Genomic DNA, 124,309 nt, shown 5'->3' with positions numbered 1-124,309 from the left:
TCTCCCTTGCTTGGCTGTGGCCTACTTGAGGGAAGTAACTGCCTTATTCACTCTCACGTCCTCAGCACAGCACAGTGCCTGACACAGCAGGTGCTTAATAAATGTGTGGATATAGTGGGGTTGGAGAGACCACAAACAAGGCTGCCAGAAGTTGTCAGACAGGTTAAAAGACTGGTTAATTACCCTATGCCAAATGACATTTATACAAGGTCAGGGATAAGAGAATAATAAAGGGGAAATTTGGTTACCATGGTGACCCTGTTCTGCCCGAACAAAAGCACTCACAGGATTTCATAAAGACTCCAGGAAAACAAATCGCCGCCATGATTTTCTCCTGATTCTAACAACAGTGGTGGTGGAAGAGAAAAAGGAAAAACAGGTGAAGAAAGGGAGGAGGGGGTGAGATAATCGTGTAAAATAAAGTCCTTGAAAATCAACTAAATACATTTTAAAAAGTGCCTCAGATGGAAATTATGTTCCACAGGTAAATTAACACCTTCTCTCTGGTATTAAGTCAAACAGGTGTTTCCAGCATCTGCTCTCATTTTTCTTCAACACAGTAATGTCTTGTGACATTTATTTTACAGGAAGGATGACTTCCACATTCCAGGTTTTTTTTTTTAATTTAATAAAAATTTTAGCAGTGAATTTTCACTATTCTATTTCTTTTTACACTAATACATAATAATTTTAAAAAGTATTTATTGTCTACCTCTGAAACTAATAATATACTATGTTCATTAACAAGTAAAATTTGAAAAATAAATATTTGAGAGAGAAAGAGTGGGGGGAGGGGCAGAATCTCAAGCAGACTCCCCACTGAGCATGGAGTCCAACAATGTGGGACTCAATCTTATGACCACGAGATCAGGACCTGAGCCAAAATCAAGAGTCGGACGCTTATCCAACTGAGCTACCCAGATGCCCCTATGTTAATTTTCTAAGCTTAGTAAATACTTTAAAATTCTAAAAATATGTTGAGTAAAAAGATGGGCCTGGCTCCCTATTCAGATAGATTTATAGGTGGGTTGAAACACATCTTGACGATGGCACTTGACAGTCCTAATTAAGGCACTGATCCTGCTGGACGTAGCTCTGAGTACGTATGACACATGGAGTCATAGCACAGTAATGTAGAATGCGATGGAGTGTTCTGCCCTAACAGATGGCAAATTGTGTTGCCCTGACAGGATGGTTCATTCACTGAGTGGCCTGCAGGAGCCTGGTATACAAAACCAAATGGCATCGACCACTGCCCTCAAAGAGCTAATAGTCTGTGAGAGAAGAAGAAAACATATAAACAAATTAAAAGCCTAAGACATCCTTTTAATGGTGTAGTACTGAAGGGACAAGAGCACAAGGGAGGGAGTGGCCAATTTTACTGGGGTTGGCCAGAGACGGCTTCCAGAAGAGCTTGAGTTTTTCTTCTCTCTCTCTCTCTCTTTTTTTTAAAGCAGGCTCCAAATCTAGCGTGGAGTCCAAGCCCCGAGACCAAGATCAAGCCAAAATCATGAGTGGGACACCCAACCGAGCCACTCACCCAAGAGATTGTCTTAAGAGATAGGTTGGAGACCCTCTGGTGGATGAGGGTAGAAAAAGCAGAGGCAAGCGGAAGCCAGATCATTAAAGCCCTGGTCTGAAAAGCAGAAATATTTGGACCTTTCTTTGTGGGCAATGGAGAGCCACTGAAAGATTTAAAGCAAGGTAGTATTTCAAAAGACACAATTTTGTATGTCAATATGGAAGACAGATTCAAGGTACCTTTTTTTTTTTAAGATTTTACTTATTTGACATAAGAGAGGGAACACAAGCAGGGGGAGTGGACAGCGCGAAGCAGGCTTCCCGTTGAGCAGGGAGCCCAGTGTAGGGTTCAATCTCAGGACCCTGGGGTCATGACCTGAGCTAAAGGCAGATGCTTAAGGAGTGAGCCATCCAGGCGCCCCTCGAAGACAGATTCAAAACAGAAGGCATACCTTTGTATTAAGACAAGACTGGGAGGATCCAACAGTTGTGGAAGAAACAAAAGACCCTACAGATTGTAGAGGGACTTCAGAGGTGGAGCTAATTAATGCTGATTGTACGGAGGAGATAAAGGGAGAGTGACTCTCAGATTTGGCCTTGAGTTACTAAGTAGATGGTAAAACAAGAGGAAGACTACATTTTGAATTGAATATGATAAATTCAGCCTAGGACATGCTGAGTTTTAAGTTTCTGTGAACAAGCAGGTTGACATGGCCCGTAAGTTGTGGGTCAGGAGCTAAGAATTCTAAGCTGGACATTTGGCTTGAGAGCCTTTTGCCTGTATTTGGGGACACCATGAGGTTAAAGTTCTGCAAGTATAAGAGATCATCTGCTGTATGTGGCTATTTACATTTACCTAACATTTGACAAAATTAAAAATCTAGTTCCTGGCTCACACCAGCCACATCGCAAGTGCTCAACAGCCACATATGGCTACAGGCTACCACACTGGACCGCACAGTCCCAGAGCATTTCCAGCACAGGACAGTGTTAGCCAGTGGTCCCAGAAATTGAGTTACTGATCAGAGGAGAATGGAGAAAGAATGGGAAGCAGAGAAAGAAGGGTCTTCCGTGGAAACTGGGAAAAAAGCAGGTGAAAAAGCTAAGCCCAAAAGCCAAGGTAAAGAGTAAAAGCAGTAGAAGCCCACATGGCATTTAATTTTCTTAGTCATAATACTGAGAGAAGCTATAAGTTACTGGATACCTTCCATAAGCAAAGTATTGGAATAGGTGCTTGCTTCCCCACGCTGTCTACCTAAAATCACACAAGCCTCTGAGCAAACGGAGCCGGATTGCCACTTGCTGCATTTTTCCTCACGACTATTACTAAAAGTTAGTTTTGCATCTTTGCCAGTTTTACTAATTGTTTACATGCATTATCATGTATAGATAGGGTAATCACTAACTTCATTTCCAAAAAGAATCAAAGAATGCAGTATAATTTTAAAAATATCATCTAAGATAATTTGCATGAAAGAAAAGCTTATCACCCTCAAGTCGAAAGCTGACTTAATTATAAGCCAAGTTTTTGCTCAGCGTGTCAGGTGCTGCTGCGTTCATTTCTCTGTTAGGATCAGCTTATTTAAGTTCTTCAGCAATCCTTGGGTAGTTCCTATCATCCTCAAACATAAGATCAGGAAACTAAAAACCACAGGGGTTTAAAATTTTGCTAAAATGTCACAGTAAACAATGGGGAGGGCCTCTAAATTCAAACTCAGGTCAGTCTGATTCTGGAGTCGTTGCTTATAACCACTGCCTTCCACACAGTCCTATTAAAAGTTCACTATAAATCCTCAAGATTTATTGTAGACAAACAATGACCTCCACCCTTCTGATGCATAGGGTTTAAAGAAACATTCTGTGAGAAACAGAAGTTTCTCCCACAAAGATACTCAAGTGGCCTAATACTGTTTTAGTAAAATATAAAACCAACGTTTGCAGAGGACACAATTGAGCACTTCATTTCATAGTGTATAGGTTTTTACATTGTTTCCATGTCTGTTTTATCCACAAAAGACAGTAAATTCCACGAGTGTAGGTAATGTCTGAGATCAAAGACCTCACTGATGGAGTTAGGAGAATGAAATTAGCAACAAAATTCAGATCCACCAAAATGTGTTACAGAAATGTGTTGAGAAAGATACAAGTTTTATTTTTACAACCTATATATTTTTCTTTTAGTTATAGTATAATTTTCAGTGATATAGCACTATGTTCTCTGAAGTCATTTAAATTAAGAGCAATATAGTAATATGCTCCTCAAGAAGAACGTTCTCTAAATAAAACAATCTGGATCCAGAATATCTCCACAACCTTAAATCCATGTGTTTAATATAGGACAAAAAATACAGATATAAGATCATTCAACTGAGTTGGCATGTTTCATCAGAGGACACATTAGTACCATAGGTAGGAACCTGGTCCAGACTAAGCCAACTCAATTTTATGGCTCTGTATGATTTAAATGACTAAATGATTATGATTTTACCATTGGCTTTGTGACGTACAGTGTCAATATCTCTATAGCTCATACTATGTATAAAAATTAATAGTAATTCATTACATAAATAATTTAAGTTGACAAAAGTCATGATTTCACATTGCAGGCTCAGATACAAATCTAGTCCCTAGGTATTATCTGCCTTAAAGATCTTCAACACTACTTGATACCTAGAAAACAAGAAGGGCACTGAGGACAACAGACCAGCTTAGTTTACTCAAGTTGTGTAGGAGAAGAAATGTTAAAAATGACTCCTTAAATATTCTTCTTGGTAAAGTAGTATACTAATTGTACTGATGAAAATATTTAAATTTTGAGATCATTAAATGTATTTAAACTGCTGCAAAGGCAAACACAATGGCCGCTTTATGCTTCTACTGCCATCTTGTGCAACCAAGGTATTCATGAGCAGTTCTCCTCAAAATTAGGAAAACAAACACAATAAAAAAACCAGGTAAGCCCCCAAAAGTTCCTGAGCGAAAATAATTAACAGTGTCACATGGAGTCTTTAGAACATTATATTTCATAAAAGACAATGATAAAAAAGTACAAACATTTCCATGAGAAGCAAAAAAAAATAAAAATAAAAATGAGAGTACAAGAAATTACTAGCATTTATTTCAGTGCATTTATGTAGAAGCCTTTCAGATCTAATAAATAAAATTATCTTAAGTATACTTCCTCCTTCTGATAAACAATACTATGGCCATTTTAGATCTCTCAGTTGGCATACTTGCAAATACAAGGCAACAAATCTAGAGTACTAATATTCATCTGAAAAGTACAAAGAGAAATATAGCAGATACAAGCAGAGGCCAAACAAAATGACACAAAAGTTGCATTCACTTGTAGGAAGCCTCCAAAGGAAGGACGGTACTGTTGTATTGGTCATTTTCCCATTTTGTTTTAAAATCAGTATCAATAGTTTGGCTGGAAAAGAAGTCTAGGCAAGTTTTTAACACGTAATTATGTATTTGGATAATACTGTAAATAAGTTTTCTGGTTGAATACCTTTTCACAAAATACAAACAAATTTAAATGTAGATTTAAAAAAATACTCATGTCTACACTTTTCCCTCTCTTTTCTATAAATAGGCCATTAATCATTACTTCTCTCTCGAGCTGACAGGTACTACATAACTTTCCCAGTTAGTGCCAAAGGACCTCATGATAGCCCCATGTCCACATATATGTTTCTTGACTTTGAACCTAAGAAATACAACAGGTAAGTTATCAGAGGATGTCTTCATAATTTTAGAAAGGTTTCAACTTGCTTGATTTGATTTGTTCAGAAATACAATACTTTTTCTGTTGGCGTACCTCACATTGCACTTCATATAGAGTCGGCAATCAATACACATTCCCAAAGAAATCCACCAAACATGACAATAAAAGAAATTTCCATTTGCAATGCATTTGTTAAATTTTATGCAATAGATTTATTTTCATAAAATGAAGATAACTGAGCAAAACTCTCTATCACCCTTCCAGAAACATATAAAAGTCATTCTTTATAGGCAAAAATCAATTTTAGGTGTGCATGTGAAACCAAAACAAAACAAAGAGGGTAAAAGCGAAAAACAAACTAATGAGATGATTTTCACAGGATGACATACCGTATTCAAAACTGAAGAGAGCAAAATAACATGGCTCACTCATAAAACAAAAATGGCTGTTAGACTTAATCCAAGAAAATAAGGCAGATACTAGTAGAACTGAGTTCTCCTAAAACTGTAAAATGTGTATCAAAATGAGAATTCCAAAATGTGGGCCACTCCACATTAAAAAGCAAAAAATATGTTTTACGAGTAAGACTCAGAAACAGCCCTAATTTTCCCCACAGTTAAAATATGTAAGTATTAAAAAAATATTTAAGTATTATTGGGTTAACTACGCCCCTACTATCCTGTTAGTGATCACAAACGTTAACATTCCCAACCGACTTTCATTTCACAATTAAAAAAACTGCATTGGCTATGAGACCAAAATGAACAGATATGCAAATTCAGAACAAATTTTTTTTTACTTTTCAGAGTTTGATTTTTTGTGATTTTGAGGACCACTAAAAAAGTGGGAGATATATATTTTGGACATACTGCTAGAGAAATAAATACAGAAAATTCTGTTTGTATCATAAGGGAGAGTGAACAGTTTTTTCAAAGTATAAGAATTTCAATTATGTTATGATTTGGTTTGTGGTCATTTGTATTATTACTACTGCCATAAAAGATGGTATTTCAAAATTAAACTCAAACCTGAGATAAATAACCATATTTCTGTTTTAGGTGAACCATCTACGAGGCAAATATTATCCCAACATCCCTCATAGATAGATTTCTACTGTTCTTCATTGTTTTTGAAGATTCACTTTATGGATACCTAATTTTTTTGTTTTAAATTTGTGAAAATATCAAGATATTTTCTAGAATCTTTGGTTACCTATAGTTGATAATTTTCAAAATAAGGATGTTGTTTGGTTTTGTCATGAAAACTTCATCCAAATTTAAGATCAAGTAATATACTGGATGTCAGGTAGTGTTCTCAGAGAAGTACCCTAGAACATCAATTCATTTAAATAACTGATTATATATTTTAATATAATTCTATTAAATCATTTCAGTGAGGCAATTTTAAGAATACCAGGAATGTAATTTCTTAAAAGTGAAAAAAATATATAGTTCTAATAAAACTGGTTGACATTAAAGGTTCCCTTCAAAAACTTGAAATTCTATGAGTCTGAGAACTAAACTTAAAATTTGTTTTTATCTACTAAGCATTTATCTTCATAAAAATAGAACATTTAATTTCTTATCTAATATTATAATTCATTTGTATAAGTACTACTGGGTTTTCCATAGCTCATTCTTTTAAAAAAATTGTTTTGATTTTTTTTTTAAATGAAAATTGTTTTTTGGCTCTTCTGAACTAGAAATAATAAAAGTGCTGTTCACTATGAATTAAAAAAAAAAAATACAGTGTACAAACACACGCTACCTCAGGAAGATTTTTTGAGGCACAAAATCCCTGACAATTACACCAAAGATACATGAAAGACAGTTAACATAAAGAGGTCCTTTATATCATGTTAACATCACAACGTTTAAGATTTTCTTGGTAATACTCATGCAATATGCATAAACAATATGGTTGTGATTTAGCAAAATCTGATGGGATTGCAAGCAAGGAAAAAAACAGGTAATTCCGGTAGGAAGAAAAGTGATCTAAGTACTTTCTTCTTACCCTTTAAAACCCTAGGGAAGTTGTGACTTCTTCCACACAAAAGGCTGAAGGTCTAAAGCTCAAAACTAGTATAACAGTTTACTGTAGTAGTTGGCTGTCAATTATTGACAGTTCCTTCATTTCACACAAGGGTTAACCTTTGCTTAGTGACATAAATTTGCATTGTTTTCTTCCATGCAAATAAAAAATGTCTATAAAAGTCCGATAAAGGCATAACCAATTACATGCAAAACTGCAACACATCTTTTTTTTCAACAATTTGAACACGTAAATTTACATCACATATATACAAAACATGTTTAAACAGAAATAAAGCATTCTCTTGAATTAAATTATATATTTTAGTATAAAAATTTTCTCTTTGTAGGGAGCTCTCTTAACTTCCAGATTTCAGCAAGGGCTTTGGGTATCTGCAGTGCTCGCTGTGGGGGTGTGTCTCAGAGAAGAGGGTGGGTGATGGTCTCTAATCTCACGCTGTAAACACTGGGGGCTGCTGGCTCTCCTTCTCATCACAGCAGGGCACCAGGACACACCCACTCACTGACCTCCAGTAAGAGCAGGCTCCTAGTTGGTGATCCAGCATTGCAGTCTGTGTTGCCTTGAGAGCTGTTTCCTTTAGTAGTCCTCAATGGGAGCTAACTCTGGCATGAGGTTTACAGATATATTTGTATACAACCTGTCAACCAGTATTTTTGGCGTATATATTAAATTGTTCAACCCATCGATGTACTGACGCTCTTTTGAATATCTTAGCAATTTATACCTATGGTGTTAGAGAAAAAAATGAAAAATAACAGGAACACGTTCAAAAAGAAAAACTGATGACAAATATGGTCAGGGTCATTCTACAATTAAAGCATTTAAGCTTTTTCAATTTTTACTTTTCATATATAATTAAAGATCTTTTAAACCATTATCTAAGTTAGCATTTTTACTAGTTTTAAAAAGCCTCCTGAAAAAATTATTTTGCACACTTACAACTCAGACATCCTTAAGAAATAAAATGTTTTATGAAATAATACATCTTATGTTAAGGGAACACTTTTTATATAAATAGTTAACCGGGCTCTTTAATATAAATATATACATATCTCTCCTCAAAGTAAGCACAAAAATATTTTACTTCTATAAGAGAAAATAAGATCAACAGAAAATTCCCTGCCAAAGATTTTTTTGAGGCTGCAATGTTTTTTAACAAATTTTTCATACATCAAAATATTCTGAAACCTTTTTATCTGAAGGTGATATTAAACTTACCGTCCTAAAAATTGGACTTCACCTCGATGGTGATGAGGAATAGACTTGTATTTTCCCAAGTCTCCCTCTGGCCTTGTTACATTGTATCCAGCATAGTGAACTCTACAAAACATGGAAATAAAAATATAAAGGAATAAACTGTGACATAAAAATTGACTACCTGAATTTAACTTGAAATGCAGAAGAAGGCTCTCATTAGAGTGGTCAATAATTTCAGAAGGCACTCTTAATATGAAAGGCAGAAACACAAAGCAGGATTTAAAAACCTCAAAAATTTTCCATCCCCAAAAATCTTTTCTTGGAATAGCAAAGTGCAAATGTAACTAACAGAAAGGAAATTTATACAAATTCTATTATTAAGCAGTTTGTATCTCAACATACCTATTCCAAAGGTCATCATCTTCTCCTCCCCATCCCCAGAAGGCATTAGGAAAACCATTAATCTTTCTAAATTGTTCCACTGTCAGTCCACTTACACCACCAAAAAACTCTTTATATGGAAGACTAAAAAGAAAGCAGAATACAGCATTCTAAAAATGAAATCAAAACAGTTTGCCAACTGAAATCTAGTTTTCAGTCTTATATGTGCCTTACAAAATATATTCTTATTTTCCATATAAACAATTGTGCAGATTAAATCACATTCTGGGAAATATAAAATACACCAAGAAAGAAAACATTTTCACAAAATATCTATGTTAGGTAAAACACTTGTGATAAATGAAATTTAATACTCAATATTGTTATTTTGTAAGACTCACAACGCAGTGTTCAAAAATTGGTAAGACTTCCACACCAAAGCAAACTTGATTAAATACATCAATAGTTGTCAATGCAATGTTAGATGCTGTTAAGCTAATAAAGTATTCTAAATCAATTGAACTTAATTATAAATGCATCACTTATTATGTAGATAAACCAGGATAAAAATAAATTAGTAATTACAACTCTAGCATTTAATTTTGAAATGACTAGCTGCCTGTTCCAATAATAATCATACCTGTTTGGTATAATACCGTAATATGCACAGATATTTACAAATATATTATCTTTAATGTACTAATATTTAGATAAATCACTTTTTGATTGAGATATAATAGACATATAACACTGTATTCATTTTAGGTTTACAACATAATGATTTCACATACATATATACTATAAAATGATTACCACAATAAATCTAGCTAATATCCATCACCATACACAGTTACAGAATTCCTTGTTTTCTTGTGATGAGAGCTTTTAAGAACTATTCTCTTAGCAACTTTCAAATATATAGTAGAGTATCATTAACTCTAATCCCCATGCTGGACATTACACCTCCAGGACAAATATAACTTACAACTGAACTTTGTACCTTTTAACCCCCTTCAGTCACCACCCCCTCCACCGGCCCACCACTTCTGGCAACCACCAATCTGTCCTCTGTATCTATGAGTTTGTCATTTGTTTTAGATTCTACATATAGGTGAGATCATGCAGTATTTGTCTCTTGGAGAAATGACTACTACATTTTCAAGTTTGGATTTAGTTTCCTTACCTTTCCCTAACTCATACACCAAGGAATTTGGCAAATCAAGTTATTTGTTTAGATATAGATTGGTTTTCTGATCTCAAGGGAGCACCCCTAGACTTAGTTCTGAGTAAATTCTTGTGGCCCCAACTGTACTAATGGGAAGTGGTACAGCAGGGCCCCTGCAGAAGTCAGGTCAATGTGGGGGGGCCAGCAGGGAAAATCTGACCATGCGCAGCATCTAGAAACCGAGCTGAGGGAAATCCGGCTGGGACTATAGCAAAGCTGCCTCAGAGAAGGAGAGCAGATCTCATTGTTTTTGTGGGAGGACTGTCATCTCCTCTCATTCCCTGTGGGAAGAAGTGCTGGGTGCCCACGGAGATCCGGTGTGGGAGAAGCAGCTCCTGCATGGACTCAACGGGTGAGGAAGAAAGCAGTCTTGGCCCCAATGGCTAGAGGCGCCCAAGGACAACCACAGTGTCCCAGGAGATGGCACGAGGTTTACATCTGGGAGGTAACGGTCCTGCTTATATCACGAGCTGGGGGTCAGCAGGGCTGACAAGTATTCGTGGCACTTGTCATGGCATGGGCTTCCCACGCCAGCTAGATTATTCTTCCTCAGGCTACTGGTTTGGGAGAAACCCCAGATCAATAGATAGGTAGATATGGATAAGGGCGTGTGTGTTTTCATTAACATGTATAAACTGGTAAGCACATTAATTCCATTTATTGTTCTGTTTAGGTGCAAACAATCGATTGTACTATATCCAAAATGAAGAAAAATTGGGTAAAAGGAAGACATAATAAATAAAGAAGAAAGAGAGTGGGAAAGAAAAGTATTCTTTTCCTGTTCTAGTGCTGATTCACCTGGTCATGTCCTTAGCACTTTTTGCCTCCCCCTACCCTGTAGGTCAGGCAGCAGGCACAGCTGTGAAGTAGGGAACATCGCCTTTGCTCCAGGCTTACAACTGAACCTTCTGTTCTGCTCTGTCTTCTCTCCACTTCCATCAACCAATGAAAACTGTGATGACCTGCATGCTTCAATGTCAACTTAAGTTACTGTCACAGCTCCAATGACTGTTTACATTTCAAGGAATGTGCAGTCAGAGAGCAAGAAAGGTCTGCCTCTTATTAATAAAGGCAAGACAAGAACTTATAACTTAGAAAGAAGACACACTACAGAGAAAGGGCCTTCTCCGCACCATAATAAGTCACTGGAGAAGGGGAAGCAGAAAGGAGCCACCACGGGGGTTGCACGGGTGGCTCAGTCGGTTAAGCGTCTGCCTTTGGCTCAGGTCGTGATCCCAGGGTCCTGGGATCAAGGTGCTCACTGCGCTCCTTGCTCGTCCGGGAGCCTGCTCCTCCATCTCTTCCCCACTCGTGTTCCCTGTGTGTGCTCTCTGTCACTATCTCTGTCTCTCCCAAAGGAATAAATAAAATCTGAAAAAAAAAAAAAGAAAAAGAAAAAAGAAAAAAGAAGGGAGCCACCGTGGGCTCCATGCACCTATTCAGGGCAGGCCCAGGGTGTGTGGTCTCCTACAGTCCTAAGGTCAGACTCTACGACTCCAACCATCAAGAAAACCAACATGCCAGGATAGAAGGAACGAACCAAGTCCTATCACTGACACGTGAGGAACCCTAAGTTAAACCTACTTTTGCCTCACATAGAGCCCAGGTTCTCTTTCCCATCTACCCAAATGCACATCTCTGTGAGGAAGCGCCTAGATGGCGGGTGAGTGACTATCCCCAGCTCCCTGTGAAGACCAAGTGGAGTGCAAGATCTCTCAGGCTTTTGAGCCCTCAGATCCAGGCACACTGAGAGAGCTACCCTTTCAATGACATGATTTTTAAGTATACGGTCTGCTCTCAAGAGGAAGGCTTATTACTCACATATACATGTATTTATCCAGCTTCGCTGCAAAATGACGTGGCATTTCTCCACAGCCGTAATAGTTTCGGTCATTCTCGGGTAGATGATCCACATCATGGAAGATGACGCAGTCCCAGACACTGTCTTTCATGGCCTCTTTGAAGCCCACATTGAAGAGCATCGCACGGTTAAAAGGCTGTGTGCCAGTCTTCACAAAGGAAAACAGAAACGTAGTCAGGCTTTGTCATCTGACTTTGCTCTATGGTTTTCTAACTTGTTGAATCATGGTCAAATAATAAGAGTAAATACATCCAAATAAACTAGATAAAACAAGAAAACATGTCAGGCTCTCCAAATATGCTGTTTAGATTTAGTTACTACATCCTTTTGTACTTTGGTCACATATAAGAAAATGCTGTCATCTAGTGCATTTACGGGATGTTTCCATTTTACTTCAAATACATCAGAATACAGATCACTTATGACAGGGAGAAAAAATTAAAACCATTAAAAATAATATAGGTTGTGGGGCGCCTGGGTGCCTCAGTCGTTAAGCATCTGCCTTCAGCTCAGGTCATGATCCCGGGGTCCTGGGATCGAGCCCCACATCAGGCTCCCTGCTCATCAGGGAGCCTGCTTCTCCCTCTCCCACTCCCCCTGCTTCTGTTCCCTTTCTTGCTGAGTGTCTCTCTGCCAAATAAATAAATAAAATCTTTAAAGAATAATAATAATATATGTTGTATTTTTCAGTGAAGCTTTCCATATGTGTCAAGGCTAAGAGAAGCATGAAGTTAACTGGGACAGGACAAACAGTAGGCCTCTGCTTACAGAACAAGGCCAGTGAGAGCTAATTCTGTACTGTTAATTCTTATAATAAAGACACCAACATTTTGAGAGACATAAAGAAGTGAAACTTACTAAACAAAACCCAACTTCCTTTATTACAACCATTTACCTTTATTATTAAGAAAAGTCTATTAATGTGCATGGGCAACAAACACTTCCTCTTTTTCTTATTCTTGCTTATGATACAGACCAAGAACACTTTAAGGGACAAGAAGATGGGAACTTATTACACAGAACCCAACTTCCTACAGAATATTCACTTCCCTTTATTCATGAGGGAAATTATATAAAGGTGCACCGGCAATTAAATTGCTTCATTCTGTATCTGAAGGAAATTAAACAGCAATTATCCATGCCTTCGCAATATTTCTCAAAATCATTTCCAAACTCAAAAATAAAATAAGATGATGACAGAAGCAAGTGAGATACACAGCACAGTCATCACCAGAGGGCTGCTGCCGAAGGGAGAAACTAATTTCCTGTCCCGAGTCCTGCATGAACTTCACTTTACTTTTACTTTTCACTTTCCTTTTTACAGCTTCTTTCTTCACCATTGAAAAGGAGAATAAAAAGGAAAGGGAGGTAAGTTAAATTACAGTGTCACTACTGGCACATCAACGTCAGTGTGAACAAATTCCTTTCAGGTTTTAAAAAATTGGTTTTATTAAGTGTGGACATAATGCTTTATGGCTTATAATCAAAATAAGAAGTCTAACCCATCTAACCCATCTTCACCTTCCAAAAGTAGAGCATTTCACCTCCTGTAGTAGTTTATCCGGCACTTCTCTCCATATTGCAAGGTGATGAGAGTTCTGACTCTCATTAATGTTGAGCTAATAATGGCTTCATTAATGTTAGACATTGTCTACTGACTTCCTACCCTGGCCACTGAGGATTCACACCATACTCACTGCCCCTCCATCCATTTTCCCAATACAGTTATATCATAATTTACATCATTAGGACTGCATAAATATTTCTTGAGTACAGGAGCACCTGAGTGGCTTGAATGGTTGGGCATCTGCCTTTGACTCAGGTCATGATCTCAGGGTCCTGAGACTGAACCCCACATTGGGCTCTCCACTCAACGGGGAGTCTTCTTCTCCTTCTCCTTCTGCCTTTGTGTTCTCGCTCTATCTCAAATAAATTTTATACACACACACACACAGATTCTTGAGTGCCAAGTGAATTATGATGCTGGCTTTTAAACTGGGATTAATAACCAGCTTCTGTTTTCTTACTTTTCTATTATTATTTTGTACAAAAGCCCCAACAGATAAACATTTTACTTATTAATAATTGATGTAATTCGAGCACATCAAGTCATCTATCAACTCCTTTTCTACCTCCTCAAGCCCAAAGGCATTTCCCACTGCCCTGGATTCTTGCTCCAGTCTGGAGAGGTCTAACCATGGGCACCTCTCATCCCAGGACTTCTTCATTCCCTGGCATCACCCCTGTCCCTGACTTGGCTTTCTCTATTTGTAAAGGCACATCCCTCAACAGCTTCCTAAGTAAGAGTCCATGAAAAAAAAAAAAAATCAATATAGCTAGCTAGCTATCATCAGTCTACCTTACAACTGATTGACATTTGGCTGGGTAAAAATTTCTAGGTTAAAAATCACAATCTCTAGAATTAGTTTTTTTAAATTTTATTTATTTATTTGTCAGAGAGAGAGAGAGAGAGAGAGAGAGAGAGAGAGAGTGTGTGTGTGTGTGTGTACAAAGCAGGGGAACAGCAGGCAGAGGCAGAGAGAGAAGCAGGCTCCCTGCTGAGCAAGGAACCAGAGCCGGGACTCGACCCCAGGACCCCGGGATCATAACCTGAGCTGAAGGCAGGCACTTAACCCAAACTGAGCCACCCAGGTGCTCCTCCACTAGAATTATAAAGGCCTGGATCCACAATCTTCTAGCTGTCAGCATTACTGAGAAGTTTCCTATGATCCTGATATATAATCACTGGAAATTCTACAGAATTTCTTCTTGATACCTTCTCTTTTTAATTCGTATTCTAAAATTTCAAAATAACACGCTTCACAGTGGATCTAGATTTTATTCATGTGTACCTGTGAGTTCCTTCAATCTGAAGACATGCCTTTCCTCCTGGGAAACTTTCTTACATTATTTCTTTGGACTTTTCCCCCCTACTCCCCCCAGTTTCTGTGTGCTCTGCTTTTCCAGAACTTGGATTAGTGAATCTACGGCTAATTGTGAGCAGGGAACTGGGACAACAACCACACAGATGCCGTCTCTCTGCTCCATGACATCTCGGCCTGGCCTGGAAGATCCGCTTCTGGGGTGGGGGGCGAGGGGGTGGGAGCTCGCTCACACAGCCAGCAAGATGATGCTGCCAAGTTGGTTTCCCCTCCCCAGGGCTGCCCGAGTGTCCTCGTGACCTGGCAGCTGGCTTCCCTGACAGTGAGGGATCCAAGAGACCAAGGCAGAAGCAGCCTTGTCTTTCTGACCTGCCCTCAGAAGTCACACACTGCCATTCCTGCAGTCTGGCTGCCCAGGCAAGTCAGCTCATATTCGCTGTGGGAAGAGACGACACGAGGCCTGGCTGCACAGAGGCAAAAATCCTTGCGGGCCGTCTGGGAGGTGGTTACCCCGTGACATACTGGTACTGACTGATCGTCTTAATTTCTTACGTCTTGTTCTACTTTAGGAGTTATTTTCTTAAGTTTATCTTCCAGCCATTGTACTCAGTTTTGTTTAGTTCGGACATTTTCGTTTACAGTAACATCCTTATTCCGACTACTCTTCCTTTATGATGCCCTATTTTTGCAGATTCATGATCTTTTCGCTCTGTGGATATTGATTATGAGCTTTTGTTGTTCTTTTAAGATTCTCTCTGTTTCCTTCATTGTCCCTATTCTCTACACTCCTTCTCTTGGATTGGTTTTATCCCCTCTTGTGCAAGCTTTCTTCAAGATCGGAGTAGCCTTGGCATTCGTGCTTGAGAGTGAGGCTCTAAAAAGCTGGGGAGAGTCTCCGCGAAGCTATGAGAGCTCTGTGGCATCCCGCTTTTGACTCAAACACATACACCACACATGCACATACACCACACCGGTGCATAAGCAAATCCTTACACCAAACTAAAATATAAAACCAAAAGCTCCATTCCCCCCCCATGCCCTACATGTTGACAGCCCAGAACATGGCAACACCCTTGTTCAAGACACACATGCCAGCACTGCGGATGGTTCTCTGTCACTCACAACACACATCTGATTTGTCAGCAGGAATGTTACTTTCAAGCTGACGGAGTCAGCCAAACCCCACCACAGCTCACCTCCCCGTCAGCGACCGCGGCAGCACAAGCCCATGTCTCCTCCTGCCGGACTTCTGCAAAGCGCCACAGCTGCCCTTGTCTCTGTGCCTGCCTCACTCTGCCTGCTCTCACCACAGTCATCTTTTCAAAGCCTCAGTTAGATTATGTCACTGATTTACTGAAAACCCTCCAGTGTCTTCCAGCCTCACTGGTGATAATCCATGTCCCCACCCTGGCTTGTCCGCCCTCCATTTTTGCTTCTCACGCCCTCTTGGACTTCTTCCCTAACACCATCCCCAACCCGGCACTCCAGTACTGGACAGACACACAGGCCTGGAATCCACATCCCATCACATGACTCCAGGCTATCCCAATGTTGCCTCCCCCAGGAGGCCTTCCCAGAGCAGTCTGTATAAAAGGGCACATCTCCCTACCTTTACTGCTCTCTCTGCCCTTTTACCCCCGAGCCCCTCCTGACATATCACAAGTTATGTACTGTCCATCTCTCCTCATCAGAAAAATGGCCTTGCCTTGCTGAGCTCACTGCTGTAACCCCATTGTTGCATGAAGGAAAGGGCTTCATGGAGCTGATAAGGCAATGAGCTGGATCTTCCTTTGGAAATTTCTAAATATTAGATGAGGCATCTTTTCCCTGGGGCTAATCTGTTTCTCTAACAAAGATACTAGTCATGCCGTGCCTCAGTTGGAGGGGTTGGGGGGGATTCATACCTAACTGCTGGCTTCAAAAAACTAGACAGAGAAAAGGCCCGAGGGATCCCTAGAGCTGGCATGCAAACTTACTTAGCCCCTCTGTTCCAAAGCCTCCCAAGCTGAGCTGGGCTAGCAGACTCAGGACTTTCTGTGGTGTGGGTTCTCCAGAGGACAAACTTAAACTTTGATTTTTTACAAGACACAATGGAGTAATCCCTTGGCAGCATAAGCAAAGATGGGGAAGTGGGAATTTGACTGTTTTGCAATCAAACTTTTAAACAACCCTGTTACTTTAGCCCTGTAATTCAGTCTACCTGTGACATCTTTCAACTGCCGGGATCCGCAGGACTTTGTCCAGCAAACTGACTCAACACTTGTCACCATCACCCTCCACGAGCATGTGGGTTTGAACATCCTCTGCTCTATTACAGGAGCTATGAGTGCCCCATCTGCTTCCTGACGTCCAGAAATGTGTTGCAATCTCTCAACAACCGACTCTTTTGTCCTTCTGGTTTAAAACTTTTTTTTTTTTTTAAGTTTTTTTCTTTCACTCTCGTTTTAGGAGTTTGAAAAAGAGAAGTGGTAAATGTATGTTCACTGTTCCCTATTTCACTGGGACTTCTAAGCTGTTCTTCAATTGCTTGGCTCTTCTGGGCACCAGTCCAGCAGAAGAATCACTCTTCTTTTTCATATGTGGTAAAAATGTTACTACCTCAAAACCACCCACCATCAGATACATGGGCTGAATTAATACTGATCAAGGCTGAGATTTAGACTTAAGTGGTTGATAAAATATGGATCTTAGCTGGTTTGTAAAGGTTGCTTCATCACCTACACAAAATAATTCAGCGGTGCTGGACTCTCAGAAGAATATACCTTTAAAAGCACAAACACAGTGCCCTCTTCCATAGCTCAGCTGGTAGAGAGGAGGACTGTAAAAACACAGACACACACATCTCACCTCCCTACACATTAGGAGACTGAAGTTTCAAAAAAGGAAACTAGCAGTTGGTAAAACTGACCTAGAGGTTTTTTAACTATGGCTATCATGAAAGAAGTTAAAAGTTTTGATTTGTTATCAGATTAAAAAAAAATCCATTTTCATAGTATAGGTTGTCACATTAAAAAGTACACATACACTATATGCATCACTGCATGGGAACAAATCACCTTAAAAAGGTGATTTACATACAGAGAAGTATAAGTTAGAATAAACACCAAGTATTTCTAGGGGGGGAAATATAGGCAAAAAGCTAAGAGGAGATCTAGAATAAGCCACAAAGGAGCTGGGAAAACATACTATATATAATAATCTTAGAAACATAATTTGAATATGTTTCACGAAAAAAAAAACACAACAAAGGAGCATTTAATAATATAAGCTAGGTCACTTTCTGTCTACTGATAAGTAAGGAAATCCATTTTTAGTCAGGTTTAGCGTGAGGAAAAAGAAGGAATATCGGGATAAAATGAGGTTATCAAGGTCAAAACCAAAAGTACCCAAATTGCAATATATTTGAAACACAAATGGAGTGCACCTTCTAGAAATGCTACCTAGAAATCACTGATAAAATTCAGCAAATGCCTCGTGCTTGGGAGGTGGGGATGGGGAAAGATGAGGGAAGAAATCAAAGACAATACTTTAAGTACAAAACTAGGTAATGACAGAGGTGGAAAAAACTAAAAGTATGGCAAATATCCTCAAAGGGTGCAAATAAGACTCAAAGAAATTGTAACGTATGGAATACTGAGATATGAAGAATATTTATAGAAAAAAAAATTAGCTGATGATATGAAGACTAATTTAAAAAATGTTTCTGGTGAGTGTTATGAAGTGTGTAAACCTGGCGATTCACAGACCTGTACCCCTGGGACTAAAAATACATTATATGTTTATAAAAAATTTTTAAAAATTTTTAAAAAGTCTCATTTTAATAGGTAAGACATGATTAAAAACAACAGGAGCACATCAACTGATAAATGGATTAACAAATGTGGCATATGTAACATACTCAATCCCAAATAAGAATTTACCCAAATATGAAACTAAAGATTCACTCTAAGCTAAACATTTTTAAATCTCACCATATCTAAGAATTTATTAAGGTCCAGTACACTTAGGTACCATTTTGAAAAATATTCTCACCTGGGACACTGTGTGGCTCAGTCGATTAAGTGTCCAGTTCTTGATTTCAGCTCAGGTCATGATCTCAGGGTTGTGAGATCAAGCCCCACATCGGGCTCTGCACTGAGCATGGAGCCCACTTCAGAGTCTTTCTCTCCCTCTCTCTCGCCCCCTCCCCTACCATTTACACACACGCTCTAAAAAAAAATAAAATTTTAAAAATTGTTTTAAAAATTGAAAGAAAAAGAGTAACATTCTCACCTGTTCAATGACATAAAAGGCAAATTCCAGCCTCTGCTTCTGGAGCATTGGAATCAGATGCAAGAAAAAAATCGGAAGATGTTCATGGCGATTACGGAAAGGAATGAGAACTGCCACCTTTAAAAACAAAATAGTCACATATATAAATAAATAGAACAGCAAGCCCTGGAGGTAAAGATAAAAACTGATCCTTAAAAAATTTCTGAAGGTTTTAAAGTCGTACCTTTATGGATCTTCTCACCAGAGATCCAACAGTGAGAAAACACAGACATGGCCCTTGCCTTTGTGCCACTTAGGGTCTTGTGAACCTGGGGAGGTATAAGTGGGCTCTGAAGGCCACTTCTTAGATTGCGTCTTTATTCTAACAACACCATGGGAAATCTTGGAAAGATTCATTAAAAGTGATAAAATCCCATTTGGGGATGGCAAACGCTCCCATGGAGAGTAGACTGGAAAAAGCCCAAAATAGATTCAGGTTGCTGGTTAGGACATTAATGCAATTAGTCAATACAAGAGACAATGGTAGCTATAACTGAGGGGAGAGTGGAGGAGAGGAGAGGTACATGAATTTTGAACCATTTAAGAAGTAAATTAACAGGACTGGTTTATGGATGGGATAGAAGGAGTTGGGGAAGGAATTGTCAAGAGTAACTTCTAGATTTTAAAGTAGATCATAAATAATAAATTCATGGTTTTTAAACTGAAATTAAGAGATCCCAATTGAATATCTACTATCCTACACGTGACCTACCTGGCCTACAGTTATTTTGAGAAATATAAAGGATATATCATAGAAGTATCATAATTATATTAATATCTTTCATTTAATCAAAATGCACAACTGAATTTTTGATACATGTTATATTTATTTCAGTGATAGGATAATACTGGGTTTAAAGTGAAGCTTAACAAAAAAAGTAATATAAACAGCAGAAAAGAGAGAAATTTATCTTTTTTAAGCAGCCAAAAAAATGTGTTTCTTACATAATCTAAAGGACAAAAGAAAAAAATGTATATATGGAAATTAAATGGTTTCTCAGTAAATCAATGTATCTTCTAATAGAAAAAAAATGTATTGGGACTCTGAAAATCAAGACTAAAAAACAACATCTACATAAAATGTGTTCATATAAAATAAGAATAAATGAATATTATCAATCATCACTTATTCAAATCCCCTATTTCCTGGATCCAAACTTTGTCATATAAGCTAAGTTGCCCTACAATTTAGATTTTGCTCTTGAAAAACTCAAATGTTTTCTAAACATTAGTTTTCTTTTAAAAAGCCCAAAAAGACAGTTTAGCAAAACTAAGAACATCTAAACTAGAAACACCACCACTAATTTTCCCTTAATGCAGGAAGGCACGATGGCCGCTACAATGCTGGTGTCTTCATGTTCACACTGTCTTACATTCGGTATGTGGCAGGAGCTCAAGAGGCTCTCGTGCCTCTGCCAGGCCCACTTTGGATCCCATTCCCATTTGGCTTTCTCATAAGGCACCTCTTGAACTGAGGACCACAAGGCTGCTGGAGCAAACCTACCCCACATCCAAGAGTCCCTTCGATCCACACCCCCGCCCCGTGACTGGGAACCTGCTGGTGGGAGTCACTGTCCATTGCTGGTGCAGCCACACTATTCCCAAATCAGTACAACTCCCAAACCTAGTAGGGACCCCTAGGTTCACTCTTAGGAGACTGAACTGCTACAAAAAGTCAAAGGAGAGGAAGGAGTCAGATGGCAAGAAAGACTCCTACCACTAGCCTTATCTGAAGTGAACAGCGTGGTAACTTCTGCAGAAATAAGCATCAAGCTTGCCCTTCCTCATCCTGAATTTGGCCACAAGTTAGCTGCCTAGGACATAATATAAATGGGCTATAAAAGCAGTTAAGAGAATTATGGATATTTAAGGAAAGAAGCTATTAAATGGCTGCTGAGTCCATGTTAATTAAATGCAATTACACTGAGTGATGAGTTTAACATCTAAGAATAAACAAAGTCATAGGCCATAATACAGTCCTTTGTTCAATGAAGGATTTAAAATATCAAGAGCTGTTTTTCTTTCTTAATCTTATAAAGAAACTGAGAATATGGGAAATGAAATTACCAGTGTCTTGGCAAATTCAAAATAAGCTAAACTGTTCTCTTAATAGCAAATAAATGTCCATTTTTTAATGAGACAGCTATCAAATATTTTGAATATTTTGCCTAAAGTAAAGTTTTTATTAAAACAAAGCTAAATCGTATCTTAGAAATTCATTTGGCATGTCCCTTCTTCTGGCTGTGGAATGACATTCTTAAAAAGTTTACAATTTATCACCTAAAAATGAAGATCTCAGTGTTCTGCAATAATCTATTTCAAGATTTAATAACCTCTGTTTCAGGGCATTTTTGGCGGGTACCCTAAGTTGCTGTTTGAGCTACTCTCCTGTTGATGTATTTCCAGTGGAAACACACAACATCTGGTTATTACCTTCTGCAAAATTACACTTCATCTTCATGAATCTATCCGCACCACCTCTTATTCAAGCAAAATTATCCCATTCAGTTTGCACTCACTTTAGACTCCTAATCTTACTGAATTTATGCACCTATTTTTCTCGTTTATTTTCTCTTATTCTGACCATGAGAAGATCAGCAAGAAAAGTGTTTACCACATGCTATTTCCCACCAAGTATCTGTCCTACTTTCAAACTTTGAGCACACCAGCAGCTACGGTGTCCCTGGGTAACCCGGCTCCACGCCTGCCCCCAGCGAGGGCTCACTAGTTTCCCACTGCCTAGGATGGAACACAGCGGAAGCCGCTGAGCTCTCATTCTCCACAGTGTTCCAGCTCCCTCTTTCTCAGCCTTCCCACTTCCAGTGTCCACAGGAGCTTCTCAACAGGAGGCACTTGATAAAAAAAGGTTCTTGTCCCTTCCCACCAAGGGCATCAGAATGTCTGAGCACTATGTTCAAGAATCATTTTTACCTGGGTGGTTCTTCTGCACAGGTGTCTAAGACTCATCTCTGAGCCATCGGAGACGAGAAACAGAACCCCGTGCCTCTGAACAGACACATGCAACGAGCACTGCCTGGTCCTTTAGGTTTTAGACAGAAGTGGCTCAGACCTCCCACTGACCCCCAAATGGAAAGGCAAAGCCACAGGTGAAAACTTTACTTTGAATGTTCAGAAAAGCATTGCCATCTTTGCCTTCTACCCACCCCCTTCAAAATAAGCTTGCCTTCCTCCATAAGGCCTCCAACATGTGCTGAATTTTCCACTTGAACCTCCAGTGTTCAGCAACACCTGAGAAATTGCTGAGATCATTAGATTTGGAAGGTCTCAGTTCCAATTAATAGGCCATCAATGAACTTAGTTGTTTTTTGTTTTTTTTTAAAGAAAAAAAAAACTCAAATATTAAGAATCATGTTGGTAGCCCATGTGTAACATAAATCTAATAATTCTTTTTCTCCCTCTCAGCTCTGTTCTAAGATTGGAATGGGATGTTAGGAAAGTGTAAACAAGTCGGGGGCAGAGAGCGGACAAGGATAGTCCTTACTTAATTAGTTAAATATGGCAAATTCAAGTCACCTCTGAATGACGTCCAAATTTGGTCTCCTACCTTTAGCTGCATAGCTCAGAACTAGAAACCCTTCTGAGAAGGGTTTGTGTCAAGTTGAAATAAGAGCAGCCATTACCATACAGTTTCTTAATAAAATAAGCTTATTTTTAGATCCTTGAGTTAGCTTACTCCTAGGAACTCCACTTCCAATATTGTTACCTGGTCACTCACATGGAGTTTACCATCTACTAAAATCTTTAAAACAGGAACTACTTCTGTGCATGATATACCTACCTTTCTCCCAGAAAATGAGAAGAAAACAAACCATAAAATTTTAAATCCAGTGTCTGATACAGACCAATGAAGAAAGAACAAGAATACTTAATTTTTCAATCCCAAATTATTTTACCATGCACACCGGTGCAGCATGCTGTACCCCACACTGATACGTCTGAGGACCAACTACACACTACCCCACAGCCGCTGTGATTAATTGTGCTTTTTTCTCTCATTTGCATTCAATATACACACTCATCATCCAAGTAAGAAAAATAATTTATTTGCCTGGGACATTTTTTAAAAGTAGAATTGTGTAAATTAGACCCTATTTTACCTACAAGTGTGAAAAAAGTCAGTCATGAAATACGAAGATTCATTTATTAATGGAATCTGACCAGACAACTGTAAAATAAATGATCTGCCAAAATTTGAGCTGGAATCCATGTAAGCAGCTTTACAACTTGTTTGAGGCAAAAAAAAAAAAAAAAAAAACCCAAAAAAAAAACAAAAAAAAAAAAACCAACAACCAAACCTGTATTTAATAATTTGTCTCAAGACATTTATTTATCTCATAACCTCAATTCAACAAAACCAGGTTTAGGGCTTACCTTAGACAAGACAACATACTCTGCGTTAAGGATGCAGGTATAAATAACACACTTCCCCAAACACAAAGAGTTCAAGGCCAATGAAGTCAGAGGGCTTTTATCTAAATTCCCCTTCTCAGCAGTGATTTTGTGTACAAAAAGACATCTATTTTAGTAAAATACTAGTGCTGAAAAGAGGAATTGAAAACTCTTTCCAAATTAAGGCTATATCACAATCCTTGAGGATAGGATGTATGACTTAATCATATGTAGTTTTAACTTGAATTATGTGAATGCTACTTCCTACTCAAACATAACCGCCTTACCGGAATATGCACCCAACTAGCCAATTTCACAGTACTGTGAGCAACTCTGATTTAAATCACGGTTTTCAATTTATTTTAAGCAGCAGAGGCAGACCTACTCCCTTATAGTTTTTCAAACAAAACATTAATTAGAACTCTGACATGTCAAAAAGATAAAAAGCTTGTGCTCTGCCTTCTGAAATACCAAAGTTTTCCTTATTGCATCCCACAAGGACCTCTGAGCCGCCCCGTCAAGGTTTCGGGACTCTGAGGAACCCCAACATGAGACCCACCTGGAAATCTCGGTTCAGGACTTGGTGGGGCTATGCCTGCAGGTGACAGGAATCATTAGGGATAGCAGCAGGAGGCAGAGAAGGAAACAGGAAAACGGGGGAAAAAAGCGGTTTTCCAAGCCAATCTCAAGTGAGGCATTTATTAGCAGGATCTCCACGAGATGTACACGAGCACGTATTTTGTTAACACGCAGGTCTGGTCAGAGTCTTCACCAGGAATACTACTAGATCATACCTGAACTGTGAACACCTATACATTAAATGCAAAACTTCTGAGGTCTTAAATTTTCAAGAGACAAATGTATTTCACTGTATATCCTGAATCAAACGCACTTTTCCTCACTCAGACGCATAGGAACAATGACATTACTTAGGAAAAAATTTACCTCACCTTCCATCTGGGTTTACAGTCTTTAGGCCTCCAGTGACCTCCTGGCTCAATATCTAAATCCTTGGAGAAGAGTTGATGAATTTCATCAAAACTGATTTCACTTACATTGACATTGAGGAATCCCCCTAGAAGGTCAAACACGTGAAGAACTGTTTTAAAATGGAGCAAGACAGACAACAGTCAGTAGGGTGACGGCGTGACTTGGCTGCCAGGACAGTCCAGCGCACTCCTGTTATCACCACGTAACTGTTAGTCCCACCCCCTTTCGGTTCTCATCCGGATGATACCTGATATGACCACTCCACCGTCTTTGGTAAATAAGCTGAAGATAAATCAAACTGTTAAATTTTTTTGCTCTGAGTACTACCGTGAATATTTTACTATTCTTTCGGAAATGTTTGCATGTCATTACAAATTAGCTTATTATTGTAATGTTACAATGTGTTCAAGTCTCTTTTTTTTTTTTTTAAAGATTTTATTTATTTGTCATAGAAAGAGAAGCGAGAGCAAGCACAGGCAGACAGAGTGGAAGGCAGAGTCAGAGGGAGAAGCAGGCTCCCTGCAGAGCAAGGAGCCCGATGTGGGACTCGATCCCAGGACGCTGGGATCATGACCTGAGCCGAAGGCAGCTGCTTAACCAACTGAGCCACCCAGGCGTCCCTGTGTTCAAGTCTCTTAAAAGGACTTTTAGTTTCAACATAACCAACATAAGCAGCATGAGAGCACAGTGCATAACGGGGTTAATGAAGAAGTTAGATTGGCAGGGAGCTGCCGAATCCTACCTTCTGTGCACTAGGGACACTAAGGAACTTCTCTGTGCCTCAGCTGCCTTCTCTGTAAAAGTAGATGGTGACACCTGCCTCTCCATGTGGCAGCATCCACTAGACAAAATAATGCATGTGAAGGATCAAGCGGCATGTCGGCCACAAAGCACGCACTCGACATACACCAGCTGCTGTCACTCTCCTCTACTTCACTCACACTTCTTGAGAGAATTTGCAAACACAACTCAATGAATTTATATTCTTAGTACCTTACGCAGTATCCCCTTGATAGGCAAAAGTGGAAAACTACAGGCTTTTACGATGTTCCTGGCCTACTAGGCATTCGCTCTCTGAATTAACAAACATATTCCCAGAGGTGTTTTTACTAGCAGCTTCTCCACCGTACACCACTGATATAGGAATGACTCTTGGATGGAAAGCCATTCCATCCATCCACCTGTTAACCCAATCAAAAAAACGAAGAACAACAGAACTAGACTAAGACTAAGACCTTACAGAACTAAGTTCTGACTCACTCTTCATCTCATGAAATACATACGAACAAATGAGCTTTCCCACTTCAAGTCCTCTGAGCCTGCGTGGCCGATTCCACGTATACAACCCCCAGCTCCTCCTGGAGCGAGCCCTGCCCTTCCCATCTCTCCCTCCTCCTAAGTAGGAAGGAAGACCAGCAGCTTCCACGGAGCACCGAGGCAGGCCAAAGGGAAAAGTATTCTAAAATATAATGTCTACAGTTCAGAGGGTAAGCTGGGAAAAAATGTGCCATCTTCTCACGTCTGCCAGCTCTCCTGACAACGTCTGTGGTCTTTTACAACCAATCACCCAGCCTTTCGTGTGACAAGAGTCACCTGAAGGAAAGAGCAACCTATGAACTTGCAGAGAAAGAGCAGGTCACGACGTGGGACTGATGAGCCCACGTACAGACTCCGCGGACAAACACGGGATCTACCACCATAACCGAATAAAACTCACACAGATAAATCAGATGCACTTCGTGGTGTGCGTGACGGCTAAATGATAGTCATTAAGCTAAATTACAGAGAGTCACAGAAGTCCCCGAAGCTTGGGGGATTCTTGATGGGGTGACACTGATTTCTTTGTCGGTGCTCCAGCTTGACAGGGCCTGACCCAGCGGCCACCATCAGCACGGTCAGCAGCTCTCTCCAGTCTCATTCCGTGTAGTTCTCATCTCAAACACGCGTGTGCTGGCAAATTAGGAAGCGAGCTGTCTATCTCTCTTCTCCGTGGGCAGGGCCTGCGGGGGCCGCTGTTCTCCTCTCCGATGCTCCAGGCACCCCGAGTTCACCTCCCCTCCGACTGCCCCACCCTGCACATTCCTCAGAGTCCCTCGGCAGCCTTCCCGTGTGCTTACTGCTCTCGGCTCTGAAATCCTGATCTCTTACCGGCTGATGGCCAAAGACGACCCAGTGGCACGACGCTGATGCCAGCGGTCACAGTGTTACTATTTGTGGGGGAGGGGGGTGGCGGGTAGAGGACAGGCCTCCAAGACAGGACTGCCACCACGGGGAACACTGAAAATGGGACCAGAGAGAGAGGGGGAAGAAGAAACGCACACTTAACGCGACGGGGTGACACATGATGAGACCAACAAACTCTGTTTTGCGGAGTTGCTGCTAAGGCATTTCAAGGTATGATAACCCTTCTCACACCCACCCAGAGGCCCAGCATTTAGATAAGGACGTGACTTTAGGATTCCTGCCATCAACTCCTCCTTTGCTTTTCCCACCGCACCTTTTTAAATAATCATGTAGAATGAAGCCCACAAAAAAAAGTTAAGCGACCTCTGCCCCAAGCACCCTGAAAGTGACAGGTGCTGGCTCCCTGCCCCGTCTCCTGCTCACTCCACCTGACAGAGGCCTGTCCTTCTCCCAGCTCACTGCCCTCCCTGGCGTTTGGAAGCTGTAAGTGATTAAATCTTGTGAGTCTACTTTCTTTATGGGGCTATATGAAACTGTAAGTTCAGTCAAAAGGACCGCATGGGTTTGAGCTTCACTTCCCCCAAGTGGGAGCGTGGATGCTGAGGGAGCTACCTGCCAGTCCCAGGTGGCAGCAAGTCACCCTGGGTGTCCTTAATTCAGCACACCAGTCCTGTTTCTCAGCACAACTGGCAATGAGGAGACGACAGTGCGTGCGGCTTGCAGCCCCGCACAACGCCCCAGAGCTGCCAACAGCTTCCTAAGTCCCTCTGACAGGCTCAGTCTCCCAGGGAGGGAGCCCGGCCTGCTGGCAGTCTGTGGCATGGCCGGGCACCGCTGTCCACTGCGGCAGTCAGACATGGCCACAGATCCCCACCCCAAACTGTGGCTGCTGTCAAAGTCAGACTGCCTGCAAAGATGACTGCCAGCAGGCCCCAGCTGAGGTACGAGTGCCGGCGAGGCAGCAGGTCTGGAGGAAGCTGGCAATACTCGCCTGCCGAAGTCCCAGCACCCGGCCAAGGTGAGCTGATAACCACGAACACCAGGGCTCGGCTTCCTTTCCCCGGGCAGGGAGAGGGGACGCGGGTGAGGTCCCAGGAGCAAGGAGAGTGCCCTTAGAGGAGGGACCCAGGGGGAGGCTGGCTGCTGTGCCTACCATGTTGCTGGTTGGGACTGGGGTGCCGAGCTTGGCAAGCCGGCCAGGACCCATGGCAGAGGTGGTTCTAGGGGGGCAGCATGGCGCTCCGGGTGGCCAAGACTGCCACATTCCTTGCTGTTGTCACAAATGATCCCCCAGCTACACGGGATATGAGGAGCCCCGGCCCTGGCCTGGTACAGCAAAACGAATTCTCACTGAAAGCAGGGGCCCTGAAAACATGGTAGCAGCAAATCCCATGTGCCCAGAGGAGGCTGAAAAACCAAGAGACGCTTGCAGGACCCCTGCTCACATGGCCCAAGCCAGAAGTGTGGCGTTATCGACATGCCTCCGTAAAGCTGCGACTACGCTCTTGAGGCCTGGGACACATCAGCTCTTGTTGTGCTGGTGGGGGTAAGCCCCGACCACCTAGGGGGTTGGCTGGGATAACCTAGAATGGGAGGTTGCAGCACATGGGTCAGGGAAGAGGCCGCCTCCATCCCAGGTGTTCCCTGTTACTGTCTGTCCGACCAGAACATCCAACCACCAGTGTGAAATGAAAGAGACAAGTAACTAAACAAGATAGAAATGCTAAGGTTTTCTAGAAAAATCTGCCCATGGGGAGGGGGAGAAGGGTGCCAGTTGGCTCTCACAGGTCTTTTGAACCAGCTCCGAGCTGTTGCTTATAGCACTGAAGATGCCTGCCCTAGCCATTTGGCCAAAGACCCCAAAATTCACAATTTATACAAAAAACAGCAAACAAAAAAACCACCCAAGGTAGTGAAGCCCTTTTTTACTAGAGACATCCTAGGGGACACTCCGGACTTGTCAGCACAGCGACAGCACTCCCAAAGGAACTGAACTACCGACACGGGAGATGAAGACAAACAAGGGAAGAGACTCCCGGAAGAGACCACTGCCACTGGCCTCCGGGGTCCAACAGGGATAAGGGGAAAGCAGCTCCGCCTCTCCTCACTTGGGTTTCCTCGGCTTGGCTCCAGGCCCATCCACCCATCACAGCTACTACAGCTCAGGTTCACTGGGAGCGGACAAGCCCAGATGAAGCTCCCCTCCTCCTGGGGAAAACTGGGATGGATCACTGGGCATGAGGTGCTGACCATCCTGCTTCATAGACAATCCCCAGCCCCCCACCACCCCTCACCACTTCCAACCCAGAAGGTGCCCTCGGGGACAGAATCTAAGGAGTTCCTTTTTTTTTTTTTTTCTTTAAAGATCTATTTATTTCTTTTTGAGAGTCAGAGAGAATAGAAGTAGACGGAGGGGCAGAGGGAGAGAAAGAAGGGAAGCCGAAGCCCCACTGAGCAGGGAGCCCAACTCACTGGGTCCCAAGACCCTGAGATCATGATCTGAGCCAAAACCAAGAGTTGGAGGCTTAACCGACTGAGCCACCCAGGCGCCCCTAAGGAGTTCTTCTTAAAGCTCCCCCTACCCCCCCGGTTATAAGGCCATATTGTTACAACTCACAACAGTGTCAGATACAGCATAACAGGCATTAAACCAGATCAGTGCTATAGCTAAACATGAACAAGATAATTTTCCTAAAGGCCAAATCTTGTTTGCCAGTGTGAGGAGAGCAAACAGCCCCTCTGCCCCTTCACCTAGGAACCCAACAGAGGTTCCTAGGAGACATAAGGGCTTCCAGGCCCCTTATCAGTCTCCCTTGACTCAGTTCCCTCCCACATACGATGACCAACAGGCCCCTCTGTGTGGGCAGCTCCGGAGATCAGGGCTCTCTACTCCGAGACAGCTAAAATACAAGTCAGAAGCCTTTGCTCAGACCCTGCAGCCTCTTTGAAAGACTGTCAGCCCACTGTGAGAGCCAACGCCATCACCACTTAGAATGCCCCAGCCCTGGCAGCAGGATCTGGGGTCCCGTACTTTAACCTCCAGGAGTGGAAGCTGCTAAGGCCACTGCCCTAGGGACCTAGCAGTTCCCCAGAGTCTCTCTCTCCCCCGGGGGACAATCACCCATAGAGTTCTCTAATTATCCACTAGGACACACATAACAGACAGTCCTCCCATTCAAGCCCTCCAATAGTCATCCTATTTTTATACAATAGGCAGAAATCAGAGCTCATATGGGGGCCACTGTAATTGGTAGGCATGTTACCAGGCTCAGGAATGGCTGCTTCCCGAGTTAAGGGGCCTACCAAGCTGATTTACTGACCCCGTCCCCACTGGACCGGCAGAAGGGCCCCCACGCCTCCCTGTGGCTTGCCGGGCTTCTCTCTACACTGCTAAAATGCTCTCAGGTGGGACATTTTGCAGCACACGACATGATACTTGGCAGGAGTGCCCCAGTGCCCTGTATAATCTTCCACACCGGCCCAAGCACCAACAGCACATTGATGAGAATGATCTCTGCCTCATCCCCAGGAGAACAACCCGAGTGCCCAGCCATCCAGCAGGAACCTCCAACTTATCTTGGCTTCCATGATGAAGCAGCTTGTGTCCACCGCAGGGGCAGTGCATCAGGGCCATCACATACACGTGGCTCTCCGTACGTGCACTTCTTCACTCGACCTCCAATGCATCTGCCTCCGTGCCAGCCCCCAAGAGTCCTTCTAGTCATGGCAGTGTACTTTCGTCTCCCTGGAGCTCCCCTTACAAATCACTGAACACAACACCCCGCATCCATCTCTCTGCCCCCTCACGTCAAAACCAGGCAGAATCTAGCCACATTATATGGAGCCGAGGTATGCTGCTCTCCCTGGCTGGAACTGGGCTAGGGACCACCGCATGGGGCACACAACGATTTATGAAAACAAATAGCAACCTGTCAACCGCCCTGCCGAACACACGAGGCTGTGACACCAAAGATCAGCCCTCACAGATCAACAGGATTCTCTAGCACAGACAGTTCTGGAAAACCATTCCATTTTAGATGACCTACTGGCCAGGGAAGTGGCTGTGTGTGCTGGCAAGACCCCCATCTGCTGCGTGTATATTAAATAATTCTGGAAAGCGTCAGACAAATTTACAAATGATGGCCCATAGGTACAAAGTATTCCATAATCTCACCCAAGTGTTTCATCAAATACTTATTTTAACCTTATCCAGGGGTGTTGGTTTATTTTCTTGGCTAGATCCCAACGAATGGGGAGGGTGGTTATGGACAGCATTTCAAATTATTTGTCTACTAGGACTGTTGACTGGCGTTTTTGCTTTGCTCAAGTGTTTTATGAACTAAGTGACCAAAACCCTGACAGTGGTTAATCTCTACTGTCCAGATACTGCCTATGATTTTCCCTAAAGATTAATGCCTGGGCATTACCGGGTCAACTGTGATGAAAAAAACAACTACTGTTCTTCTGAAAAGCAGCTCTGTTTTTCTGAATTGTTGCCTAGGCATTTCAAAGAATGATAACCCTAGTCATACCCAGAAATTGGACACTTAGATAAGGACTTGAGTTTAGGATTTCCACCAAAAATTTCTGCTTTGCTTTTGTCAGGGCACCTTTTAAAATTACTACTTAGAATGATGCCCACAAAAAATTTAAGTGACCTCTGCCCCAAGCATCCTGAAAGTGATAGGTGCTGGCTCCCTGCTCTGTCTCCTTCTCACTCTACCTGAAACAGAGGACTGCCCTTCCCCCAGCTCACTGCACCCCCTTGCTTCTGGGATCTGTAAGTAATTAAATCTTGTGACTCTGCTTCCTTTGTGGGGTTATACTGAAACTATAAGTTCAGTCAAAAGGACCCCATGGGATTGGGTTTCACTCCCAAAGTGGAAGTGTGGATGCTGAGGGAGCTTCCTGCCAATCCCAGGTAGGTGGTTTGTGCCCCTCACTCAGCAGGTCATAATCTGTATATTCTTACACCAGCTCCAGCATCTCAACACATGATATTGAGGAAAAGACCCCAAAGCACAGAAAGTGAAGGGAAAGGGGCATATTATAGAGAATGGCCAGGAAGAGGCACTGTGCAGACGAACTACTCGTGATGTGGTTTCCAAGCAAATCTCAGGAGAAAAAAGACTCTCAAAATGAGCCTGACTTGTGGTCCTCCCTGACCACTACACCCACTGAAGCTACTTTCATCTCCTTTACATATTGGATGTCCCCTTCAGGTGCCACTCAAAGAAGCACTTCAGTGCACTGATACCAGGAGAGGACACATCTCTCTTTACTTGTGGAGAAGTAAGCAATCAGCCAGGCTAGCCCCCTTTATTTCATTTGTTGAGATTTCAAGGGCAACTGGAGTGGAAGGACCCACTGAGCTCCACAGAGAACCCCCAATCTTCATGCCGCACCTGTGCTAATCTGAGCTCTTCCAATGAGAATGCGTGCTCATTCCCCACTTAGAAATTAAAAGGTCGAAAAATAAATATATTTGCTGAAATCAATGTATCTAGTAGTTTCATCAGCACATAAATAACATAATTTATCAAATCTTGATTTTCACCATTCTAAAGGTAGAACTGGGGTTAGAAAGGAAAGATCTGGGCCTCAGCTGGGATCAAGTGGAAGAATGAAATGGAGTGTAAGCTACCCATTTGTCCTGCCAACTAAGCCTGCACACCAAACTATTTATTTTATGTGTGAGAAAAACATGGTTGCATCATTGGTTATATATGTCATTTACTGTAACTTCTTAATGCTGAATTAGCAAGACATGCAATAATGCCACACAGTTTGGAAACCTAAATGGGTCTGGGGCCCATTAGGTATGTGCAGGCCCAAACCATAGGCTCACGGTAGTGTGCACCATATGGTATCGCATGACATGACTTAGGATACTACTTTTTCTATTAAAATGTAATTCTTGGATGCCTGGGTGGCTCAGTAGATTAAGTGACTGCCTTCGGCTCAGGTCATGACCCTGGAGTCCCAGGATCAAGTCCTGCGTCGGGCTCCTTGCTCTGAGGGGAGTCTGCTTCTCCCTCTGAACCTCCCTAATCTCATGCTCTCTCCCCTTTCAAAAAAAAAAAAAAAATTAAAATATAATTCTTAAAAGAATAATCAATACATATGAACTACCTACATTTATATTTTTTTTACATTTCAAGTAAAATTTAAGGCATATATTATCTCTAGCCAGGGAGTTGTTTTCCCTATAAATCAACATCTTTCAATGACTCCTTCACTCGGCTTAGGGCCTATTATCTATTTCTTGGTATCTAAAGCCTAATTCTGGGTACTCTGGCTTTTTATTACCACTTCACCCTCAGGGCGTCAAATGCACATAGCCCAATGATCTGATGACAAGTGTTGAGAAAGACCTGAATTTCCTGAAGAAATATCCCATCGGGTGAATTCCACCCCAAAGTCAAAATATGATTTTTATGGTAAGAGAGCCCATTGTCTCCTCTACCCTCTGGACGGCTGCCTGAACACAGCTCAAGGCCATTTGGTTACATCAGTCATCTTGTCCCCAGTCACCCACTGTCCCCTTTGGAACCAACACCAGAAACTGCCAATTCCCAATGGGGAATTACTTAGGCTTCTCAGCTTCTGGAATTTTAAAAAAATTTAAAAAAGATTTTATTTATTTACTTGAGAGAGAGAGAGAGAACAAGCAATGGAGAGGGGTGGGGGGGGGCGGAGAGAGAAGCAGACTACCCACCAAGCAGGAAGGCCGATGTGGGGCTTGAACCCGGGACCCATAGATCATGACCTGAACTGAAAGCAGATGCTTAACTGACTGGGCCACCCAGGCACCCAAAACTCTGGAATTTTATGTCTGTTTACACAAGTAATTTCTTACTCAACTACTCCTAAAGTAACCAAATTTAAGAATTCTTCTTTTTTTAAAAAAAAGATTTTATTTATTTATTCATTTGGAAAGCATGCAAGCAGGGAGAGGTGCAGAGAGGGAGGGAGGGAGAGAGAGAATCTCAAGGAGACCCCTCACTGAACATGGAGTCCGATGCAGGGCTTGATCTCATGACCCTGAGATCATGACCTGAAACCAAGTGTCGGACACTTAACACCACTCATGAACCCCCCAAATCTAAGTATTCTAAACACAGAGTCGTTTTTAGCCCCACATGACCAATGCCTGGACACTAGATGAATGAGCAAACGAACGAATGAATGGGTAAGAAGGGTAAAGCTGGCCGTGTCCAAATCCTGTCTCACCTCTCTTTCTTCGGCTTCCTTTCAACCTATGCTTCCACCCACTGGCTCCATCAAGTGCTAAAATATGCCTATAAGACATTCGTGCAAAAGGTGCCCCCCAAGTAGATGACCCCAAATAACAGCTCCCAGCCAGCCCAAGTTCTCACCCCCTGATCCTGCCCACAACACACAGTTCTTAACATCTGACTTCTTCCCTTGCTATAGTTTTCTCCTGCTTTACTCTGGATGACTAACTGAAACCTGATTTTTGTCCCCACCCAGGCCTTCTAACCACCCAATAGGCCCTTGTTTCAGCCCAGACGTTCTCACAGCCTTTATCACATTCTTCCAAATGATTTTCCTAGTCCTTGACTGTTAAGATGATGTCAACCTCCTCTATTGTCACAGTGTATAACTATTACTTATTTCCTCAACTCTGACACACGCACTCATTTATGTTTTAGCATCCTGATATAAGGATATACCCCATAATGTGTGCATTTAATGCATTGCTTCTTCCTTGTTCCCAAAAAGCCATTATAAAATTAATGGTGTGCCTTGTCAGGAAAATATGAGATATCAAAAAAAAAGAAAGAAAGAAAGAAAGAAAGAGAAGAAAAGGAAAGAAAAGAAAATATAGTATGTCGTATATTCCTCTTGTGATTTCAAATGTATTTTCTAGAACCATTTCACTGCCAAGAAATTTCCATGTGTAGCACCTCAGTGTTTTTTCTAGAATATCTCCCCACTCCTCATCTTAAATGAACAATTACTCTTCCTTTCAAACTGTGCTAAGTGCTCACTTTCCTAGGTCTACCATCCTGGAGTCAGGGTTAAAAGAACGTATTCCACAGACTTAGAGCTACAATTAAAAAAAAAATGTTTACTTTGTTCTTTCATGTATTCACCTCCTTTCACGTTTATGACTGTTAATCATACCACCTTCTAATGTCCAGCCTTGTTTACAGAGAGGGACTTACTCTCCCCTCCCTGTCCATCAACCCAGATCTGTAACCCTAAGCATCACGGTCACCTAGAATGATGGGCACCATCAGAGCTGAAAGCCAGTCAGCTCTGGCTTCAAATTCTCTCTGCTATATCCTCATTTTCCCCATCTAGCTGGCTTCTAATAAGCTCACTAAATTTGGTGGTATGGCTAAGAATCACCAGGCATGACTGTTTAAAATGAGGGTCACTGGCCCCGTTCTCAAAGCTCCTATGTCAGTAGACACCCCTGTGAACACATTTCAAGTGTCTGAACAGCCCACCACCGAGTCCTGCCTTCCAGAGGAAGAAGCTAGAACCTACTTGCCCTTCCTCTCTAGCAGACAGGAGCAGTCATGTGACCAACCACACCAGCAGGAGCATTTAAGCAGAAGACAACGCCATGAGGACAGGGGCACTTTACAAAACTACCTTCTGGTAAAAGCAGTGACAGAAGCTTCCAGTTTGGGGTGGGGGGTACTCTGATCTCCAGACCTGAGCACCCTGGGGGAAACTGCGACCTCTGCCAAGTGAAAGCGAGAGATGCTTCAGCAAGAGTCTAGGTCTCATCACAGCTATTCAGCCTCTAACCCTAACTCTATGCCACCCAGGTTTTCTGAGGACTGCCTGGGATCTCTCCACAGATTCCCTTTCTCCTCAAACCAAGCTAGACTGTATTCTGGGGTGTGCAGCCAAAAAACCTGACCTTCCCTGTGGATCAGGGGTTTGACTTAGAGGCTTACATTTCTAACCAGTATCCCAAGCTGATTCTAGTGCAGATGATCCCTGGACCACACTCAGAGAAACACAGCTCTATGAGCTCTACCCCATCACAGCCCTTTATAAGGAGCTGAATGTTTGTGCCTCTAAAATTCGTATGTCAAAATCCTAACCCTCAACATGATGGTATTAGGAAGGCGATTAGGTCATGAAGACAGAGCCTTCATAAACAGGGTCAGGAGTCTTATAAAAGAGATCCCAAAGACATCCCTCGCCCTTTCCACCACGTGGGGACACAGTAAGAAGATGGCCATCTGTGAACCAAGAATCAGGTCCTCACCAGACACTGAACCTGCTATAGCATTTTAATTTTAACACTTCTGGGCTCCAAGGCTGTGAAATAAACACTTACTGTTTAAGCCCTCCAGTCTACGGTATTTTTTAGCAGCCCAAATAGACTAAGCCACACCTATTCACTCACAAATACTCTTACTTGCCCCCCCTTCCTGACCTGACACACCTGATCAATAATTGTCCATGCTTGAATCCTCTACCCAATAAATACCACTAAAGAAAATCACATCAGCACACTAATCTCATCCTTAGTGATAGTACCTAATACACTGCCTTGAACATAGGAAGCTTTCAACAAAAATAAGTGTCACAATATTTGTGCATTTTGACCCCTCAGGGAAGGTGAGGGGCTCTTTTGGCTAACCCGTTAGTCACCTTTAACTTGTGGTTAGCTGGCTCCACTTTTCATTCCCTACAACAACTTTTTAAATATTTACTTCTCCCTTTCACACTGCTCAGTCCTAGATCAACCTCTTAGATATATGTGGCCTCCCACTTTATTAGCAACACAGAAGCAACTGGCACGAACCCCCTTAACTTTCTCCACCTCATCTCCAAATGACCTGTCCTCTTGCCTCAGGGGAGAAGTGGTCCTATTTTCCAAGGCTAATTCCTGGGCCTGAGCATATTTCTGTTTCCTATACATATCTCCAGAATCTGGCTCTGTGGATACCTCCCTTCTGCTCCCTTCTACTTCCCATCTCCTGTCTTTCTGTAATGCCTAAAACTCGTTCACGTCCACATCTTCCCCAAGAGTTCTTCCCTTGCCCCCACCCCCTCCTGATACCTTACCTTCTCTTTCCCTTTCCCACCAAACTTTTTTTTTTTTTTAAACTGACTGGCTTGTACACACCTCTGCATCACTTCTCCAGACAGTATATGTTGCCTCTTACCCGACCCCTCTACTGACGCTGCGCTGGCGGTGGTCCCCACTTTCTTCTTGCTCAATTCTATGGCTCCTCACAGGTTTCCTCCCACCTACTCTGAGGTGCGTCACAAGACAGAACACTCTCTCCTTGAAACTCTCTTCTCGTCAGCCTCTGGGACACTGCTCTGTGACCAACTGTTTCCCTTCATCTGTAGATGCCCCCTTACCCCCACAAGTGCTGGTGTTCTCCAGAGACCCACTCTTAGCATCGGTCTCACTTCCTCTATTTCCAACCTGGATCTCTCTGATGAAATTCAGACCCCAGATCAACTCTTCCGAACTTTAAACAGAACGGGCCCAACACTAACTTCCTCATTAACTTCCTCAGAAACGTCAAATGTGTTGTTTATCCTGTATTACTTGTTTCCATGAACAGTCGCCAGGTCAGAAACTGCTCATGAACCCCGATCCCCTAGTTGGTCACTCCATCTGGCCAGTGGTGCCCTGGAGTTCTCTCTGGTGCCCCATGCTCTCTCCGATGCCACAATTTCAGCACATGCTCTTGTCATTCCTCTTGGCCCCCTCAGAAAGCTTTCAGATTCTAGTGTTTCCCTGTTCTCATCCATTTTTCAACTTCTCATCAGAATAATCTTTCTGAATACCATCTTAGTCATATTATTCATCTGCTTAAAGCAATGGTTTTTGTTTGTGTTTTATCCTCTTTTGCCCCAATCCTTTGAAAACTGTACACACTCACCCTCCAGATATGCACAGAGGGCATTAACTCAAACCTTGGCATACAGGCTCAGGGGCTCTGCTCCATCTGAGGCCTATCTCATGGATGCCCAGGGATTCATGGAACCCACAGGGCCCTCAGGCCTCTCACCTCCCTGTCCAGCCTCACTTCCCACACACCCCACCACACACCTACCCTGATCACAGCAGACCACCCTCTGTTTTTAAAACACAGAACCCTTGGTGCTCTGACCCTGTTACCTCAGCTGCCTACTGAACAATCTTGCAAGACCCAATTACAACATCACCTCTCACTGACATCTCCCTCCTTCTAGAATGAACCCTGAATCCTTCCATCACACAATAAACCATTCATAGCAATGAGCACACTGCCTTTCTCTGAGCACACTACCTGCTCTAGCTGGTTGGACACGGGATCATATTCAGCTTTGTTTCTCCTCTGCCTGTCCCTGTGAACAACCCAGGAACACTACATGTGTTTTACTCTAAAACGGCTCCCATCTCCCTTTTTACAAAAACACATGCACGATGGTTTGTCACCCTAAGCAATCTTTTAGGTGTATTTGTTTACCTTGTCCTTCTTTGCTGATTTTCAACTGAATTATTTAAATTCATCTCAAAAATTATTGCATCTCAAAACTATTGCAATTATCAGGTTTAAACCCTAAAGGGAACTATTCCACAAACAGTAAGGACAAAATACATGGAAGTTGCTACAAATGTATTCTATTTGAATTAAGGATTAAAAGACAGGAAAACTCCAGATAAGTCTACCTTAATACTGCAAAGTATACAAATGACATTTTCTAGCTCTCCTTTACTCAGAAAAATCAAAACATTCACATTAAGCACTTACTATGTTTAACCTCTAGATAAAGTGAAATTTCTACTTTACTTCGTTAGCATGGAAGTCTCACATAAATTTTAAAAAGCTAAGTGGATTAAGCCCTCTGGAGAATCTATAAATACTAACACTGACAAAGAAGTCATTCATATTGTATAAATAACACACATTAAAATAGATTTTAGAGTGTAACTGATTGAAGGTAAAATATTGCTGAAATCTGTGAAATCGATTTTATCTAAATTCCAATTGGAAAAGTTCCAACTTTATCTTTATGGCAATCCAGTGCTCTAGTCCCATTGTTACACTAGAGAAAAATTAAAAAAAAAAAAATTCTAGCCAGATAATCAAATACCAATTTTAAGCCCTCACTTCGCTTTTGGTGAATGTAAGAGAATTAAGTATCTTGCATACATGGACAGGTCTCATCAAAGGAGATCTTCCTACACAGACTTCCTTTAACTATTATTTAGGGAGGTATTGTATTCAATTATTTTGTACCACATTTTAATAAGATTTTACACTTAGTTATTTTAGTATGCTGTTCTCTATTATGGATGGGAAATAATCCTGTTAATTAAAAGTAAATTAGGGATGCAGCTAAGTATAGAAGCCCTTAACTCTACCCATTTCTCCTAGGCTTCTCATTCCCTTGGTCATAACAAATTCTGGCTCCCTCAAAGCTGTGAGAAAGAAAGGGAATATCAAACTAATGTCAATCAAGCTTCAAGCACTGCACCTCTTTGTATCCTTGCAACACTGTGAAATTGATACTATAGTCCCATATTTTCCAGACAGGTAAAGCGAGGCTCCACTCTGCAGAGGTCACATGACTAAGTGAAGGGGTTCCACTGCATGGCCCATGCAAGGCCCTCGTGGAAAAAAATCTCATTACATTGGCTGTACCCACAGCCCCTTTCTAAGTAGTTTCTGGTATGTGGCCTATTTTCTACTTGGACATGGGGTTGGTGCCGGACCCAAAGCCAGAAGCCCACGAGGAGGCCTTCTGTGAAAAGGTGGCTAGCTAAAAGCGCGTGATCCTCTTCTGTGACGAACACAAGACTGACGGAAGCAGTGAACAGTAGCACCAGCACATTTGGAGAACAGGCAGTGCCTAGCAGCCTTGACACAATCTCTCAAGCACCAGGACAGGAGCAATTACGAGTTATGGGCCTGGAGGAGGACAGGGCTAGTAGGAAGGCCTGGCAGGCAGATGCTTTTAAACAGAGTTTAATTAGTACCCATAAAGCAGTAATTAAGAAAATGGCAAGTACACCAAGAACAGAAAGATTTCCTAAAACTATAAATCCTTGAATATGCAAATTATGAAAATGAAATTATTGTAATCAATATTTCAGCAGAACATTACTTAGTGGTTTCAGCACTGCACAGACAAAAACATTCATTTTTAGAAAACCAAGGCTACAATAACAAATGACAAATACACAGCCACAAAAATCACAGCTTCCTCTTCTACTATAAGACAGCAAAGAGAGAGCAAGATTAGAAACCACTGAGAATTTTTTTTTTTTTTTTTTAAATACCCATGCTCCCTGTCAGGTTAATAAAATCACTTATGGGGTGGGACCAATAATGATAAAAGTTCCCTAGGCTCAGTAGAGCCAGGATCTAGTCTAGATTAGTGGGTCTAAAGTATGGCCCAAGGATGACTAGCATCTAGGAACTTGTTAGAAATGAAAATTCTTAGACCCTCCTTGAGATCTACAAAGTCTGAAATTCTGACAGTGGAACACAACAATCTATATTTTAAAAGACTATCCAGCTGATTCTGATGTACTCCAAAATTTGAGAACCATGGCCTTAGATATTGAAAGGTGACTCTTTTTTATTACAGATATATAACATCAACAATTTACCAACAATAAACTGAAAAAAATCCTACAACTATGACAGGCAAAGGTTAATTTCCTCAATAAAGAATACTCATGAGGGGGTGCCTGGGTGGTTCAGTGGGTTAAAGCCTCTGCCTTTGGCTCAGGTCATGGTCCTGGGGTCCTGGGATCAAACCCTGCATTGGGCTCTCTGCACCACAGGGAGCCTGCTTCCCCCACCCCCAACTCTCTCTCTGCCTGCCTCTCTGCCTACTTGTGATCTCTGTCAAGTAAATAAATAAAATCTTAAAAGAAAAAAAAAAAAAAGAATACTCATATAAAGACATAAAAAACACATTCAGATACCACTTTAGAACCCAAGGGTAAACAAGCAATTCACAAAGATGTTTATTTAAATTTTAGTTATATAAAAATCAACATACAGGCTTATATATAAAGAGTATACTTAAAATTGGGGGCACCTCGGTGGCTCAGTCAGTTAAGCAGCTGCCTTCTGTCCAGATCATGATCCCAGGGTCCTAGGATTGAGTCATGCATCGGACTCCCTGCTCAGCATGGAGTCTGCTTTTCCCTTTCCCTGTGCCCCCCACTTGTGCTTACTCTCTCTCTCTCTCTAGCTCTTTCTCTCTCAAATAAATAAAAAAATATTTAAAAGAAAGAAAGCTAAATGCAAAATGGTAAAACTGTTAGAAGGAAATAAGAGTATTTGTATGGCCTTCAAGTAATAAGGAAAGCTTTCTTAAGACCAAAAAGCAATAACTTTAAAAAAAATCACTGATATACTTAGAAACATTATAAATTTAAACTTCTATAAAAGTTCCCATAAACAAAATGGAAAGACAAGCCAGGGACTTTGGAAAAGCTGTTACACCACACTGTTGGAATATACGTAAAGAACTTACATCAATTAATATGAAAACCTAATTAGTCAATATGGAATTGATAAAGCACACGACTGAGTCACAGGAGAGAAAATGTAAAACCACTCATAAACACAACTAAAATTACTGAGGGGTGCCTGGGTGGCTCACTCTGTTAAGTGTCTGACTCTTGATTTCAGCTCAGGTTATGATCTCAGGGTCATGACTCTGAACCCCTGTGCACCTCGGCTCCGTGCTCAGTGGGGAATCTGCTGGAGATTCTTTCCCTCTGCCTTTGCCCCTCCCCCTGCTTGTGCTCTACTTACTCACTCTCCCTCTCTCTCAAATAAACAAATCTTTTAAAAAATGTTACTTGAACCTACTATTAATAAGAAACACTGTTTGAACATTCAAACAGTGAGATATCAGTTCTTGTCTACCATATGAGAAAAAATATTTTCCTCAGATTAGCAAAAATTTTAAAGTCCATCCATATCAACATGGTACACTCATGCTCTGCTGCTGGGGATATAAACTGGTCCAGCTGCTTTGGTACAAATTCAAGCCAGCCTATAGAGCAACTGCAGTTCTAGGTCTGAACCCCCAAACACATGCACACCACGTGCAGAGAACTCTGTACTACGCTGCACCCTATGCTACTACTTTGTGATAGCAAAAGAGCGGAAATAACCTAAATTTCCATCAGCAGAGAAAAAGGTAACTGAAATGTGGTACATTTATTCAAAGATGTACTATACGGTAGCTACGGAAAATAAATAGATCTATATGTATCAACATGGACAGTTCTTTAAAAAAGCAAGCAAATTACAGACTTTACGTAACTTTAAGACCATTTATACAAATTTTTAAAACCTTTGCAACATTACAACTTTCTATCTAACCATCTATTTATGTAAAAAAAATTTTTTAAATAACCTGTAAGAATACAAATCAAACTCATGATAGAGGTTACTTGTGGGTAAAGGATGAGCTTTTTCCACAGTTTTTCAATCCCCCTCCCCTTCCAAAAAAAAACTTCATCAAAAAAAGAAAAATCGCGTAATACGCTATGTAACATAAACATTAGCACCCACAGTGATGATCTGAGCATGGAGTGCTCAAACTACGTGGTTTTTATTATTTTATTATAACACAAGCAAACAGTTAAGTCAAAATTAGATGACACTTACGCATATAAGGCAGTTTTTCTGGGCAGGGTAGATATGGTGAATATGTGAAGTTTTCCGGAAGATATGTTGTTGTTTGAACAAGATAATCACTTGAATTATTGCCTTCAGGATAATCTTGGAGAGAGAGGAAAAAAGTTACAACCGAAAAACTGCCTTTTTCTTTGCTCCTAGCATGAAATCCGTCACTATCACTGCAAGAAGACTTGCAACATGCAACCTACGGAAGTACTTAAAAGCAGTTATCTATAAAGAACAAAGGAAAAGCAAACACGGCTGCCGTGGCTACTCTCCCATTCACCCTTCACTGCTACTAGAAAGGACCTCTCAGCATGATTTCCCAGCGGAGCTCGGGGACAAGGTTAGAGAGCAGCCTGGCCTCATCTGTACACACATACCGAGCAGGCTCATCTGTGGCCATATGAACACACCTGTTCCCATCCCTCCCGAGCTGAGCAAGACCAAAAGAGACTGGCAAAGTACACCAGGGGATCTCCACCAGCATCGATGGCCAAGGGTATCCTGGAGACCACAGAGCCACAGCACAATGCTTCTAGTAAGCACCAGGCTGAGGGGTGGGAGTCATGTTTTCTCACCACCCCACACTTAAGAAACTGAGACTGAGACTGACCCACTCAACTTACTTCTGTAACGCAGTTCATTTTAAATCTTTAAGTTCCCAACTCGTAGGCTGCCGTGCCTGGGGAGCCCTGGGCTTTGCATTACATTAGGTCCATTATCGCTCGCTACTACAAGTTCGACAGCATGGAGGGCACTGGTTAGAACGCCACAGTCAAATGTGGAGTTCAAATCCTTGCTCCGACATGCACGAGCTTTGTGGTACAGGGCCAGACAATGCAGTTTCTCTTCTCTACCTACCGCATGTAGCCGTTTCCAGATTTCAATAAGAGAAATGCACAAACTGCTTACAACAATCCCTATCCAATGGCTGGAGCTCTAAGTGACTGGCTCAGAGCCGTGCATAGGACTTAACCCAGGACATTCAGAATCTTAGAAATTTTGAACTTGGAGCCAAAGAGATCGTGTTTTGGCCCTTTCTGGAACAAGGTTCTGAGATGCAAGTTTGAGAACCATGAACTGACAGGTTCCTCTATGTCAGAGGAAGCCAGTCTAAGAGGACAAGACCAACAGGTGGTAAGAGACAAGACATGGAAACAGCTGATTCAACGAGTGTCTGTCTCCTTGATCATAAACCATGTACCCACAAGAAATGAAGCTCTAGCAGACACTTGAGGAAAATACAAAGAGGTCCTTTCAATCTCCAGGAATCTGCTCTGATGACAGAGTTATTCCTATCTGAACTGGTCTGCAGGCAGAGAGGTAAGAAAGAGGAGAACGGGCATACGACTTGAAAGAGAGGCCTGTCTGCCAGTGACCAGCAAGCAAAAGGCGAAAGGTAAAAATCACACACCTTACTAACCTATAAAAGCTAAACCCTCTCCCTAGGGAAAAATGGTAGAATCCTGGCAAATGAATATGAAGTATATGAGAAGAGTCAAAGAACACTAAACACCACCCTGCACACCTTTTGCCTACCACAGTTATCCACCCATCAACAAAATGGACTTGACAGGGGTGCAGCCTGGGCTCCAGGATGACACTTCCAAGCACAGGCACGCCTGCTGAAAGGAACCCCGTAGAGCCTCCTCAGTGGAGGGTAAGGGCTTCCAGTAAGAATGAGGGGACAGAAATTGAAGAAGAAGGTCCAATTCCAAAGCACCACATGGAAATCCCAGTTGTGATTTGGCAGGCCATGGGGGAGGTTTTAAGAGAAGTGTACTTATTGACAGGAAACACCAAGAAGATAAGTAGGGCTGAATGATGTACAACCGCTAAGGCCGATGCCAGGAAGCGGGAAAGTGGGAAAGCCCCAGTGACAGAATCCCCCCAGGAGCGCTCTCCAGAGCAGCCCTGGAAAGCACTTCACAGGAAAATGCTCCAAGCCAAAGGGGAGGGGCGTTCAGTGCACAGCAATTGTTTTGTAAGCCCAGGGACACACCAAGAGCAGAGACCCCTCTAGTAATCCATACTCCATGTGTCCCCCATATACATCTGAAACGTTTAAAGATACTGAACATAAAATAAGTTTAAGTCCATTGAAGTTCTGTTTCTTTAAGATGTTTTTAAAAAATATATCTAGATACAGATCAAACTTCAAGTTATATTCAAAAAATTTTTCTGCATTTATGGGGACTCCTACTACACTAGGCAGCCACTACAGTCTATGCATTTGTGGGAACCAAAACCAGAAGATAATTAAGGTTGTCCCTAGCCTTTATGTGTTCCAAAGATTGATTTTCTTATAATCCTGAGGATAAATATTAACATTCTCAAAATTCTTAAGTATTTCTTAATGTTACGTAGTTAACTTTAGATGAGAGTATTTTCTTTTTTTGCACAACTTATTCTTTCTCGTGATTAATGTTTGGGCCCCTTCTCTTAGCTACATGTTATGATTCTATAAATCTGCATCCAACTCACAGAAATTGTAAGCTCTTTAGATGTTTCTGCAAAACAAACTGTTAACGGAAGCTCCCCCTGGGGAGTCTGGTGGCAGCAGAAGGCCTAAAGGACTGTTTCACTTTTTATTTTAGTGCTAGAATGACTGAGTCTTTCACAAAAAAAAAAAAAAAAAAAAAAAAAAAAAAAAAAAAAAATCGTATCACTTTGATCAGTTTTTAAAGGACTAGATTAAAAATAAAAAACTCAAAGATACAGAGAATAGCAGTATATTCATTTCCTTTAAATACAAAGTTTTGGAGCTAAATGTGTTATTCTTGGCTATATCATTACAAATGATCATAAGGATCAACTCACTGCCAGACTTACAGAAAAGTCTCTGCACTCCTTGGATACTGTGTCCAGTGGTGCTTATGTCATCCCAATGTATTATGTATAAGTCTACCCACACACCCCCTGCCACTAGTCTGAATACTTTTTTTTTTTTAAATCAAACTGCCTTTGATTTCCAGTATCAAACAAAGTATCTACAACATGGTAAAAACTTACTGTAAGTGAACGCTTCACAACTGATCATTCAGCCAACAATAATTTAAGCTTTTGGAGACTATACTGTAATAAACCCACAAAATCATTATTCCCACAAAGTGCTTGGGTCCATCAAGTATAACCACTGCTTTCAAAATCAGGAGCATTACACATGATAGATGCATTTGGGGCGGATCTACCACAACTGCTTTAAAATGTAGACATTATTTCATCTAATGAATGGATGAGTGAAAACACAATGAGTTCTGGGCCCGGGCCTTTTTTCTCTTTTCTAGAGCCACACCTAAAGAGAAGAGAGACACAGAATGAAAACTGCTGGACAGGTCCCTTCCTCAGCTCTCACTGGAACTTACCACTTATAGGAAAAGGAGAAGAGCACCAAACTGGATTCGCAAGGGCTTTGTTCTTCCTGCAAAGGGCAGCTTCAAGTGGGAACAGAAACTCAGTGAGAATTCTAGTCTATTTACCCCTGGCTTGCTCTGTTAGCCCGGCAGTGTCTGAGGGTTCAGACCACACAGCCATCAAGCAGGAGGTGCACTCGGCTATTTCTAACAAATCTACCAGCTCTCACATTGCATGACCCTTATCATCTGCTTCAGTAATTATTCACTGATTACATCTTGTTTCCTTAATTTGACTAACTCCATAGCTACAAGGCAAAGCATCATTTGATGATGGGAGTATGTGATGTCTTTGCAAAAATATTATATGTAGTACTTCTTTACATTTGGTGTTTCAGAAAGTCAAGTACAAGGTTAAAAACCCCTTTTTGAAATCAAATGTTCTTAGAAATATCGCAACCTATTTGCCATCAAATGTTAAATTTTAAATGCGCTAGCATATATTAATCAATTCTCCCCCAGACTTCAATTAGCTCTCAATACACCTTACTGGCCATTATCTCCTTACTAGCAGATTATATCTATATAGGTTTGTGCAGAAATAAACAACTTCATTATAAGTAACTATGTATGCTTCCATCTCTCTCAAAAGAGATCCTCATACAAAGGGAGGATGTTCTTCTTAGTGCTGTGTCTCCAAGTATCGATGTAAGAATACTGACAACATGAACTGTTCAATATACATGAACACAGCAGAGTCTCATGGTTGCCTCCTCAAACTCCATTTTCACTTACTCATTATGTAGCAGAACCCCAATTTCATTCAAAGCACCAGTGTGCCCAGCTTGTAATTTACAGTCCCTACAACCAAGTTCTGGCCAATGCGACGGAAGCAGAAATACCATGTGAAACTTCTGGAAAGTCTCCTTAAAAGGGTCCCTCTGTTCTTCTTCCTTCTTCCTTTCCTTCTTCCTACTAACCCAAGTACAAATAGAAAGACTGGAGCACCACAACAACCTTCGAAGACTATAAAACTCCATGACAGAGCAGAAGATGGAAGGTGTGTGGAGAATTTCTCCACCACAGCCCCAGACATCCAACTTCTGGGTCTCTTTTTACATAAGAATGTGGAGTCTCATGGGCTTAAGCCTCTGCAGCCAGGTCCCTCTTACAGCCAAACCCACTTCCTAGCTGATACAATGACAGAACAGTTTACCACCAGTAACTGAACCATGAGAAAAATTTTCAAAGGTTCATCAAAGTAAGCCAAATCTAATCCAAGTAGGCAGTGGTTGTTTGGTCAGTATTGAAACTGAGTTGGTAAGGGGAAAAGAGGATTTCCCTTCTTCTTGTCTCCACTATGTGGGGTGGGGGGTTGAGGGGAAGAGTTTGTCTTAACCCAGTAATCAATTCTCCTAATTAAGCTCAACTGAGTTCCCACATGAAACTTCTTCATGCCCCAGGAAAGGAACTCAATTATGCACCGATGTCCAGCACTCCCTTATACAAACACAGTAGTCTGAGGATGCTGAGTACTTCTGTCCAGTTGAGTCAAGTTTTAATGAACACTTGACAATCAGCTTATTCAACCAGGACAAGTCCTAAAGAATCTTTTATAATGTTTAAAATGCTCCTAACATTGACCTACTATTCAGAAGACCAATTAAAGCAGAAGACCAGTTAATGAGATTTTTACAATACTATTAAAATATCAGGTACAATGACGGTCTTTCTAAAAGAAACGTCCTTCGACTTAAAAGGGAGAAACAAGAGTGTTTTGACTTGCGGCATCATAAAACAAATCAGACAAATGACTAGACTGAATTTTGCAAAAGCACGTGTGAAATTAAGAATAAATCTGATACAGTCTTGAATTTTTAGAAGGGTAAAACTATTACCCACCGTAACATACATTTTAAGAAAGAACATCTATGGTTAGCAGATAGTGTGTGCGTGTGTGTGTGTATCTGTCATTTACGGTGGCACATGGAGAACTGCTGACAGGAATGAAATCTTAAATTTTAACTGTTTAAAATGAGAAATAAAGGATGCAACAAGTGATAACCAGTTACTGAAACTTTTAAGTAGCTTCTAATAACACTCAGAAGTCACCGCAGAAACACTGCCCCGTGGGAGGCTAAGCATTCTTCCATGATAGTTCAATGTATTTGCATCAATTCTGCCTTCATTCAATCACTAATATTGGCCCATTACTTGGTTTTAACCTCAGGTGATTCTGACGGACATTCTGCTTCCAGATAATATTGTTAAAGGAAAATAGCACCTATGGATTTCCACTTTTATATAATTTCTCCTTAAGCCCCCTAAAAAGGCCATAAAATTATTAAGAATCTTCTATAATTAAAAACACAAGTATTTACTAAACAGAGTTAGAAAAACATTTTAGGAGTTAGAATAGACATAAAGAGAGATGGCGGAATGACTAATACGGATAAATTATTCTTTCTGCGGTTGATTTTAACTACGATAGGTGAACTGAAAAAGCACATGCTGCTTTTTGTACTTTATGTTTGCAAGAATTAAGTTTAATAAAAAAGAATTAAAGTCCCATATCTTTGTACAAAACCCCCAACCCCTCTGTGAGAACACCTTTATAGATCCTAAAACATGGACAGTCTGGCCCAAGCAGCGAATGAGTCTCCCAGTACACATGGTAGGAGATACCTTCATCTTTAACAGGAGTCTCAGAGCTTGAGGGATCTGGTTTACTTCTTTCGACTACAAAGGTAAGAAGCAGAAACAAAGCATGATGAAGAAGCAAGCAATCTTACCTGTACCATTGAGGGTAGTGTTTTTATTTGTGTACAGCCTGATCATATGTCCTATTGTTTTCACATTTTCTCTCAACATTATTCCTCGAGCTTGTACCATAAAGAGATATGTGTTGGCTATAAAAAGGAAAGAGAGGAAACACCATGACTCAGTAAGCTTTTTTTTTCCCTAATTTAATAAAATAATATTCGGACTGGGGAACAGCCCAATAAACCCAAACTGACTCAGTTAACATGTCCAAAGGGAACAAAGAAATACAAAATGACTATTTCCTATTATCAGAAACTTATAAAAACAGGGGTGCCTGGTGAGCCCAATCAGAAGAGCATGCGATTCTTGATCTTGGGGTTGTAAGTTTGAACCCCACATGGGGTATTAGAGATTTCCTTAAAAAAAGAAAAAAAGAAAGAAAGAAAGAAAAGAAAAGAAACAAACTTTAAAAAAGTTTTTAAAACAATAAAAATGAAAAATTCAAGTAGTGATATCCCATCCAATAGAAGGAGACTAAATGAATATCATAATGAATTCCTTTATCCATAAATGATTTTCTACCATAAAACATACTTACACATTTCAAAAAGGCATTTTATTACCAACATACAATCATAGTATACTTTCTCTAATTCTACATTAACTTCCTCAAACCCCAAACTCCACAAGAGCAAGTATTCCTTACCTAATAGTAAATATATCATAAATCACCAAAACAGCTAGTATGAATATGACTCCTGCAATGGATCTCCTAAATTCTCCTAAATTCTCACTGTGTTTGGGGAAGGAGAGTTAGGGGGCAGAATGACCTAGAATCAATACCTATTTTGGTAATTTCTCTCTACTGAGTTAATTACTTAAGAACTTTTATACTCCCTTTCAATCACAAATTTATCTACCAGGATGGTAAAAGCAGACACAATTAAAATCAATGTGCATTTTCAAGTTGGTACATTTAATTCTTTGTGTTAAGTGCTTCAAAACTAGGCCCCTAATTTCTTGCTTTGGGAGAAACTGGTCAACTGACAAAGATGACAAAAATCTCTGCGTTCTGAGATGCCAGCACTCCTCAGAGAAGCACAGGGGTAATCAAAAGATCCTTTCTTTCTCAGTCCTGATTCTGTAAGCACAATGCACAACTCTAGACAACTCATTGAATCTCAGTTTCCTCACCTAATACAGTCGGTGTATTGCCTTAGATGTTCTCTAAAGCCCTTTCTACTTTCCATTCTCCAAGCATACAGCCAAAAAAATCATACACTCCATTCAATCAAGAGGAAGAGGATCATTTTCATGGCAAAAACAAAAAACTGCAAGTCTCAGTTAATGACTCTTCCAATTTTAAAATAAGTCAGCCCTGAACACTGACGATGCTCTCAAAAAATGAATGCCAAAATAAAAAATGTTAAATTCAACTCATTTTCTGGGCCCTGCTCTACTTCCCTGAGTTGCTACAGAGAGATGAGCAAAATGTGATGTTTACTACCACCTTTAAAGATTTTATTTCCTTATTTGAGAGAGAGTATATGAGAGAGAAAGAACACGTGCGTGAGTTGGGAGAGGGAGGAGGAGACTCCTCGCTGGGCAGGAAGCCTGATGAGGGGCTCCATCCCTAGGACCCCAAGATCATAACCTGAGCTGAAGGCAGAAGCTTAACTGCTTAACCCCTTAACTGACTGAGCCTCTCAGGCACCCCCTCCTTTCCCATTTTTTTTTAAGATTTTATTTATTTATTTGACAGAGAGAGACACCAGGAGAGAAGGAACATAAGCAGGGGGAGAGAGACAGAAGTAGGCTTCCTGCTGAGGAAAGAGCCTGATGTGGGGTTTGATCCCAGGAGCCTGGGATCATGACCTGAGCTAAAGGCAGATGGTTAATAAAGACTGAGCCATCCAGATGTCCCTCCTTTTCCATTATTTATGTAAATTTTAACATGCTCAAAGTACAAAAGACAATAAATAAACTAGAGAAGCAGAGTACAATAATACTTCTCCTTTTACCTTCAATCCATAACAGAGAAAACAACAGAAATCCAACTTCACATAAGTTTACCTCAATCATTTTTAAGAGCGTGTCTACATCCTCTCTAGAAAGCAATCCTATAATTAGATATAACTTGTTTAGGCTTGAATTTATTACACCCCTCAGGTTACAAATACAAGTTTTTATTGAAGTTTTACTCTTGAGTAGACTCTAAAAGGAAAAAGAGATAAAGTGAAAAATGAAAACAAAAAAAATAGCCAACCAAAAATGCAGAAAAACATTCAATAAAAGCCAACTAACACTAGCAAAAGCCAAGATCTAAAATTCAACCGAAATGATGCAGAGGAAAACCATCAAATAGAAAACTAATTCTAACTTACAACACCTTGGATCACTGAATCCTAAAGTTACACACGAAATTTGTTATCAGTGATCTAATATCTTGTAACACCTGTTCTGCACCAAACCACAGAGAGGACCTATCATATGGCAGCAGAACTGAGTGGCTCAAAACAATACTGGCCCAAGCCAGGATGCGATAGGTGAGACCATCCATGTGCCCTGGAAACTGAATCTTTAACACACCTATTCACATAAAGAATATTGTCTGACATCGGGAAGCCAAGTCAGACTTGAGCAGCAAAGAAAAGATCTGGTAGAGAAAAGAAGAATCCTCAAGGTAAATTATCCTAAAAACTTCCAAAACATCAGGTAACAAACTTATACAGGGGGAAAAAAAAAAAAAACTGATGACAACTGTGACAAAAGAATACATTTACTATTCATTAGATGGATAGAGAAAAAATTAAGGAAGGCAAGATACCAAGCTCTCCAAATGGAGAATCTATTAGTTTATTTTAAATCATTTACAGCTAATTGAGTTATAGTCCTTAGGTTAATAGTCCTCATGGGTTTAATCCCTAAAGATCAAAACCCATTAGGGAATGAAGGTGTTTTGTTTAAATAGTCACTGCTAACAGGAAGAATGCGGTGTGTCAAAGTATTGCAAGGCACACTAACCGAGCATGAGAGTCGTTCCAACTGTCGGATTTCCAGACACCTTAAGCTGTTAATCCACACTCAAATAACTATATGACCACTAATTACTATTAGGTACATCTTCTTGGTAAACCAGCAAGTTAGAGGAAATCTTTGTCAAAAATTTCTATTCCAAGTAAGAGAAATTGCATTTCAGAAAACAGGGATATCTTTATCAGCTTTGCCCTTTGGTATTTAGAAAACTCAGAAATACACTAAAAAAAAACTACCACTGCTTAATTAAAATCATGCCCTGTTCTCTACTCTAGTTAATTTGCTATTTGCCTCTGCTTTGTGAGACATACATTTAACCTATTTACCTAGGTCTGCTTTGTGGGAGGTGGTGGGGGTAGCGGAATACTTACAACTTTAAAAAAAAAAAAAAACACTCAAAAATCAAGTTTACAACAGCTAGACATCCTACCCTCGGTTTGTGAAGCAAGAGATGGAATTCTCGGCTTAAGGAAACTAAGGAATGCACTTGCTAGTAATGTGTCTCCCCAAGCCTTTCCACATCCAGCTCTGTTCACTGAAAACAGTATTCCGGACAAGGAGAATGTGCCAGTCTGCACTGATCTGGAAAGCTTTCCTGAGCTTCAGAGGCTTCAGACACAGCGTCCCAATGGTCCCATACTATGATACACTGCCACAGGTCTGTTACCAAAAAGTAATCCAGCCAGGAGCTGATTTTAAGAGGGAGATTATGTTGGTTAGGTACACTGTAAGTGCAGGACTGGAGCTAAGAAAGGGCAAAAAAAAAAAAAAAAAAAAAATGGGGGGTGACATTCCTATAAGGGTAGGAACTATGGTGGTCAATCACCATAAGGAAAAACTATCCAGAAAAGGGATAAGAAAGTACAGTTCAGACACATGGAAAGAGACCACAAAGAGGGTCACAAAGATAAAAGGCCCCAGATGAATTAGTCTGAGCTTGAACACAGTGAAGAGGAAATGGTCAACCATATCAAATACCACAGAGGCTAAAAAAAAAAAAAGACTAAAAAATAATAGTTTAAAAAAAATAAAACACTAATGGTTGGTACATACCCTTTTCAAGCATCCTTCGAAGAGCTTTACATATACTAACCTAATTAATCCTTACAAGCAATCCTATAATGGTAGGTACTAATATTATTCCCATTTTGCAGATCAAGAAATTGAACAATGGAGTTATCTAACTTGCTCAAGGTCGCACAGTTATTAGCTGGGGGTGGAGCCAGAATTCAAACCCCAGCAGGCTGACTCCAGTGGTCTAGCTCCTTTCCGCCATACAATGCAGCCTCTTAAAAATGCTGGTAGGGGGGACGCCTGGGTGGCTCAGTTGGTTAAGCTGCTGCCTTCAGCTCGGGTCATGATCCCAGGGTCCTGGGATCGAGTCCCGCATCGGGCTCCTTGCTCAGTGGGGAGCCTGCTTCTCTCTCTGCCTCTGCCTGCCGCTCTGCCTGCTTGTGTTCTCCCTCTCTCTGGCAAATAAATAAATAAAATCTTAAAAAAAAAATGCTGGTAGGGGATCACTGTCAATCTTTAAAAGAAGTTTCTGGAAAGCAATGGAAACAAAAGGCAAGTAGCAAAGAATAAAGAGGATAGTGACAAAGTAAAAGCAATTTTAAGAAAAGAGAAGTGAGAGCAAGGTCAAGGAAGTTTTTTTTTTAGACAGGAGAAAACTGAGCATGACTGTGGCCTAAGCAGAGGGAAGAAAGAGTAAATTTAACTTTAAGGTACTGAAGGGAATAGGAGGAAGGATGGAAAGGAACAGTTCCACTGAGGGGACCACAGAAGCAGAGGTTCTGGCGTGCACGGGCACACAGCACATCCAGCAGTCCACAATCCAACTTGAGTAGAGTTTGGCAGCAATGAAAAATAATTTGTCAAGGTCTAAGTGGATGGACGGTGAGAAAAAAAATAGGAGGAAAGAGGGGCGGGACTCGAGGTCATTGTGAAGATAAGATGGGGCGCCTGGGTGGCTCAGTGGGCTAAAGCCTCTGCCTTCGGCCTGGGTCGTGATCTCAGGGTCCTGGGATCAAGCCCTGCATCAGGCTCTCTGCTCAGCAGGAAGCCTGCTTCCTTTCCTCTCTCTCTGCCTGCTTGTGATCTGTCTGTCAAATAAATAAATAAAATCTTAAAAAAAAAAAAAAAAAAGGAAGTCATGTTAACAATAAGTGAGAAAGTCCCAGAAGTGTAAGGGTTAGGAAGACTATGGTCTGGGGAGGTTCAAGAGAGAGCAGGTCACAACTACAAAAACCTGATGTGGCCAGACAAGAGGAAGGAAGACAAGCCCCAGACTGCCTGATGGCTACCAACAGGGGCATCAGTGGGGGATGAAGCAGAGAGGGAATGTTCTGAGCTGAGCACAGGCATACCTCAGAGACATGGCAGTTCTGCCGCAGACCACCACAATAAAACAAATATTGCAATTAATTGAGTCAAATAAATGTTTTCATTTCACAGTGCATATAAAAGTTTATACTATAGTATAGCATTATGTCTTAAAAATCAATGTACATACCTTAATTTAAAAACACTTTATTGCAAAAAAAAACCTTAATCATCACCTGAGCTTTCAGCAAGTAATACCCTTTTCCCTGATGGAGAGTTGCTTCAGTGTTGATGGCTGCTGATCAATCAGGGTGGTGATTGCTGAAGGTTGGCACGGCTGTGGCAACTTCTTCAAATAAGATAATAATGAAGTTTGCCACATCAAATGATTCTTCCTTTCATCAGTGATTTCTCAGTAGCACACTAACGCTGTTTGATAGCATTTTACCCACACTAGAACTTCTTTCAAAACTGGAGTCAATCCTCTCCAACCCTGCCACTGCTTTCTCAACTAAATTTATATCATATTCTAATCTCTTATTGTCATTTCAACAATCTTCACAGCATCTTTACCAGGAGTAGAAGCATCTCAAGCAACTCTTCATCCTCATGAGACTGCAGGAGTTCAGTCCCATCTTCAGGCTCCACTTCTCATTCTAGTGCTTTTGCTCTTTCCACCACATCTCCAGTGACTGCCTCCAAGAAGTCTTGAATCCCTCAAAGTTCTCCATCAGGGAGGAAAACAACTTTTTCCAAACTCTTGGTAATGCTGATATTTGAACCCCTTCCCATCATAAATGTTCTTATTGGGATCTAAAAAGGGGAATCCTTTCCAGAAAGTTTTCAATTTACCTTGCCCAGATCCATCAGAAGAATCATTGTGTATGACAGGTAAAGCTTTATGAAATTTATTTCTTAAATAAGACTTGAGAGTCAAAATGATTCATTGACCCATGAGCTCCAGAATTGATGTTATGTTAGCAGGCAAGAAAATACTTACCTCATTGCATACTTCCATCAGAGCTCTTGAGTGACAAGGTACATTGTCAACGAGCAGCAATATTTTATAAGAAACATTTTTTTTCTAAGCAGGAGGACTCAACAGTAGGCTTAAAATATTCAGTAAACCACGTTGTAAGAAAATGTGCTCTCATCAAGACTTTGTTTTTCCATTTCTAGAGCACAGGCAGAGTAGATTTAGCATAATTCTTCAGGATCCTAGGACTTAGAGAATGGAAAATGAGCAATGGCTTCAACTTGAAAAGTCACCGGCTCCATTAGCCCCCACCTAACAAGAAAGTCCACTTGTTCTTTGAAGCTTTGAAACCAGGCACTAACTCCCCTTCTCTACCTATAAAAGTCGTAGGAGGCATCTTCTTCCAATAGAAAACTGTTTTGTCTACACTGGAAATCTGTTGTTTGGTGTAGCCACCTTCATTAATTAACTAGACCTTCCGGATCACTTGTTACAGTTTCTACATCCACACTTGCTGCTTCCACCTTACTCTGTCGGCTTCCTTCTTTAAACCTCGTGAACCACTCACTCTCTGCCAGCTTCAGACTTTTCTCTCGCAGCTTCCTCACCTCTCTCCGCCTTCATGGAACTGAAGAGAGGCAGGGCCTGGCTCTGAATTAGGCTCTGATTTCAGGGACTGTTGTCGCTGGTTGGATCTTCTAACCAAACCACTAAAACTTTTCCCACTTCAGCAACAAGATTGTTTCACATTTTTTCATCACTCATGTGTTCACTGGAGTAGCACTTTTCATTTACTTCCAGAACCATTCCTCTAGGAGTGCCTGGGTGGCTCAGTTGGTTAAGCATCTGCCTTCGTCTCGGGTCATGATCTCAAGGTCCTGGGAATAAGACCTGTGTGGAGCCCTGTGTCGGGGGGGGGGGGGGTCCCCAGCTCAGTGGGGAGTCTGCTTGTCCCTCTCCCTTAGCATGCTCATGCCCTCTGTCTCTCTCAAATAAGTAAAATCTTAAAGAAAGAAAGAAAGAGAAGGAAGGAAGGAAGGAAGGAAGGAAGGAAGGAAGGAAGGGGAAAGGAAAAGAAAAGAAAAGAAAAGAAAAGAAAGGAAAGGAAAGGAAAGAAAAGAACAGAACACTTGGGTGGCTCAGTTGGTTAAGCCTCTGCCTTCAGCTCAGGTCATGATCCCAGGATCCTGTAATCGAGTCCCACATCCGGTTCCTTGCTCAGCAAGGAGCCTGCTTCTCTCTCTGCCTCTGCCTACCACTCTGCCTGCTTGTGCTCTCTCTCTCTCTCTCTCTGATAAATAAAGAAATAAATAAAACCTTTAAAAAAGAGAGAAAGGGAAAGAAAAGAAAAAGAATCATTTCTCTGCATTCACTGGGCTATTTGGTGCAAGGGGTCCATCCTTCTGCCTATTGGCTTTCGACATTCCTTTCTCATTAAGCATATCATTTCTAGCTTTTTTTTTTTTTTTTTTAAAGATCTTACTTATTTATTTGACAGAGAGGGTGATCACGAATAGGCAGAGAAGCAGGCAGAGCGGTGGGGGGAGCAGGCCCCCTGCACAGCAGAGAGCCTGATGTAGGGCTTGATCCCAGGACCCTGAGATCATGACCTAATCCGAAGGCAGAATCTTAACCTACTGAACCACCCAGGCACCCCTCATTTCTAGCTTTTAATTTCAAGTGAGAGATGTGGGACTCTTCCTTTGAGGTGAACACTTAGAGGCCACTGTAGGATTATTAATTAGCCTAATTTCAATACTGTTATGTTTCAGGGAATACAGGGAGGATCAAGGAGAGGGAGACTGATGGGGAATGGCCCATCAGTGAAGCAGTCAGAACACATGCTTTTATCAATTAAGTGTACTTGCTGTCTTATATGGGCAAAGATCATGATACCCAAAACAATTACAGTAGTATTAGCAAAGAACACAGATGACCATAACAAATATCATAATAATGAAAAGGTTTGAAATATTACAGTTATCAAATGTGACACAGAGACACGAAGTAAGCAGAGATTGTTGGGAAAATGGCAGTAACAGGCTTGCTTAATATAAGATTGCGACAAACCGTCAATTTATAAAAACCCATTATCTACAAAGCACAATAAAGTGAAGCATAATAAAATGAGATATGTCGGTACTAACTGCCAAAATCATGCCGGCATGGAGAATGCTGGTGGGCAGAGGCTTCTAAAGAGAAGGGAAGGGCGCCTGGATGGCTCAGGCAGTTAAGCATCTGACTCTTGGTTTCAGCTCAGGTCATGATCTCAGTCATGAGATGGAGCCCCTGTATCAGGCAGGTGCCTGCTGGCATTTCTTGCCTTCCTGGGCTCATGGTCACATCACTCCAGTCTCTGCCTCTATCTGTACATTTCTCTGTGCACAGCACACACGGTCCCCGTGAGATTCTTTCCCTTTCCTTCCCCGTCTGCCCCTCCCTGAGAGTGTGCACACATGTGTGCATGTATGTAGCAGGTTGTATGGGGTCCCCCCAAAAGTATGTGCATCCTAATTCCCAGAAGCCGTGAAAATGTTATTTGGAAAAGGAGTCTTTGCAGATATAATTAAGGATCTTGAGATGAGGAGATCATCCTGGATTATCTGGGTGGGCTCTAAATCCAATGACAAATGCTCAGATAAGAAAAGGGAAAGGGATATTTTACATACACATACACACACACACACACACACAGAAGTGAGCAAGGTAAAGATGGAGGCAGAGACTGGAGTGAAGAGACCACAAGCCCAGGAAGGCAAGAAATGCCAACAGGCACCTGAAGCTGGAAATAGCAAGGAAGGATCCCCCTCAAGAGACTCCAGAGGGAGCGCAGTCCTGACAACAACTGATTTCAGACTCCTGGCCTCCAGAACTGGGAGAGAATAAATTCCTGTTGTTTTAAGCCACTCAGTGTGTGGTAATTCATATGGCAGTCCTAGGAAACTAATACATCACCACATGGTGCAGGTGTAACTTTTCCCCATTTAAAATATCAAAAAACAAACTCAAAGGCAAGTTGCATAGATAGAATTTAAGAACTGGGATTCAAGGACAGGTCTGAATGGCAGCAATTTGGAAGAAGCCATGGCTGAAAGTCATAGAGGAGAGGGAGGGGCCAAAAAAAAAAAAAAAAAAAAAAAAAGCACGCGCACACAAGAGAGAGAGAAATCCTTAATGTAAAAAGTAATGAGCGAGTAAGAAAGGAGGGATAAGCCAAATCTCAACCAGTGAAAAGAGAAGGAGGAAATCCGAGGGGCACTAAAGGCTACAGGAGAGTAAACCGTTTCCCATATTAGCTACAGAACATATGCCGAAATAAATGATGTGGAAAGAAAGCAAAATACCACTTATATATGCCCCTGGATATTACTACACACATCTGAATCTGGTATCTCTGAATCTATCAGATCTCACAATAATCTTCTAAGTATCGGCTGCAGATGCCTTAAAGGTTTTCTCCTACCCACATCTAGCCCTTGTTCAACTAATTCTCAGAAATGACTCACCCAAGATGGTAAAGCTAAACATATTATCTCTGGTAATAATGTTGTAAACCCCAGGATCAGGCCAGACTATATATGAAATATTGCTCATGTTTTGCCTAGGACCAAAGTACTGCTTGGGTTGAAAACAACATACTTTCACTTTATGTCAAAGTACTATTTAAGCAGAGTATCTTATCACACTGACAGTAATTCAAAGCCAGGTATGGGCTCAAGGAAATCTGTAGTGCAAATAATTACCAGCCTAGAATAACAACCTCCCCATCTTTCAAGTGAGTCATGGGCTGACTAATGAATTAAGAGAATGAAAGAACTCTGCATTCAGAATCCCATTTTATCAAGGAATAATGAATTCCGTGACTATGTACAGTATAGCTCTATTTTAGATCTTAGCCAACAGCTACAGCTTTGCTGACGTAGACACTAAAAATTAACAAGAAATTCTTTACAATTGGTGCTTTCACCATTTCCACTCTGCAGTTAAGCAGTTTTGTTATTTTGAGAGATTATTTGTGCTTGAATACTGATCACAATTAAATATTTTTAAATAAAATTGGACTTCCAACAGTCTTATTAAAGATGTTTAGGGTGGAGACATGTGTTTGTTGGACAGTTATTTACTGAATGCCTACAGTCTGCCAAACAGCAGAAACTAAGGTCTCCAGGGGGTTCCTCAGTAAAAATCAAAATCCTGAAAAAGCATAAACTGCCTAAAACCACAGAAGTACCTTCAAAACAATCAGATCATCAGTTCAGGCTAGTTTACGCTTAGCTAATAATTCTAAAAATAGACTCCGAACCTGAAAATATGAAAACACTATCTAACACAAGATATTGATCTGCACTGTCATGTATTAGTTCACTATTATTCACTTAAAACAAACACATGCTTCTTTAAAGCAGGACAGAGGCTTCAAGAGTTAAGCATTACACCCCACCTTGTAGAAAAGCAAAATTTGGAGAAAATGAGGGAATTGAGGAAGAAGAATGTAGGCAATTAAACAGACTTTTTAAAAAGCCAATCAGTAAGGAAATTTACTTAATGAAATTACATACTAAAGATCAAACCATAAGTAATCACACCCAGAAAACATTACAGAATTGTTGAAATTTAATGATTTCAGAGTACATACAGTGAATGTGAAATGAATCTCTATCCTCTTAAGAATTCTATCATGAAAAAAAAAAGTGGAAGTGGTATTTGAACTACATGTTTTACGATCATCCCTGATTTCCTTGTGTTTTCACAATTAAAATATCTTTTGGAATTTCAAATTTATTTTATGAAAGGAAAATGACTCTAAAAGAAGCAGGAGAGATGAATGCACTGTGGGAAATGAGTGTCAAAGATTTCTAAAGCTAGGGGAGCCTGGGTAGCCCAGTCAGTTGAGCCTCGGACTCTTGATTTTGGGTCCAGTCATGATCTCAGGGTCATGAGATCCATGGGCTGGTGCAGAGTGTCCTTGAGACTTTCTTTCCCTTTCCCTCCCTCTGCCCCTCCCCCACTGTGCACACGTGCACGTGCACGCACACGCACATGCGTGCGCGCGCGCTCTCTCTCAAACAAATAAAATTTTTAAAAAAGATTTCCAAAGCCAGACCACATTTTTAAATCAATATACAAGGCACCTTATAATTCCCTGCCTTAAGTCCCTCGATTCAAATAAAAATAAAGTCCAATTTCTCTTCCTCTAAGTCAAACTGGAAATTGCATAAGTCATAATTTCTGAGCTATTAACTTAATTATTAGGAAGATAATATATGTAAAATGGTTTCAGTAAAGGCACATTAACACTAGCAAGCCTCAAAATCTAAAAAGGAAACAAGACATAATATTTCAATCTAGATGACAGGTTACAGTAACAAATCTCATATACCTACTCACCTGTAACAATATTACAAAGGGACTTTCCTAGCCAGATGCTATATGAATTTTTTAAGCTTATTTTTTTTTTTAAGATTTCATTTATTTATTTTTCAGAGAATAAGCACAAGCAGGGGAAGCTACAGGCAGAGGGAGAAGCAGACTCCCCACTTAGCAGGGAGCCCAGTGTGGGACTCTATCCCAGGACCCTGAGAGCCTGACCTGAGCCAAAGGCAGATGCTTAACCAACTGAGCCACCCAGGTCCCCATGAAATGTTTTTAAATCTCTGGCTAACATGCAGGGCTATATGCTTTAATCACTTTTTAATCTTATCAAGTAAATTACAATGTAACTTTCTAATAATTAGAAACAGTAACAAATTTCTGATCAACTTATAACTCAATCATATAGTCACTGCAGACCCACAAAGAAACACAGGATCTTGGTTATCTTAAAGGATGTGTTTGTCCATTCTGTCCATTTCTGTTCTGGAGGAAAAAAATTTTTCACCATGATTGCCATCTCTAGCTCCAGTAAAACATGATGACGTTAATCTGGTTTTTAAAAAAATTTTCACCATGATTGCCATCTCTAGCTCCAGTAAAACATGATGACGTTAATCTGGTTTTTTAAAAAGTAAGTTTACTTCTGTGAAAGAGCAAATGATATAAGATGATTAATTTCAAAAAATAAACCTATCTACCACTTGATTTTTTTTAATCTGTCAGTTGGGGTATTTGTCAGAAATAAAGTTCCCAGGGTCCAGAATTACTTAGGATGTGTATTAAAAATGAACCAGAATCAGAATTAGCACATCTGGTAATAAAAACCTAAGAAATAAACTTATGTATGCAAACCACCTTAAGTAAGGCTTAAGCACATTCATGTTCGAAAAACACTGCTTGTAGTAATTCTTTAAACACAACAAGCAAAAAAGTAGAATCTTCTTTTTATATTAGTTTAACTTATATTAAATAAATCCTCTATACAGCTTTCTAATTTATGCACAGTTTATTCAGACACAGCAGAATCTATGTTTACCTCCTATTATAATGGTATCACACAATGATTTGGTGGAGCCAAAGACTTTTACTAACTCGAGTAATTAATCCTGAAAACAAAGATGAAAGCAAAAAGCCATATTTATTATGCCTCTGGAGAAAAAAAAAGTTAATTATAAATTTCAGATTTAAAATTACTAAGCATGTTTTCCTAAACATTTTGCTGTGCCACGTAGCCAAAAATATAACTGCTGATGAACATCCTTTAAGCTAGCTTTCCTATTTTAACTGAGGAGGGTTCTTGCTGTCGCTTTAAACCAAACTTTGCCAAGTTGTGGTATGACCAAAAACAAGTACACCCACGAACCATAACAAATCAGGTTGGCCCAATGCATGATTCACGTACTAGAGAAAAATAAAATTGAGGTGTTCCCTGAAATTCTCCAGTGAATCCAAGACACGAAGTAAAAATATCTAGTACTAACTGGAGTAAACTCTTAATTTTGCAAAGGAATGTTAATGGCATTGTAGGTGCCTACTTTCAACCTTGAATTGGCCTGATCTTCAACTCAAACCACATTACCTGTGTAATAGTATTCTCTTTGCTGTTCTGACAAAAGGCAGAAATGGGAAGAAACGGTCCTTAAAATACTGAATTACCAGGTCCTCCAGAAATTAAAAAGAAGAAAAACAGATTCAGAGGGAAAAGGAGGGAAAAGGGATGACAGAGATGCCAGGGGCAGGCAGCTCTGATTAAACGGGAACACTGTGGTCTGAGGCAGTGGTAACAACAGCCAGTTTGGGCTCAGGCAGCCAGGAAAGTTGATCAGAAGGGGACCACTGCAAACGCAGACATCAGTGCTCTTCGGAACTCCCAAACACAAATCCCCGCCATGCACCTCTTTCCACTGTCACTGCAGCCTCCCCGCACCACCTTCACACTTACTGAGGTTAGGACAAACATGAAACGCAGGCTTGAAAGGGAAAGGGAGTCACAAAAGGCAGTGTGGGTGGGGGTGTGGGAGACAGGTGGAGGAGCAGGTCTGCCCTGAGGCTGGGTGAGCAAGGGTGCTACAGAGTTTAACACAGCAGCACTGCGTTTAAGAGGCTATTAGAAGTCTATCCAGTCTCCCAAGTAGAGCACCTTCACCAGCTTTAACAGGTGGTCATCTACCCCTGGCTTGATGAGGCACCTAGGAAGCCTTATTTTATTATTTGTATCTCAGTCGGGATGATTTGATTTCTTAAAATCTGACTCTTTGTAACTACCCTCACTGTTACCTGATGCTATTCAAAAAAAAAAAAAAAAAAAAAAAAGTTCACCTCTCTTCGATATGGTGTTCCTTTAACCTAAAGAACACAGAGCTCATATTTCCCCCAAATCATTTCCCAGGGCAACAATCAATGACCAAACCCTTCACCTCCTGCACAGTGGAAGAGTCAGCTATCCCAAGGTGTACATTTCAGCTCTTCCAAAAAACTATATACCTCAGGTCTTCCAACAATGACATGTGAGACTCTGGGCACATGACAATCTTTGAGAGGCTGTCTTGCCTTCTCTTTCTTTAAAACAAGGCTTTTATTCCATAAGCATGGGGTTTGGGGTGTCGCAGGGACAGCTCTATGAAGCTCCATCTCGAATCTTTCTCCTGGTTCTTCTTTTGCACAAAGCTTTGGCTCCAGACACCATGGCCTCTGTGTCCAAGGTTCCCATGGCACGGGGCCCTTGAACACAGGCTCAAACCTAGAGCACTGGTGGGGAGACCAGCAGCCACTGCTCTGACTACCAGAGCCTAAGGCCTACAAAGTCAAGTGCCCTGAAAAGCTCTGCAGTACACTCTTTAATAAAAGCCCGACAGCACGGTGGGTTAGGAAATTATCCACCTTGAAGAACATTGTCTCAAGAGAAAAACCCATTCCATTCCCAACTAAATTGCAACTGGTATTTGGAATACCTACCACACGTACCATATGGAGACTACAAACCTAGATTAGGAGTTTCTCCTTTAGAAGTATCCACAGACCTGGCTATTCTTACTTCTCACAGACATTAAAAGGAAGTCCGATAAGCACTGCTGCAGAATACATGTGTCATTTATCTCATTCCACCATGTTGTTCAATAGACCTCAAATTTATTCACGAAAGAAAAACACGAAGAATAGTATTTAGCATTGTCAGATTTCAGTGAATCAATCTTCCCTCCAAAAATACTGCATTTCCCACAAGTCCAAAGGATTTAGATTCATTTATACTGAAACAATATAGCTTAAGTTACAAATGCTGCTCAAGAATAGCAATCCGACTGGGGTGGGAAGTCTCTAAGAACACTTCCCATTCCCTGAACGTAGACTGAGTGACTCTCTTCTAAAAAAAATATGGCAGGGGCACCTGGGTGACGCAGTAAGTAAAGTGTCTGCCTTCAGCTCAGGTCATGATCTCACGCTCCTGGGACCGAGTCCCACATGGGGCTCCCTGCTCAGCACAGTCTGCGGCTCCCTCTGCCTCTGCCCCTCACCCCTGCTCATGCTCTCTCTCGCTCGCTCGCTCTACTACTTTCCCTCTAAAATAAAGAAATATAATCTTTAAAAAAAAAAAAAGAAAAGAAAAGAAAATATGGTGAAAGTGATGGGGTCATGAGCTGCCCTATGGAGAGGCCCATGTGGCAAGAAGTGAGGAAGGCCTCCAACAAACAGCCTGCAAAGAACTGAGGTCGTTGGTCCAACAGCCCTCAGGAACTGAGTTCTGCCCAAATCCACATGGGTAGACCACAAGGCTGATCAACACTCAACACTCGGCAGCCTCATGAGAGACCTTGAACCACAGGCATGCAGCCAAACCAGGTCCAGATTCTCAGCCCACTGCATCTATGAGATAATCATACATTTGTTCTTTTAAAGCCCTACATTTGGGGGTAATTCACAAAGTTATAGATAATTAACATACAGACCAATCCAATTTTCTCTACGGATTCCTAATTCCAGCCCGTCCCTCCATATCTTCCCAAGGTATCTAATATGTAACAACCCAATGGTATTGATGAGTAAGCCAGTAAGAGGACAAAGGAGCTGCCATACCAAGAGAAGTGATTTAATCAGAAACATTCAGCCACTCAACAACTCTTCACTAAGCCTCTAGTGTGGTCTGAGGCAGAAACCAAATCTCTTTAACTTGGGTTAGAAAACAGTTCACTCTATACTAAGATTTGGTCAAATAAACTGAGTGCCTCACTCTCAACAAATAACTCAGATACCTACCCAACCAAGAATGAACCTTCTTCTCCATATTCATCTCATTTTTGCTAAAACAAACATCTTTATGTCCTCTTCTTCCATCTCCAAAATTAATGTAACTATACACTTGATCCTACTCTCTTTACCTGCTCTCCCTGATTGCAATCTTGTTCCCTTTAATCCATTCATACCAGTAATGCCTAAATATTTCTGAAATGAAAATCTGATCGTGTCACTGTCCTAGTCAAAATTTAAGTTCAATGGTTTGAAACTGTCCTCGGGCTAACATCAAGTTCTCACACCCAGTTTACAAGGATCACGATTAGACCCATATTTATCTCTCTAGCTTCAGCCCACACTCTCCTCTGCACTCTATGCTTTAGTCCCTATGTTTCTTTGTTGTTGTTGTTGTTGTTGTTGTTTTAACTTTCCACTTCTTCACCTCTTAGCCTTCGAATCTTCCATTCCTGCATGAAATATTTTTCTCCTAAGCCCATCTTTTAACTACCTAACTTAAGCTTCTGGCCTCAGCTGCACCTTCATCTTCTCCATAATGCCTAAACCAGCTCAGGGCCATCCCATAACCCGCGCCTCCCTAACAAACGGTATTTCACTTTACTCTAGAATAGTTATTCTTCAGTTGTGAGGATTTCTCACTGGCTATAGGATCTATGAAGACAGGGACCATGTAGATCCTGTTCAATGCTGAACCATAGCACTTTCTGTAAACATTCGCTGTATGAAAAACTAAAGGAATGAGTCTTCCTAGATCACATGTCATAATCTGTTCCCTTTCTCAAATCTTCAAACCCTGTCCTCAGTCCTTAAACCTTTCTATAAAGTTCTTAGAATCTCAGGTCTTCCCATCTTGTAAGACTCCTTAGATCTTGCTTCCCCCTACTTTACCCTAACTAAGGCACTTTCCTGGGACCTCTGATTTACTACCCAACTCAAGGCTATCTGACCAATCAAAATAAAAATTGTTCCTGAAGCAGCGGTCATGGACCTCCTACTTATCAAATTGGTAATTCTTCTTACAAGCATTAAGCACCATTTCTTTTCTTATTTTTGTTTTAAGATTTTATCTCTTTATTTGTTTGACAGAGAGAGAGACAGACAGACAGCAAGAGAGGGAACAGAAGCTGGGAAGAAAGAGGGAGAAGGAGAAGCAAGGTTTCCCACTGAGCAGGGAGCCTGATGCGGGGCTCAATCCCAGGACCCTGGGATCATGACCTGAGCTGAAGGCAGTCTTTCAACCAACTGAGCCACCCAGTCACCCTGCATTAACCCATTTCAACACTTGTCTTGCTAATGATCATTTTTCATTCATTCATTTATTCATTCATTCATTAACAAAACCTCACTTTGCTCATATGATCTCTCTTTCCCTTCATTTTCCTGTTCCTATTTCTCCACTTACCCTAAGCTGTTAGACTGCATCCACAGCTGCCTTCTTTTCAGCTTCCGTAAGTTCTCCTTGAGTGGCCACCCAAAACTTCCCATGTATCAACCACAATGACTGCCCATTTGGGACTGGGGAATGAAAAGGGGAACAGAGTCTCACGGGAAACTTTTCAAAGTACACTTGGGCCTCCTCTATATTTTGATTTAACCTCTATCATCCCACGTTTAAGAGTAACTGACTCAGTGAGTCACTTCTGCTTGTAGGAGTGGAAAATAAATAAAAAATAAAACTCAGATATGTTGGGAGAGAAGTAAGTACCATTCATCTACCTGCTGAAGACAGCCAAATCTCTCTCCTGTCAAACATTTCTCCTGGGCTCCAAGTCCTTATGTCCATCTTCTTACTACTGAGAAGTTCCTCCTGGGCATCCGACTGGTGTCCTAATTCAGTTTCTCTAAAACCAAAACAGCTCCCTCCAAGGACATGCCTTTCTCTATTCCCTATGACCAGCTACCAGGTTGTCGAAGCTAGAATACAAACAATGTCTTAAAGCTTCTCCCTTTCATTCAATGTCACTACTCCCATCCTCTCAACTCTGCCCAGACCCAACTATGACCTTGATCATGTTCTAATCTTCTGAGCTACCAAAAAGAAATTCCTACCTGGTCTCCCTGCCACTAGTTGTGCCCTCTATCACTGGGCTCCCTGCTAAGAGAAATGCTGTAGAACAAAGGATTGCATCATTCCCCTTTTCAAAACTTCTGATCTTTCCTGCTAATCCCAGGGCAAAAATTTGAGCATTGGATAAGTGGACCAGCAAAGGAAGGCCCAGAGGAAAGAAACCGCTGACACCAGAGCCCAAATCAAAAGAACCCTTGAAAGGAGCCATGTAGGTCAGAGAACTTGGGTGAGGAAAAAACCAAGGGACCTTTGATACACAAAGCAAACTGTAACAGCTCACAACACAACCAGGTTTACCCAGCCAGGGCCAGGAGGCCAAAGGGCTAAGAAAGCTGCAGGGCAACTTGCCACCTTCTGAGCTAGCCAAGAGAGAGCCAGGGAAAATGTGAGGGGTCTCTCAGCAAGGACCTAACAAAGTTACCCTCTCCCCTAACACCTACTCGTACACACACACCCACAGGTCCTGACTGCCCATGAACTACACTAGTACCAGCAGAGTGCAATCCGCCTAGAGGCCCAAATTGCCAGGTAATTCCTTAAAGGGCCCACAGGAATCCAGACCAAAGTGCCCCAACCAGATTCCACCTCTATTCAAAGAATAAAACCGCCTGTCAGCACATCTAGGAAAGGTCAAAACCTCTGGTGAGTCACATAGACAGTGAAACCCCACTCCCAATGGAGTCGTGCAACCTTCTCCACAATACTACCCCATTGATTATAGGCACATCAACTTTTTTCTTAATCACAGACAGCTTTGATAAACCTATATGAGTCAAAACCAGCTTCTCTCTGCCCGAATTTTAGGGACCTCAACATCAAAACACTAGGCGGGGCAGGGGAGTCCCAAGAATTATTCTCAATGTGGCTGATCTGCCAGCCCATACCCTAAGTGGTAGCCAGATGGAAATACTCCTATTTTCTGTAAGTATCTTTGGCCATCCTGCCCCATTGCTTAGTCCAGTTAAATCTTATCCATCCTCAATAGCTTGTTCCAACCACCAGCTCCCTCTGGAAATCCTTAACCTTAAAGTCCACAATGCAGGCTTTCCAATGACTGGCAGCTCTTTCCTGGTGCTCATCCCATTGTAGCATGAAGGAAGTAACTGTGTCTTAGTCATCTATCTTCTGTGCCTCAGACAATGTCTAGCCTATCTGAGATACTCCACTTGTGTTGGATGAATGAACTCCAAAGTCATAAGTTCATCTTCTCCTACGATGCAACAGCAGGAAAATACAAGTATGCTGTGTTGGAAGCTGCACTGGAAACTAAACACTAAGTGGGATTCTATTCTCAATCCAGCCAGGTCAAGAACTTGGGGGGGAAATGCACTCATCTCTTTGCAATCGCGTACAGAGGCGAAAGAGAACGAGAAATAACTAATGGCTCCTGACTCTACCAGATGGGCTAGGGAAAAGATCTGTCTTCCTGTGGGAGATGGTGTCTACAGACCAGTTTCCCTTGTTACTAAAGTTCATAACATACAGGTTATCCGTGCGTTTCCTGCATGAATCAGAAATTTCAAGAAAAATGTTTCCAATTATTCTTAAAATAATGAGCTTGGAGTCTGATGGGACTCTTAGAGTAACACCTAAATAGCCAATGAATTGTTCAACATGAGAAAACACTGGAGACTAAACAGACTATGCTGTCTACAACTGTGTGGTACTATCTGCTCAGAGGGAAGAGAGAGAGGGAGGGAGGAACACAGGTGAAGAAGGCTGAGAAAAAGGAACTAAAAATAAGAAAAGGACTGCCTGGGGAAGGTGCAAGACAAAAACAGGTCTCTGGACAGAAAATGTAGGAAAATAAAATTAATGTCTACACAACAGGTTGATGTGGACAGGAATAATACGGACTTTTTAACAGAAGACATTTGAAACATTTACTTAGAATCAATAAAAAGTGCTCTCTTACACCACATATGTTTTCAACACAAGAAAGTTTCGCCCTAAGATGTAATTCAGACTAAAATATGAATTATTTCAAGAAGCTTCTCTGTACATCTAATGTAAATTAGTTATAAGAACCTAGTTTGGGGGTACATCTCATTAAGAAGAAGTCTGGAATGAAACAGGAAGTGTACATGAAGCATTTCTGTAGCACACCAACGTACTATGGTTATCCTGAAAATCAGCTTGTGCACTGATTTTGCATTGTGAGCTGAACTAGCCACATTTTTCATGAACTATCACTTTTACTTTAAAGAACTGACAAGCTTGGTTATTTAAACTCCTGTATTTGACCTACATTTTCCCAAAAATGAACAAAGTGAGCCTGGCACTTCAAAAAAAAAAACCCTGACAGTATTGTTGCCAACGATAAAATTTGAGCTTTCAGGCAAACATGATTTTTGGAAAACTGCTTCCCAATAAAAGAGAAATAAGGAGACTTTTTTTTTTTTCTGCTAAGTAATACTGGTTTTGGGAAATAGATATAGCTTAACAAATTGATAGCACTTTATAAGTTTTGGGTTTCATTCTCCTTACTGGCTTCAGTCAATTTTTTTAAGTTCTAAATTTAAGACCCACAAAAACAGAAGCTTAAACTGTGTCAACCTAATTGTCTATAAGAAAACTGCCAAATTTTATGATATATAAGTGATTACTCCATGGCAAATGTTAAACTCACACATAACTGAGAAAAAAGTATTAGTATTACATATTAATTGAATTTTAAGATTCTACAGATAATATATCAATGAACCAAGAAAAAAAAGGATGACTATCAAGTAACAGAATTCTGATCTCCTTTGGTTAACATTTTGAGTATCATAACTTCAACAAGTTATTCAAAATACCAAGAAAGTAAAAACATTGTTGCCTAAGTGCAAAAAAACTTTTTCTGCAAAACCTCTCAAAGTTAATGTCTAAGTAACCAACATCATTCAAAGATTTCCAGCCTTTAAAGAGCTACATGACAAAGTAAAAATGGCTGTAAAAGGAAGAGTTAATTTCTAAGACTGTCAAAATGGCAGAGGACTTTAAGAAAAGCCAGCCAAATAATTTGGCTATCTACTCTCAAGTCCACTGAACACCACTGTCATTTCTACTACAGGCTTCCAGGGGTTTTTATTTAGCCTAAAGAAAAAACTGCTTTAAAAGAAAATAATATCTTAAAATATTCACACTTGTTAAAACTTTAACCTCAAATTTCTATTTTGGAATACATCAAGGTTTCAACAATTTATGTCTTCTCAAGCATCATTATCTTAATTTACACATCTTACTTGAATTCAAAAATTTAATCAAGAAAAAGTCACATAGTAATTCTGTTCTAGGAAATGCAACAGTCTTCATGAGGTCTGCATCTTCCTTCTCCCCTGCAATTCATTACAATACTCTATAATAATCACACAAGTCAATGCTCTGATACTAATGCCTTCTCAAAATTCTGCAGGTGTTTTCACTGTTTAAGAGGCCATACATTTTTGACTTACCCAGGGAGAAAAGGCCCTGGGTCAAAAGACTACTAGTGTCTAAAAAGAAATAACAGGAGATACGCACTATTACTGAGTGAACAATAAACTTATATTTTACACTAAATACATTAACATTAAATACATACTATAAATATTTAACATTAAACACATAATGGCCAGGAAAAACTCAGAAAGTTTTGGAGATACAATGTGTTTTAATATCCATACGAAGTTCTTATTTTTTACTCATTAGAATGCCACACTGGCACCTTTCAACCAAAGGGGACTGAGTACTTAGAATATTAAATGACCCAAACCAAATAGATTCTTCAAAAAGGTATTTGACCCAAAATATGATAAACAGGTTAAAATGTTAAACTACAAACGATCCTGTATAACTGTCACTTTAATCACTGTATTATCTCAGAAATCATCCTAACAGGTAGCAGAATCTACCTACTCTTGAAAAGCAGACTAAAGAATGGAGCATTGTTTTCACAAGAAAACTCATCGCCTAAAAATTCCTGAAGTGTGGCACAAATGTTCACTGACCCCATTCTAAAAGAGTGACCTAGAACACTAGAATACATACATTCTTGAACTCAGTCACATCCCCTGGTGTTGGTTTCTCCTTCGTATTTTTAAACCAGTTATTACATCCAAGGGTGTTTGAATAAAACTAGGATTAAGCACCGAGTTTAAGCTTCAGAAGCTGGTATCACATGAATAAAGCTGTCACGAATACTCGAGAAAGCGACCAAGGCATCCGGCAAAATTACACCTAATTTTGCTACGTCCATTTAATGCAGTCTTTTAAGTTAGTTAAACCGGCACAAACGAAACTCACATACTAAAGCCATGCCCCGAGCAGTTTATCTGACACGTCTGAAATAACATTTCAAACAAAATGCTTTCTGCCAGTCCCCTGTTTATACACCTTCCAAACGCGGTAAGTAACATCCTGCATTTCCTTCGGTGTGACTGTGGGAAGGGAGGGTGTGTCTCGGTGCTTACCGATGCCCGGAGCCACATAGACGAAGTAGAGGCAGGAGGAGGAGAGGGAGAAGAAGAAGATGAAGGCGAGGAGGGAGCGATTGGAGACCCGCATCATCCTCTTGAGCACAGACATCTTCCTCTTCCCGGCCAGCAGCTCAGGCTGCGCTCTCACGCCGGACTTGGGGGCACCATCCAGGCCCTAAACTTCCATGAATGTACCGAGAACCCCAAGACTGCAACGGGGTCCGCGCGGGGAGGACCAAGGGGAGAAGGGCCGGAGCGGGAAGGAGGGAAGGGGAGGGAGCGGACGGAATGAATGGGAGGCCGGAGAGTCGGGGGAGGGGAGGCGCGGGAGGAGAGGAGGAAGGGGTGGAGGAGGGAAAAGGGAGGCAAGGCGTGGGGCGGGGGGGCCAGGGACGGCTGGACCTGCGGAGGCCCAGGAAGGGCAAGGACGCGCCTTTTATCCGCCCCGCGGCGGCGGGAGGAGGGGCTGCAGGTGGGGAGAGGCGCGGGCTGCGCGCCGCGGCGCCCCTGCGGAGAGGGGCAGCGAACTGCAGCACGCCCGGGCTCCCCGCGTCCGCTGGGGTCCGGGGCGCTCAGCCCCCGAGCACGGGAAGCGGCCCGCGCGGGCTCGGCAGGCCTGCGCCGCCGCCTCGTCCGGGCCGCGGCGTCTCGTGCCTGCGCGGGGCTAGCGTGGGCGCCGGGGCCGCAGTCGGCGCGCGCGACGCGCGGGGGCCCGCGGGGGCCCTGGGGGCCGAAGAGCTGAGCGCTCGCGGGCGCGCAGCCTCCTCCTCATGCCGCGCCGGGCCCCGGCGCCCCGCGGCGGCCGCGGGAGCGGAGCGCAGACGAGGGCGGCGTCCGGGCTAGCGGCGAGCGCGCTCCGACTCTGGCTCCTGCCACCGCCGGCTGCCCGCCCGGCCGCAAGGGCGGCAACCGCAGCAACATTACCGCCGCCGGCCTGGGGTGAGGCGACCCCGCCGGCGCCGCCCCCACTCCGCCCCCGGACACCAGACGTAGAGCGGCCAGGCGACTCGCGCTGCGGGCAGACCCGGGGAGCCCGAAGAGGAGGCCGGGCGCCGTCGGAGCCGCGTCTGGGTCGCTGAAGGGGGACGGGCCTGCAAGGGCGGGGGAGCCGCGGAAAACCGAGGACCGGCGCGTGCGCCCGGAGACCCCGCGGGGCTCCGCGCCTGTGCTCGAAACTGCAGGCGGCGCCGCCCGGGCACCCGAGAAAACCTGGAGGCCCCCACCCACCCGCTCCCCTCCCTTCGCCCCAAACACCGCGCCTCCTGATTGGCCGGCGCCGCACCGCGCCGAGCAACCTGCCCCCTCCCCTCGCGCGGCGACCTGGGCCGCTGCCGCCTCCTGCGTCACCGCCGCCCCCGCCAGCCCCGGGACCCCAGCGCCAGCAGCGCTGCTCGGAGCTGAGGGATAGGTCTTGAGCCTCAGTACGCACCCCCAAGTCCCCCCCCCCCCAACCAGGGATCGTTAAAGAAGGATGATGTACCTTGAGGGAAATGGGTATCTCGAGGAGGGGACTTCAATGGTGTAATTTCCTCCCAAAATACACGCTCCGGGAACAAGATTTTTTTTTTTTTTCCGGTCCCGGATTAATGAAACCTTCCATCCCGCACTTCTTACAGAAACATACTGCTAGGATGTGTTCTGGATCTATGTATATCCCTTATAATGGGACTTGCCTTCTCATCTGGAGGTGAGCGCCGGTAGACTCTACGGTAGCTCTATCCATTCAGGCGGGGCGGAAAAGACTTCTGTGCCGCCAATTGGCCGTTCACTACTGCAGCACCAACCAGCTTCAATTGGCAAATTGTTTTAATTCCCTTCCTAGGCCATGGTGTCCCCTTTGTTCAGAAAGGAGAGACCTTTGGTAAGTAAATAAATTAGCCTGGAGCCTTAGTTCAGCTATCTCAGTTTGCCAACCTGTGTGTGAAGGGGTTTCCACTCATCATGTAAGAAGTGGCTGGTTGCGCCGCCCCCCTCCCCGCCATTATTTGTTCAGCATTTCCAGAGGCAGTGTGTTGACCCATCACTTGATTGCCAGCGAATCTGGTACATTCTTAGCAAGCCTTGGATCGTCTCTTAAATAATACTGTGTTACTTGGAGCCTGAAACACCCGGATTTATACTTCACTAAGGCCTTTTATTAACTGTGAAATTCATGGCAAGCTAGGCAAGCTACTACCGACTGCAAGCCTCTCTCCGTGGCCCTCAAATGATGAGTGTGAGACCACCTTGCAAGGCTCTGGGGTTGAACGGGGTAACTGTAAAATGCCAAGTGCTATGGCTGGGACCTAAAGAGATTCCCTCATAGACCATTTGACAGTTGATTGATTGGAATCGCCAAGTTCAAATTCATTTTTTAATATTTTGGGTTTTTTGGATTTCTCTGGCTGATGGGATATTTAATGTGGAAGGAAATGACACTCTTCTGTAACATTTTTAGATGCTAAAGGGGAATGTGAAATACAAACAGAGCAATATTAAATGAAACTCACTTAAAAAAATACCTATGCAAAAGAAAGAGATCTATGAATGGTACAGAAGCAAAGACGTTCCCCTCTCAGACCCTACGGACTTTTCATCTCACTGTTCCCACAATTCAACCACCATGCTGGCTTAGCAATGGCCAGGTCTCAGGCAAGGTTGACTTTTTATAAGGAAAGTTTATTATGTAACCAAGAGGGAAGTATTAACCTTGCAGAAATTGATTATTAATCTTACTGTAAGAAATCCAACTACTAGGTATAGATGTGCCTCGCTGGCATAGACGACTGCCATGGCTGTTCTCTCAAGTTCACCACAGTACTTGTTAAAACCAATTGGTTGCTAAGAGAGTAAATCATAAAAGGTCACATCGCAAGAAAAAAAATTGTAACTATGCACGGTGACAGATGGTAACCAGACTTATTGTGGTCATCATTTTGGAGAGTATATAAATATTGAATCATGCTGTATACCTGAAACTAATGTAAGATTATATGTCAACTCTACCTCAATAAAAAAACAAATTAATTATAGAAAAAAATTTTTCAAAAAAAAAAAAGCCTGGTTTGTTCTAAAAAGGAAAAGACTGATTGGCTCTTCCCTGGAGTAAAGCAGAGTACCAGAAAACCAGCTCGGTTGGTACTTTTATCACCAGTCACAAAGAGAGGCAGCCAAGCTTCTGGAGCCAGGGAACCTGTGGTGGAATCTCAATCACTCTCTGATCAAGTGACCTCAAAGATACTCACACTACCTATTAATGTCATTGTAAGGATTAAATTAAATGAGCTAATGCCTCCGAAGAACTTGGGGGAGCCTGTTACCTGGTAAGCACAACTCAAATATTGTTAATTTTTTTAAATCTCTCTTTTAGATCACACTCTGCCAACAGTAAAGGTGATGCTGGTCTCTTTCTGTTAAAAACCAAATTTTCTACTGAGTCACCTATGAAGTCTCTATCTGTCTGAAGGATGCCACAGGGTCTCAGCTCATTTGTAAAGCCAAAGTCCACGAAAAACTCAGAGCTCAAGGAACACTAACCAAACCTTTCCAAGCCTAGATTATCAACTGATACTTCCTCAGGAGCCAGGTAAAGTCCACAGCAGAAAGTTTCATTTTATAACATCAAAATTTAGTTTTATAATATCCATAAGACTTTAAGCTTATAATAATAAGATGAAACATACACTATTAAGATACAAGTGAATTTCATTGAACTGCTTTGTTCTATATTTATTACCACCAAGTATTCTTTTTATTATTTTCTATGGGAGCCCCCATGCTCTTAAATATTTGGGTATCAAACTGAATAAGTTAAGTTTTAACTAATGGTTTTCTATTTATATTAATCAGAAATATATTACTGAGATTGTGCTTACAATAAAAAAAATACTTATTGGATGAGGTGGATGACATTTTCCTTGGTCCATGCTGAGTGAGGATAAACAATGATTATGAAGTGTTTTGGATTTGCTCACAACCTTGGTAGTATAAAAATCAGTAAGTTATTTTTCCCCTATAAATTGGGGAAAAAGGGATGAAACAAAGCATACCGATTAAATATTACAATCACTGATTAAATATAATAATTTTATATATTTAAACACAGGGCCTGAGCGCCTGAGATTCAGGTAAGGAAAATTGTTTGGTTGATGAATTATGCTTAGACAGTTGAATTTTTTTTTGCATATGTAATTGGAATGTAGATTGTATGAGAGTTAGACACTGACATGGTCTATAAAATGGAATATGTATTCAAAAATATTGTTGTAGCACAGAAATTTTTTTTTGACTTTGAGCCCAACATGGGGCTTAAACTCACCCCCTTGATTTAAGACCTGAGCTAATATCAAGAGTCAGATGCCTGAGTGACTGAGCGGCCCAGGTGCCCCCAGAAATTTCTCTTAAAGAAAGCCCATTTCCTACTGATTTCTATGATAAATATAGTCAGAATTTTGACTCTAAGTCCTTATAACCTATTTAGGTTATAATAAACTTTAAAATAAATGTCTTACATTTGAGAGTAAACATAATCACTTTAAGGCCAGACTTAATAATAATCATATATATATGAAATAATATAAACTTTATGATAATACGGTATTGTGGTTAAAATTTAAAAAGAAAACCACTGGAGTGATGAGAATCCCTACTGCAGCAGTTGACCCAAATTTCATACTCTTCCCAGATTGCTTAACGCTGGCATCTGAAATCCAAAATCATTCTTTCCCATCATAAGAATGCCTTCTAGCATTTCCAAATATTCAAACCACTACCTCTCATTTTCACAAAATCCCTTTGGCATACATTTAGCAAGTAGTATTATGTCACTCGCGATGAGGAAACTACAGCTCCATCAGGTACAATGTGTGGCCCGAGTTCACATGATAATGAGGTAGCCGCAGAACTGGGGAAAGACCTAATACGTTAGCAGCCTTCCTGTGTCCCTTCCACAAACCACACCAGCTCCCGTCTTCACAGGGATTACTTTGTCTATCAGGGCAAATGTATTATTTAGTGTACTTTTCAAAGTTTTCTACAAATAAATAGGTGCTCTCCATCTTTCAGACTATCTTTACTGATTTTGTCTCCAACACCTGTGTCACGGAATATATCGATTGAACTACATGGTACATAAAGTGAAGGCCCATCTTTCTGGCTCAAGCAGTTGATAAGTCATAATGAAAAATTAATAGGTTGTGTTTGCTTTAAACCTTCTTTTTCTTAGCATCATATTAGTTTATTCAACAGATAGCCAGTTTTGCCTTAAAGAGACTCTGAACTGCCAAAGCCATGTCCCTGACGTAGCCCCCAGGCTGGCTGGGAAAAAGAAGTCTGCCCATGGAAGATGGAATTAGACTTTGTTGGGGAAACCAGACATTGGAGTTTGGGGAAACGGACAACAAAAAGCCAAAACAGGAGATTAAAAGAGCAGCTGAGTCCTATACAAGATAGCGCCTGGTCCCTTCTGTGGAAAGGATGTGATTTCAGCACCCACTGAGGTGGACATAGGAGGCTTCCTCTTCCTGCTTGAGGCTTCCATCTCCCACATCCTGTGCAGCCTCCCGAAAGCTGAGGGAAATCCAAGTATCAGCACACATCCAAACCAGATGCATAGGACCTGTGCGTCTTGCACATACCAGCTGAGCAACCCAGCCCTCCAGAGAGCCCTTAAACCTGGCTGCTAAAGAGACAAAACAATAGCCACATCCCCAGAGCTCCCTTGTATTCTAAACAGCAGTTAGTCCTGAATAACTCTGAAGATACTTTTCTCACTGATATGCACATACATGTTAAAAAGAAGGAAAAAAGAAAACCATTCCTATTACTTGACACAGTTCAAAAGATTCTGCTTATTATAGTCAAAATAGCCCAACCTCATTTTGTTTTTAAAAAATCATTTCCGGGTCACCTGGGTGGCTCAGTGTGTTAAGGCCTCAGGTCATGATCTCAGGGTTCTGGAATTGAGCCCCGAATCGGGCTCTCTGCTCAGTGGGGAGCCTGCTTCCCCCTCCCTCTCTGCCTCTCTGCCTATTTGTGATCTCTCTCTCTGTGTCAAATAAATAAATAAAATCTTTAAAAAATAAAAAATCATTTCCTGAACATGATTCTATTTTGATGATATACAGGAGTAGTCCAGAACCTCATATAAAAACAAGGCAACAAATAACTATTGAATGAATAAGCCAACACACTCTTAACCTTTTACATAATTACGTATATTCCTCTGGGTAGTGTAACAAGGAATACAAGTTAGTTCACCTTAACTTACCCAGAGCATTTTATCAAAAGAGCCATCTTCATAGGTGAATGAATCATAAAAGTAGAAGATAAAATGCATAGATAAAAGCTAGTGTACTATTAAAGTGTTCTTCTATGGTATCAAGAATCTTATACCTGTGGCAGCCAAAAGCAATAAAAAAAAAAATAGAATTTAAAATACAGAATAACCTTTAATGAAGGACATTAGAAGGCAATTTTCTATCCATTTTTTTTATCCTGTTTAACATCATAAGGCTCAGAGTAGTATAGATAGATATTCTCTATCTACACTTTTAGTGACTAAATCACCCTGGCAGCAGCGGGGGGAACTAGTTTTAGAGTTTAAATGGCTAAAAATTGAAGTGAGAAAGGAGATTCAGGTAAATTTGATAAAGGATTTTGGTGCTTCTGTGTCTGAAAAGGGAATTTTGGAATACTGAGGTCCTGAATACTGAGGTCCTGACTTAAACTAAAATTCACAAGTTCATAGTCACCACAAGGATTTAAGTCACTGTAATAAGGGACGTAAAAATGTAAGTTTAAATATGTCAGAGTTAACCAAAAGAAAGATAGAAGCCAGTCTTTTAAGCCTAAAAAATACAAATAATACCAATTCACCATGACCAATAAGGAATACCCCAGAAATGCAAGAACCTAGCAACATTAGGCAAATTATTAACATGATCCAATGTATTAGGCCAAAGAAAAAAATTTAGTATCTTATTTTTAAATAGGTGACTGTATAAATATACTACAATTTAATTACCTATTCTGTTATTTGTTAATGAACATTGCTTTTCAGTTTGATCCAGTTACAAATAAAACTAGTTTAACGTACATATTATAAACTATTATAATACATGCAGATTTGTGCATTTCTGTTAGCTATATGCCTGCTAGTCAAAATTCTTGGCTTCATAATATGGACATGCTCCGATTTCAGAAATAATATAATGGCAACCAATTCCCCAAAATGTTTTTACCAACTTACACTCCCACCAGTTGTGTTTGAAGGTTCAAGTTCCATATGTTTTCAGCAACACTTGGTATAATCAACCCTATTAATATTAGCATTTTAGGTAAAATATAGTGGTATCTCATTTTGGTTTTAATTTTCTCTTTCAAAAGGACTAACAATAAGAATGAGCAATTTTTCAAAATGTATTGGCATGCATTATCTCCTATAAAGACTATAAAAGCATTTGATACACTCAAGCAATTTCTGACGTTAAAACTTTTCATAAAATAGGGATAAGAGGATTTTTTTTAAGTAAGCACCATGCCCAGTGTGGAGCCTAATGTGGGGCTTAAAACTCAGGACCCCAAGATTAAGGCCTGAGCTGAGATCAAGAGTTGGACACTTAACCAACTGAGCCATCCAAGTGCCCCGTTATGTTAAAAAGAGTAGGAGGCATTCTTATGATTAAGGTAGAATCATCCTTTTGCAAATCATGAAAAAGACATGGGCAGGCAAGAATCAGGCAATGTGGTTGGATGAGAATGTGAAGAGTTAAAAACAGTGAAAAGAAAGTGAGAAAAATTATTGCTATTTATAGGTTTGTGACTACCAAACAAAGCGTTAACTGGAAACCTGTTAGATCTGATAGAGGAGATCAATAAAGAGCCAGTGAAAAGAGTATATGCACACTTACCCCAGTTCAGCATGGAGATACATTCCTAGGAATCAGAGTTCTCAGTATGAGGTCCTACAGTTCCCATGGGGAAGTATTTTCAGTATCATACTGAAGCAATTTCTCAATCGTCTCAGCTTTTAGCAATGTTTAAGATATCCTTCAAAGTGTCAAAAAAGACTTCTACCAATCTTCTAATTTTCTTTATTCTCTGCTTCCTTGAGCATTTCCTTGAAAGCACTGCAAGTGAACAGAAAATTTGTCTTCTAACTCAGCTTCTGAGCCTCCTTGTACCTTTGTAGTAGGTAAAGCACTGTGGCACCCGTAACTTTGGAAGGCGATTTTTGCCAAAATTATTTACCAGAACTCAAAGTGCAGGGGAAGCTAGAGCAGAGAAAACAATGCACATCATAGAACCATTTATCTCAGGAAAACCAGTACATCACTCACTGGTTATGTTGGTAGCACAGTGTAGTCCCCTAGTACCTCATGGATTGAACATATTATGGCACTCAAAGCATAGAGAAAAACCCTATTAACAGGGCACTATGATAGATTATTAAATATATAAATGTATTGTTACACATACAGCATATTCTGTCTTTGAAGATATCATAAAGACAAATAGCAAGTGGGAAATGTAATGTACCTGGTTATATTACAAAATTGAAAAATTCAATCAACTTATTCCACACAAATATTAACCTGTGAATTAACCACAGCCCAACTTGCTGGGGCATTATCAGAGCCTAACTGACCTAGGGGAAATGAAATTCCGAACTCCAGTCAGCTCTAGCCTTCCATGTGGGGGAAGAGAAAGACTCAAATCCAGCCTAAGACATCGTTGATCTATCAAGTTCCTAACTTCATCTATAGATTCAGTGCAATCCCAGTCAAAATCCCAACAGATTATTTTATGGATATTGACAAACCGATTCTAGACTTCATATGAAGAGGTAAAAGACCCAGAATAGCCAACATAATATTAAAGAAGAAGAAGAAATGTGGAAAGCCCACACTACCCAACTTCAAGACTTACAATAGGTTATCAAGACAGTTTGATATTGACAAAAGAAGAGACAACAGGGTCAGTGGAACAGAAGAAAGAGCTCAGAAATAGACCCACATAGATATGGTCAACTAATATTTGGCAAAGAAGAAAAGGCATCAAAATAGAGCAAAGATAGTCTTTAACAAATGGTGCTGGAACAAGTGGACATACACATGCAAAAAAAAAAATTTAGACACAGACCTTCTACTCTTCACAAAAATTAACTCAAATGGATCAGAAACCTAAGTGTAAAATGCAAAATTATAAAACTCCTACAAAATAATATAGGAGAAAACATAGTTGTGCTGGGTATGGTGATGACTTTTTAGATAGAACACTAAGGGCATGATCCATGAAAGAAATAATGGATAAGCTGTACTTCATTAAAATTTAAAAACTTCTTCACTGCAAAAGGCAATGTCAAGAGACTGAAAAAGATAAGCCACAGACTGGGAGAAAATATTTGCAAAAGATACATCTGACAAAGGACTATTATCCAAAATAAACAAAGAAGTTCTTAAACTCAATAATATGGAAACAGAAAACTCAAAAATTGTGCTGAAGACCTTAATAGACACTTCTCCACTGAAGATATACAGATAGCAAATAAGGATGTGCAAAGATGCTCCATAGCACATGTTATTAGGGAAATGTGAATTAAAACAAGATACCACACACCTATCAGAATGGCCAAAATCCAGGGACACCTGGATGGCTCAGTTGGTTGACTATCCAGCTCTTGATTTCAACTCAGGTCATGATTTCTGGGTCATGAGATTGAGCTCCATGTCTGACTCTGCACTGGGAGTGGAGCCTGCTTTAAATTCTCTTTCTCCCTCTCCCTCAACCCCTCCCTCTCCCCCTCTCTCTCCCTCTCTAAAAAATAAAAACTAAAACTAAAACTAAATATACTGTTATCATTCAATCCAGCAATCATGCTCCTTGGCATTTATCCAAGGGAGTTGAAAATTTAGGACCACACAGAAACCAACACACAAACAATGGAATATGTTATCCCAGACTGAAAAGAAATGAGCAGTCAAACCATGAAAAGACCTAGAGAAAACTTAATGCATTACCAAATGAATATTACTAAGTGAAAGAAGCCAATCTGGAAAGGCAACAGACTATAAGATTCCAATTATATGACTTTCTGGAAAAGGCCAAACTATGACCAGTAGGTGCCAGGAGTTGGGAGGGGGAGAAGGATGAATAGGCAGAGCACAGAGGATTTTTAGGGCAGTGAAAATACTCTATATGGTGCTATAATGATGGCTACATGTCATTATATATATTTCCAAACTCATAGAATGTGCAACATCAAGAGCAGACCCTAATGTAAAAACTATGGACTTTGGGTGATAATGATGTGTCAATTGTAGGTGCATCAGTTGTAACAAATATACAACTGAGGTGCGGGATGTTGACTATGGGAGTGGTTATGCAGGTGGGGGCAGGAGAATATGCGGAAATCTCTGTACCTTCCTTTCCATTTTTCTGTGAACCTGAAACTTTACGTCCACTTGTTCCAGCACTGTTTGTTACCCCTTCACTTACCCAGAACACAGATACGTCCAGGAAAGACTAGACACCTTTGAACACACCATCCTCCTCAGCACTATGGTATACTAGATGGGGAGTGATGGCTCAGAGTCTGCAGGCTTGACAACGGGTTGAGAGAGCCTAGGTACTAAGGAGAGGACGTGAGGTGACTTCAGCTAGAGCCCTTGGCTATAGGATCCTCACCCTTGGTCAAATGAAAGGCATATATAGGATTTTTCTTCCCACAGATCATTTGCAGCAACTGGCAACTACTACCGAGTTAGTTTTGCCTCTGGTCCTGTTGTAAGTTTTCTTAGAATAACGTAAGAAATTTCCCTATCTTTGCCATACGATAAAAATAACTTAAAATCCCACTTTATCAAAACAATATGATTCAATGTGAAACTGATAATACAAAATAACAAATTTTACCCCTCCCCATATGACATACCAGTCATCTCCAGACCCCATATGTCTTTAAACTGTTATCAGTAGCATAATTTTGGCAATATGAATTGCACTGGGATTAATAAAGATATTTAATTTTAAATATTCTTTTTTAAACCTACATTATTTTATTTTTTATTTCTTTTTTTTTTAAGATTATATTTATTTATTTGAGAGACAGAGATCACAAGTAAGCAGAGAGGCAGGCAGAGAGAGAGGAAGCAGGCTCCCTGCCGAGCAGAGAGCCCGATGCAGGGCTCGATCCCAGGACCCTGGGATAATGACCTGAGCCGAAGGCAGAGGCATTAACCCACTGAGCCACCCAGGTGCCCCAATTTTAAATATTCTTGATTGAGTTCTGGGTCTGCTTGTAAAATAACATTAAAATCTCTTGGGAGCCTTCCCCATCTCATGAGCCCTCTCAGTGGAGAGGGAATACTGATCTGATGAAATAGAAGTCTCATTAAAATAAGGTGGGAGTGACTTTTTTCCTATCTAGAGGAAAAATCTTTCTGGTAAACCCTTCCCCACTCCCACAGAGAAAGGGGCTAAAACATTAAAAGTATACATGTAGCAGGAGGAGACTTGTTATTAAAGGTGCAGCTGGCAAAAGGTGGTTTCCAGTTTAAAGCAATAAAGTAAAAATAGCTCTGCAACCTCTTCTCCCTGAAATCAACTGAAAATAACAAGGAGTACAAGAAAAAGCCTCAATGATGCAAGAAAATACTTAAAATTCTGAACAATGGTATAAGAAGAAGCCTGGGAATGTTGTCCTTCAGTCAAGGAGAATGCTGTAAGTGAATCCCTACTCAGTCTACTGGGATAGCTACCAGAGCAGCCAGTTTCCTTGGTGGTGGGGCCCCTGAGCAGCAAAACAGTTACTGCCTCCTCTGGAAGGAGAGGTGGTGTCTAGGCAGCCTAAAGACCTTCTTTCACTGTTTTTGACAGTGGGGGCAGGGGAAATATTCAACCAGCAAAGCACAGGCACACCATTTCTCTAAGAAGCAAGCTATCATGAATCCCATGGAAGAAAACCCTGGGTGACCTGCAGCCCTGAGATGCCAATCTGTATAAGCGTAAGGCTGTGAAAGCTAAGTCAAAGGTAAGCATCCTGGCAAATTGTATCACGTGGAGACTCATGAAAAACCAGTGCAACTTCTACTAACTTGCATTAGAATTATGCTACGGGGCAAAGTAAAACCGCTTTCACAGGCACCATCTTGTAATGCAGCTGACCGTCAGGGGCACTCCCTAGCCCTTAGCCCCTACCAGACTGGGAGCAACTTCATTCCAAACAGAAGTGGTCAAAAGGGGCCACGGCAAAACATAAGAAAACCAAGAGGAAAAAGATCATGACGTAAGAAAGGTAGATAACAACCATATACCAGAAAGATTATACCACAAATGAGGTTAATATAGTTTTTTTTTAATTCCAAAGAATTTTTATACACACACACTTATCTGGAATAAATAAATAAATATATATATATATATATATATATATATATATATATATATATATAGGGAGAGAGAGAGAGAGAGGGGAGATACAAGAGCTCAAGAAACAGATGCAAAATAATCTCACAGAGCTCAGGAGAAAAATGAAAAAGAATAATACCATCACAAAATCATATCCATATGGAGTGCAGAAATAAGAGAATAACAGATATTGCTGAAAACACAGACATGTGAGATAACAGCCTTGAAAAAACTGAACAAAGTGAAATAATAAAGGAAAAAGTAGATACGAAAGATGGGCAACAGAATTCATCACATGCACATTTGGTATTGCTGAAGAAGAAAACAGAATAAATGCAACAGAAAAAAATTGAAAACTATAACTGAACAAATTGAAAAGAAAGAATATCTCTATTCATTATAGATTTTTTTGGCTTTCTTTATTCCTATAAAGTCTTGCATTTTAATTAATCAAGTTTTAGTTTATTGCTTTTCCCCCTTTGCTATTTTCTGCATTCTATTTCTATAATTTTATTGACTATCCTCAAATTTTCAACACACATATTAAATTTTTTAATATTTTTAAGTTATTCTAAAATTATCAGTGTCTCCTTCTCAAAGATCTAGAAAAATTTAACTTCCCTCCAAAAAACCTACTTTCCGTAGAACATGCCATGTCTACTATTTTGTTTTCATTGTTTCAAACCCCATCAAATGTCTTTTTGAAGAAGTTATTGTTGCTGCTGTTTTTAGGATTAATACTTATATTTTTTTCTGAGCTATTCACTCATTTCTCTTTTTACCATGGCTTCTTGCCGTAGGTGTTTCATCTACGTCCATGTTCCTTCTTGCCTAAGTATATTCTTTAGAGTCCTTACAGTAAGGTCTGTGGTATTAAACTGTTGATCATTGTGTGTACAAATGTGACTTTATTTTGCCCTCAGTACTAAATGGTTGCTAGTTTGGCACAGAATTATCGGTTGACAGTGATTCTTCCTTCAGCCTTTGAAGGTGTTGTGTTATTATCTTATGGTATCTGTAGTTGCTAATTCAGTCATTACATTGCCTTTCTATTCTTTTTTTTTTTAAGATTTTATTTATTTATTTGACAGAGATCACAAGTAGGCAGAGAGGCAGGCAGAGAGAGAGGGGGGAAGCAGGCTCCCTGCGGAGCAGAGAGCCTGATGCTGGGGCTCGATACCAGGACCCTGAGATCATGACCTGAGCTAAAGGCAGAGGCTTAATCCACTGAGCCACCCAGGGGCCCCTGCCTTTCTATTCTTGATCTTTTCAATGCATTTACAATGCAAGGGATACCTCTGTCTTGTGAACTTAGTCTACCATCTTAGAGGAGGCTGAAAACTTAAGTCAGCATGTTCAAAGTGATACCATGTCCCAGAAGAAAAATAATATGAGCTGATCAACATTGATAAATATACTCAGTAAACAGAAAAAAGAGTCTTCTGAACATTTAAGCAAAAAAGATCAAATCATGACAACAAGGAAAAAATTAACCGGTTCCAGACTTCTCTACAGGTTTGTTGAATTCTATAATAATTTTCAGAAGTAGCCAGGGGGAAAAATGTCATGCAATAATTTTATACCCATAGAAATTGTTATACCCATAACATAAAGGCAACAGATACTTTCAAATGTGAAAGAAAACAAAAAGTACACTTCCCATGAAACTCTTCTTAAAAAATCTGCTGTACAGAGAACTTCAGCTAGCAAAGAACTGAATGAAGAAATGATGGCGGAGGAATGATGTGACCATTGAATCAATACAGACTACTACTACTAAAATCTCAGCTTCCAAAACAATATAGCAGAGTAGAAATTCAGAATTAAACTCAAATGATTATGGAAATTCAATATATATATATATAAGTGGCATTTTTGTGCCCGGTTGGCTCAGTCAGTAGAGGATGCAACTCTTGATCTTGGGATTGTGAGTTCAATCCCTACAATGGGTGTGGAGATTACTTAAAAACAAAATCTTTTTTAAAAAGTGGCATGGGGGGGGCATTTTCAAAGTCATGAGAAGTGGGCAACAGTAGTCATTAAATGGAGAAGGAACAATACCAACTTCTGGAAGAAATTAGATCTACTTAATTTTTTATGCTGAAAATGTCCAGAGTTCAGAGTTTTAAACATAAAAGTATAGAAAGTAAAAACTGTAAAAATACTAGAAGAAAACAAGGCAAATCTTTCAATTGCTCAGAATGGGGAAGGTCTTTCTAACAAAGACATTTTAAAAAAAAATGATTGAGAAGTGTCACTAAACAAATAGAACTTTCTTCATTGAAAATGTTCCATAAGCAAAGTTAAAAATCAATGACAATCTAAAAACAAGTATTTGAAATGTGTGAAAGAGACAAAGAATGAATTTCCTTAATATATAATAAAAGCACTTCATATCAATAAGAGGTGGGAAAAGAAGCTTTCTGGAAAAATATAATTTTTTTTTAAGATTTTATTTATTTATTAGACAGAATCACAAGTAGTCAGAGAGGTAGGCAGAGAGAGAGGAGGAAGCAGGCTCCCCGAGGAACAGAGAGCCCAATGCGGGGCTGGATCCCAGGACCCTGGGATCATGACCTGAGCCAAAGACAGAGGCTTTAACCCACTGAGCCACCCAGGTGCCCCTGGAAAAAAATAATTTTAAATAAATATAAAGTTGTTAAACTTTTACTCAGAATTCTTAAGATGCAAATTAAAATGACAATGAGATACCATCTTTCACTCATGGTTTGATAAAGAATTAACTGTATTGGCAAGATACTATCAGAGGCAGTACAAACTAATAAAAATCTCTAAAGGGGGCAATCGTTGGCATTTACTAATATTATAAGTGCCTATAGGCTTTGGTGCAGCAGTTACTATTTTTTTAAAAAATTATTCCGCCGTTCTATTTGTACATATGTGCAAAGATATTAACACAAGGATATATGTTTGCATCAGTGTCATAAGCAGGAAGTAACCTAACTGCCAACATTAAGGGACAGGTAAATAAATTACAGCAGTGTGACTGAATATTATGTTTATAAAGACCTAAGGTAGATTTCATGTGAGTTGATACATCCTGATATCTAAGCTCCAGAAAACGCATAAATGGTGGTCCCATTCAAACTGGATAATCTGAGGAGTTCTCAAAGGAGACTGTTTATAAATTTGGGAGGGTGTGGTAGAGAAACCTCTAGAGATAATGCAAGGCATTATAACCACAAATAGACCTGAAGAGAAGGAAGAAAGTCACAGTTACCAGAACTGGAATGAGAGAGCCACCAAGGGACCCTAGGAAGCCAGGCCAAGGCCCCACCTCTTTCTTCCCCTTAGAGCTTCCATCATGAAGCCAGAGGTGAGCGAGTCTGAGGATTAGTCTGTAATGGAGCTCTGATCAGGGAAAGAAAGGGAGAGGGTTGCAGCATTCTATGTCTCTGAAAAGTGGGACTATCCTTGCACTTATGTATTCCAGAATCTGGCATGAGGAGTCCTTGAGAAAGAGAACCATAGGAATGGGGGTCTCTGCAGTTTGAGGTGGAAAGAAATCGTATTTTCTCTGCATTCTTTATTTTACTGTTGACAGTTTTGTAACCTTATGCATGTATTATTCTTTCAATTTAAAAACTAGCTGGTGGCAGAATTTCTTTTAGGGAGAATACTCTTGTTTAGCAAGCATCTTGGTAGGTCATCCTGGCTGAAGGAAGAGAGGAGAGAGAGAAAGAAACTGTTAAGAATAATTGGAAGAGGGTAAGGGAACCCAGGAAGGAGTAGAAATTGAGAGGCTTTTTTTTAAAGTAAGCTCTATCCCCATCGTAGGTCTCGAATTCACAACAGAGATCGAGAGTGCATGCTCCGGGGTGCCTGGGTGGCTCAGTGGGTTAAAGCCTCTGCCTTCAGCTCAGGTCATGATCCCAGAGTTCTGGGATGGAGCCCCACATCGGGCTCTCTGCTCAGCAGGGAGCCTGCTTCCCCCTCTGTCTCTGCCTGCCTCCCTGCCTACTTGTGATCTCTGTCTCTGTCAAATAAATAAATAGAATCTTAAAAAAAAAAAAAAAAGTGCATGCTCTACTGACTGAGTCATCCAGGCACCCCAAAGAAGTGAAGTTGTTGAGGAGAGATACAAGGGGCACAAAATGCTGGATGGCTAAGACCTAAGGAGAATAAAAGGACCAGGATGACGCAGAAGTCTAAGAACAAGCTAATACCCAGTTTTGTATTACCCCAATCCTTCAGAAAAACCAGCTATATTCACAGCTTGTACTTATGGTATGTGGTTAGGACAGGTGGGAGAGATTAAAAGGATAGGACTCTGTTTCCTGTTTGGGCTATTTTAGGACTGAGAATAAAGAAGAATTACGGTTAGCCGGACGCATGCACGCACATTCACACACACACACACACACACACACACATACACACACGCATTTCATCCTAAACCAGAAACTGGGACAGACTTTGACTTGGGAAGACATAAGCCCCTAGAAAGTCTTCAGCAATGTAAGAGGGATGCTAATTTTCACCATGTTTGAGGTCAGAGACCCAGGCAGCTTTAAGAAACGAGTGAGCCTAAGCAGCTAGAGCTCTAAGGATGCCTGGGGAGCTAGCTGTGTGATATATATAGAATGTAGGAGAAGCAAATAAATGTATTCAAGGACAGGTCTGACTCAGGTATTCTGCAAATGTCGAAGAACTCACATGGAGACATATGCAGAGCTCTGAGCTCACCTGCTTCACGTTGGCTCTTTTTCTTATCAGCAAGGTTAAGAGGCTTGAATATTATTCTGGGAATTGATAGCCAGTGTGTTATGATTCCAAAGAAACTATCAGATTTTTTCTATCATAATAAATTATCTATCCAGGTCCAAAATTTTAATCCTTTTTTGTTATCTCTATTTCCAGCAAAAACAACATTAATGACAGCAACAAAACCTGAATATAGAAAACTGGTCGTAGAAAAGTTTTTTGGTAAATGATATGTCAGACTGTCAGATACACATAATAATTCATAATAATTCTACAATTAATTACTAATCTGAAGAACCTAGATGGCTTCAAGGTATGTAAGAATAATAGAATTCATTAAGCAAAACCAAGATCTTTCATAAAAGAGCTTAGGACATCTTTTTCATTTCAAAAAAGTCCTGTATCTATTCTTAGTATAGTTTTTGGTATGTCTTTCCCAACTATATGATAGGCACTTGGATTTGCTTTTCTTCCTTTTCTTTTTAAAAAATAAATTGCATTTATTGACATATATAGACCACAGAAATGCAAAAATTAACATATTTTCAAGTGGATTTAGGATATCTATAAAAACTGACAAAATGCATGAAAACACACTGGATTTGATTTTCTGAGACTGATGATGTGCTCTCTCCTAACCAATAATATATATTTGTAAATTAACCGATTGGTTTTAGGGATGCAGGCCATGGCCACTCAACAGTTTTTTTCATATTAAAGTTACACAACCTCTAATGACCTCATTTGTACACTCACACAATAATCAACCAGCTGAGTGGCCCAGCATTTTGGGGACATGGAAAGAGTCATATGTTTAGTAATTAATTTATAATTTGAGAGAGATATAAGAGATGTATAGAGAAATGTATATAGGCATACAAACTTAAATCTTTATAGCTATAACTGTCATAATATTCTGTTCACTGACCTCAAGATTTGAGCATAGACTGTCATTTAAAAATTGCAGATACAACACAATGCCAAATCAGTCAAATAAGATAAATAAGACAAAAGTCAAGTAATAAATATGGTGCTAATGAATATACCTATTCTCAATTTATAGATGGGAATATAGAGTAGAGCTGACCTCACACTCAGATCTTTTTATTGCCTTATAAAATATATGTGACTTAGCATATTTGAACCTGATATTTTTTCTTGACTCTAACAAATTAATGAGAATAATAAAAGTACTTACACAATAGTTTACATTAGAAGATGGTATCTAACACTTGGTCATAGGCAGAGAGAATGCAGAGCATACTTTAAATGTTATACTGGACCACTGTTTAACCAACCTATTCATGGATTATTTCATTATCTGGGGTAACATTCCTTTGTTTGATTTTCATACAGAACTTTGTGTATGATTTGTACATAAATTAAGATCTCAGACTCTGTGTTAACTTGAAGGTAAATACAGTGGAGCAGCAAGTAATTTATGTCAGGTAGAAAAAATAACCCCAAAGGTGATTTTTTTTTTTAACTGCCCTCAAGATCAGTCTTATTCTAATATTCTTCTTAGGTATCTCTAAGCACCTAGTTTCTCCAAAATACTTTTTGAACCACTTTATTATGTTGCTGGTTTGCTCATTAATGAGCTAATAGATCTTTAGCATATGTTCATTCTATATTGGAATAAGAATTGTGTTTTTAGTTTCTTGAAAATTATACTTTTTTTATTTTAAGACTTATTTATTCGCGAAAGAGAGAGTGAGCCGAGGGGAGGGCCAGAGAGTGTTAAGCAGACGCTGAGCAGAGCACTGAGGCCAGCAGGGGGCTCTATCTCATGATCTTGAGATCACTACATGAGCTGAAACCAAGAGTCCATCACTCAACCAACTGCTCCACCCAGGTACCCTGAAAATTATATTTTGACAGGTAGTTATGATGGTTAAATGAGACAAGTCTAGAACATAGTAAATGCTTTATAAATATCAGATTTCATTAAGTTTCATACCCTAATTCCTCCAACTTTATAAAAAAAGTAACACTGTTCACAGAGGAAATACACACATATGTATGTATAAATGTATTAGATGTGTATATGTACACATCTGTACATGTATTATATGTATAAAATTAATGTGTATATCTTATACACAACACATTTGCTATCAAGAACCTTATGTAACTTCAAAAGAATCTCTGTATATTTCCTTATTCTTATCACTGACATTAATGTCTTCTAGAAATGTTAATATTAATAACGAATAACAATATGCTTGGGGCGCCTGGGTGGCTCAGTCGGTGAAGCGTCTGCCTTTGGTTCGGTCATGATCCCAACGTCCTGGGATTGAGCCCCGCTTTAGGGTCCCTGCTCCGCAGGAGGCTGCTTCTCCCTCTCCAGCTTATGTTCCCTCTCTTGCTCACTCTCTCTGTGTCAAATAAATAAAAATAAAATCTTAAAAAAGAAAAAAAAAAAACCAATATGCTCAATCAAGCCTGTTTTAGGCCTAAGTATCCTAAGCTGGAAGTTCATAAACAGACCAAATGAGAAACAACAGCAGAATCATAAAGATAACTAAGAATATACTAATTTGGAAAGAGAAGGTTACAGAGTGCCCGTGAGAACTCTAAAACATTAGCCCTGTTGACATACCTCAATTGCAAGAACTGCTTACTAACGCACATCTGTCCTGAGTCGACCTTTCTTCATGTGCCCTGGTATATACAGGGGAGGTGGCTACAGCAAAGAAGGACCCTGCAAAGAAACATAAACAGGCCCTGCTTCTCTATATTTTTTCTCTCTTCAGAAGAGTGGCTGCACAGTATAGTGTCTGGGAAACTTTTCCTTTGCAAATAAAAATATGAAAGTCAACTCTTTCTAAACTTTTTACTAAAGGACCCAAATCGATTAACCACATATTTGTGAGAAATAGTTAATTTATTTTTATATTTCCTTTTTTTTGACATTTAATGCTACCTAGGAAACCAGAACCTATTTTTCCCTCTTTAATAAAATATTTACTCAAGTTCTAAGACACTACAGTATTAGAGCATAGTAATACATTTCACTAGTACCTACAACAGAAATAAGGTATCTGGCTTGAAAGACAATCATTTTCCTTCTTTCTCATTCATAGATGTTGATCAACTGACCTCACTAAGAGTTACATCTTTTACCGCAATGAAAAAGTTACAGTTTTTACTGCAAAGAATTTTGTATTCTATCCTGTTCTAGATGAAGAGGTTAATTTACGAGCTAAGTTAAACATGTTCTGCCTGTAATTTAGAATGTTTGAAAAGAGTAAGCTCGGGAAAGAAATGAATAAAACATTTTTCACAGCGATAAATTATTTAAATGGTATTAATTAAGTTAAGCCTCCTCAGAAGTTTCCCTGACATTGTCATTTAAGGACAGGAGCTCCTTGGCAGTTTCTTATTTGAATATTTCCCCCCAATTATGCATGGTTCATAATAGACTCATTATAAAAATTGGAAAACAGAAAGATATTGAGTGGAAATGGAAGTCTCTAACACAACTTAGAATTCTGGCTCGTTATTCTTTCAGATATTAGATTTATGTGCCTACATGTAACATAGTATGCTACATAGTACATATGCTATATTTTACATTACATAATGATATATACTAAAAAATAAATGAGATCATCTTAAACCTGATCATGCTTTAACCTGACCTTTCACTCAACAGATTATGGCCATTTATCAATGTCAATATGTTGAGAAATATGTTGCTATACCTTACCTTTTTGATAGCTATATAGTATTCCTTCACATGGGTTTATCATGAGGTAGTTTAGTGCACTAATTAGCCAATTTCAATTTACATTACTTACACTCCTGTGAAATTTAGTAATTATCCTGCTGCCAGTGTCCAGTTTATATATATTTAGATTCAGAAGGTCCAGCATGGGCCATATTTTTAAGAGTGTTCAGAAGAGATTCTGATTCAGACTGAATTTTGAGAACCACTTAGTTAACAATTTTCTTATCAATGTACATTTAGTTCTATACTTTTGGGCGTGTGCAAACCATTGTAAAAGTTTTGACTCGTGGAAATAAAAAAACATAGAAGGGCACTTGGGTGGCTCAGTCAGTTAAGTGCCTGCCTTTGGCTCAGGCCATGAGCCCAGAGTCCTGAGATGGAGCCTTGTGTTGGACTCTCTCCTCATCGGGGACTCTGCTTCTCCCTCTGCTCCTCCCCCCAGCCCATGCTCTCTCTCTTCCTCTCTCTCTCTCTTTCAAATAAAATCTCTAAGAAAAAATTTTTTACAATAAATAAAAAATAATTAGGAAGAAAGAAATAATATTTTTCTCTCTCCCTTTATTCTTCCCACCCTTCCTTCTTCATTTCACCTCAGCCTCTGACTTTCCCACTTATTCCATCGAAGGAAAAATAGTAAAATATTGGAGTTTTGAAAAAAAATAAAGGAAACTATGACAAGAAAGGAGATCAGTAAAAGATATTGGGAAACACTGGCAGAAAGAAAAACAAAATAATGTCAGGAACAAAGAGTACATTTACTCAATTAATATATTTAATTAGAAAGATGAAAAATGGTGACAGTAATGTGGAAGAGAGGCCATCCTCTGGTTTAGGAAAAGCAACTGAAGAAAGATGAGCCTAGATTTATCAGTTTCTCCTGAATCACATTCCTAGCCTATAAAATGTGTGTGCTAGATTAGATTAATCTATAGAAACCTTCACCTCTAATATTATTTAATTCCATGAGAAAGCAATTTATTTCACTTTGTAATTAACCCCATTTCAGAGAAAGAGCCTTTTCTTCATTCTAATTTAAAAACCCATGGGTGCTGGGATATGTGACAATGAGCATTTACAGTCAGTAAATATAAATCGCACTGGAACCTTTCTTACTGAAGGTGCACTACATACTATATGTTATTCTGAAACAGAAGGGATCAAAGAGAATTCATTAATTATAGAAAGGTTTTAATACTTCAGTGTGGGGTGCCTGGGTGGCTCAGTGGGTTAAAGCCTCTCCTTCAGCTGATCATGATCCCAGGGTCCTGGGATCGAGTCCTGCATAGGGCTCTCTGCTCAGCAGGGAGCCTGCTTCTCTGTCTCTCTCCGCCTGCCTTTCTGCCTACTTGTGAGCTCTGTCTATCAAGTAAATAAATAAAATCTTTTAAAAAAAATACTTCAATGTGAGTCAATCCACAAAGACATTAGTAGGAAAATAATGTCTCTAGGTTATCAACAATTTAAAACAAGTTCTAGGCAAAGAGAAAAATTTAGGTTCAAACTCAGACTACCAACAGCAACTCAGGGACTTTTCATCCTTTTCATATATTTTTCAAAGATTTTATTTATTTATTTGAGAGAGAAAGTGAGTGAGAGAGAGAGCACAAGCAGGGGGAGTGGCAGAGGGAGGGAGAGAGAAGCACACTCCCCACTGAGCAGGGAGCCCAATGCCGGACTCCATCCCAAGATCCTGGAATCATGACCTGAGCCTAAGGAAGACGCTTAACTGACTGAGCCACCCAGGTGCCCAGGGACTTTTTATCTTCAAAAAATAAGAAATGGGGGCACCTGGGTGGCTCAGTGGGTTAAAGCCTCTGCCTTCAGCTCGGGTCATGATCCCAGGGTCCTGGGATCAAGCCCCGCATCGGGCTCTTTGCTCAGCAGGGAGCCTGCTTCCTCCTCTCTCTCTGCCTGTCTCCCTGCCTACTTGTGATCTCTCTCTGTTAAATAAATAAAATCTTTGAGAAAAAAAAATAAAAATAAAAAAATAAAAAATAAGAAATGCATAAATGGAAAGTGTGTTTTTCTGATTAGAAGAGTTGCCTTGTCAGGATAAAACCAAACCACACAAGTATAAAGTGAAAACTGCATAGCCTGAAATAAACAGCAAGTGAGTAACAAATACTTGAATATCAGTGAACCATAAACTGATATAAACAAATAATGCAATATCTCAAAATATCAGATGGGAAGTTCCTGCCTACTCACCAGCTTAGTGTCTTACCACAACTCACCTTGTAGTGGGTTGAATCATGGTTCCCAAAAGATAAGTCCACCCAGACCCTGTGAAAGTGACCCTATTTGCAAAAAAGGTTTTTGGAAATGTAATCTGTCTTGCTCTAAATCCAATGACAAGTATGCTTATCACTGAGGAAAAGGTGGTGTGAAAGCAGAGGCAGAGATTGAATGTGTCTATAATCCAAGTATGGCCAGCAGTCGCCGGCAGGGAAATGAGTATCCATACTCCCTCCAAGCCACTGAGGCACAAACCTAGCTGACACCTTGATTTCAGACTTGTGGATTTGTGGCCTCCAGAACTGTGAGAAAATAAGTTTTTGTTGTTTTAAACCATCTAGCTTATGACAATGTGTGACAGCAGCCTTGGGAAACAAAAAACTCCATTAAAAATATACATTTGTGGGGGCGTCTGGGTGGTGCAGTGAGTTAAGCATTCAACTCTCAATTTCAGCTCAGGTGAGATCATCAAGCGCTATGTCAGGTTCCATGCTCAGCAAGGAGTCTGCTTGAGATTCTCTCCCTCCCTCTCCTGCTGCCCCTCCCCCATCCACCTTCACTCAGGAGCTCTAAATAAGTAAATACAATCTTAAAAAAAAAAAAAAATATATATATATATATATATATATATATATATACAATTGTCCCTTGAACAACACAGGGGTGAGGGTTAATAACCCCCATGCAGTAAAAAATCAGCATGCAGCCTTTGACTCCCCCAAAACTCAACAACTAATAGCCTATAATTGGCTGAAAGCTTTACTAATAACAATATATCTTGTGGGAGTGCCTGGGTGGCTTAGTCATTAAGCGTCTGCCTTCATTTCAGATCATGATCCCAGGGTCCTGGGATTGAGCCCCACATCAGGCTCTACTCAGCGGGCAGCCTTCTTCTCCCTCTCCCTCTGCCCCTCCACCTGCTTGCACCTCCTCTCTCATTCTTGCTCTCTCTGTCTCTCTCAAATAAATAAAATCTTTAAAAAAATCAGTAGGAAGAGAAAATATTTTTTCAGTACTGTATTTCTCAAAAGAAATCCATGTGTTACGTGGATCTGTGCAGTCCAAACTCCCATTGTTCAAGGGTCAACTGTAGCTTCTGAAAATACTGATCTGCTCAGAGTTCTCCAAGCACACTGTACACATGCACACATAATATAGTCCCCATATCCTTTTCAGATTAGGTGATGTTGGCCTAAACCCACTTTTATGACTTCTAATAGTCAAAACTCACCCCACATATCTTGTGAATTCCTTTCCCATACAGAGTTCCTCATGGTTGAGGCTGCCATACCGAGTTGCACAGGCCGTGTATTGCAGGCCAACCAGGGAGGTGAGCGAGGGCTGCAATCGAGTAGAGCTCTGCCCTCAAAGCTGTGCACCCTGCTGTGGGAGGACCAAAAGAAGATCCCCCATTGCCTTGATGATGCAAGGCCTCTTTTTTTCCCCCACAAATCGATTACCTAGTCCCAAAGAGATATCTTTTTTAAAATCATGCAAAAATGATGTAACATCAACAGTGGTCTTGGTGATTCTTTTTGTCTGTCTTCTTGACGCTAGTCCCATGGTCTCAGTCCTTCTCCAAGACTAGTATCCACAAATTCCCAAATGCCAAGCATCTCTTAAGCCTAGGAAGATTACTAAAGTTTGGGGTAGCACAGAGGAAAGCAGACACATGACACACAATTTCACTGTCATGTTCAATTTTCCCCTCATGTTACCCCCTCCTTTCCAAAATACGAAGAAGTTCAATAAACAACTCTGCTACCAATGTAAGTCATCCCACAAACCCTCTCTGTGTACTGCCACTTATCAAATGTTAACAACTAAATCAGGTCTTTTGGTTTTTCTAACTATGCAAACTAAATGTGTCTATGTGGCCCACAAGCTGCTAGCTGGTGAATGACTCCAGGATAGACTAATGTTGACCCGTAAACCACATGAACAATATGATAGCCAATAGCCACATGCAGCTATTTTAATTTTAATTTAATTAAAATTAAATAAAACTTAAATGTCAGCTCTGTAATTGAATTAGCAACATTTCCAGTGTTCGGTAGCAACATGTAGTTTGTGGGCACTCTAAAGGACAGGCAGAGCATTTCCATTATTCTAGAAAGTTCTATCGGACAGCACTGAACTAGAACAAGAAAATCGGGCTGTTTTTCTGTCCGCCGTCATGATTCACCAACTGGTACTCCAGTGCTAAAGTTAACTGCTTCCCCAGGCACATTCCTACCATTTCTAGTCTACCTGAACAGAGTAGTTCTCTCTGAAAGTCCTCTCGTTCAGCTGGGCATCACTGTAACTGAGAACAAGTCAGATCCAGGACAGGTCTGGGGAGTAGGCAAAGTGTGTCCTTAGCCCCTCTCACATCCCTGCTCTGGAACTAGAAGTCAGGCCACTGTCCTCCCCTTTCCACAGAGATCAGAGCTTCATATCCTCTTTATTCACTCTTAATAAAACTTATTTTTAGATGGTTCAACTACAGTAAGGTTTAAATAATGGATACTTAACTGAAGTTTCTACCCTTCCCTAGGATATTTACATTTATAATGTATAAAATCCTAAGAGTGAAGGACACCTAGGTGGCTCAGTTGGTTAAACATCTCGGGTCATAATTCCAGGGTCCTAAGATCAAGTCCTGCATCGGGCTCCTTCCTCAGCGACGAGCCTGCTTCTCCCTCTGCCTGCTAATCCCCACTTGAGCTCACTTTCCCTGTCTTTGACAAATAAATTAATACTTTAAAAAATAAAATAATAAAATAAAATTCTAAGAGTGAAATGTCAAGCCTAGAGGAGATGGTAAGGCAGGATTTCTTATTCTCCTAAGAAAAAGCTATGATCATCTCCCTGGAGCATTTAAAATCCTGCCTTCTAGGTAAGCAGCTCATTTCCCTCATTTAATGACAGGCCCCACTCAGGATCTGAGTCAGTAGTTCCTAAAGGAGTTGCTCATGAGAATTACCTTCGTAGGACTGCCAGTGTTAGCAAGTAAAAATACAAAATTCTCAGTTAAATTTCAGTTTCAGGTAAACAGTGAATAATTTTTTAAGTATAAGTATGTCCCATACACCATGCAACATGGATTATATCTGAAAATCCTATGCCTGTGGCCTTATTGTAAAAATAGTGTTGGGACACCTAGGTGGTTCAGTCGGTTGAGTGTCCGACTGTTGATTTCAGCTCAGGTCATGAACTCAGAGTGGTGAGATTGAGCCCTGCCTTGGGCTCCACACTCATCTGGGAGTCTGTTTGATATGCTTTTTCTCCCTCTCCCTCTGCTCCTCACCCCTGCCTCTCTCTCTAAGAAATAAATATTTTTTAAAAATACTGTTTTTCTGGCTCCAATACATCTTTTGTTTTTAATATTTATTTATGTATTTGAGAGAGAGAGAAAATGCAAGTGTGGGGGAGGGACTACAGGAGAGGGAAAGAAAAAGAGAAAAGGAGATTCCCCACTGAGTGTGGAGCCTGACGCAGGGCTTGCTCTCCTGATCCTGAGATCATGACTAGAGCTGAAATCAAAGGTCTGGCACTTAACTGACTGAGCCACCCAGGCACCCTCTGGCTCCAATATTCTCATATTCATTAAGACTTAGGAACCATCATAGTTAATTCACCTACCTCTTAGTAGTGTATCAGTTCTTAGCCAAATCTCTGTCACTTTTAGAAGAGTCTTTTTAAATGGAATCACAGTCTCCTAAAGCAAATATCAAGCTGCACATGACTGTCGCCTTGATAATGCTCTTTGATCCTTACAATAACCCTGTAAAGTAAGACAGGTAGAGTCTCCCCATTTTATCAATTAAGAAAACTAAGGCTCAGAGACTTAAACTTCCCAGGCTGACCAGGCAAACTAAGAATCCAAACTCGGGTCTCATCCAGTTATAATGAACAACATATGTTCAGTGCTATAAGTGGAAGACGTAGGAACAACAGAGACAGAGACAGAAAGAAAAAAATTGAGACAGAGACCTTCTGAGAATTTTTAATCCAAAGTACAGCTAACTAACCAATTACTACTCTATTGACACACAGCGTTCTTGCCACCAAGTAACAAGAAAAGGGCAGACTTGGGACCTAGAGGTCAAAAGACCCCAAGTCTCCAGGTACTTAGGGGTCCTAGAGAGACTTCAGCCGTGGACGATAGAAAAAATAGTCCAGAAATTGGTTTTGGGACTGGTAATGACAGTGATGACAGAGAATACCTGAAAGAATGTTTTATGTTCAAAACGGTTGTTAAACTGAGTAATGAGATACTCTACCTGTAATTTACCTCAACCACTGAGTTCATACTCTGGAATTTCTTCACGGTAACGTAAATGAGGACTCTGCACCTAGTCTGACCCCAAGGACTGCAGTGCAGTGAACAGGGTCAGAGCCGGGGTACTGTTAGAGAAGGAGAGGATGTAGGGAGAAACCACATGAGTAGGCTCTTCGGCTGCCGAGGAGAGATGACTACCCTGCCCCAACTGAATGCCAGGAGGTGACGGCAGAAGCTGAGCAGCCTCCAGACCCATCTCCTTAAGTTCTTTGCTACTGAGAGAATTCCTTGAAGGTGCCCCAAGTCATCACACAGCCACAATTCCATAGAACACTGGCATGCTATCGGAAGAAATTCATTCAGTTCTAAGCAATACAACTAGTAAAGTGAGTTTCCAAAACAAGTAGAGGAGTTATGGCACCATCTGTCCATTTTAGTGCATGTCTCATGTTTAATCCTTTCTATGAGCTATTAATACACTGAATGTTATAATATTCCTGAATCCTGACAGTTGATTGAAAAGTACCCACCTCAGACACTTAAGGCTTGATATCTTGTTCAATCAACATATGATGCATGGGACGAGAGCATATGCTCAGTATCATGTTCCAGCTCAATGAATATTCTTATAACCAAACAATTCATCCTTATTAAGTTGTAGCTGGGTATATGAATTATTACTATAAACATTTGGCCCTCATTAGAGACACTCAGATTTAAAATCATTTTGGAAGTAACTTTCTCTATTAATCTCTAAAACACTTGAACAGTACTCTTGAATAATATATAATACTATTATATTGCATGGAAAAATACATCAAATACTTAGATTTGGTATCATCCTTCCTCTTTTACTTTCATGGTAATGAGATTGAGAATCTGTAAGCATACCAGTAATTTGAAACACAATAAGCCTAAAGCATTATTTTCCATATTTGATCAGGGAAGCAACCTCAAAAGTCATTTTCTCAAGGAATTCTTTTTTTTTTTTTGAATAATTTATTTGTTTAGTAATCTCTACACCCATTATGGGGCTCGAACTCACAACCCCAAGATCATGAGTTGCACAAGCTCTTGCATTTAAGAAGATGGAGTTAATAAAAATAGAGTCCAGGAGCTTATGTGTTGGCTGATTTGACATAGAAACAGAAGGGTTACATGGAAACAAAAGGGTTAAAGGTCAGATGGCCTCACAAGTTATTTTCAGACTCTTCCAGATCCCTATAGTAGCAAACATACACTTAGCAAAATAAAATATTTAAACAACAAATATGTGCTCTTACCCCCAAATCAGCATACACTGAAGTTGAAACAAAATAGCAAGTGTGTTTTCTCTTTTGAGGAAAATTTCTCACTGGATTTATTCTGGTATTCTACCAAGAATAATAATAATGTTTCTGACTGGTCATCAGCAAGTCTAGGTCTTGACAGTCAAAGTTGCAAGGTAACAGAAAATGTGTACTCGGGCTGTGAGGGATCAGACCTCCAGGACTGCAGAAGTCATAGCCTGCGGCGTGAAATAGGACATTCAGGAATGGGGACAGAAGGAGAAGGAGGGAGAGATTTTAGAAATTCTAAGCATTGAGGCCTCCAAATCTGCTGGAGATAAATCCTGGCCTTTTTGTTGGTACAACTCTTGGAAATTCGGGTGGGAATATCAGAGCTGATAGCACTGTAAAAGATCTCCACTTCACGTTCTGCTTATCAGTCAAAGATCCAGGAAGGTCCCTATAACTAGAGAATAGGTATGAAGAATGGTTGTCTTTCTCCTTGGCTCAAACAATTTGCAACATTTGGGAGTCTCCTGTTTTGACAGTGTCTCCTCTTTTTTGTCACACTGCTTCTTTTGCAACAGTGCTTTAAATTTTTTCTTAATGTGAGCTAGAGTATTACCCTGGATCCAGTGCACCCACCCATTCACCCTCCCACACACACACACACACACACACACACACACTCACTCACACAAATGAAACAAACATTTTACTCTATATGATGAAGTTAAAAAGCAACAAAGCTAATCTAAATGTGATTTTATTATTTTATTGCAACATTCTACTCTACCTCTTCTTCACTTAATTTTTATAGCCACCTACTAAAATGTTCTTTCAAACGTGCTTTGCAAATGGGAGTTTAAAATACAAAGGATTTTTCTCAAAGCATTAGTCTTACTGCAAGGTAATATAAACAAAGGTAACCATACTAGCACTCATTAATATTTAGTATATGCTAGGCACTGCTTTAAGTGTACTTTGGATGATAACCTTGTGGCAAAGCTACAATTTTTATTCTCATTTTAAAATTTTATATGAAGGAAAGGGCTATAGAGAGTCAGTGGCTGCTCAGGATCACACAACCAACAAGAAACAAGCCTCATATTCACATCCAGGCTTTCCAGATCCAAAACTACACACTTACACACTATATTATATTTTTCAACCCCTATCTTCTGATAAATTCAAATGAAATTCTCCCCAAGCCCTACTCAGTTTAAAGAAGAGGACCCACAGAGCTACTTTACTTCTACCTACCTAACTTCTTTGGGGTCCCCTGGAAATTCTTCACCAGGGATCATAACTCTAGCCCAGGAGACAGAGGTGACAATGCCAACCAGGGAGTGTTTTCTCGTTCTCCCAAATCCAGGACGTGGCACAATGAACAAATAAACAAAGAAATAATAGGACACCAAGAGATACACCTTTTTAGCCTGGTAGAATCTCTGGCAACAGTTCCCTCCCATCTACCTTCTACATGACAGTCAGAGTTGTCTTTATAAACACATTTTGGCTTGTTACTCCTACCCTTAGAAGCTTTCATGACTCTCATCATCTACTCAGTGTCAAATAAATTATGATCATTATGTTCGGTCACAATCTTGCCCCTACTTACCTAGAATCTCACTCAGTCATTCCCTCTGCACAAACCTGAATTTCACTTTCTTGCTTCTATATAAGTTCCTTTATCAAGCTACGATGAGCTTTCCCACCTTGTTTGCCTGGATCTTTACCCCTAAAAATCCAATTCAACTAGAGCAGAATGTGAAAGCTTGACCTATGTAGATCACAAAACATAGGTCTATAGATAGAAATAGTGTTGACTAGGACAGAAGAGACAAACGGTGGTCCAGGAACTAAAAAGCACAGAGAAATGAGGGAATGTGATTGGGGCAGGGTGAGGAGTTGGTAACAAACATGGAAGAGAAGGCTTGAAAAGCCTGGTGACCAGAGATTCAAGAGTGGGTATTTAGGGAGGAGGGAAAATGAACTGGAAGAGGAAAAAAAAAGAGCAAAGAAGATACTTAGCACTCTCCTTGAGAAGCCTGCAGAGGAAGCAGTGTCCTAGAAGGAAAGAGGTCTTTGGGAAAGACATTGTTTTCAGAGAGAATTTAAAGTTTATAGGGAACCGAAAAGAAGAAAATCCAGTTCAATATCATTTAGGTATTGCTGTTACTAGCATAATAGCACAAGGTGGTTAAAGTAGCAGACCAGAACCTCTTTCAAAATGCTCTGATAATCATCCTCTATCGCTACCTTGGGTATGCCGCCCTTTAAGAGAGTAAATCTGTCCAGCCTCCATGGAAAGTAATTTGATAAGATGTTTACATCTTAAGTGTTAACTTGGCTGGACTATAGCGCCCAGTTATCTGGTCAAACATTCATCTAGATGTTGTAGCGAAGGTATTTTGTAGACACAATTAACACCTCCTATCAGTTGACTTCAAGTAGAAGAGATTGCCCTCAATAATGGGGGTGGGATTCATCTAATTTAAGTTGAGACATTAAGGACAAAAACTGAGGTTTCCCAGAGTAGAAGGAATTCTGCTTCAAGACTGTAACATAGAAATCCTTCCTGGAGAGTAATATCATCAAGATGGCAATATAGGTCATTCTTGATTTTAGGCCCCCTCGTGAAAAAACCCAACTAGCAACTTAGGCCAGATACCATTGTGAAAATCCCAGCACCCAAGTATAAGTGAGGCTGAAACACTACCATGGACCACAGAGACTTAGAAGGACCATTATAGAAGGACAAGAGGTGTAGTTTCACTTAGACCATATGGCCCCTCCCCTAGACCAGCACAGAGCCACACCAAGAGGGCCCCCTCAGGGTATGGCTCTCCAGAAGGAAAAAGGGAGCCCAAGGTGGGCATCCAAATTCCCCAACACTGCAGGACCTTTTCCAGGAGGCCCACTTGGGTCTCACCTCCCAGGATCGCTGGGGGAAAGCTGCAGGGCTGGACCACTGGGAGTGAGACAGAGACAGAGAAGGAGGCAGACCTTATGGACTGAGTACTCAGATCTTGGAAGACTGCATTCCTGTTTGTAGAGGCCTCTGAGTGGAGAACCCATCCAGCAGCCCTGTCCGTCTATGAAAGCTGGGGACATAGACTAAGGGGTGTGGGGAAGGGGACACACGTAAACTATTCTGAACAGAATCGCAGGCAGGAGTAGAGAAGTGGGAAAAACTTGGGGGTCAATAAGGGTGGAGGAGGATGAGGAGATGGGAAACAAGTGTCTCTTTGGTTCAGGAAGGGCAAATACAGCAGCTACCGGAAATGTGACAGATTAAAGTATATGGAAGCTCCTCAAGAATGGGGCCCAAGTCTTTACCCGGTGCCTAGCACAGAGCCTGGAACATATTAACCATTTGTTGGCTGAATTAATAGTGAATGTATGAATAAATTAGCCATATGATTTTCAAAAAATTCTTCCGGAGTTCCCAGCCTGCCAGCTTGCTCTACAAACTTCAAACTCAAAACTACATCAGCCACTACCTGAGTTCCCAGCCTGCCTGCCTCACAGACTTCACACTTGCCAGCCCCAATGATTGTATGAGACAATCCCTGTTTTTAACGTACAGATGTAATCAGTGCATAAGTGAAATTATGCAAGTACAAGATCCTTTCGTACTGCAGAAACAACTAAATGCCCTTTACCAAAGTGCTGCCTGAAAAATTACGGCACACCCATAGCTAGAATAATTTGCAGCCTGAACAAGAAAGCTCTCTATATTCTTACATTGGATTTTCAACAAGATAATATTCATTATCTTGTCTTGAAAATCAAGACACAGAATAGGGTGTTCAGATGCTAGGAGGGAGGGAGTCGGGTAATACACAGGCTCTCAGGCACACCAACTATCTGGGGAAGGATAGAGGGGGAATTGGTAATGCTGGGTTCTATTGGCTATTTCTGGGGAATACACGACCCTTATCTAACTCTGAAATCTGGTACCATAGAGCATGAAGACAAACCAACTTGAAATGAAATAAAAGGGCACACACATTTAGAAAGAAAGGCTACAGAATCCTGCGGAGCTCTTTGCCCAGACTTGCCGCAGGAAGGTGGGCTTGTGACTTCTCTGCCCTCTAGAGGCCACGTAGAGAACTTGACGAGACGGTTGTGGACCCCTCACCAGCGGACCTCCATCATCAGCGCAGACCTGAAAAGGTTGTTTGCAAGCTGGTCGTCCCCTGGCCACGAACTTTCAGTTTCAGCTGGGAGCAGTGGTTCCCGCAAGGCCGGCAGTTAGCGCCTATTTCAGTGGGAAGAGTCGGAACTAATGAACCACAGCTCTGCTGAGATCTCTTAGAAACAATTCATACATATTCAAACACATATTCAAATATTCAATTGAATATTCATACATATTCAAACAAAGAGAGTAGATCTTCAATGAAACATTGATACTTTATTACTCAATTTTGGCCAAAGATTGATCACTAGAAAATAAAATGGTAGAATCACTATTCATTTAAGTGTAGCCTATGACAGATAAATGAATATATAATAATTATGGTGTTGGGTTTTAAATTCAGGTACACACAACATGTACCCAAACAGGACTTTTAAACCCCACATTCTCACTGCAGGCTCTATTTGCTGAATCAAGAAAAATGGGAAATAAACTATTTTTTAAACTTCTACTTTTTCAAAATTTAAATATGTAATTTAATATGTAATTTAACAATAAACACATATTTTCACCACCATACAATTATTGTTAATATTTTTCATGTTTGCTTCCAACTAATTTCTTTTTTGAAAAACTAAGATGTATTTTTTTCTGATTAGAAAATGATGGCATTTGCATTACTGTTTAAAAAATAAAAAGTTTAATGATATTACTAAGGTTAACTAAAACAATGAAATTAGCTAAAATAAGCTTTCTGTGCAATAAAAAAGTTTTAAATCAATGCAAATATCCGTAATCTGTAGAAGTGTTCTCTAAAAAGTCACCAAAAACTATTCATTTAACCATTTTGATTGATGTTAAATTCTTCACAAATTATCACATAAGGACATATTGCAGTGAGGGTTTAAAAGAAGAAGAAGCAATTTATTTTATGTTCCTTATACAATCATCATGGAACAGTATTAAGTGACCAGGAGCAGATGGGTTTAGGTACTTTGATTTTCCAGTCATAAAATGCCGCTGGATCTTCTCTATCTGACCATTAAAGGCTGTTGATCTTCAAGGTTCTTTCCTAGACAGTGTGTCCTCTATAAACTCTTAGCACCGGTGTCTTGCACTCTCCTGGTGTAGTCTCACCTGTATGCCAGTGACACCTGGGTCACTATCTCCAACTAGACCATGCCTGGCTGCCTCAGATTCAAATGTCTAACAGTGAACTCCTTACCATTCCTCTAAAACTCTTCCTTCATCAGCGTTCCCTATCAGCTGCTTAGTCTGTCCAATTTTACCACCTAAATATTGTCAAATCATCCTGCCCTACATCAAACATTGTTGTTTCAGCCCCTTCCTAATTATCCTTCCTGTCCCCAGACTTGCTTTTCTCTGTATTTGTCCACAATGAAACCAGAATGATGGGTCCAGTATGGACTTCTGGAGAGAGACTATCACTTGACCTAACACAGCTTGCTCTATGAAAACGCATAAAGCCAAATAATCCTACTCTATCTCCTAGTATATGTGTGTGTTTGTGTGTGTGTGTGTGTTTGTGTGTGTGTATGTACACACATACAAATTGTAATATGTGGAGAACTTTGTAATGTATACATAAAAGTAAGGCAGTCTTTGACTTAGAAACACCTGACTTATAAGGATATCTTACCTAGACATGGGTGTCTCATTCAGGAGTTCACCTTCTCCAGTTTCCTTCTGAAAATATCCCTCTCTTCCCACCACTCCTGCCCACCTCACCCCCACCCTGCCCCCCAGTGTATTAAGTTCTGTGTGGGAAGCACTTCTCCCATGCCAGTGCTGCCCCCTTTGGGTCAGCAAGAGGGCAGTGCTGACTGGTTATCTCCTCCCCTCCCGGTGGGACTTGGGTCATTCCAGATTTTTGCTGCTTGCATTCCGGTCCCCTTTCCTTCCCATTTCCTCCCACTGCAGAAGACAATTGGAGTCTCTGCCCCCTCCTGATCATTCTGGGGACTCTTGTGTGATTCCCTGCTTCCACCTGGATCACCAGAGCCCTCTTTTAACTGCTCAGGGTTCCCTCTGATGCCACAAGAACCCTAGAAACTTCACTGCTACTGCTGCTGAGACACTTTAAAGTGGCAGCACCAGAGGGGACCTCTTCCCATACAAGACACACTCAGGGGAACCACGAAATAACTTCCTTGCAGAAATAATGCTGTCATCTTGGTTATGTACTATTATTAATATTGCAGTTCAGTACAGAGGTGGTAGATAGGATTGGGGGTCATTCTGGAAAACATAAACTACCACTATGGCTGTGGGAAAAATGTGATCTGAACTGATTTAGAAAGGAACACTTGGAGTGTCGTCATAGTAAGTACTGGGGCCAGAATTCCAGCCAGATCCAGGAAGCTGTTCTAACCACTGCAATATTATTTGCACCGTATTGTATGAGACATATAAATGATATATTTGAGACAAATAAATGAGACAAATAAATAAATCTTAGAATCATGTTAAGGTTTAAAAGTCCATTTGAGGCACTGCACCCATGAACTAGAAAACCATCTCCACTAATCTTCATGTGTATTTTCGATGTATTCTCTAGCACCCCAGAGCAATTAGCATGGGTTGTTTGCAAGAGTGGCCACATTCCTGTATAGGATGCCACTGAGGTCAGATGTCAAATATTCTTTTGGGAGTAGTACAGACAATGCTACCTATCCGGGGTCATTTTCTAATGTTATTCCTTTTCCCCCTTTGCTCCAGTCTGATTGTATTTCTTGAAAACACCAAAGTCATGCTGTTGTCTAGTGTACACCTCCCAAAACCTTTGCTTGGCTCTCCTCATAATTGCATTTGTCTGCTCCTCCAAGACACCATAACTCAGCACCCAAATTAAAATAGCCTCCCATCCAACCCCCTTACTCTATTTTTCTCTAAAACACATATTTACGTGAAATGTATACTTATTCATTCATTTGATTCTTTTTTTTTTCTTTTGAAGATTTTATTTATTTATTTGAGAGAGAGAGAGAGCAGATACAGGGGACTGGGCAGAGGAGGAGGGAGAGGAAGAGAGAAAGAATTTTAAGTGAACTCCACACTGAGTATAGAGTCCCAGCTGGGGCTGGAACCCTGGACCCTGAGGTCAGGACCTCGAGATCACAACCTGAGCTGAAACCAAGAACTGGACAGCCAACTGACTGAGCCACCCAGGCACCCCCATTTGCTTATTTTCTGCTTCTCCAACTAGAATATGAGACTCACGAATGTGAGGAATTTGTCCCTTGTTTTCACTGCTGAAACCCCAAGTGCTCAGCCTGGCACATAGTAGACACACAATAAATATATGAATATTTATTCTTAATATTGTGTCTTCTCTCTTCTTGGTCAGGTTTGTTAGACCCTAATTGATATTTTCCAAGTACAATACGGTGCAAATAATATTGCAGTGGTTAGAACAGCTTCCTGGATCTGGCTGGAATTCTGGCCCCAGTACTTACTAGCATTATGAACTTGAACAAATTATCCCACCTCTCAAGTCTCCATTTCCTGTCTTTCAAAACATACATTTGGGGTTGTTCATTTTCTAGATTCCAAAAATGGTTCTTTGGTGGCCATTGGCTCTAATTGTCTATCTTCACCTGCTCTGATGGGTAGTTCTGCTCAAATATCTCATTATTTTTCATGTGTTGCCCATTTTAATAAACAGCCAAGTGTATCCCAAGTATGACTGGTAGAACATCAGGCATTCAGTTAAAAAAAGAAAAAGCATGTTTGTAGGACTTCACTAGTGATCAAGATCCTCTTGATATGAGGGCCAGCAACATGTATTTTAAACAATTTCTCCAGATGATTCCCATGTGACACAGAGTATGAGAAGCACCAAGTGTTCCAAGGGTGCTGGTAATTCATAGGGGTTTTCCCAGATGTCATATAGATCGGTTTTCCCTGTTCCCTTCTCTCCTCACACTACCTGTCCCAAGCATTCTCTGGGGGCTGTTGACTTTGATTGATGTTCCTCAAGTCTTTGGGCATTTCTTTCTGACTATTCCCTTGGCTTAAAGGAAAAGAAAAGATTGACCTAGCTTGGCTGGGGAGCCCTTTTTACTTCCAACACTGTCTGATGGACGGATTTACTCTCTAAATCCTTTTACAGTGTATACATATATCAAATCACATTGTATACATTAAATCTATTATAATTTTACTTGTCAATTATCCCTCAATAAACTAGAAAAAAATGTTTATCTTCCAACTCTGTTATTCTTGGCAATCTGTCATGAAGAAAACTCCAGGGGAAAATTTGTTTTTTAAATATGAGGAGCAACATGGGTAAGCCCCAGTGCTTGTACTAAGGCACAGCTTAATAAACCTTTGTGCCATGAAAAGAAAGAAAGGAAGGAAGGAAGAAAGAAAGGGGGAGGTAAGGAGGGAGGGAGGAAGGAAGGAAGAAAAGAAAGAAGGAAGAAAGGGAGAGATAGAAAGGGGGTGCTGGGTGGCTCAGTCAACCATCTGATTTTTGGTTTCAGCTCGGGTCACAGTCTCAAGGTTGTGAGATCAAGCCCCACATCAGGCTCCACGCTCAGTGTGGAGCCTGCTTGAGATTCTCTCTCTCTTCCTCTGAATCCCCTCCCCCCACCGCCCTAACCCCTCTCTCTCTCTCTGAAAAAAAGAAAGAAAGAAAGAAAGAAAGAAAGAAAGAAAGAAAGAAAGAAAGAAAGAAAGAAAGAAAGAAAGGAAGGAAGGAAGGAAGGGGGAAAAAACTTCAAGGGAGTTCCTGTCTATCTTTGCCAAAACCTATCCAGCATCCAGCCTTTGCCCCGTAAGCTTCAAGAAATGAGCTGGGACTTCAATATTATTTCCACTTCCTGTCTAGAGTCTTCTTTCATTTTAGTTCATATTGTGCTTCCTCTGGAAGATCTTTCTTGTGGATTATTTTCTGCAGTTGAGGACTTGGTTAGTTTCAGCGGTGCTATAATTTTCCGCTCTGCTATTGCTTCTTCAGAGGATCTTCAGTGGTCATGGGGAAGATGTTTATTTGATCACCTATCAACACTGCCATTTCTTCCTAGACAACAGTTTTGAGAAGTCTCCTGATGGAATTGTTGCATTGCTAGTGATTTGTTCTCACCTCAAAAGAGCTAGTTGCCAGCCAAAATAGGAAAGAAATGGTCAGGCTCCATTTTCATATGCCTTGAGAATTTCTTGAAGGAATGGCTGCTATCCAGAAGGCACAATGAGGCCTTGGGTCAGAAGGCATGCTGCGGATCCTCTGAAAAGGGTTTATATCCTCAAACCTGGGACTTGGATGGAGAATATTTGCCTACAGAGGCTGTCTGGGAGCAGCATGTGCTAGTGAAAGGCTGTGGAACAGGCAGATTTGAAACTTTAGCAAACTTGGCCCCAAAAGGAGGGTCTTAGACCCTGTTCACTACTGACTGGACAGTCTTATTTCTAACATCGTTATTAAAAATAGCCCTTTTGATATATTTTTCCAATTTGCCTATAAGTAGGTTCAGATTCTTCAAAAGGTAAGGATAGCACATATGACAGCCATGTTGTAATACCACAGGCTGTCCCAGAAAGACAGGCCACTGGGCTTTCTTTATTTATGGGAACAGAATATGATCAGAAGTGGACCTGAGCTGCCAGGACATGCCCAACCTTCCAAACCTTTAAAAATAGGAACTGAAAATTCAGTTCCATGTTTACTTATCAAATGTGGCATTAGCCTTCAAATTCAAACTGCTACCATATACTCAAATTGCCTTGTCCAACTAATTTTAGGAGCTGACCAATGACCAAAGGTCTCATTATAATATGGCGTTTGTTAATAGAGCCCCAGAACCCCTATGGGATTTCCTGGGTACCTGAAACAGGGTAACCTAGTAATTCTGCCTCTTAGTCACAAAGCTATTTAATCCAAGAGCTTTTTCAAATTCATTTACCTAGGAAATTAGATCATTCGTTACAATTAATTTGGCAAGCAAAGACAGCCAGCTGCTCAAGTGAGAGCCCAAATTTTGTAACAAATTGAATAAACACTAATTTGTTTGTTGATATGATTATAGAATTAGCAAAACATTCTGTTCCTCAGCATAAAAAATTAAGATCCAAGTTATTTCATTATGGCTTATCTCTGTTACAAGTTGAGTAAAATGGGGAATCTGTTGATCACAAACTCAAACAATCATTGTTCCAAATAAAGACCATCATCATTGAAAGTTCTACCTGTAAGTTGTGATCTCCATGTGGCCCCACTCTTTCTCTGTAATAGGGAGCCACATCCTACTTGAAATGGTGCTGATCCTTCCTGGAACTTTGTTCTCAAGTTGCCCCCCAGCCACACCACCCATTATAGGAAGCTCATGTTTAATAGAATAATTTATTATTATTATTTTTAGAGAGTGAGAGTGTGCAAGCTGGGGGGTGGATGGGGCAGAGGGAGAAGGAGAGAGAGAATCTTAAGCAGGCTCCATGCCCCTCATGGGGCCTAACACGGAGTTTAATCTCACCACCCTGAGATCATGACCTGAGCTGAAATAACCAGTCAGATGTTTAACTGACTGAGCCACCCATTATATTATAGGGACGCCTGGGAGGCCCAGTCGGTTAAGCGTCTGCGTTTGGCTTAGGTCATGATTCCACAGTCCTGGGTTAGAGTCTCACATCAGGCTCCTTGCTCAGCAGAGAGTCTGCTTCTACCTCTGCCTCTGCTCCTCCCCCTGCTTGAGTGCTCTCTCTCTCTCTAACAATTAAATAAATAACTTATTTTTTTTAAAAAGGCCTTATTGAGGATGTGGAAAAAGGGAAACCCTCCTACACTGTTGGTGCAACCACTCTGAAAAACAGCATGGAGGCTCCTCAAAAAGTTGAAAATAGAGCTACCCTACGACCCAGCAATTGCACTACTGGGTATTTACACTGAAGATATAAATGTAGTGATCTGAAGGGGCACGTGCATCCAAATGTTTATAGCTGCAATGTCCACAATAGCCAAACTGTGGAAAGAACCTAGATGTCCATCAACAGATGAATGGATAAAGAAAAAGTAGTGTATATATATACAATGGAATACTATGCAGCCATCAAAAGAAATGAAATCTTGCCATTTGCAACGATGTGGATGGAACAACGTGGGTATTATGCTGAGCGAAATGGGTCAGTCAGAGAAAGACAACTATCATATGACCTCCCTGATATGAGGAAGTGGAGATGCAACATAGGGGGTTTGGAGGGTAGGAAAAGAATAAATGAAACAAGATGGGATCTGGAGGGAGACAAACCATAAGAGACTCTTACTGTCACAAAACAAACTGAGGGTTGCCAGGGGGAGGGGGGAGGGAGAGGGTGATGGGGTTATGGACATTGGGGAGGACATGTGCTATGTGAGTGCTGAGAAGTGTGTAAACCTGGCGATTCATAGACCTGTACCCCTGGGGCTAATAATATATTATATGTTAATTAAAAAATTAAAAAAAATTTTTAAAGGCCTTATATTGTATTCTCTCTATACATATTTCCACACTTTGTAACAGCTTTTCAGGAGTCCATAAAAATGCAGAAAAAAATTTGAGGTTATTATTTTCTCATCATTTAAATATAAAGGAGATTAATTTGCAGAAATGATACCTTTTGCTCAGAAAAATATCAAAGTCCCATTGGAGGAAGGGGAGTGTATATTTTCTTACTGCTCTTATTTCCTTAAAAGGAAAGGGAGGCTCTAAAGAAGTTTTCCAGCCTCTACTTCTGCTTTTAACTCTACTTGCCTTGAAACAAGAACAGACCTACCTGTGGGAGGTGGGAACAAAGAATGGGCTCACGTATTGTTCTTACTCAGTCTTCCTGATGGTTCTCCATTTCTCCTTCAATTCACTGGTGAGCATGAACAGCCAGCAATGAATGCACCAGAGAGGGCTCTAGGCCTGCTCTTGGGGGTGGGTCTGGGGGCTAACAAACCCTGGTCTGCATTCCCAGGGCTGTGTGGCAAGCTGGGATTCTATCTTTCTGCAGAAGTGAGTAGCTACACCTCCAATCAGAGCAATAGGTGAAAAAGCTCTAGATTTGGCATCAGATCAGAGTATAAGACCTACTCCAACTCAGCATACCAGATAATTATTTGGGGATATTATTTAATATTGTTTGATTTGATATTTGATATTGTTCTGTAAGCCTCAATTAATTCCTATATTTGCTTTGTTTTTTTGTATTTTTTTTTCAAATTTACTAGAAGGCAAGAAGAATATATTTCTTTAATCAGTACATCCCCACTCAACCCCCCACCCCTGATGCCAATCACCAAATCATCTACTTTATAGCCCTGAAGACTGGATTAAAAGACTACTGGAAATTATTTCTTTGCACTTCTACTTAAATGCTATTAGCCAAAGTGGGGAGATTATTGAAATTCTGAGTAAGCATCTAAATTCAACACTAGATGTCACTACCCTGATATTTTGAAGTAGGTATTCAACTATGTTTTTTTTTTTTTCCAATCTGTTTTATGTTCTTCCTAAAAGTAATAGTATTAAGTGTCAGATATTTTACTGTAGCCTATCATCAGCCAGATGATTATTTTGGGGGACGCTTCTCCTTGCCTCTTGCCTAGGCTCTGAGAGCATTGAGTCTGAAGTACCACAACCACACTCTGGTCTAGAGCAATGGTTCTCAATCTGGGTTACGTGCTAAAATCACCTGGGAGATATATATATATATATATATGTATATATATATATCAGAATATATATGTGTATATATATATCAGAATATATATGTGTATATATATATCAGAATCTCTGGGAGGCACCCGGGCATGGGTATGTTAAAATGTATTTTTTAACATACCCATATATATACATTTTAACATACCCATGCCCGGGTGCCTCCCAGAGATTCTGATTTAAATTGTAAAGGGTGGAGTTTGGACAGCCACATTCATCTAAACCTCATCGGGTAGTTGTAACGTGAAGCCACAGTGGGGACCTCGGAGCTGCCTGAAACTGAGCATTCTAAACTTGAGCATCCATCAGCACCACCAGCGAGGCCCTTCCCTAGACCTCTGAGTCAGAATTTCTGGTATGGAGCTCAGGAGTCTGTCTTATTCATGATCCAGCTGAGCCCCAGACCAGCACTGGGGAGGGTCGCCAGATCTGGTTTCCGCTGTCGCCTATATTTCTAATGATCTTTTAGACATGTTATTATCACACCACCTGCAGGATCTCCAATTCGAACCCAATCACTTCACATCTGGATATTTCTTTCTTTTTCTTTTTTAAAGATTATGTATTTATTTATTTGACATACACACAGAGAGAGAGAGAGATAGTGAAAGAGAGAACACAAGTAGGGGGAGTGGGAGAGGGAGAGAGAGAAGCAGAGAGCCCAACTCGGGGCTCGATCCCAGAATCCTGGGACATGACCTGAGCCAAAGGCAGACACATAAGGACTAGCCACCCAGCTGCCCCCCACATCTGGATATTTCTAATGAGTCTCTTTTCTCTCTTTCAGTTCCTCTCAAAATTTCCATAAGATTTGTCCCCAAAATGTGACTTTGTTTGCAGATATTTTGACAAAGGATACACTTGTCATTTTGCCAGATCAGAGGTTCCTGCTGAAACATAAAATCACTTTTTAAAAAATTTGCTCCAAGCTAAGTACAGAATTTTACCAAGCATTCCCGGCCCCTAGTCCATACCTCATCTTCAACAAATTGGGATCAGCCCTAGCCCAGCTGTGACCCTTATTCCCCTCTCTGACCTATCAGTATCTGTAGCTCCTTCCCTAATTCCATTGGGAGTCACCTCACTCCTCAGCCTATCATTGATCCCCACCCGAGGGATACAAGTCAGCAAAGGTCTGGGGCTCGGGGCTGGGGTGAGGACTGATAGTCTGCAGATTACCGACTGACCTAAAAGCTTGGGAGTTTACTGACGACCGCTCTGTCCCCAACCAAATCATACTAAAATCTCTTCACCCCTTCCCGTCCATGCTTTATCAAAACCATCTGTTGCTCAAGGAATAATTCTAGGTGTTATATCTGCCACTCTTTGGGGGTGCAGATTGAACTATGGGTTTGGGTATGTTTGATTGCAAAAATGGAATGGGACATTTTCAAGGGAGAAAAAGCTGATGGAGCATGGCAATTACAGCTGGCCATTGCTTCCAAGAACTGGCTGTCTGATAGCTTAGCTCTGCTCACTGCACAGGACTTGCTCAGACCTCATCACCATGGGGAATCCTGTGTTCTTATGGGCCTCCCACTCTGGTCCAACGAGAGCAGCTTACCAGCAGCTTACCAGCGCTGCTCCAACGTCTCAATCACCTTGGCTGTCCCTTGATCAGCCTGATGATTCAGGCTCTGATGATTCAGAGAACTCTCTTTACTTTTCAGACCTGCACCCCCATTCCATGCACACTCCCTTTAGGACATAATGTCTTATTTCCCTTGGGCAACGGCCTCCTCTACCTCTTCTTCACTTATTTCTTTCAGCACACAGCTGTTTCGCAATTTGCTTATATTTTCTGCCCTCTCGTGCACCTACACCCCCTCCTTTCCTTCTACAGAACCTTCGCACTATGTCCTTGAATTACTATTTTCCCCCAAATTTCTTCACTACTTTGCTTCCTCTTGGCAGAGTAATCTGTGTAATGAAACAGATGGAATCTAGTAGTCTCTCTCACGCCGATTTGGACTGTATGATTGAAGCACATTTTATCAATTTCACATCATCTGCTGACAAGACACAAATTCCTGTCAGTAAGTGACTGAGAAGAGCGAACAGTCTGTTCTTGCATAATAAAAACATGTTATACAGCATTTCATACCATAGTTCAATTTTGCAAATATAGCATAAATTCTGTATGCATAAACAAGAGAAGTATATTTTTACCTAAAGTAAATCGATGCTATTTCCCAAGTAATTATCGAGGCCTAGAAGCCTCCAGAATCATTAGCAAGATCGACTGCAACATATCAGTCATTGAGAAATGTCTCCGTTACAAGGGAAGTTCATTATTAGATCCCACAATAATTACTCTATGACATTTTATAATTCAGTGGCACAGAGGACGATAATACAGAGCCAGACTGTTAGTTGTAAATTCTTTCTCGTGCACCCTGCTGTAATTTCAGACCATAACAACTTAAATTGACATGCAGTTAAAATCAGACTACAAGTTTCTTGAAGAATACAATGATCCCTAACAATGTTTACTACTTAATGGACCTTGAGAGAAAAGTTGAGACATCTTCCATTGTTGATGCCTGGGACACTTAAAAACTATTTATCACATAATGTATTGAAGCTTGATCCTTGTCTGAAGGTCATTCATTCCATTCTCCCTAGAATAGTCACACGAGCCTCTCCTCTCTCTGGCACTGAAACCCAGCTCTTCAAACATGTGGAGATACCCGTGGAGGAGAAATACAGGCAATGGGGCAAGGGGGAAGAGCTTGGCAAAGTGGGCCCTGGGGAGTCAAGAGCAGAACCAGTTTGGTGGCATGGGGCAGCAGCAGAATAAAGAGAAGGAGAAGGGAGGGAGTGAGTAGGAGAGCTTCCATGGCACTTGGAACTGTGGAGAGCGGGAAAGTTATTTAAATACGAACATTAGTATTTAAATATAATTATATTAAAATTAAATTCAGTTGTATTAAAACACAATACAAATTTCCTGCTTCCAAATTCTCAAATATTTGGTAAAGACCTGCACAGAATCCCATTTGAGTTTCCTTTATATGCCTAACCATTCAGAGACTGGCCTCCCAAGGGACCAGGACATTTAGGTCCCACCTGCTGGGCTCCAATTTCCAGATGCCAGGAAATGTTCAGGTGGTGATTGTCTTAAAACGAAATGACATGGATGAAACTGGAGGGCATTTTGCTAAGTGGGAAAAGCCAGACAAAGACAAATTTGCATCCTATCACTTATATGTAGAACCTAAAAAAGAAAAATCGAATTCATAGAAACAGAGTAAGACAGTGGTTGCCAGGGGTTGGTGGGGGAGGCTTGTGGGGAGTGGGGAATTGGCAGAGGTTCAAAAAGAGAACAAGCTTTCAGTTACTAGATGGATAAGGTCTGAAGATCCATTGTAGAATATGGGGACTATAGCTAATAATGCAGTATTGCTTAATTAAAATCTGATGAGAGTAGAACTTAAAAGTACTCACCAAAAAGTATGTATGTGAGGTGATGGATGCATTCATCTATTGGATGGGGGGAATTCACTCACAGCCTTGCTGTGTGTCAAACCATCATGTGTATGCTTTAAATATGACAGTTGGAGTGCCTGGGAGGCTCAGTCAGTTAAGCATCTGAACCTTGGTTTTGGCTCAGTTCATGATCTTGGGGTCAAGGGATTGAGCCCCATGTCAGGTTCCACACAAGTCTGCTTGAGACTCTCTCTCCCTCTGCCCATCCCCCTTCTCTCACTCTCAATAAATAAATAAAATCTAAATGAATAAATAAATATCTGACAGTTTCATTTGTCAATTATACCTCAATAAAGCTAGGGGGAAATATGACACATGAGAAAAACAATCATACTGAAAGTGAGGGACCAAAAAAATTAGGTATCTACAGAAAAATATTTTAAAATTAAAAATAAAAACAGTAAAAATAAATAAATAAAAGCAAAGTTTGTAAGTCATCTGAAATCATCCTTGAATAAAAATATGTGAGGTCAAATATATTTTACCAAAAAAAAAAAAAAGAAAGAAAGAAAGAAAAGGAGGTCACAACACAAAAAGAAAAGAACATTTGTAATAAAGCTAGTGATTGATTCTAAGTTCACCCTGAGAGACCCTGACAGCAAAAAGTGGTGAAATTTGATGTCTAAAGTTAGAAACTTTGATCACAGTTATCAGCATAACCAGTCGAGAAGAAAAAGACCTCAAAGAGTAGGGAGAATAAAATGGACAAAATAAAGCATGATTCTTATATCCAAACAGTAAAATCATCAGAGAAAAATCAAAGTAACAGATCAAGACCAGGAAGGAAACGTTCAATATTTGAAAGGAAATAGTAGCTAAAAGTCCAAAATAGAATCAACAGTGTAAAGGTTGGACAAAATCCAGCTGCAAACTAGAAAGTTATTGGGAAGGGCGCCCGGGTAGCTCAGTCAGTTAAACTGCTGCCTTTGATTGAGGTGTGATCTCTGGATCCTGGGACTGAACCCTGTGTCTGGTTCCCTGCTCAGTGGGGAGCCTGCTTCTCCCTCTCCCTTGACCCCTTCCCCACCCCTATTTCAGCTCATGCTCTCTCTCTCTCAAATAAATAAGTAAAGTCTTAAAAAAAAAATCCTATCATTAGTAGATGCCATTTTAGGTGCCTCACTTGGTATTTTATTTTGTTAATAATTCGAAATAACCATTTGCAGCAGAAATTGCACCATTTTCAGGTGAAAAGCACAAAGAATACTTGCCTGATGGCATGTAAGTTGGGGGTGGTGGAATTAGAATTTGAACATGGATGTGTCTTGTTTTAAAGTTTATTCCTTACTACTTGTGGTTTATACCATTATTTTAGTGTGTTATTATAGAAATACCTGGGTGAAGTTTATCGTTATTAACTACAGATTCTGAGAGGAAGAAAAAGATTTTCCCTACGGCAGAAATACCAGTCAAGGCTGTGCAACCTCATGCTGTGAGATGAACCCACAGACCTTCACATCAAATCAAACACAGAAGTGATCCAAATAACCCCTCCCACACAATGACCTCCTGAGATGTGAGAAGGATTCCTTTCAAAACAAGTATGGCGATTTCTCCTGAATGAGCTGGATAAAATTAAAACCAGACTAATCCAGCAATCCTAAAACCCAACCAATCCCTAGATACTAAAAGGGGTAGACACTACACGTGTTTCTTAATGTCCTCCAAGGATATAATAAGATGCTGTTTTCCTAAAGCAATGTTACTGAAGCTTTTTTAAAAATTACCATTTTTTTAGAAGTTAGCATACATATACCAAGAAAAAGTAGATTTTAGTGTAATCTTTCAGAAAAACAAAATAAAACATTGTATCCAGGAACACAGAAGCTGGGAGTCACAGCCAGCCCCTGAAGCCTTGGGTTATTTTCTTTAAAAGAAAAAAAAAATAGGTGATGGTTAGGAGAAATTGGGTAAAAGATAAAACATTCTGTATACTTCATGAAATTTCACTTGGGGTAAAAAAGATTCTGAGGTTTTAAGAGGCTAGATTAAATAGCCTTGAAGCCCACTTTGCCCGAGGACTATCCGGATGTTTTCAAGAGCAGCAGATGCTTATGTTCCATGTATATGTCTGAGAGATGAGAGAAAACAAAAATAACCTTTCTCCCAGGACAGTGGAGGCTTCGGCCACAAAGTAGGTCACAGCATCAGGCTGTGTTACCTTCCCCCACCCCATGTGTGCCGCTTGCTGTAAATGGAGTTAAATGACACAGGCTTCCCTATTACCTTAAAACATTCCTGTAGTGAGTTGCTTCTGAATGAATCATGTGAACCCCCAAGTCCTCTCTTAGCTTTAGTGAAAAGAAATAGAGATATAGGAGTTTCCAATATCCGACTAAGACTGATTCTCAGAGCCTTGACTTTAGTTGGACATTTAATTGTTGTCTACAAATATTAGCACTGTTTGGGCTAGAAGGATATATTTTGTTTTCTTTTGTTTTGCTTTGATTTTTCCCTAATATTGATTTCTCACTTTTATCAAAACCCTTCTGTTGAGGTGTTGGCAATTGGAATGTTGTGAAAAACACAATGCCTTCTCTAGCTTTTATTAAAGAGAGACTCTCATGGCCCCATGAGTGAAAGAATATTGCCCCTTCTCGATCTGTCCTCTTCCCTGGAGCCAAGGTAAGCATCTTATTAAGGAATCTGACCAATTTTCCCCCTGTTTAAATCTTTAAATGATTTTCCACCTGAAGGACAAAGGTTCCTCACGATCCAAGGTCTTATTACCTTTGGGCCTATGTGCCAACACATCTCCAAGGGCACTCCTTGCCCCAGCCATCTCAAATTTACCTGTGGTCTCCACAATTAAGGATACCTCCAGGTCAAAAAGATTAGAATTTGATTTGGGGATGTTTGTCAAAGATATCAATAAGTCTTAAAACATTTGATTAGATAGGATTGTAGGTCACTGTGAAACAATAGTTAGCTATCCATTTAACCAAAGGGACAAAGACTTCCAGGCAAATACAGAAAGTTACAAAGTTGGGAAAAAATAAAACAACACAAAACACCTTAGCTCTTTTAACCGAGAAGACTCCGTTTACCTAAGTAATCAAAGACCTAATAAAGGCAATGAAGCAGAGGATATCATTTTGATAAAACATAGAATCTTCATTTTCTAGGAAGATCACTTACACGGTAAAGAAAAACCTTTCATGATCTCTTATCAGGAGCAGATCAATCATCTAAGAAAGCTTTGTCCTTTCATCAAGGACAGAGAATTAAGTTCAAGTGTCACATAAATACACTACTGATATTAAAGCTTATTTTTTAAGATTTTATTTATTTGTCAGAGAGAGAGAGAACTTGCACACAAGTAGGGGGAGCAGCCTGCAGAGGGAGTAGCAGGCTCCCCATTGAGAAAGGAGCCCAATGTGGGACTCGATTCCAGGACCATGGGAATCGAGATTCCAGGGATCACGACCTGAGCCACAAAGGAAGATGCTTAACCAACTGAGCCATCAATATGACCCTTAAGCTTATTTTTAAAATGCTTATCATAACCATTGCATTTTATCCAGCTTAATTATACAAGTAACATTTTCTCCCTCTCTCTTCCAACTTTCTATGTCCATGGTTTTTCCTTTATTTTCATGTTTCCCATTCTGAAATAACCAGCTTTCCCTGAAGACAAGAATGCTTTCTTTTCCCTAATCAAAAATGCATCATCTCTGTACTTCATACCTTTTATGAGCAAAAAACATATTTTACTTCTTTGCAATACAGATTTGCCCCCTTTATTATTCCTAGTTGTTTTAATTACATTTATTAATTTGTTCTTAAACCTTAGAAATCTAAATTTCTAGTAAAAACTAAATAAGCAATTGTGAACTGTTATGCTTGTGTTCTTTAGGTTGGCAAATTTATGAACACATTTCATAACTTCGAGAAGCATACACTTTCTCACTGCATCATCTTTTTTAATGTGGCACAAGACATGTTTTCTGACAGATCCAAATATCTTTAGTTCCTCTGTAATAAGAAGCCAAAGGTAGATAAACTTATGTTTAATGACCAATGTTTCTGTATTTTATATTATTTGGAGATGATCTAGATATTCAGTGAATTCCCAAAATTTAACTCAGCAAAACTCTAAGGGTATAAATTACTAAAGAGATTTGGGAAATTACTTAAGTAGGTATGTCATAAAACAATCATTACTGAAAAGTTCATCTAAGAACTCTTATCCCACTTACACCTATATAATTCCTTTGTTTTTTTTTTTTTTTGAAAAACAAAAACACTTTATTTATGAACATGCACACACATGAGTACAAACAGAGGGGAGGAGTGGGAGTGGGGAGGAGACAAAAAGACTCCCCGCTGAGCACAGAGCCCTAAATGGGGCTCGATCCCACAATCCTGAGATCAGGATGTGAGCCCCTTTCCATCGACCTCCAGTTGATCCTTTTCCTGCTTATTTGCAGGAAGACCTGGGAGAATTTCTGGCCACTGTTTCCTCTGTGAGGGGTTCCCCCACTAACACACAGCCCAGGGTGTTATCGAGCTTGGCTGATAGCTACAGTATAACCATGGGTGGGAAGCACAGCCCTTAGCAGCCAAACAAGATCCCTGTGAGTGGGGTTGTGAATAGCCTTTCATCATTTTAAGTCCTTTTAAATTCAGTAGGATCTTCTAAAAATGGCATAAAAGAGGTTTATAATGTAAAAGATCTGCTGTTGTCTGGGGCACCTGACTTGTTTGAGTGGGTTCTAGGATACAACTGCAAAAGACATTGTAAAGGAAGGCCCAAAGCTGGCAGAGCTCTATCAGAGAGCCCTGGGAAAAAGGAGGAGTTTTAAGGGAGCAAGATAGCTTTCCTGTTTGTCTCAGGTGATTCTGCTAAATTCACTTCCTGGCCTCCAGCACTTACATGAGTAACCCAGACATGCAGGACCTAGAGATCGGGCTGGAGCATGCTCTGTAAATCTTGCAGGAAAAAAAGTTAGAAAAAGCAGCTGGGTGCTTAAAGGATCTTCTGGGGAAAGTGAAGGAATACTGAGTGTTAAGTACTGCTGGAGAGATGGGCCAGATTTTAAGAAGGGAAATTTACACTGGATGTGGACTTTTATTTTAGTTCTGTTTAATTTCTGTTCGTTCACCTTGTTCAAGGAGTCCATACAGCTAGCCATCACATTCCTTTGTAAACACTTTTCAACTTCATCTTCCCATAGATACCAGTCATCTGGCCACTGACAAGTAGGATCTATTAATCAGAGAAGAGACTGAAACCAATAATCTTTTTTACAGCTTAACCATGGATTTAGGGGACATCCCTAAAGGATAATACACAAGATGTCACCCTCATAAGACCCAGAAAGTTCACTCCCAGATTTAGCTTCAGAAACAAGGGCCTTCATTGTTACTGGTGGTAAGGGTGGAGTAGAGGAAATGATGTGTCCCATCTCCCACAGGAATGTGAGATGCCCAGTCACGAGAAGCTATTCTGTGACATCAGGCAGGTGCTCTTGGACTGGAACTTTTCTAGCACTAGTAAGACAACTAAGGTTGAGACAACAAAGTCCCCTGTGGATTAGGACCACTTATGACAAATTTTCCTGAAAACTGGCACTGCCAAGGAGAATGATGCTTGCAAGTTCGTGTCTCGGCAACTCCCATCTTTTCAACTGGCCACCTTGATATACACCAGCACATGCACCTTCCAGTTGGTAGAAACCAAGAGAAAGTTCTCACTGGTCACAAAGCCAACTTTTCAGGACATGGAACCAGAGGAAAAGAAAATCTCACTGGATTTTTATATAGGGGACCCACAGTAAAGTTTGCCTAAACTGATAACCATTTGGTGAGAATCATGAACTCAGCAGTCTGCGAAGCCCATCTGAACAAGAGGCTTATAGGACCTATGCTGGTATTCTAGCCCATTGTTTTCCTCCTTATGACAATTGACATAACTGGCAGAGACAAAGGAAAACAATGTCCTCTCTGGGAGGAAAGGATCAGTAGAAAATAAGATACTCATAAATAAATACTCATAAAATCTTTACTAGAATTGCTACACCTGAGGAACTAGTTCTCACAAATTTTTTCTCCTGCTAATCTAAATTTAGAAAAAGAAAAGGACCCTCACCACTCTCACATCCAACAGATTTTGCAGGCAGAGATCCAGGAGAATGGTGTGGTATAAATTCCTACTTCTGCTGGCTCTCGTCAGGGGTTCCAGAATCTTGTGCCTGCAATAACCCTGGAGAAAGCCATGTCCAGCTAGGGAACAGCTCCAGTTGGGTGCCGAGACTGCAGGGGAAAAAAGTTTTCCCTTCTTCCTTTCTAGGTTCTTAAGTTGGCCTGATAATTAAATTGATGTAAGACAATTCACAGGGAAAATAATTTAATTTCATATATATGAGGACCCCAAAGATATGAGGCTCAGGGAGGTGACCAAAGAAGGCAACTTTTATACCTTTTAGAGAAAGAAATCATATATTTATGAAGAATTGACAAGACAAAGAAGTTTGGGCTTGGAGGAGCAAATTAATGAGGGAGTAACAAGGTTTATTTATACAGACTTCTCAGCCCTCTCTCTGGTAATAAGCTTTTACCCTCCTGGTGTAGGGAGAGTATCTTCACATGGGATATTTATTCCCTGTTGTCAGTGTGACAGGGACAGTGAGAGTATCCTTCTTACAAGTAACTTTAATTTGATCAATATGCCAAAGTGGAAATTTGGGGATGGTATATTTTGCTCCCCTTCATCAGCATGACTTCAGCTTGGCATCTATTTAATTGAAAACATGTTTATAATTAATTTCAATGTTAAATGAAGTCACTAATGGTGTGATATTTTATTTGAAGCACTAACAGTCTCTCTCAAACTGGATTTCCAGGTCCCCCCTCCTTAGGACTGTCAATCTTTACTTTTTTTAAAAAAAAATGTTAAAATTCCAGTGTAATTTCATACATCACCCAGTGCTCATCAGGACAAGTGCCCTCTTTAATCCCCATCACCCATTTTACCCATCCCCTCACCTACCCTCTGGTAACCATCAGTTTGTTCTTTATAGCTAAGAGTGTGTTTGTTTCTTCGTTTCTCTCTCTCTCTCTTTTTCCTTTTGTCATTTTTTTATTTGTTTCTTTCTTAAATTCCACATATAAGTGAAATCATATGCTATTTGTCTTTTTCTGACTGACTTATTTCACTTAGCATAAGACCTTTCATTCCATCCACATGGTTGCAAGTGGCAAGATTCCATTCTTTTTTGTGGCTGAATAATATTCCATTGTATATATACAACACATCTTCTTTATCCATTCATCTGTTGATGGACACCTGAAAATATTTACATTTTTAATAGAATCCCAATTGGAGAATTGACACCACTGTGAATGTAACAGGGTGAATATGCCAGCCCCTATTCGAGGGAAATGGTTAACGGCATTATAGGGACACATTTAGGGCTTGTGTAATGGGAATCCCTATTTATACCTCAGATCTCGACAGAAGTTATTCTTTCCCACAAGGACATAATGAGTCAGAAGGAAATAGAAGGAAATTTCACAGACACAAGAAGACTGACCTTGAACAGTCAGTAACTCCTTGAACAGTTATAGAAGCAGATAACTAGAATTTTGAAAAGTATATTAGAGAGAAGCAATAATTTATTGGTAAAAATAAGATAAAGATTCAATTCCTAAAGTACATGTTAGTATTTGCTGATCTCAAGACTAAGAACTATCTACAAATACAAATCCATATTCTCTTATTTGAAACCCTTGGAGTAGTTGTGTTTCAAGATTCAGGATTTTTCAGATTTTGAAAAGGAATACAGTGAAAACCCAACAAATATAGAACATTCCTAATAAGATCCCTAACAAATATAGAACATTCCTCATAATTGTGATTATGTCTCATAATCAAACACATTAAAACTTTACTGCTGTGAATTATTACTGTTATTCACACTAAGTGGTAATGAGTGTGCATAGCCTCCCATACACTCAAGAATGTTGTACAGTCAAATTAGGTCAGGATAGGGGAGTTTTGCTGCCAAATGGGTTTCATTTTAAGAGTTTTTTGGACTAGATTTACAGACAGTGGATTGGGGAGAGAAAACTCTTAATTTGGCTTATTCCAGAAGAGAGAGAGAAACAGACTCCACACTAACTATGGAGCATTCTCTCTCTCTTTCAGGGGATAAGCCAAATTAAGAGGATTTTTCTTGGATTAGAATTACAGATAATAGATTGTTTACCTCTGTAGTAAAAAGATCTAATATAGGAAAGTGATACATTAGTGTAGCCGAGAGTACAGAATGATGATGTGGGAAACAGGAAAATATTAGTAGAGTCAAAAAAGAGGAATATAGACCAGAACGGAAAACTTACCATTTTCTTAGCCACAGTGGCTGAGAGTTTTCATGATGTGGAATTGGAAG

The 124,309-nt window shown here is 40.6% G+C and overlaps 1 protein-coding gene across 3 annotated transcripts; it reads right to left on the bottom strand.

The window, feature by feature from the left end:
- Positions 1 to 4,528: 4,528 nt before the first annotated feature.
- B4GALT6 (beta-1,4-galactosyltransferase 6) lies at positions 4,529 to 71,261 on the bottom strand. 3 transcript variants are annotated; one of them, XM_032310299.1, is made up of 9 exons: positions 70,967 to 71,261; positions 48,543 to 48,659; positions 42,383 to 42,496; positions 24,518 to 24,642; positions 19,119 to 19,235; positions 11,925 to 12,112; positions 8,900 to 9,022; positions 8,519 to 8,620; positions 4,529 to 8,024 (listed from the first exon to the last, which is right to left on the bottom strand). In XM_032310299.1, exons 1-9 carry the CDS (start codon positions 71,079 to 71,081, stop codon positions 7,877 to 7,879), a joined length of 1,149 nt encoding a protein of 382 aa, XP_032166190.1. In that variant the 5' UTR covers positions 71,082 to 71,261; the 3' UTR covers positions 4,529 to 7,876. The 3 variants fall into 3 exon arrangements, with proteins under 3 accessions (XP_032166190.1, XP_032166193.1, XP_032166191.1); XM_032310302.1 differs by lacking the exon at positions 70,967 to 71,261 and adding an exon at positions 54,872 to 54,990; XM_032310300.1 differs by lacking the exon at positions 42,383 to 42,496.
- Between the last annotated feature and the right edge of the window lie 53,048 nt (positions 71,262 to 124,309).

Source organism: Mustela erminea, chromosome 13, assembly GCF_009829155.1.
Source record: "Mustela erminea isolate mMusErm1 chromosome 13, mMusErm1.Pri, whole genome shotgun sequence".
Taxonomy (NCBI): domain Eukaryota; kingdom Metazoa; phylum Chordata; class Mammalia; order Carnivora; family Mustelidae; genus Mustela; species Mustela erminea.
Note: the sequence above shows the minus strand (reverse complement) of the source record. Positions and strands in the feature narration are given on the sequence as shown.

Coding starts and splice junctions, on each gene's coding strand:
- B4GALT6 (XM_032310299.1), bottom strand. CDS start 71,081: ATGTCTGTGCTCAAGAGGATGATGCGGGTCTCCAATCGCTCCCTCCTC. Junction 24,643..42,382: donor AGAAAAACTGCCTTATATGC/GTAAGTGTCATC, acceptor TTGACCTTCTAG/GGGGATTCCTCAATGTCAAT. Junction 19,236..24,517: donor ACTGTAAACCCAGATGGAAG/GTGAGGTAAATT, acceptor TTGTTTTTAAAG/GTGGCAGTTCTCATTCCTTT.